The 133,788-nt window shown below is 46.5% G+C and overlaps 50 protein-coding genes across 50 annotated transcripts in view; 34 read left to right on the forward strand and 16 right to left on the reverse strand.

Annotated features, from left to right (window-relative positions):
* Nucleotides 1-3,312: 3,312 nt before the first annotated feature.
* Nucleotides 3,313-4,557, forward strand: MCYG_02036 (NADPH-dependent D-xylose reductase; the record flags this gene model as incomplete). The annotated part of the gene is made up of 5 exons (XM_002849056.1): nt 3,313-3,381; nt 3,450-3,898; nt 3,971-4,111; nt 4,177-4,322; nt 4,385-4,557. 5 exons carry the CDS (start codon nt 3,313-3,315, stop codon nt 4,555-4,557), a joined length of 978 nt encoding a protein of 325 aa, XP_002849102.1.
* A 749-nt stretch (nt 4,558-5,306) lies between these two features.
* Nucleotides 5,307-6,921, forward strand: MCYG_02037 (phosphotransferase family protein; the record flags this gene model as incomplete). The annotated part of the gene is made up of 2 exons (XM_002849057.1): nt 5,307-5,934; nt 5,990-6,921. 2 exons carry the CDS (start codon nt 5,307-5,309, stop codon nt 6,919-6,921), a joined length of 1,560 nt encoding a protein of 519 aa, XP_002849103.1.
* Nucleotides 6,922-7,878: 957 nt separating this feature from the next.
* Nucleotides 7,879-12,068, forward strand: MCYG_02038 (serine/threonine-protein kinase 24; the record flags this gene model as incomplete). Its single annotated transcript, XM_002849058.1, has 8 exons — nt 7,879-8,699; nt 8,970-9,436; nt 9,965-10,021; nt 10,079-10,146; nt 10,437-11,038; nt 11,101-11,329; nt 11,791-11,854; nt 11,893-12,068. The coding sequence occupies 8 exons, from the start codon at nt 7,879-7,881 to the stop codon at nt 12,066-12,068; spliced, it is 2,484 nt and encodes an 827-aa protein (XP_002849104.1).
* Nucleotides 12,069-13,002: 934 nt separating this feature from the next.
* Nucleotides 13,003-13,431, reverse strand: MCYG_02039 (uncharacterized protein; the record flags this gene model as incomplete). Its single annotated transcript, XM_002849059.1, has 1 exon — nt 13,003-13,431. One exon carries the CDS (start codon nt 13,429-13,431, stop codon nt 13,003-13,005), a length of 429 nt encoding a protein of 142 aa, XP_002849105.1.
* A 1,661-nt stretch (nt 13,432-15,092) lies between these two features.
* On the reverse strand, nt 15,093-15,650 carry MCYG_02040 (uncharacterized protein; the record flags this gene model as incomplete). Its single annotated transcript, XM_002849060.1, has 1 exon — nt 15,093-15,650. One exon carries the CDS (start codon nt 15,648-15,650, stop codon nt 15,093-15,095), a length of 558 nt encoding a protein of 185 aa, XP_002849106.1.
* A 2,388-nt stretch (nt 15,651-18,038) lies between these two features.
* Nucleotides 18,039-19,671, reverse strand: MCYG_02041 (conserved hypothetical protein; the record flags this gene model as incomplete). The annotated part of the gene is made up of 2 exons (XM_002849061.1): nt 18,039-19,036; nt 19,101-19,671. The coding sequence occupies 2 exons, from the start codon at nt 19,669-19,671 to the stop codon at nt 18,039-18,041; spliced, it is 1,569 nt and encodes a 522-aa protein (XP_002849107.1).
* Nucleotides 19,672-20,018: 347 nt separating this feature from the next.
* MCYG_02042 (conserved hypothetical protein) lies at nt 20,019-21,705 on the forward strand (the record flags this gene model as incomplete). Its single annotated transcript, XM_002849062.1, has 2 exons — nt 20,019-21,445; nt 21,510-21,705. The coding sequence occupies 2 exons, from the start codon at nt 20,019-20,021 to the stop codon at nt 21,703-21,705; spliced, it is 1,623 nt and encodes a 540-aa protein (XP_002849108.1).
* Nucleotides 21,706-22,485: 780 nt separating this feature from the next.
* On the forward strand, nt 22,486-23,173 carry MCYG_02043 (mitochondrial import inner membrane translocase subunit tim22; the record flags this gene model as incomplete). The annotated part of the gene is made up of 3 exons (XM_002849063.1): nt 22,486-22,599; nt 22,675-22,770; nt 22,841-23,173. The coding sequence occupies 3 exons, from the start codon at nt 22,486-22,488 to the stop codon at nt 23,171-23,173; spliced, it is 543 nt and encodes a 180-aa protein (XP_002849109.1).
* Nucleotides 23,174-24,630: 1,457 nt separating this feature from the next.
* On the forward strand, nt 24,631-26,131 carry MCYG_02044 (sulfite oxidase; the record flags this gene model as incomplete). Its single annotated transcript, XM_002849064.1, has 4 exons — nt 24,631-24,765; nt 24,827-24,897; nt 25,039-25,486; nt 25,541-26,131. The coding sequence occupies 4 exons, from the start codon at nt 24,631-24,633 to the stop codon at nt 26,129-26,131; spliced, it is 1,245 nt and encodes a 414-aa protein (XP_002849110.1).
* A 254-nt stretch (nt 26,132-26,385) lies between these two features.
* Nucleotides 26,386-27,584, reverse strand: MCYG_02045 (cysteine synthase; the record flags this gene model as incomplete). The annotated part of the gene is made up of 2 exons (XM_002849065.1): nt 26,386-27,383; nt 27,449-27,584. The coding sequence occupies 2 exons, from the start codon at nt 27,582-27,584 to the stop codon at nt 26,386-26,388; spliced, it is 1,134 nt and encodes a 377-aa protein (XP_002849111.1).
* Nucleotides 27,585-28,217: 633 nt separating this feature from the next.
* MCYG_02046 (condensin complex component cnd3) lies at nt 28,218-31,819 on the forward strand (the record flags this gene model as incomplete). Its single annotated transcript, XM_002849066.1, has 3 exons — nt 28,218-28,659; nt 28,725-30,367; nt 30,437-31,819. The coding sequence occupies 3 exons, from the start codon at nt 28,218-28,220 to the stop codon at nt 31,817-31,819; spliced, it is 3,468 nt and encodes a 1,155-aa protein (XP_002849112.1).
* A 1,745-nt stretch (nt 31,820-33,564) lies between these two features.
* Nucleotides 33,565-35,694, reverse strand: MCYG_02047 (asparagine-rich protein; the record flags this gene model as incomplete). Its single annotated transcript, XM_002849067.1, has 4 exons — nt 33,565-34,557; nt 34,629-35,335; nt 35,398-35,455; nt 35,539-35,694. The coding sequence occupies 4 exons, from the start codon at nt 35,692-35,694 to the stop codon at nt 33,565-33,567; spliced, it is 1,914 nt and encodes a 637-aa protein (XP_002849113.1).
* A 600-nt stretch (nt 35,695-36,294) lies between these two features.
* Nucleotides 36,295-36,731, reverse strand: MCYG_02048 (uncharacterized protein; the record flags this gene model as incomplete). The annotated part of the gene is made up of 2 exons (XM_002849068.1): nt 36,295-36,503; nt 36,632-36,731. The coding sequence occupies 2 exons, from the start codon at nt 36,729-36,731 to the stop codon at nt 36,295-36,297; spliced, it is 309 nt and encodes a 102-aa protein (XP_002849114.1).
* Nucleotides 36,732-38,878: 2,147 nt separating this feature from the next.
* On the forward strand, nt 38,879-39,671 carry MCYG_02049 (uncharacterized protein; the record flags this gene model as incomplete). The annotated part of the gene is made up of 4 exons (XM_002849069.1): nt 38,879-38,941; nt 39,010-39,219; nt 39,298-39,459; nt 39,519-39,671. 4 exons carry the CDS (start codon nt 38,879-38,881, stop codon nt 39,669-39,671), a joined length of 588 nt encoding a protein of 195 aa, XP_002849115.1.
* A 634-nt stretch (nt 39,672-40,305) lies between these two features.
* MCYG_02050 (GTP-binding protein GTR1) lies at nt 40,306-41,388 on the forward strand (the record flags this gene model as incomplete). The annotated part of the gene is made up of 2 exons (XM_002849070.1): nt 40,306-40,499; nt 40,566-41,388. The coding sequence occupies 2 exons, from the start codon at nt 40,306-40,308 to the stop codon at nt 41,386-41,388; spliced, it is 1,017 nt and encodes a 338-aa protein (XP_002849116.1).
* A 3,737-nt stretch (nt 41,389-45,125) lies between these two features.
* On the forward strand, nt 45,126-47,013 carry MCYG_02051 (dicarboxylic amino acid permease; the record flags this gene model as incomplete). The annotated part of the gene is made up of 4 exons (XM_002849071.1): nt 45,126-45,276; nt 45,346-45,410; nt 45,472-45,632; nt 45,696-47,013. The coding sequence occupies 4 exons, from the start codon at nt 45,126-45,128 to the stop codon at nt 47,011-47,013; spliced, it is 1,695 nt and encodes a 564-aa protein (XP_002849117.1).
* Nucleotides 47,014-47,801: 788 nt separating this feature from the next.
* On the forward strand, nt 47,802-51,738 carry MCYG_02052 (RNA-dependent RNA polymerase; the record flags this gene model as incomplete). Its single annotated transcript, XM_002849072.1, has 3 exons — nt 47,802-48,488; nt 48,526-50,791; nt 50,924-51,738. The coding sequence occupies 3 exons, from the start codon at nt 47,802-47,804 to the stop codon at nt 51,736-51,738; spliced, it is 3,768 nt and encodes a 1,255-aa protein (XP_002849118.1).
* Nucleotides 51,739-53,177: 1,439 nt separating this feature from the next.
* On the forward strand, nt 53,178-54,748 carry MCYG_02053 (clock-controlled protein 8; the record flags this gene model as incomplete). The annotated part of the gene is made up of 2 exons (XM_002849073.1): nt 53,178-53,466; nt 53,535-54,748. The coding sequence occupies 2 exons, from the start codon at nt 53,178-53,180 to the stop codon at nt 54,746-54,748; spliced, it is 1,503 nt and encodes a 500-aa protein (XP_002849119.1).
* Nucleotides 54,749-55,563: 815 nt separating this feature from the next.
* MCYG_02054 (uncharacterized protein) lies at nt 55,564-55,869 on the reverse strand (the record flags this gene model as incomplete). Its single annotated transcript, XM_002849074.1, has 1 exon — nt 55,564-55,869. One exon carries the CDS (start codon nt 55,867-55,869, stop codon nt 55,564-55,566), a length of 306 nt encoding a protein of 101 aa, XP_002849120.1.
* Nucleotides 55,870-57,388: 1,519 nt separating this feature from the next.
* Nucleotides 57,389-57,721, forward strand: MCYG_02055 (uncharacterized protein; the record flags this gene model as incomplete). Its single annotated transcript, XM_002849075.1, has 1 exon — nt 57,389-57,721. One exon carries the CDS (start codon nt 57,389-57,391, stop codon nt 57,719-57,721), a length of 333 nt encoding a protein of 110 aa, XP_002849121.1.
* Nucleotides 57,722-58,491: 770 nt separating this feature from the next.
* MCYG_02056 (extracellular lipase) lies at nt 58,492-59,898 on the forward strand (the record flags this gene model as incomplete). The annotated part of the gene is made up of 2 exons (XM_002849076.1): nt 58,492-58,640; nt 58,710-59,898. 2 exons carry the CDS (start codon nt 58,492-58,494, stop codon nt 59,896-59,898), a joined length of 1,338 nt encoding a protein of 445 aa, XP_002849122.1.
* Nucleotides 59,899-60,596: 698 nt separating this feature from the next.
* On the forward strand, nt 60,597-61,164 carry MCYG_02057 (uncharacterized protein; the record flags this gene model as incomplete). The annotated part of the gene is made up of 3 exons (XM_002849077.1): nt 60,597-60,750; nt 60,801-60,907; nt 60,958-61,164. The coding sequence occupies 3 exons, from the start codon at nt 60,597-60,599 to the stop codon at nt 61,162-61,164; spliced, it is 468 nt and encodes a 155-aa protein (XP_002849123.1).
* Nucleotides 61,165-61,734: 570 nt separating this feature from the next.
* On the reverse strand, nt 61,735-62,845 carry MCYG_02058 (conserved hypothetical protein; the record flags this gene model as incomplete). Its single annotated transcript, XM_002849078.1, has 2 exons — nt 61,735-62,440; nt 62,526-62,845. The coding sequence occupies 2 exons, from the start codon at nt 62,843-62,845 to the stop codon at nt 61,735-61,737; spliced, it is 1,026 nt and encodes a 341-aa protein (XP_002849124.1).
* Nucleotides 62,846-63,612: 767 nt separating this feature from the next.
* Nucleotides 63,613-64,198, reverse strand: MCYG_02059 (conserved hypothetical protein; the record flags this gene model as incomplete). The annotated part of the gene is made up of 2 exons (XM_002849079.1): nt 63,613-64,130; nt 64,183-64,198. The coding sequence occupies 2 exons, from the start codon at nt 64,196-64,198 to the stop codon at nt 63,613-63,615; spliced, it is 534 nt and encodes a 177-aa protein (XP_002849125.1).
* Nucleotides 64,199-64,773: 575 nt separating this feature from the next.
* Nucleotides 64,774-66,587, forward strand: MCYG_02060 (serine/threonine protein phosphatase 2B catalytic subunit; the record flags this gene model as incomplete). Its single annotated transcript, XM_002849080.1, has 4 exons — nt 64,774-64,891; nt 64,974-65,305; nt 65,367-65,624; nt 65,676-66,587. The coding sequence occupies 4 exons, from the start codon at nt 64,774-64,776 to the stop codon at nt 66,585-66,587; spliced, it is 1,620 nt and encodes a 539-aa protein (XP_002849126.1).
* Nucleotides 66,588-67,669: 1,082 nt separating this feature from the next.
* Nucleotides 67,670-69,640, forward strand: MCYG_02061 (conserved hypothetical protein; the record flags this gene model as incomplete). The annotated part of the gene is made up of 3 exons (XM_002849081.1): nt 67,670-67,991; nt 68,064-68,199; nt 68,260-69,640. 3 exons carry the CDS (start codon nt 67,670-67,672, stop codon nt 69,638-69,640), a joined length of 1,839 nt encoding a protein of 612 aa, XP_002849127.1.
* Nucleotides 69,641-69,715: 75 nt separating this feature from the next.
* MCYG_02062 (phospholipase/Carboxylesterase) lies at nt 69,716-70,471 on the reverse strand (the record flags this gene model as incomplete). Its single annotated transcript, XM_002849082.1, has 1 exon — nt 69,716-70,471. One exon carries the CDS (start codon nt 70,469-70,471, stop codon nt 69,716-69,718), a length of 756 nt encoding a protein of 251 aa, XP_002849128.1.
* Nucleotides 70,472-70,682: 211 nt separating this feature from the next.
* Nucleotides 70,683-71,905, reverse strand: MCYG_02063 (C6 finger domain-containing protein; the record flags this gene model as incomplete). The annotated part of the gene is made up of 3 exons (XM_002849083.1): nt 70,683-71,732; nt 71,757-71,795; nt 71,837-71,905. The coding sequence occupies 3 exons, from the start codon at nt 71,903-71,905 to the stop codon at nt 70,683-70,685; spliced, it is 1,158 nt and encodes a 385-aa protein (XP_002849129.1).
* A 9-nt stretch (nt 71,906-71,914) lies between these two features.
* MCYG_02064 (uncharacterized protein) lies at nt 71,915-73,404 on the forward strand (the record flags this gene model as incomplete). The annotated part of the gene is made up of 6 exons (XM_002849084.1): nt 71,915-71,927; nt 72,006-72,050; nt 72,105-72,235; nt 72,271-72,343; nt 72,368-73,071; nt 73,261-73,404. 6 exons carry the CDS (start codon nt 71,915-71,917, stop codon nt 73,402-73,404), a joined length of 1,110 nt encoding a protein of 369 aa, XP_002849130.1.
* Nucleotides 73,405-73,967: 563 nt separating this feature from the next.
* On the forward strand, nt 73,968-75,345 carry MCYG_02065 (2,6-dihydropseudooxynicotine hydrolase; the record flags this gene model as incomplete). The annotated part of the gene is made up of 2 exons (XM_002849085.1): nt 73,968-74,018; nt 74,077-75,345. 2 exons carry the CDS (start codon nt 73,968-73,970, stop codon nt 75,343-75,345), a joined length of 1,320 nt encoding a protein of 439 aa, XP_002849131.1.
* A 392-nt stretch (nt 75,346-75,737) lies between these two features.
* Nucleotides 75,738-77,875, forward strand: MCYG_02066 (conserved hypothetical protein; the record flags this gene model as incomplete). Its single annotated transcript, XM_002849086.1, has 5 exons — nt 75,738-75,782; nt 75,959-76,022; nt 76,081-76,788; nt 76,842-76,862; nt 76,986-77,875. 5 exons carry the CDS (start codon nt 75,738-75,740, stop codon nt 77,873-77,875), a joined length of 1,728 nt encoding a protein of 575 aa, XP_002849132.1.
* A 470-nt stretch (nt 77,876-78,345) lies between these two features.
* MCYG_02067 (tetratricopeptide repeat domain-containing protein) lies at nt 78,346-82,089 on the forward strand (the record flags this gene model as incomplete). Its single annotated transcript, XM_002849087.1, has 9 exons — nt 78,346-78,428; nt 78,491-78,719; nt 78,793-79,171; nt 79,463-79,525; nt 79,591-80,334; nt 80,395-81,064; nt 81,118-81,515; nt 81,549-81,795; nt 81,849-82,089. 9 exons carry the CDS (start codon nt 78,346-78,348, stop codon nt 82,087-82,089), a joined length of 3,054 nt encoding a protein of 1,017 aa, XP_002849133.1.
* A 454-nt stretch (nt 82,090-82,543) lies between these two features.
* MCYG_02068 (GS1-like protein) lies at nt 82,544-83,374 on the forward strand (the record flags this gene model as incomplete). Its single annotated transcript, XM_002849088.1, has 1 exon — nt 82,544-83,374. One exon carries the CDS (start codon nt 82,544-82,546, stop codon nt 83,372-83,374), a length of 831 nt encoding a protein of 276 aa, XP_002849134.1.
* Nucleotides 83,375-84,590: 1,216 nt separating this feature from the next.
* On the forward strand, nt 84,591-88,053 carry MCYG_02069 (conserved hypothetical protein; the record flags this gene model as incomplete). The annotated part of the gene is made up of 7 exons (XM_002849089.1): nt 84,591-84,604; nt 84,701-84,759; nt 84,963-86,278; nt 86,337-86,480; nt 86,651-86,718; nt 86,769-86,858; nt 86,958-88,053. The coding sequence occupies 7 exons, from the start codon at nt 84,591-84,593 to the stop codon at nt 88,051-88,053; spliced, it is 2,787 nt and encodes a 928-aa protein (XP_002849135.1).
* A 669-nt stretch (nt 88,054-88,722) lies between these two features.
* MCYG_02070 (serine proteinase) lies at nt 88,723-90,375 on the reverse strand (the record flags this gene model as incomplete). The annotated part of the gene is made up of 3 exons (XM_002849090.1): nt 88,723-88,893; nt 88,956-89,891; nt 89,974-90,375. 3 exons carry the CDS (start codon nt 90,337-90,339, stop codon nt 88,723-88,725), a joined length of 1,473 nt encoding a protein of 490 aa, XP_002849136.1.
* Nucleotides 90,376-91,430: 1,055 nt separating this feature from the next.
* Nucleotides 91,431-92,627, forward strand: MCYG_02071 (conserved hypothetical protein; the record flags this gene model as incomplete). The annotated part of the gene is made up of 2 exons (XM_002849091.1): nt 91,431-91,638; nt 91,660-92,627. The coding sequence occupies 2 exons, from the start codon at nt 91,431-91,433 to the stop codon at nt 92,625-92,627; spliced, it is 1,176 nt and encodes a 391-aa protein (XP_002849137.1).
* Nucleotides 92,628-96,070: 3,443 nt separating this feature from the next.
* MCYG_02072 (mitochondrial phosphate carrier protein) lies at nt 96,071-97,220 on the reverse strand (the record flags this gene model as incomplete). Its single annotated transcript, XM_002849092.1, has 3 exons — nt 96,071-96,476; nt 96,592-96,953; nt 97,047-97,220. 3 exons carry the CDS (start codon nt 97,218-97,220, stop codon nt 96,071-96,073), a joined length of 942 nt encoding a protein of 313 aa, XP_002849138.1.
* Nucleotides 97,221-98,255: 1,035 nt separating this feature from the next.
* MCYG_02073 (beige/BEACH domain-containing protein) lies at nt 98,256-106,265 on the forward strand (the record flags this gene model as incomplete). Its single annotated transcript, XM_002849093.1, has 8 exons — nt 98,256-100,740; nt 100,802-101,172; nt 101,236-101,692; nt 101,785-105,123; nt 105,184-105,344; nt 105,410-105,715; nt 105,783-105,995; nt 106,071-106,265. 8 exons carry the CDS (start codon nt 98,256-98,258, stop codon nt 106,263-106,265), a joined length of 7,527 nt encoding a protein of 2,508 aa, XP_002849139.1.
* A 221-nt stretch (nt 106,266-106,486) lies between these two features.
* Nucleotides 106,487-107,159, reverse strand: MCYG_02074 (LysM domain-containing protein; the record flags this gene model as incomplete). The annotated part of the gene is made up of 2 exons (XM_002849094.1): nt 106,487-106,767; nt 106,832-107,159. 2 exons carry the CDS (start codon nt 107,157-107,159, stop codon nt 106,487-106,489), a joined length of 609 nt encoding a protein of 202 aa, XP_002849140.1.
* A 3,110-nt stretch (nt 107,160-110,269) lies between these two features.
* On the forward strand, nt 110,270-112,099 carry MCYG_02075 (phosphotransferase family protein; the record flags this gene model as incomplete). The annotated part of the gene is made up of 5 exons (XM_002849095.1): nt 110,270-110,476; nt 110,516-110,794; nt 110,829-111,638; nt 111,852-111,933; nt 112,041-112,099. 5 exons carry the CDS (start codon nt 110,270-110,272, stop codon nt 112,097-112,099), a joined length of 1,437 nt encoding a protein of 478 aa, XP_002849141.1.
* A 705-nt stretch (nt 112,100-112,804) lies between these two features.
* Nucleotides 112,805-114,257, forward strand: MCYG_02076 (transaldolase; the record flags this gene model as incomplete). The annotated part of the gene is made up of 7 exons (XM_002849096.1): nt 112,805-112,860; nt 112,923-112,941; nt 113,042-113,053; nt 113,158-113,276; nt 113,330-113,494; nt 113,556-113,939; nt 114,015-114,257. The coding sequence occupies 7 exons, from the start codon at nt 112,822-112,824 to the stop codon at nt 114,255-114,257; spliced, it is 981 nt and encodes a 326-aa protein (XP_002849142.1).
* Nucleotides 114,258-114,968: 711 nt separating this feature from the next.
* Nucleotides 114,969-115,819, forward strand: MCYG_02077 (Cu Zn superoxide dismutase; the record flags this gene model as incomplete). The annotated part of the gene is made up of 5 exons (XM_002849097.1): nt 114,969-114,981; nt 115,170-115,349; nt 115,437-115,588; nt 115,650-115,746; nt 115,797-115,819. The coding sequence occupies 5 exons, from the start codon at nt 114,969-114,971 to the stop codon at nt 115,817-115,819; spliced, it is 465 nt and encodes a 154-aa protein (XP_002849143.1).
* Nucleotides 115,820-117,818: 1,999 nt separating this feature from the next.
* MCYG_02078 (conserved hypothetical protein) lies at nt 117,819-120,355 on the forward strand (the record flags this gene model as incomplete). The annotated part of the gene is made up of 4 exons (XM_002849098.1): nt 117,819-119,013; nt 119,089-119,197; nt 119,493-119,618; nt 119,680-120,355. 4 exons carry the CDS (start codon nt 117,819-117,821, stop codon nt 120,353-120,355), a joined length of 2,106 nt encoding a protein of 701 aa, XP_002849144.1.
* A 366-nt stretch (nt 120,356-120,721) lies between these two features.
* On the reverse strand, nt 120,722-121,039 carry MCYG_02079 (uncharacterized protein; the record flags this gene model as incomplete). Its single annotated transcript, XM_002849099.1, has 1 exon — nt 120,722-121,039. One exon carries the CDS (start codon nt 121,037-121,039, stop codon nt 120,722-120,724), a length of 318 nt encoding a protein of 105 aa, XP_002849145.1.
* Nucleotides 121,040-121,606: 567 nt separating this feature from the next.
* Nucleotides 121,607-124,368, forward strand: MCYG_02080 (nuclease domain-containing protein 1; the record flags this gene model as incomplete). Its single annotated transcript, XM_002849100.1, has 2 exons — nt 121,607-121,769; nt 121,864-124,368. The coding sequence occupies 2 exons, from the start codon at nt 121,629-121,631 to the stop codon at nt 124,366-124,368; spliced, it is 2,646 nt and encodes an 881-aa protein (XP_002849146.1).
* A 578-nt stretch (nt 124,369-124,946) lies between these two features.
* Nucleotides 124,947-126,476, forward strand: MCYG_02081 (CRAL/TRIO domain-containing protein; the record flags this gene model as incomplete). The annotated part of the gene is made up of 4 exons (XM_002849101.1): nt 124,947-125,179; nt 125,270-125,411; nt 125,482-125,859; nt 125,922-126,476. The coding sequence occupies 4 exons, from the start codon at nt 124,947-124,949 to the stop codon at nt 126,474-126,476; spliced, it is 1,308 nt and encodes a 435-aa protein (XP_002849147.1).
* Nucleotides 126,477-127,239: 763 nt separating this feature from the next.
* Nucleotides 127,240-128,309, forward strand: MCYG_02082 (conserved hypothetical protein; the record flags this gene model as incomplete). The annotated part of the gene is made up of 2 exons (XM_002849102.1): nt 127,240-127,903; nt 127,978-128,309. 2 exons carry the CDS (start codon nt 127,240-127,242, stop codon nt 128,307-128,309), a joined length of 996 nt encoding a protein of 331 aa, XP_002849148.1.
* A 439-nt stretch (nt 128,310-128,748) lies between these two features.
* Nucleotides 128,749-131,702, reverse strand: MCYG_02083 (DUF1620 domain-containing protein; the record flags this gene model as incomplete). Its single annotated transcript, XM_002849103.1, has 3 exons — nt 128,749-128,790; nt 128,857-131,140; nt 131,170-131,702. 3 exons carry the CDS (start codon nt 131,700-131,702, stop codon nt 128,749-128,751), a joined length of 2,859 nt encoding a protein of 952 aa, XP_002849149.1.
* A 450-nt stretch (nt 131,703-132,152) lies between these two features.
* MCYG_02084 (NAD-dependent 15-hydroxyprostaglandin dehydrogenase) lies at nt 132,153-133,229 on the forward strand (the record flags this gene model as incomplete). The annotated part of the gene is made up of 3 exons (XM_002849104.1): nt 132,153-132,204; nt 132,260-132,501; nt 132,570-133,229. 3 exons carry the CDS (start codon nt 132,153-132,155, stop codon nt 133,227-133,229), a joined length of 954 nt encoding a protein of 317 aa, XP_002849150.1.
* A 532-nt stretch (nt 133,230-133,761) lies between these two features.
* The window catches only part of MCYG_02085 (vacuolar amino acid transporter 6), a gene marked incomplete at both ends in the record, with an annotated part of 1,811 nt that continues 1,784 nt past the window's right edge, over nt 133,762-133,788 (forward strand). Inside the window, one exon of the mRNA XM_002849105.1 lies at nt 133,762-133,788. This exon is cut by the window's right edge and continues 32 nt beyond it. Coding sequence (XP_002849151.1) covers nt 133,762-133,788 — 27 coding nt within the window.

A 133,788-nucleotide genomic window follows, 5' to 3' on the forward strand; every position in this document is an offset into this window, starting at 1 on the left:
GCCCCCAATTGACTCCCCATCCACTGTAAGTTTAGCGTTGACTTCCATCCTCCATGATGGATAGTCCAATAGTCTTTCTCCACTGAACTTCTCCGCGTTTGGTAAGGCGGGTTTTGGCCGATCAGGGTGTGGTGGTGTCTGTATCGAGGGGGCCGGTGAGGCTTGGGGGGTGAGATGTGCTACTAGGGGTGTCCCCTGCTCCTGTACCCTCTCTCTCAGCGTGGCTAGCTGCGCTGTTAAGGTTCTGATCTGCTCCGTCTGCCTCTCCATAAGGGTACTCTGCTGCTCTAGAAAAGCTCCTAACCAACTCGGTGGCTGGTTACTATTCTGCTGTCCATTTCCATTGTTCTCCTGGCCCTGACGTTGGCCTTCCGCTGTATCCATTGCGTTCCAATCTTCCATTCCAATGTTCCTATACCAATGTTTCCAATATCTTCTGTGTACTCGATGTACCCAATGTGTCCAATGTAACCAATGTGTCCAATGTAACCAATGTGTCCAATATAACCAATGTATCCAATATGACCAATGTGTCCAATGTAACCAATATAACCAATAAGACCAATATAAGGATGTGTGGATGTGTTTTGTAATGTTAACGGCCGAAGAGAGTTCTATTCAACTAACTAAGGGTATCCGTAAGTCGAAGACAAAACACATGGGGAAGAAGAAGAAAGGGGAAAAGGAAGGAAGTCGGTGATGGGGGATGGAGCTATAGCTTCAGGCGTTGAGGTCATGTGACCGTGTTGAGGGTCACGTGCGCGAGAGTAAAAGGGGGAGTCTGGTGATGGCATCTCAGACAGGCTTGCTGCTCGTCGATTACGGAGCGCGCTGTCCAATGTAACCAATATAACCAATAAGACCAATATAAGGATGTGTTTTGTAATGTTAACGGCCGAAGAGAGTTCTATTCAACTAACTAAGGGTATCCGTAAGTCGAAGACAAAACACATGGGGAAGAAGAAGAAAGGGGAAAAGGAAGGAAGTCGGTGATGGGGGATGGAGCTATAGCTTCAGGCGTTGAGGTCATGTGACCGTGTTGAGGGTCACGTGCGCGAGAGTAAAAAGGGGGAGTCTGGTGATGGCATCTCCAGACAGGCCTTGCTGCCTCGTCGATTACGGAGCGCGCGGTGACCCGAGAAGGGAATAGGGGTCCAACCCCTTACATTATAATATTAATAACGAAAGTTAAACTTACCTCACTATTATATACTATAGCCCAGATAATCTGGTAGTAGCGCCTATTTAACTAGGTAAAACTCGATATTAGCCAAACGTATGAGATTTACTATAATTAGACTGGGGTCGGTACCGGGTCGGGCCGGGTTTTGGCCTTTAAACTACCGACCCGATCGGGTCGGTACTAATAAATTCTTAGCACGGGTCGGGCCGGGCCGGACCGCGTCGAGTCGGGTAAAAAACCCGGGTTTTTAACTTTCTATTACTAATAGTAATATCTTCCTAAATAGGAAGGCTAGGCGAATAAAAATATTATTATTTAAAAGCTCTAGTAATTCTCTATAAAATAAGGCTATTTATATTTTAAAATTATTAGTATTAGAGGCTCTAGCTTTATATTAAGATATAGTTCTAAAAATAGTATACTTTCTTTAAAATTTAGCTAGAGAGCTTAATTTAAATAGTATTAAACTACTAATAACCTTATTTAATAGAGAATTAATAGAGCTTTCTAAAGATTCTATTTTTATTTACTTAGCTTCTCTATTCAGAGAGTTAGAATATTTTAAGCCTCAACCCGACTCGACGGGCCGGGTTCTAAGGCTTAACCCGGCTCGCCGGGTCGGACCGAGTCTAAAAAAAGCCTAATACCGACTCGACCCGGCCGGGTCGGACCGGGCCGGTCCGGGTAAAAAACCCGGACTCGGCCCCAGTCTAAGCGGTATATCTAAAAAAGGAGGATTCTAAGTTCGAACCTAGTATAATATACAAAATTCGTTAGATTATAATCTAACGTCGCCTAGATTCTCTATAGGGATATAAAGGTAGACACTAGTACCTATATAGGTGTCTTTTCTTTTTTACCTTTTATAATACCTTCCTACTAGTAGTATCTTCCTAATCTAGTAACTATATAGCTTTATTTCCTATTTTTATACGTCCAAATCGTTTAATATATCTATTTTAGCTCGTTCGAGCTAGGGGGGTATATTAAATATTGTACTTAGTTAGTAACGTAGTTAGATCACGTACACTGCCCCTATTATATCCGGCAGAAACTTACACCCTGCACCTAAGCTCTTCAAGCTCACCAATATACGTACATTTACACCTATATATACGTTCAAACTCATTCAGCCAATCATCATTCGCTGCTCTTGCTCATATTTGACATATTAACACAACTTCGAATTGTCTTCCTTCACTAACATCTCTAACTTGTCTACATGTTCCGAGAGCCGTTTGATTGCTCTTACTCAGGCCTTGCTTCTTAACATAATATAGTATTCTGGGTTTAGGATGCATATCACAGAGAATTAACTACACTTGCCTTCCCACTTCCCATGGAGACGAGAAGACCGCAACGGTCCACAATATACCGACTACTTATATTAAGAGCGTGTCTATATAATGTTATACCAACTTATATCTGTTTGGTTGCTCCAAAATATCGACAAGTTACTCTACAATCAGTGTAGAAAGGCAGACCAGAACAGGGCTTCGGATTTTGCTGCTCAAATATACTAGAGGACAAGTGTATGGTGCGGAATCCCGGGCTTCTTACATTTTGACAGTCTGAAAGACATCGCTTGTGATACTGTGGTAATAGGGCATGTATCGGCATGTTTACAGAGGCTCCTCCTCAACCTTGACCATTTAATGAATACTTGTTACTGTCGACTTCTTGGCAGCATATTATAACAGCAAACTTCCTCGTCTTCTAGCAATTTAAGATCGCCTCTGTGCATATCAAACACTGCGGAGACATCCCAAAAATTATGAAATGCTAAATATAACTCCACAGTCGATGTGAATTGGCCACTAACTAGGGGTAAAGGAATTACTACGGAGCCGGCAACAAGTGGAGATTGAAGACGCAGGCATATATGGACAGCGGAACTACCAAGCCGTTTTATTTACGTCCAACTTCTTAAACAAACAAGCTTATTGGCTTCGGCAAACAATCGCAAGTTCTACATGGGCAAGGTATATGAATGAGGGGTAATTTCATGGAGGGGCTTCAGGAGATTTATATTGTCTATAAAAGCAACGTCTCCTCTGCCACGGAATGCCCGCCTTTTCAATTAACAGCAAATCACATACAAAGGGGCACTTTTAACTTTACAACATATAATGGCGAGCAAGGTTACTTTCACCCTCAACTCCGGATATAAAATCCCGGCAGTAGGACTAGGAACCTGGGTTAGTATACATGCAGATGAATTCCTATCTAGTGCTTCGATTGACGAGTACTAAAATTAATCCGACAGCAATCCAAGCCACATGAAGTCGAGAAAGCAGTTGAGGTAGCATTGAAGGCAGGCTACAGACACATCGATGGTGCATTTGCCTATAAAAATGAATCAGAAGTTGGTCTGGGATTGAAAAACTCCGGAGTTCCCCGCGAAGAGGTCTTCTTGACTTCTAAATTATGGAATACCCATCACCGACCTGAACATGTTGAGCCGGCGTGTGACAAGACTCTCCGAGACCTTGGAGTTGACTATTTGGACCTGTACTTGGTTCACTGGCCTGTGTCCTTCATCCCGGGAGATGCAGCGCTTCCAAAAGATGCAGAAACGGGTCAGCTCCTTCTTGATACTACAGTTACAATGAAGGATACCTGGAAGGCAATGGAGTCCTTGGTTAAGAAAGGTAAAGTAAGGAGCATTGGTGTCAGCAACTTCAGCAAGGAGAGAATCGAGGACCTGCTGTCATAGTATGTGCCGCCCTTTATTAAATTCATGACCTACGGTCATTCTCATTTATACCAAACTTATGAGAATAACAGTGCAGAAATCCCACCGGCAGTGAACCAAGTAGAGGCGCATCCATACTTCCAACAGGAAGAATTGAAAAAATATCTATCCGAGAAAAACATACTCTTGGAAGCATATAGCCCTCTGGGGAACAATCTCCACAACATGCCTAGGTACGATACCATTGCGTATTGGTGATGAAATGGTCTTTTTATTGGAAGATACTAAAGCTTTACAGAGCAATGGACGATGAGAAGATTCATAAAATTGCAAAGGAGAATGGAGTAAGCCCGGCTCGAGTTCTGATCGCATGGCATGTCCAGAGAGGTACTGTGGTCCTGCCCAAAAGTGTGACAGCTGAGAGAATCATCGATAATTTTAAAGGTAAGGTGGATATTCTATTTCCTTATAGACGCTGTAACATCTCCTAACCTACAAAAATACAGACTTTGAACTCTCTCAGTCCGCGATGGAGGAGATTAATGCCCTTGATCGTAATGCTCGAGCCAGCCAGCCTCTTTTCTGGGGTGTGGATATATTTGGCGAAAAGGGAGAAGAGTATGTCCGCGAGGTGGCAAAGAAGAGAGGACTTGAATATATTGCCAGTTTGAAAGGGTGAAATATATGCTTCCTTAACCTAAGAACATTCTTCAAGAGCCCCAGTTACTTCAATCTCATAAAACTTTCCCCTAACTACCGTATGCCGCGTTTTTTATAACAATATAAGGATAAGTCTATATTTATTGAAATTTGGGACAAAATTCCCTTGAGATCTTTCGAGGGCTCCTGAGGTGTATTAGGGCGTCCTAGCTTGGCTTTATGCCTAGCTAAGGGTTGTTATAAATATGGAGAGGTAGAAATCTTTCGAATTAACAGGTATCGCCCTTGGAGAGATAACTAGTAGTTGTTTCTTGGACGGCATTACCTGCCTTCTAGAACTCTTGACATTGAGAATGATGACCACGAGTGACCAATATCTAGCAAGAGACCAAATGGCCTCGACATTTTAACACGATATGAAACAACATATTTAACTATTTACTTAACTAAGTGATAATTAACTAATAACCTTAGCGGCGTTTATACATAACTAAAGCTCCGTTAAATTCTTTTCAATAGTTAACCTTCCGAGTGTGCCCAGAGATCTTCTTGTTTGGTTACGATGCAGTATCTCATATATCGGCGTCCTTCTCTCTTTACACGGGCGGCTGCTACATTTTCTCGAAACCCTTCTTTTCACTCAGCTCGCCAGAGTAACCCAAGTCTTCCAGACGTCCATGATGTTAATCACAGTTTCTATAACTATACGTCAGGGAGATGGCTGTGAGTTCAGAAGTTGGCTTCAGGCGCCCATAGTTGATAATATTAATGGATTTATTCAGATATAATGAAACCAAGCGACTCCGTGAGCGACATTTAGTCTTCAATGTCAAGAAACTCCTGAACATCATCGCCAGCTCAGTGGACCAGCCAAGCGAAAATGTGATTCTGTTCACCAAAATCGCTGAGGGCGGCTCTTATCGTGTGTTTGAGGCCACCTTCAAAAATGGTGAAGAAGTTATTGCTCGCCTACCATACCTGTGTACACTTCCTGGTACATATGGCATTGCAAGTGAAGCTGCAACTATTGACTACCTTCGCCTCCAGGGAATCCCGATACCAAAGGTCCTGGCCTGGAATAATTCTGTTACCAATAATCCACTGGGAACTGAGTATATCATAACGGAGAAAGCCAAAGGGAAAGAGCTAGAAGCGACTTGGTATACGATGGGGATCGATGAAAGGAAATCGGTCATGGAAAGAATTGTTGCCATTGAGAGCTTGCTTTTTAAAATTAAGCTGCCTGCCTATGGCAGTCTTTACTACACAGATTCATTACCAAATGGTACTGATATTGCCGTTCTTCCTGATGACAACGCCTTTTGTGTCGGACCGTCAGCAGAAATTTTATGGTGGTATCATAAGCGAGGAGGACTGAAAGCTAATAGGGGCCCTTGTATGATTGTTCCTATCTAGATTAATGAGGGTATTTTGAAGCTGACGGAATATAGGGAATTCGTCTGTTGAGTTGCTCAATTCGGTTGGACTTCGAGAAATTGAATGGCTTCGGACATACGGGGAGCCGAGATACCCCCGAGAACCCCTTTACCGGGAATTCTACGGTAAAAAGAAGGTTGACCCTGGGGTTCAAATCCGTAGCTTGGAAAATTACCTTTCGGTAGCCCCTTATATCATTCCAACTCAAGAATATCTGAACCAGCCAACCATCCGCCACCCTGATTTCTCACCGAACAACATTTTCATAAATGAATCAGGAGAAATCAGTGCCATCATTGATTGGGAGCGTACTTCGATCCTTCCACTCTTTATCCAAGCAAATATTCCAAAATACTTTCAAAACTACGGAGATGAAGATTCGGAAAATTTTAAATACCCAGAGTTACCAAAAGGCTTTGACTCCCTGTCTGATGATAAGAAAGAGCTGGAGCTGGAATTATATCGGAGAAGACAAACCCATTATTATTATCTTGGCTTTACCAGCCGCGATAATGAGAATCATTTCCGTGCAATGGGAAGCTATAACGGTGTTATGCGAAGCCGCTTATATGATGTCGTTAATCGCCCATGGGAAGGAGACAATACAACGCTTAAAGCAACTCTTACCAACATGTCCTCCTATTGGCCAGGTATTGCGACTCCTGAAATGAAAGAGGCCAGTTACCCTTTACAGTATCCACCCGAAGAGATCAAAGAATGTCTCGACATCGATTCACAGCAGAAGGCCGCAAATACTCAGATGCAAAACCTCAGAGATAGTTTTGGCATCAATATTGACGGCTGGGTCCCAAATGAGATGTATGAGGAAGCGAGTCGGCGAATGGCTGATGTGAAAGCACAGATGCTAGACATTGCCAAAACGAAAGAAGATAGAGAGGATCTTCTGCAGAACTGGCCATTCCAGGATCATGAAGAAGTCGATTGAGGCCCTGGAGTATTCATATGGTAGATTGTAAGATATTATGGCGTTAGACCTTTACATCCTTGCTCAATATGAAAGTCATAGAATCGCCCATGGAGGCATTTAGTAAAATATACCCTGCACGTAGTATTCGACAAATCTGATTTATCACGGTAGGATAAGATTAAAACGTTCAGAGGCCAATTTAAATTAACAGCAAATCAGAATATTGTTTCTATTTCCGACCACGGCTTTGCAATTTCCACTCTTACACCCCGCCATAGCTTTACATATGAAGATTTATCTGTGCAAGTAGGAAAAGGCCCAACTTGACCGGTTTAACCCCTGATATAATCCCTGATATAAACCATGGTGTCCCGTTCTCCTAGCTTGGGTGATCATATCTTAGTACTAGGTTCCATACCCATCTGTGAATTTGTCCTTGATGGGAAACATGGGTGAGCACCCTTTGCAGAATCTAAACGCCCGTTCTTTGGATCTCATGATACCGCAGTGAAAGTTCGCGACCAAGTAGAGTATCTTGCAAGGGAACTCTCTCAGGAATTAGGATGGCATTCGAGCGAAGGGCCTGAATGGCATTAAGTGATTCGTATTTTCGTTCAACATAGTATGTGCTTCTTTCACATCAATTGTAGACCACCCGGAGTTCCCAAGAGGCAGCCGTGGGAAGATACTCAGGGGGTGTCTGAAGGGGCGCGAACAGCCCAAGTAGAGTGTAAGCATAGGATATAATCCTCTATACCTAATATACAAGCACCACCGAGCCTGTATATATCGTCTATAGTGTCTTTGGTACTAAATATCAATTTGTAGATGGCTTTTTTTATGTAGAAAATAGAAAATCTCTGGTCCGATCACGGGATTTAACTCCGAGGTCGGTATTTTCTCTCCTTCAACACTCTCAACACTTCCGAAGCGTTCAATTAGATTCATCTCCGGGTCGCAGAAGGGATCCTGATAATGTTGTGTTCAAGGAGGATATCGTACGCTCTCCGTCGTGCTGGGGTGGCAGGGGGCCGAACCTCTTTCACTAATTACCCACTTCTTCGCCCGGGCATCGCGCATTTCTCATCCTCGACGAGCCAGCGTTTTCCCGAGGCCGCCAGCGCACCGAACTCCAAACAAGTAAAATATACTACTGATGCATATCCTAAGCTGAAACGAAATCCGAATTTTGCGCAATTGACCGGGGAACATGTTCAGTATTTCAAGGAGCTGCTTGGAGAAGGCTCGGCCGTGGTGGATGGAGTTACAACCAATGCAACCGATGATATCGAACCGTTCAACCGTGACTGGATGAAAAAGTACCGAGGACACGCGAAGCTGGTGCTAAAGCCGAAAACGACTGAGGAAGTGAGCAAAATATTACGGTACTGCAATTCGCAGAAGCTGGCTGTTGTACCTCAGGGTGGAAATACGGGTCTGGTGGGCGGATCAGTCCCTGTGTTCGACGAGATTGTTGTCAACCTCTCTCGTATGAACAAAATTCGGTCTTTCGACGAGAACTCAGGAGTTTTGGCTGTGGATGCCGGAGTGATACTGGAGGTTGCGGATACCTATCTGGCGGAGAGAAAACACATATTCCCTCTGGATTTGGGTGCAAAGGGTTCATGCCAAATTGGCGGTAATGTTGCAACAAATGCCGGTGGACTACGTTTGCTCCGGTACGGGAGCTTACACGGAAACGTTCTCGGGATTGAGGCGGTATTGCCTGATGGTACGATAATGGAGGACATGTCGCTGCTGCGAAAGAATAACACTGGCTATGATCTTAAACAATTGTTCATTGGGGGAGAAGGAACGATTGGAATTATAACTGGAGTATCAGTTATTTGTCCTCAACGGCCAGAGGCGACAAATGTTGCCTTCTTCGGGCTGGAAAGCTTTGAACACGTTCGGAAAGCCTTCTTGGAGGCCAAGGGCCAGCTATCAGAAATTCTGTCTGCATTTGAACTGATGGACGGGCAAAGCCAAGATATCGTTCGCCTGGTTACAGGTCTAAAACACCCGCTTGAAGGTTCATATCCATTTTACTGCTTAATTGAGACGAGTGGCTCCAATGGCGAACACGACAATGAAAAGCTCGAGGCATTCTTGGAGCACGTTATGGGAGAGTCTATTGTGGCGGATGGTGTGTTGGCCCAGGATGAAACACAAGCACAAGCTCTCTGGCGCTGGAGGGAAGGAATCACAGAATCTCTCAGCCATCTAGGTGGCACGTACAAGTACGACGTGTCGATACCACTAACAGAGCTCTACCAACTTGTTGAAGATACGCGAGATCGACTCACCAAAGCTGGCCTTGTTGGAGATGGCGACAGTTTCCCGGTCCGTGAAGTTGTTGGTTATGGACACATGGGTGATTCCAACCTTCACCTGAATGTTGCTGTGCGCCAGTATAGCAAGGAAGTCGAGAAGATGATTGAGCCTTGGGTGTACGAATGGATATCAAAACGTAACGGCAGCATAAGCGCAGAACACGGCTTGGGAATTGCAAAGAAGGAATATATTGGATATAGTAAGAATGAATCGATGGTAAAATTAATGCAGCAACTGAAGAAGCTCTATGATCCGGTATGTCTTTTTTATCCTTCTCTTCATCTATTTTACATTTACGTGGACTGACGATGTTATCGAAGAATGGAATCATGAACCCATATAAATATATTTAATCGACAACCCATCAGCTACTCAAATATAATATACATCAACGATCCATCTAAATAACATCTTTCCCCTTACATTGTAATAAAGCCAATAATGCACCCTCAGGGTACGTGTCACGTGAGTGAACTCTGCATATTTTATAGTTGCGGCTGTTGCCATGGACGACGATGTTGACAACCTTGGAAAAGACGCGAAAAATTGATTTTGCTTTGATCAAGGACATGTCAAGCTGCAGCTCTTGAGGGACAAGACGACATCGGCGCCGATAAGACATCACTCTTCTTTGAGAGGGGTTTTGCGATCCCAAGTGTCTGTTAGCTACGTTTCTCCTTCCTCTGGCTCCTACAGTAAAGGGGTTCAGAGACCTTGCTTTTCGCAGCAATGGCGGACGAAAGTGGGATGGCAGCAAAGTACCAGATGCTCGAGGAGCTCGGGAGTACGTGTCAATACGCATTGGGATATGCTATGACTTTTGCTAACAACGTGAATATAGGTGGAAGTTTCGGTACTGTCTACAAAGCAATTGATAGAGCTACCGGAGAGATTGTCGCCATCAAACACGTATGTTTTGGTTGGATAAGGGTAGTTTTACGAAGGAGTAGCTAACCAGTTAATGTTCACTTTAGATTGACCTCGAGTCCAGCGACGATGATATACAAGAAATTCAACAGGAGATTACGGTTCTGTCGACATGCGCCAGTCCGTATGTCACGCAGTATAAGACTAGTTTCCTTCGAGGATATAAGCTATGGATTGTGATGGAATACTTAGGAGGAGGTTCTTGCTTAGACCTGGTGAGGACATGTTCACCCTCCTGGTCTATGGCACCTTCGTTGCTCTAACGTATGTAGCTTAAACCGGGGGTATTCAACGAGGCGCATATCGCAATCATATGCCAGCAGCTTCTGCTTGGTTTAGACTACCTCCATCAAGAGGGTAAAATCCACCGTGATATTAAGGCAGCGAACGTTCTTCTCTCGCATACCGGAAAGGTAAAGCTGGCAGACTTTGGTGTCGCAGCCCAGCTCACCAACATCAAGTCGCAACGGAACACTTTCGTGGGAACCCCGTTCTGGATGGCGCCGGAAGTTATTCAACAAGCTGGGTATGACTTTAAAGCAGATATTTGGTCCCTTGGCATCACAGCAATGGAGATGATAAACGGCGAGCCACCTCACGCGAGTACACATCCAATGAAGGTGCTATTTTTGATACCAAAGGCCTCTGCCCCACGCCTGGAAGGCGCTGCATACAGCTGGCAGCTCAAAGATTTCATTGCACAGTGCTTGGAGAAGGATCCCGACAAGCGTCCCACGGCAAAGGAACTCCTAAAGCATAAGTTCATCCGCGGCGCAGGCAAAACCGAGGCCCTCCAAGAACTTATTCAACGACGTCAAGAATGGGAGGCTACTAAAGGCCTCGCAGCTAATATTAAATATTATGCTGAGCCAATGTATGGTGAAAAAGAAGAATTCTTTTGTTATCGCTATGTCTGGAATGCTAATGTCAAATTAGGGATACACTCACGAATAAAAACGTTGATGATGATGCTTGGGTGTTCGATACGATTAAACCCGGTGCTGCAACTCCATCTAAGGGTTTACATATTAAGCAGCAACCCTCGGCACCTTTTGCAGAAGATATCGATGAACCATCAGAATCTATGCGCAATCTAACTCTCGAAAACGAAGGCTCTGGTCCAAAGCCTGTTGCGAACTCGACTGTTCGCCGTACCCGGGGCACTGTAACTAGAACGTCATCTAAACGCTCTACTCGACGACGATCAAGTAGTGTCAAGCAACCTCTAGCTTTGGATATGACATTTGGAAATTCACCCTCGACTGTTAGACAATTTCGTCGAGTTTCCGACAGACAAAGCTCTTTGGGCAGCAATGCCGGGTTTGTTCCTGGTATGAGTGAGAACTCTGTACCCAAAACGCTCTTTAGTGAGCCCAACAGCAAGGAGGCAATCTTAGGTCGGAGAATGTATAACTCGGGGGTTGGACTTACTTGCCAGGAAGTCCTAGCGAATACCTGCGACCAAGAGAAGCGAGAGGCGATATCACGGCTCGCAGAAGCATTTAGCGATCTGGAGATGATTGACCCTGAAGGGCTATACCACATCGTCAAATCCTCGTTTGAGAAATTGCAAGCGTAAGTACTCTCCTGCTCAACTTAAATTACTATAAACCTAATTAATCTTAGGGATCCCAAACTGTCGACGGTTTTCCCAAAGCCAGCCCCAGAGACACCACAAAAACCAAAGCTGGTTCTTGCTCAGAACAATCCACATCTGAAAAGTCATAGACGACGGCAATCCGCTCAAGTTCAGTCAGACCAAGGCTGGAACCCTACAGGCAACATACCTGGCCAACACCCAATTGGAATGGAGCACACAAAACAACTTGCCGATGTTCTATATACTCGCTGGACCGACGGGCTCCGAAACAGATGGCCAGCCGTATAATCCTTCGCGACAGTGAATTTCGTCATCCTGTCTTCAGCTTCCGTGTACATTAACTGTACATTACCAGATATTTCGTGCTTATTGTCTGAATTATGTTTCGGCTTGCATTCCTTGTGATCTTGTTCAAATCATCTATCGGCGGTTTCCTTTGAGGTCTTTCTCCTTCTCTGTCAATTGTTGGTGGCATTTTTCTTGCTGTTTATAAAGGGGCTTCAAGCTCTCCTGCAGGAACCGGAACCTGTCGCTCCTTTTCGATATTTACTTCGCCTGCATTGGCATTTCGGCGGCCCACCATTCTTTCCCTCCTTTTCTGGATTTTTGGGTCTCTCCCTACATTGATTCTTGTGCACAGATTGCCTCGGAAGACCTAACTGTCTTCCATATCTATCACTTTAATTCTCCAGTTCCCTTCACTGTCTATCATTTCGAGGCTTGACGTCACTATGCTCCATCAAAATCTTGTACCATATTAGATGTTGAGAATATTCGCAAATTTGAAAGATTATTTGTCTATTCTGATATTGGGAAGAAGCCTTTGCACATGGCTAGTATTATTACAGAATAATAATATGAGCTGCGAGTCTAAACAACAAAATAATCACGAAAGGTACGATCCAGCCCTTTTTCAGCCCGTCATAATAGTGTTTATACTGATTACGCTAGAGGAGCTTCTTGTTTAGCTTTATATATGGAATAATATTTGGTTCAAAGCACATTGTCAGGTACAGAAAACTATCAAACGGTCCTTGGGACACACATATAAAGAAAATACCCCACGGGCTATAGCACCTCGAAACATTTGCACAGGGCAGAATGGCAACTGGAGTTATACGGCCATCCTCGGTTGGCAAATCTGCAGTCATTCGCCCTCTCCTAGTTCCTGTGTTATTCTGAACTCCTGGCTGGGCAAACGCTTGTAAGGCCGCAATTTCAAAGAGAAAACCGCGGTATTATTGTCCTGCTCGATTGTGCAGGCCAGTTTCTCCGCTCGGCCCAGAGACTCTATAGCAATGAAATAGGAGGTATCTCCCACGGTTTCGACCTCGAATAGTGATGGGGGGGTAGGCGTAATTTAGAGGTGCTGTTGCAGATTTGCCGGATACGTAGTCTTGGAAACGAATCCACCAGACGACGTTGAACGTGTATTTTTGCTTTGCCCTGAAACAGTGCCAGTTATGTGCCCCCTGGGAAACTGGATAATCAACCCAATAGCGGAAAGGGCTGTCCTTCTCAAACCCAATAATCCCTCTGTCGGAATTGAGTGTGAGATTTAATCCATATTGTTTACTGGTAATGATGGTGTATAGTTTTTGGGGAGTCGCCGAGATTCCTGCCGCAAAGGCGCAAAGGGTGACCATCACCAACGATGAAAAATGCATTTTGGTGGGTTCTCAGAAAACTGGTGAATTAAGTTGAAAATGGTGATTATGACCGGAGTATGCATAGAAATCAGAGGATATATATGTGTCTTTATACGTTTAAGTAGCATCGAAAGCCATGATATTACCTAGTTTCCGTGTCTACAGACGTTTTCACGGCTCCATCAGCTTTCCATTGCTTTCTCAGGTTGAAAATGTCGGCTGACTGCATTAGATTGCCGGTGCATATACAACTTGGCAATGATGCCTCACTATCGTTCCTATAATTGCAACTAGTTTCTGCCCTCCAGATTGTAATAGCATGGACAAGGACAGATATATTGCTTGGGTTGGACAAAACCCGTATATGTGGAGGTCCTCTGCTGGGTTTACTGATGCGCTAGGAGATGATTGTTAGACAGTAAGCAGTTACTGTGCAGAGTAAACGTTGAAATAATCTCCTTTGATAGCTATAGTCTAGAGGTTGCTGCAAGTGAGATTTGAGTTATTCTGTTTATCAATCTCCTTTGAGCTGGGGCTTGGTTCTATATATGTATGTATGTAGTACGGGGTGACGGGCCAAAGTGATATCAAAAGAGGATACATCAGGTATCCCTGCATTAACAGGGGCACTAAGTTAAAGTAGCATTAGGTTTTCTTAAAGAGGACTAGTATATGACCCCTACTCTAAAGTGGATCTACGAGTTACATACTGTGTACTCGCTAAGTGTAACTATATATGTATGTTAGTAAATTTTATTAGTCATCACTTTATTCCAGCCTCATAGCTCAGAAAGGTAAAAGCGTACAGCAGGCCTTTCTTCAAGATGAGGGCCCGGATGTTTAGACCGTACCCTTCCCTATAATTCCTGATTGATTAGTTAGGTAAATTGAAGAACTAATGGTTAAGCCTAACTATAATAACTAGCAGTTAGTTTATTTTGGTTTTCTGAACCGCCCTATTCTCCATATCGCCCATATTCTCTGTGAACATAAACACCAAAATATGTGTGTGATGAGCGTTTCTCTAATTTGAAGAGTTTAAAGCCTTGTCCTAGCAATTTTGCAAATTCAACAGGACTAAATATATGGTGTATATATGATATAGCATATAACCAGCCATGAGTGAGAATCAACTTCTTCTGAGCATGTTATCCCTCACTGGCATCCAGGGCCCCTCAAGATGGTGGATGAGCCAGTTGAATAATACTTAATGCTTCCTCTTCGAGAGCTGGAGAGGATTCTTCCGATCGGAAGACTGTAAAGATAGGCTACTGCCCACCAATCGGATGGATTCTCTCAAGCTTGAACAGATGGAGCGTCTGGTAACTGAGCAACAGATGTAGGAGATTCCCGAGGCCAGAGATGGAGGGATGGCTAGTGTTGTGGCAGGGGTAGTTATAGAAAAGGTGGCAGGATAGCAATAACAGCAACTTAGTAGAAAAATACCAAAGGCAATTTCTAATTTGGTATATCACAGTCATATAATGAGCAGCTCTGATGCAAACAGCTAGTGCAAATACCCAGACCTTATAGTAACTGGTAAGGTAAGAACGCTAGTCATTGAATAAAGAGAAGTTGAGCTAACTAAATACGAGGAAATGACAACCCTTTATATGACGATTTTGTGTACGGAGACGGCAATTGCTGCAGGATAAGTCTCCATTAAGGCTTGCGTGCACCTAGTTACCCTGTATTGGGGTCTTCTTCACAACGAAATCCTGTCGCGCCATTCCTGACGGTTTGCGTAGCTTAAGAACTAGGCGTTGGTCCATTGCGCTGTATGCTTCCATTGTCCACATAAGAGGACCATCCTCAGGTTTTGCATCGGTTGCTTTGAACTTGTACACGACATTGGGGCCTATCGTGGCCTCAAACAGCGTTGCGGCGGTTTCACTAAGTGTAGCGACTGCGCCGTCCTTCAATTCCGGGAAACGTATAAATTTGGAGCTGTTCTTATCGCGTACAATGTGCGTATATTTCGTAAGTTGCTCAATGAACCAGTCGTGGCTATTATTAGGCTTGACCTCAACAACTTCACCAGTTGGACCGGCACCAATAGCGAGAACACTATGGTCAAAATCATCCAAGATGGTGAAATTGGCAGTCAAAGGTATCATTTTATAATCATAGTAATACTCGTTGCCCGTCGTGGAGGCTGTGTTTTTCGAATCAACGTGGTTCTGGGCGCTTCCCCCAGAAACTAAAAGGCATAGTAGAAGTGTAAAGGTGAAATGCATTTTCGTAAATATGCCGTGCAGTCTGATCAGATTGAAGGCTCAAAGGGTAGTTGTGGAAATTTTGTATACTCCTTGTAAGAAAGAAGAGTAGGTGGTAAGGAAACGAGGGGAAACGATGATTCTTAAGAATAATAAATCTTCAAGCCCCGTTTGCCGAGATTATTCGTTCCTCCAGACTGGCATGGCTTGAGAGGAGAAGTCTTTCCAATGCATGAGGCATTGATGATGGTTTTGACCGGTGCCAAGTAGTTAAAATGGTTATTATGATTACTGGCATAAGACCGAGTATTATCAACGTTATTTCCCTGGATAAAAACGGATTATCTCCCCGGTATATTAGTTCTTGTAAAAGTATATTTGCAATGGGAAGAATAACGTTGACGTTCACTTTCTGGTGAGGTATCTCGGCCTACTACCCTCTTGCAGGAACAAGAAGATACTAAAATCTCACTGCAGTCGCAACGGGACACTCGAGAAATAATATCACTCATGCCTGCATTAACTAGGCAACCCATGAAATTAGTGCTGGCCTTGGGCATCCCAGACATGCTTGCAATAAATATGTATAGATAGACCTCATCGGGATAACAAAGGTGCCATCAGAGAAGCCATGCATCGTCACCTGTTTAATAGTTCTGACGTCGTTCACACAGTATACCGTTTCGTGCTAAGGAGTAGTTGACTGACAGATACCTGAATATAACAGCATTCTTAGACTACATTCCACAGTAGATAATTGGAATCGTCTCGGGTAGGTCAAAGCTTCGGATTCCTCAGGAATTAAAATTAGCCATCGCCAACGTTTCCTCTCCGAAGTAGCTGACGTTTTCTTCCAGCCCCGTTGATGACGGGTCATCGAGCAAGGTCGTATAGATATTGGATCTGAAGTAGTACCCGTTTAATCCTGGCCATGGGAGAGCCGTGTCTACCGAAATAGAACAGCTACCTGGATTTAGCAGCATTGTATTTTGGGCATTGACGAGCTCGGTAATACGATTCCTATGAGCGTGGTTTTAGACAATTGTTATCTATCCACCCCAGTCAAATCGTCTGATGTGGATGAATAGGAACTCTCTTCCTGGGTAAACACGGCAAGAGAAATACTCGTCGTGTACAGCCCTTGGAGAAATGAAAACTTCGCCCTTGCTTAAAATAGTCAGCATTCTGTGCCAGAGAGTTTTACATAAAGGCCCATCTCTCCCTTGTCTTGGGTTCTATTGGCAAAAGCCAAAGTTCAAAGCACTGCTCTTCAAAACCACGTTCCTCTCCATACATACGTGTTTTGAATCTCGGCTACAAATATGCACGTCGCATGCGTTTCTGCTGACCGATATTACACGGTTATCTCTAACATTCAGAATGGACTAAACGTCACTCTCAATGGCACGAACGGTATCGAGTTCGGGCCGGATAGTCCTTGTCGATTCTGGACCGTTATCAAACTGCCGGCGGCATCAATGATTGGGTTAATTATGGTATCACGATCATATGTCTATTTCCGATATCCTGAATTCTGATCAGGGACAAAGCCCATCTTTATTCAGAGTTGAAAAGGAAGGAGAAACGTCCTAGATTCTTGCTCTCGAATCTGACACCCCAGTCCAGAAGCTTGCCTAGATGGCCGAGGGAAGAACAAGGCTGGCCCTGGCCAGAATAATATGGTCATCAGCTTACGCCCATATACACGTAGCGAGGCCCAGCGCTTCCGCCTTACGCAAGAGTATGCGGAATCACCGGAATGCTGGTTAGTTATGAAGCGGAAAAGTTGTTGTAGGGCTCATAGGGTACGAGAGACGCATTGTATAAAGATGGTGAAGTGGCAAACGGAAATCTCCGAATAATGATATTGTTTTCGGTACGCTCCATATGTAAACCTACGGTAGTCTGTAGTTAAAAGTCCTGCCATGACTGGTTGGTTGTTGCATAATGGGGCCTCGGTTTAGCACGCGGAGTGATCAGATTAATCCCCTGTTTGTAAGTCAATATATTATGTTAAGTTGCCAAATCGAAATGTCACCTTAAAATTGGATAAGTCCTTTAAATAAAAAGGGTGGCTAAGACGAATCTCGCGAATGTGGCAATCCTAGAGAATATAACTTTTCCAAACTGGAAGTCATTGGTATGGGGACAATCGCCATGGATTTATTATTCCCGAAGAACTATGATACTTCCACAAGAACTTGTGGCTTGTTGTATATCAATAAATGGACAAGTCAAGGTCCTATTTTTATTAATGGACAGGAAATATATGAGATAAAGGGAAAGAAAAGTGTTAATTACAATAGGGGAGTCATTAGTGAACAAAAGGTAACTGGGCATCTCGACTTACTGTCTTTGGGTGATTGGTGTTTATAACTTGTGAATGCGTCTATTTTTCAATTCTCCGTTCTACCGGGAAGGAACCGGTAATTTCTCCCAGTTCTTTTCGCCCTTCTTGTTCGCAGCGTTGATGTCTTCTTTCATGACAAACATTCGCCTTTGGCCGCAAAAACCGCCTGCTCCTGCTCTTCGTTCCAGCATTTGGAATGAGCCAGGTTGGCTCTCATCCTCACCGTTAACCCATACTTTCTCTTTGACCACTTGGCCGGGGTTGTGCAGCCTGCGAGGGTTATATTCAGGATAACCGATTTTACTCACAATCCATTGTAAATTGGCAAATATCCGCTCATACCTCCGGAAAAAACCAAGCCAGATCCAAGTGTTCTCTGTATATGCGACTCGAATGAAAGGATTAATATAGACGCCAGCTGGAGACCCGGTCTCCGTATCAGCGAAAATCAGGCAGCACTCAGCAGCTTCCCAGAACGGCTCTGGCTCATGTCGAAAGGTGATGGCGAGCTCTGACTGATTATTCGAATTTTTGCTCTGGAAAATTTGAGCGTCAAATGCTACCATGCCTCCCCAGCAACTGCGAACTCGGACCGCGTCTTTTTCAGCGAGGACATCTTGCCGGCTTTCGCTCTTTCCAACCGCCGGGAACCAAGGGAAGAACATTAGGCCCATGCCGTAGCCCTCCATGTCTCTCACGACAAAGGTATCGTAAAACATCACATTGGCGGTAAAGTCGATGGCACATGCTGCGCGATAGTCTGGACGACCCGTCTTTTCAGCATTAGTAGAGAATAATAGCTGGGCAGCATCTGTGGCTGAAAAATAGATGTCATTTAAAAAGAGCACACGATCGAATTGCTCCGTCGTATGGCGGAATCCTCTTTCTGATGGCTCTGTCGAGTCAGGGGTGTAGGAAGAATTCAAAGGCCTGAGCGCCCGATTTCGAACTTCGGCCAGGTACGCAATTCTCTTTATACGCTTCTTGCCGCCAGGCGCGGTAGTCTTGGGCAGATCAGAGAGGCGAAGATGGTCCCCGGCAACAACCGATGAATTACCTGGAAGCTTTAAGGTTAAATTCTTGTTTTTGTCACAGTTGAAAGTGAATAAAAAAACACGAACATGGAAGTTTATCCTGGAGCTCCATAAGCGCCTCACTAGTCGCATTTCCGCTGTCGTTTTCATATATGCTCACGAAGACATTCCTCGCTCCCAGCAGGGTGACGAGTTCCAGCAGCGAAGCACCCCAGGGCCCCCTGATCAAGTCTTCCCTGATGATGTTTGCCGCGATGAATATTTTCTCGTTATCCGGGTTCGCGCGCCCGGATTCAGTCGAGCTGAGGATCTTTTGATGCAGCCGCGAGTAGTGTTCAGGGGGCCGCTCGTAGGATGGGTGACAGATGGCCTGCACCACCGAGACGAGGATAAAACCACCAACCAAGTAACTGAGTAACCTGAACGACTGCCATAGCGTGTGAGTCCTTGAAGAGTTTCGGCAGCGGAACCGTCTTCGCTGGTGGAGTATCAGGTCGTGAAGAAGGTTCTGTAGGCAGCGATAGCAGCGCTGGGCTGTCCAGACGGTCTTCTTGGGTCTCTTCGGGGAGCCCTCGTCTTCGCCACCGAGGAGCAGTTCGATCTGGCTGGCCGAGTCGTCTGCGTAGCCAGACCCTGGCCGTTCGGAGGAGTATGCCATCGAAAAAGACAGGCTTGTTCTTCCTTTTGCCTCTGCCTCTTCTTCTTCTTCTTCTTTATAGAAGAAGTTTCTTGTCATTAACATTAATACGCCAAAAGTACCTTCAGGCACAAAATAGGCGGAAAGGTACTTAATCACGTGATATATCAAATTAACGCAAGTCGTAATCTTCGCCCCTGAAGTGCTTTTTTTTTCTTAAGAGTAAACAAGAAACACAACAAGCCAACAAGCGAGAACAAGAGCAAGGAAAGACGAGACTGAAGAGCGATGGCTTCCTCTGCAGGCCTGAATGTTGATGACCTCCTGTAAAGACGCTACCACCCCCTTGAACCTGTCCACCGTGAACCATGGAAGGGCCGGAACTTTCACAGGCCTCGCAACCATGTTTCGACAGCGAGAGGCAAAGACAGCGAGCATCGCTTCCTCCACGACCGAATGGAGCTGCTCGGCATGCGAAGAGACTCACGCTCAACTTCCCCATCAATGTTCCGCCCGAGTTGGCCAATGGACCCCGCTCAGGGAAGGATTCGCCGGCTTCCAAACAAACACCGTCGGAGCCGTCACCCACCATGCCCACGCCCTATCGAGCTTCGCCTTCGATCTCTGCGTTGAGTGAACCACCGGATGAAGGCTATGGTTTCCTCACTGCCCTCGCTGCGCAGGAACGGAAGGTGTTGGAGCTCAAGGAAGAGCTGCAGAGGGCTGAGCTGGAGCTTATAACCCTGAAGAAGCAGTGGGAGCAGAATGAAAAGGGCAGGAAGATAAACCAGGTCGTTTACCGCGCCGAGGCTATGAAGCCGTTGAGACAGACGGCAACTGAAGGGAGCCAGGCTGGAGAAACGGGAACTACGCAGTCACCAGCGGACAGTGATGCATCCGGGCAGAGAAGACTTAGCCGAGAGTTCGAAAGACGGCATAGTTCCAGAAATTCTATGTCACATTCACCAGGCACAAGCCAGCCGTCAAGGGCAAGGACGGTGTTTGAAGGCTCTCGACATACACGCACCCTCTCCCTTCTCTCTGCGAGAGATGGCTGTAGCGGCTCTCCACTCCCCCAGCCGGGTGATGCAAGAAGTGCACGGCCATCTGGGTACCCCAGATCGGCGACTCTTCCCTCTATTGATCGAGAATCAAACAGTGGCAAACAAACCATCCTCACCCTCGCAAAACAGAAGTCTCCGCAGGACAAGGGACTATGGCGGAGGTCTCTTCCTCCAATACCGCAAGATGCAACCACAGAAGCGCTCGTACGGACCGGAAGGCAGATGGCTACTGATTTCAAGGACGGACTATGGACTTTCCTTGAAGATATTCGTCAGGCAACTGTAGGGGAAGAGGGCATTAATGCGACTCAATCCCGCACTTCACAGGCATATCAACGCCCGGACCAGTTTATCAATAGACCCGGTGGAGGCGCTGCGGGCTCCAGAAATCATTCAGCAACGCCTTCAAGGTCCGGCAGATCAGCACCTTCAAAGGCCGCTACTGCTGCCAAGCAAAATAAACGTGGAACGGCTTCGGAGGCTGACTTCTGGGAGGAATTTGGCGTCACCGCTCCAAATAGGGCCCAGCCTAGCAAGCCTGCAAGTCGAAATCAAAACAAATCAAATACTCCTAGCCATCAGCCCAGCTTATTAGATATCGACGATAACTGGGATATATGGGACAGCCCCCAGCCGAAGACACACACCCCATCCTCGAGCAGCTCGACGTTTCCTTCGAAAAGAGACCACTCCCCGTCAACAAATGCCAGCAGCCCACGGACGAGTGCAAGGTCAGCATATATTCAGCGTCCTCCCCCTATCCTTCTATCCTCCCGTAGCTAACGCCCCGAATAGCGTGATGGACTACAAAGACCTGGATATAGAGGCTGCCAGCAGCCCCGAGCATCCAGATGGCATACCGTGGCCCGCCATGACGAAATCCACTCCTTCAAAACTGGCCCGCACTGCCTCAACCTTGATGGCTGAGTGGGAACGAAGTCTCTCACCAGCCGGCTCAGACAGTGCAAAGAAAGGGTCCAAAGATGATTAGACTATTCCATACACACGACCACTTTATATAATTTTTCCATTTCCTATACTCACCCAACGAAATGTCCACGGCAATGACGACCATGGTTGAACCGTTACAAAAGAAAAATAGAGATCTGCTCTCTTTTCACCACGCATTGACAGGAGAAATCCTGCCGTGTCGGGAAATATATAAACGAATTTATGGGCTTGATACGTCGGCGTTTGCTTTGATCATATATTGACGATCTGTTTCTTATCTCTCTGATTTATCATATTTACCTGCTGGGCACATTCTCCGAGGCCCTTTTCTATATTCTGCTGTATATTGATTTGCTGCGTCTTTCTTGATTCCTTGTTTTTCATTCTGGGGGTCCTTTGTATTTATTTATTCTTAATGATAATTCATCTTTCGTCTTCTATGCAAGTTACAGCTGTATTTGTATTAGTCAGCGATTACACCCAGCTTAATTCACGTGACTATACCGAGGCGCTAAATAAGGCTGGGCATTATATTATGTAATATGAAAGTATATCGGAATAATAGTATTTACGTTCCGAAGAATAAGGTTTTATACAGATTTCGATTTGAAGATTTGAAGAGACATTGAATACGTTTCACTATTAATTACATTTCGTTCTGAGCCGCAGACTGTTTGTTAATTTTACTTATTTCTAATAGTCGAGCCTTCATATTTCCTTCCTTTCGTTCCCGGCCTCTTTTCGTGCGCATCCCTTCAACTCTAGCTATAACGGCCAAAACTCACCACTGCAAGAAAAGACGAGAATAGGACTATAAACAATGAGCTTCACAGGATCCAGCGGTTCGTCGGGGATAACCCCCGGTCTGACAAGTGCGGGACTTCCTCCATCGACCAGCGGGCTGAATGAACAGGAGCAGGCTATGGTCAAAATGGTGAGTTATAATCCTTTAAACAGGAGATGAGCTTGACGATGCGAAGGCGGATACTAATATGTCAACCTCCAATAGATGACTGGTGCCATGGAGTCGTGTCCAGTTAAAACAGTAATGGCGGGAGGAATGGGCTTTGCGCTAGGAGGCGCATTCGGCTTGTTCATGAGCAGTGTAAGTCTCACATACGTTCATGCATTTTTTCATATATATTCAACTGCTTATCCTTGTGCCTTTTGCTTAGATGTCATATGATACACCTCTCACGCCCCAAGGCCAGCAAATATCCTCTCTACCGGTACGCGAGCAACTTCGACGCGGATTCAAAGACATGGGTTCACGATCATACAGCAGCGCGAAGAACTTCATGGTTGTTGGTGCTCTTTTTAGTGGCACTGAATGCTGCATTGAAGGGCTACGTGCCAAAAATGATCTGGCCAACGGTATCGCTGCTGGATGCATCACTGGTGGAATCCTTGGCGCCAAAGCAGGTCCTCAGGCAGCCCTCCTTGGATGTGCTGGTTTTGCGGCCTTTAGTGCTGCCATTGATGCGTACATGAGACAGCCATCCGATTAATGCAACCTAACCCTATAAAGCTCCGCGAAAGCCGTCGACGTGTCGAATAAAAGTACAAAAATAACCCACGAAGTCCCGGCGGAGTCTCTCTTTGTTCTATAGACTCTCTTTTTCCACTCGACGTTGTTGATAATTGTACGATTTATAAGGGGTTTGGCGGGATACTACTACACCTACAACCGGCGTATACTTGGCGTTTTTTGCACGGATGGGTTCCTTATTACATAGAAGGTGGTTGGTTATGACCTTGGCATGCACATAGAACTCGGCCGGCGTGTCGTCCTCCAGCGTGCTCGATGCTCTGGGCTGCCCAAGGGGTATGTTCTCCTTCGAGCTCTAGTTCGACTCCGCATGGCGTCCAGTCCATCGGCGATGGGCGGGACGATCAGCAAAGCTGAGCTCCGATACTATTTTATTAGGGACTGACTAGGGGGGCGACACCTCCCCAACAGCTTCCGTCCCGGCCCTTCACAAAGGCAACAAAAGACTTGATCTGACACGGGGAGAAGTCGAGATATATGTAACAAAAGTGTTGCGGCTGTACAACTATTAAACTGACGCCAAGAATAATGAATATATATATTATATTAATCCCCGAAAAAATACCTTGACAACTCTCCTGCTGCCATCTCGGCCACCCCAGCCCTGCAAATACAGCCGTTCCCCCAGCCGGTGACAAACAAGCCCACAAACAAAAAACCATCTTCCGGCTCTCGACCAAAGAGCAGATAAATAGTTATCATGCTTTCGGCCGGCAAAGAAGATTTTCCTGGACGCTTGGCGATTCTGTTGACGCAAATAATACGTCACACTAGCCGGTTCGAATATCGAGTTGGTGGCGCATCGCAGTCTTGAGCAGACACACAAGATCTCCATGCTAAGAAAACGCTGTGCAATTAATTTTTTTGATGAAGTCTTCTCCTCTGGGACGAGCTTGGTTGCCGCTCACTTCCCGAGCCCTCCGCAACTTCCGCTCGTCCTTGGATATATACCATGGAACAGCAAACAAGCTGCAAGAAAGAAGGGATAATCCCTCCGATATCAAGGACGAAAGTGCTTGGCCAGAACAGGCTCTTCCCGGCCATAATAACCTTCTTCTATCCCTTTTCTCTCGATGAGGAGAATTAATACCCACCGTTCCGCCGATAGTCCAAGCGTGCATGGCTTAGGGGCAAGCCACTGAGACCGCTTCACCCAACACGGTGTAGTCTAGAGAGTGAAAACAGGCCCTCCAACAATAATAATATCTAGCCCTTGTGGACCTGGGCAATCCCTTGGCTGGTCTATATGCTCCTAGAAGAGTTGTTCTGCTCGTTACACGGCTTGATCATCTGGCAGCACACTAGAAGGTAAAACAATTTATATATGGATTGCCATGCCCACCTGGATCTGAAATCTGAGCAGTAGGAGAAGAGAGAAAAAAGTAGCAAACACAGAGGCTTCCTTAACTAACTATCATGTTACAACCGGGTTTGAGAGCAGCTTTTAAAGCAGCTTTTAGGTCCTTGCTGAGTCTCATCCGAGATTTCCTCATCAGGGAACCATTTGCCTTCATTTTGAATCGCATCAAAGAATATCTAGCTATGGACAAGGTATGGCATCACCATTGGTTAAGCCGCTGTTGCTGTGCTACCTGCTAACTGGTTGACATAGGCGGACACACCGCGGCTGGGTTTGGCAGAGATCCTGAACAGAGAGCCGCCCATCAAAGAACTTGTTTCTAGGTATGTTATGATGTTATCCGTTTAGTTCTTCTGGTGGTGGTCTGCAGAACATACCAATCCCTGTCACAGCAGTTGGCTCGTATTCTTGCCGCAACTGGGGATATGATTGGTGGCTTTAGAAGCTGACTTGTATCATCACAGTTTCCTGACAACGAAGGATGGATATTATCGAAATCATAGCATCATTCCACAAATAAATGGGGCACGGCATTTCATCACCGTCGATGGCGAGGTCGAAGCTCCGTTTTCGATATCCGTATCGCAACTCCGGAATGAATTTCCTCAACATGAAGTTGTATGTGCATTGCAATGCGCAGGAAATAGGCGGCATACTATGCGAACGAAGCTAAAAGAGGTGCATGGTGTCGACTGGGCCGATGGAGCTATCATGAATTGCAAGTGGAAGGGTCCGCGCCTTAGAGACGTTTTAATGAGAGCACAGCTCAAGAATAAGAATCCAGAGCAGAGTCTGCTAAATGTTGCCTTTGCCTGTTTTCAAGCTCCATGCGAGGATGATGATTATTACGGCGTGAGCATCGAGCTATGGAGAGCCATGAAGATGAGCGAAGAGGTTATCTTGGCCCTTGATGTAAGAATACTTTGCCCATCCCTGTTTATCACTTTGAGTATTAACAATCGCCAGATGAATGATGAGCCTCTACCGCCGGAGTACGGCTTCCCCGTTCGGGTGGTCGTGCCTGGAGTTGCTGGCGCACGATGGGTTAAATGGCTTGATCGAATCACAGTCCAAGCGGATGAGTCGCCAAACTTCTATCAACAGCATGATTACAAAGTTCTTCCCCCAGAGGCAAGCACCTGGGAACTCGCAGAGGACTACTGGAAAACGGTTCCGTCAATCCAAGAAATGCCAGTTAACTCCGTCGTCGCTTGTCCAGACGATGGAGATACCATCAAGCTATCCTCTGATGGCTGTATAGAAGTTAAAGGATTTGCCGTCCCCGCTGGGAGTCAAGGACCGATTGTTCGCGTTGAAGTCTCAACAGATGGCGGAGAAAACTGGGTCGATGCTGAACTACAGGATGACAAGCCACAATCCAAGTGGAGCTGGACTCTATGGAAAGTCAGGGCCAAAGCTGAAAAGGGACAGGGTAAGACGATATATTGTCGTGCTACTGATGGAGGCGGGAATACCCAACCGGAATTTTCTCAATGGAATATTCGTGGCGTGGTTTACAACGGTTATGGTGCTTCGTGGGATGTTAATGTTGTTTAATGGCTGGTTTAAAAAGTATTTCTTTGCGCTTGTTGAACGAGCGAGCCCGATTCTTATGAGCGGTTTCTTGGGAGCAGGATTGATGTTTTATAACGTAACTTCTCTCAACGTTGATGTCAAGTCACCATCTGTGGTGATTGGTATACTCACTTCCTCTTCTTTCCCATTCTCATCGTACATATTGATAACATATTTGCCAGCTTTATAGCATGTTTATCAACTAAACCAACATTATTGTGTCATATATATACATATTAAGGCAGCACAATATACTTCTCAAGATGCTGGGGTATCGCGCCTCTAAGATTTTTGGATTTCAACCATTCGTCAGAAAACAATCGGTCCGCGTATCGATAGGCTCCGTCACAGAGCATTGTAACGACAGTATGTCCCTTTCCGAGCTTTTCCGCAACCTCCTTTGCTGCAACAACATTAAGGGCCGAGCTTGCACCCAAGTATAAACCTTCTTCATCGAGGCATCGGTACACCATTTCAATACTCTTCTCATCACTGATATTGAGAGCTCCGTCAACAAGATCAATATCAGGCTGTAAGTTGTCCGTTACACGGCCCTGGCCAATTCCTTCCGTTATACTGCTACCAGTGCGCTCGATAAGGGTTCCCCCACTTGTAATGTAGCTGTACAGCACGCTCCCTGGAGGATCGGCAAGGAAGGACTTCACTTTGCCATCACTCACGGTCTTTAGATACCTGGTCACTCCCGCCAATGTGCCACCCGTCCCAGTCGCACAGGTAAAAGCATCTACTTTTCCTTCCGTTTGGGCCCAGATTTCGGGGCCAGTGGTCTCAATATGGGCCCTTCGATTGGCTATATTATCGAACTGGTTCGTCCAGACGGCGTTTTCGAGGGATTCGGCATGTCTCCGGGCTTGGTGATTGTAGTTCTCCGGGTTGTCAAAGGCGACGGCGGGTACAGGGTAGACTTCTGCACCAAGGAGTCTTAGCAGATCGATTTTCCCCTGCGATTGAGTGTTTGGCATGTAAATAACGAGCTTGTATCCCCTCGACCGACAAACATGAGCCAAGCCAATCCCGGTATTTCCTGCGGTTCCTTCAACAACGGTGCCGCCTGGCTTAAGTAGGCCTCTCTCTTCAGCATCCTTAACGACGAACAATGCAGCGCGGTCCTTGACACTCCCTCCTGGGTTTTGGAACTCGGCTTTTCCGAGGATGTTGCAACCAGTCTGTTCGGACAGGCGGTTTAAGCGAATTAATGGAGTGTTTCCAATGGCTAGTAGTAATACCTATCAGTTTTCTGTGGTATTGTACTTGTAACTAAGGACGCGATTGTATTACCTCCAGTAAGGCCCTTGACAACACCTTGTGCTTTAGAAACCCCAATACCATAGGTGTTCCTAGCCTCCATTTGAGCTGCAGTCTCGGCAGCCCTAAAGGCTGTAGTGGTAAAAGATCGAACTCCTTTCCTAAACATGGCGTTTGTCGTATATATATACACAAATGAAGTTGAGGCCTTCAATTGAAAGGAAAGGGAAGCCAAGATAGTTAATAGTTATATGGGGATTGAAATGTGGAGGAGAATAGGCCTGTCCGATTAGTCAGAAGTGTAATATATGGCGTGATTAGGCTCGTAAAGAGAGATGAATGTCAGTCAGGCCTAAGGAGGTCAATATAGACAACTGGTAAAGCAATATATTGATATCTATGAGGAAGAAAAAGAACAAAAAGTCGAGTTCATCTGCTGTAAAGCTACGAAAGAAGCGCTGGATTTCCCGTTTTGGCAACACCGCGGCACTCGGATAGACATACCTAACATGGACTAGCGTCATGGCGCTTATCTTATCACAATGTTTGTTTACTTGATAACCAAAAAGGGAAAAACCGACAATCCAAGCGAGCGAGCAAGCAAGCAACGAGCCGCATGTTTCTATCGCGATATCAGTATCCGCACTGATATCAGACGGAGTTTTTGTTTTCAACGCTAATTCTCAACCTTGGCCTGCTTCTTCTCTCGTTCTTCCGAAGCAATTCCCCTCGGAATATTTGAACAGCAACCTGCCCTTCTACCGCGTTACAGGCTACATCCAGGCCTGGATTGTGACTTAAAATGCCCGGACGTACCTCCTCCACCCGCGCTTCGTCGACTGCTTCCACACGGAAATCGTCCGTACCGCCAGCAACTGCGCCCAGTGTTTATATTCCCGAGGAGCCTGCGTTGCCGACAACCTCTGCATCCCTTCGCTCAAATGTAGTCGATATATTCGCTGATGCGCAACGCACAATTACGGGACACAGAAAACTTGCTATAAAGCTGAGAAAAATCCAAGAAGTTTGTTGTGGGCTCCGAACAACGAAAGTAGACGGGAAAAAAGGCTCTCGCCTGAGCGAGATTCATCCAGATTTGGCTGGCGGTGGGCTTCCAGAAAAGGAGTTGAATATCGAGATATGCCGATGTTTACTTCGGGTGGTACCAGTGAAAAAAGCTGAGGGGGCGGCCGATCGTGTCATTAAATTCCTAGGAACATTTTTGAAAGCTGCCACTGATAAAGGTAGGACCCAAGAGTTTCCACCTGAGTCGGGCCATCCAAGTCGATAACTAACCTTTGCTCTACAGACCTCGAGATATATTCGGATGATGACCCCGACGAGACTCGGGGTCTACCAGAAACGCCTTCATCTCGATTGACGTTCACCATCGTGTCTACCCTTATTCCGCTACTTGCTGCAAAGGATAAGACGGTTAGATATCGAACTACGCAGATCATCTCACATATTGTGAATTCATTGGACTCCATCGATGATGAATTATACAACCTGATAAGGCAGGGCTTAGTCAAGAGGATCAGAGATAAGGAACCTACCGTCCGCGTACAGGCTGTTATGGGCCTTGGAAGACTGGCAGGTAATGACGAGGAGGAAGAGGAGGGGGACAGCCCGTCAGCTCTACTAGAGAAACTTCTTGATGTGCTTCAAAATGACACCAGCGCCGAAGTACGACGCACACTTCTCCTTAACCTTCCTCTCACCCCATCGACCTTACCATTTCTCCTTGAACGAGCTCGAGACGTCGATGGTCCAACTCGACGAGCTCTGTATACCCGGTTACTACCTACGCTTGGTGACTTTCGTCATCTTTCTCTCTCTATGCGGGAGAAGCTATTACGGTGGGGTATGCGTGATCGTGACGAAAGTGTACGAAAAGCAGCTGGGCGGCTGTTTTATGATCGTTGGATTGAAGATTGTGCAAGTTCATATAGAACAGACGAGGATGAAGGCGAGGAAAAGTCTTTGTCCCCCACGATTGCTGCTCTTACGGAGCTTTTGGAACGCATTGACGTGGTGAACTCAGGGGTAGAAAATGGAATCGCACACGAAGCCATGAAGAATTTCTGGGAAGGAAGGCCGGATTACCGCGATGCTGTCTCATTTGATCAACAGTTTTGGGAAACTCTGACCGCAGAATCAGCTTTCATGGTTCGGAGCTTCAATGCGTTTTGCAGACAGGAGGGCAACGGAAAGCTCGAAGATTTGGCCGACGAGAAAATTCCAGAAGTCACCGCTATGGCGTTTTATCTACACAAGTATACAACCATGCTTCTTATGAGATTAAACCATCCTGAGGTGGCTGAAGGAGGGGAGGAGCAAACTATGGAAATCGAATTTATTGTTGAACAGCTACTTTACATCTGCCTCACACTTGATTACAGCGATGAGGTTGGACGAAGAAAGATGTTTTCTCTCCTTCGAGAGACCTTGGCCGTTTCTAATCTACCTGATGAGATTACAAAGCTAACAGTAGAGGTCTTACGATGTGTGTGTAGCCCGAACGCCGCTGGTGAAGGTGAATTCTGCAGTGTTGTTCTCGAAGCTGTGGCAGAAGTTCATGATACCATTGTTTCTGAGGATAGCTTTGTATCGGCTAAATCGGAGATAAGTGAGGATAGCACTAAACCAGTGCAGAAGAATAAACGCAAAAGCGGTGCAGGACGAGGCGATGAAGATGATACTGAACAAGATGGCGAAGTGCCGTTCAACAAGGAAGAGGCTAAGGCTAAAGTTCTCAAAGAAATTGTGGTCAATATGAAGTGTCTCTACATTGCACAATGTATGCTTCAAAATGTGGAGGGCAATCTTCAGGACAATGTCCACCTTGTCACAATGTTGAACAATTTGGTTGTACCCGCTGTTCGAAGTCACGAAGCCCCTATCCGTGAGAGAGGCCTTGAATGTTTAGGACTGTGTTGCTTGCTAGACAAGGTATGTATTATCATTCCACGGCAGTCTACTCGACAACCTACTAGACGCATGGCTAACTTTTGAAACAAGTCCCTCGCGGAGGAAAACATGGGTTTGTTTATCCATTGTTATACTAAGGGCCATGAATCACTTCAGGAGATGGCCCTGAGAATTTTGTCAGATATAGTTACAACACACACCTCGCTGCTTGCACCAACTGCATCACCTAATGATCCCAACTCCGTGACACCTCCACCATTTCAAAAGCCTCTTCTGAAAGCGTTTGCAAAGGCTCTTAAGACATCAACTCTACCTCATGCCCAGAGTGCGGCTGTCATTGCGCTAACCAAGATGCTCCTTACTAATGCTCTTTCTCCTTCAAATCCATCCATTCCTCCATCTATCAAGGAATTCAACGATAACTCTATTACAACACTCTTACAGTCCCTTGTCCTCGCATTCTTCAACCCTCGGACACGCGATAACCTATCTCTCAGACAAGCATTGACTTACTTCTTCCCCGTTTACTGCCACTCGCACATAGCCAATGCCCAGCACATGCGGAGGATTGCGGTACCGGCAATCCGCACTGTTCTTGCAGTGGTCGATGATTTCTATGCTCTTGAAGCAGAGGAGGATAGTGATGGCGAAATAGATGGAAGTGTCGGCGAGAAAGAAACGAAAGCTCTCATGACGGGTGTCGTTGGGATGTTAACTGAATGGACTGATGACCGTCGGATTATCGGCCTGGGTGGAGGAGGAGACCCATTAGCACCAGCGAGTCTTTCAACAAATTCAATGCTACGACCCAGTGAAAGCCTTCATCTCGCTCTCGCCAAAGATATTCTCCAGCGTGTCCTTGGTGTTGGGGGGTTCGCTACCGCTCCACGAGAAGAGAGGAAGTACTTGCTTTCTATGCTAAGCAAGCTTCATCTGCCAACCCCTGCTCCAATGCCTTCCTCAAGAGCCAGCTCTCGTGTTCCAGAGGGCGCACCCGACGAGCGGGAGAGTCTACGATCAAGTATCAGAACCGATAACATGACTTCACAACTTCAAGAAGATGACGATGAATTACCCCTGTTGGTCAAAGATCTGCTAGACCAAGCCATTTCAGCTGGTGTTGCTAGTGATGCTTCAAGCCGGAATGCTCTTGTGAAGGCAAAGAACTCCATCCTAAAACTGCTTTCTTGTATAATTAAGCCAACGGACATGGACACTAGCTCGGTGTCTGCGCGGCCAGAGAGAAGAGACAGAGTCCGCATTAAAGATGAACCAATTGAGGAAGAAGATGAAACTGAGGTGACGGCACTATCTCAGGCCAGTAGGGCCAGCTCAGTAGCAGTAAGTAATATCAGCCGAATTGATGAGGAAGATGAAGGAGATGGTGATGACACTGTGATTGCAAGACAGCGGTCATCAGCTCGCAGGTCTGAAAGTGTGGCAAGTACAGTTACGGGTGATGAGACCGAGTGAAAGATATTTTGATCTAGCTATCATACTCTTGTTCGGTTCTGCTTCTTTCACGCTTGTCTAACCATGCCGTTTCTTAAGTTCCCAAGTTGAATGATATTCATTCTATGACGAATGGCCACCCACTATATAGCCTCTTTAAGAGCATGCATATGGCTTTATTTTCTCCGTGTTTTCATAAAATTCGCAACAATCTAAATACAATTGACCAAAGGCCAGGCGTGTTAACCGTTTTCAAAGGTCGAGAAATAATTTGCCCGGACGGTGTACATACAGTTGGTAGCATACACAACAATGTTAAAGAAATAACAAGCAGCATTCTGAAGATACTGATAGAAGAAGAATGATATAAAGATCAAGGGGGCAAGGTGGAATTAAAATAGCACAGTTATAGGAGGCTTACAATATTGAAACAGAAAACAATCTGGGAGACGAGGGCCTGGAATGAATGAAGAATAATTTAAAAAGAAAAGGAAATTCCACCAAGCCGCACTCCTATGAAAACAACCCACATGCCATCCCAAAAAAGAGCCAACCTATTTCCAACTGATGATGGCCAAAGGAAAACACTCCATCCTGCAACCAAAACTACCCTTGCATTGTCCGTTCATGGGGCAACCCTCCAAAGATCGAGAGATAGAATCAACACAGCAACAGTAACATATTAAAAGGGGTTGAACAAAATATATGGAGATGGGGGAGAGAGAAAAGTACAGGCCACAAAAAAAAAGGGGGGGGGAGGGGGGAAGGGTAGGGAGATAATATAGTAGGAATGAGTAAGAAGGGCGGCAACACAGCGATCAAAAAAGCTATAAGAAAAGAAGACAAAAAAAATTTCCAGGCACGAAGAACAAATGCTGCATGCCACATATAAGTAAGTACTCCCGGCTCTCCTGCTTTTGGTTCTTTCCAACCCGCTGTATTTCCCCCCTTTTTCCCCCCCATTCTGTCAAATTCTTTTTTTTTAAAAAAAAAGCAGACGTAAGGAAGGAGACATAACAAAATAGCCAATTTCCTCCATGTGGAGATATAAAAGGAAAAAACCATCTTCTGTAACCCATTTTCAATTTCCTTCCGATGTTTTGGATGCCACTCTTTTGCTTTTGTTGTTTCGCTGGTGTAATTTTTTTTTTTTTTTTTCCAAAAAAAGAGGTTTGCTTGGTATATTCTCTTTCGCTCAAAATGCCATAGAAAAGAAGCATCCATCCAACATTCCACACCCCGCTCCAAGAGACCAAAAAGAAAGAATAAAGCCCAGGGGAATCCAATTTCACACATCAAGTGCTATCGAGACGGTCTATTGCACTGTGTTCTATTTCTCCGGAAAAGATGATCGAAACAATGAGGCCAGACAACATTTTGGTACGGTGGTCCTCTCTGGCTGGAGTTGAAGCAATATAGCTTCCGCGATTGACCGGAATCGTTGGCGAGTGTTGAAGGAATCCTCGGCTGGGGTAAAAATGAGATGGTAGGAGACCGAGGCCGTCAAAAAACAAAATTGAACAGAAACAATGCGTGGATGAGGGGAAGAGACTTGGACAAATGAGAAACGGGAAGAAGAACCAGGTCCTTCACAGATACACTGGAAAGGTCCAAGCAGACAATCTTGGGGATCTTAGACCTGTATAAAAGCGGTGTTATATGAAGTTGGTTCGCTGCTAACAATTAGCTGGGATCATGTGGCTAAGCTCATGCAAATTAGGTTAAGCACTGCACAAATGCCCGGTTGAGATTGCCGCTTATTAGGTCTAGGCAGGAGATTTGTTAGCGGATGCCCCGTTTCTGCGTCCATGTGGCTCATCTCCGACAGTTAGGCCTCCAAGGCCGGTCGAGAGGAAGGCAAATGGATCGGATGCTCCGTCACCCCCGTAGAATCCGCCGCCATTGGAAGTACCGACAGGCTGTGGGGTATGGTCAGCAGCGGTGAAGGCAGCCTGGGTTGCAGGGTTTCCGAAGGATGCTACAGATTGAGAAGCGCTCGTGGAACCATAACCACCATGGTTCATTTGGCCCATGGGTGGCGGATAGGGGCCTGGTGCATTCCCAAGTCCTGATGGGAGGGAATAGGTACTTGGTGGACCGCCAAACTGCTGGCCAAAGCCACCAAAATTGCCTCCGGTGGAAGCAAAAGGGCCGGCACCGGGAGCGTTAGCCATGGAGGCAGGGCCGCCCATGCCAAACCCGGACTGGGGATCCATGGGGGCTGGGAATGCAGAATCAGCGACAACAGCGGCACCAGAGCGTGGTCCACCACAGCGAAGACAGTTGATGTTCTTCGCGAAGTTGTGATAGCCACAGCCGTCGGATCCACACTTCCAGTCTCCGGCACGGAATGGGACAACCCCGCCATTTCCTCCCATTCCTCTTGAGTGGTGGCCCATACCGTGACCGCCGTGACCACCATGACCACCGTGGCTTCCGTGACCACCGTGACCGCCATGATGACCCATGTGGTGGGGTGGTGGCATCATGTTTGGTGGTCCATAAGTGTAAGCATACGGCATTGGGTCAGGGCCAGAGCCAACGGCTGGGTAGGAGCAGCGGAAGCAGGCAGTACGACGCTGGAAGTTTGAGAAACCACACGATGGACAAGTCCAATCGCCGGGGCGGGGACGATTCTTGCTTGGTGGGAATGGTGCAAGGATCTCGGCAGCACGGTCCAGGACACGGCTCGAAGAAGGAGAGACTTCAATGGCCTTGTCATTCAATGCACGACCATTCATGCAAAGACTTTCAGCAGCCTATAAATACATGTGTGTATCCCCAACGGTCAGAAATAGTACCAGTGTCAAGATGATATTAACAAACTCACTTCTTCGTGGGACGAAAAGACAGCAAAACCGGTACCAGTAGGCTTGTGCTGGTCTGGCGTCCTTAGCGTCCAGAATGCGATGGGACGTCCACCGAATTGCGTGTACCAACTCTCCAATTCAGACTGTGTGGTATCGTGCGGCAGGCCACTCATATGCAAAACCTTACTACGCTCTGCCAAGAACGCACGAACATCCGCTCTGGCGTCCATAGGGCGGGTCATAATCTCCGGGTGTTCGTGTGGAGGCTGAGACTTGCGAATCAACCCACGGAGCACTCTGGCAAGCGTGATGACTTCTTCCATGGCCCGACGGGGAGACGCAGGGGCGAGGGCTTGCAGGTGGAATGGGAGGTTGTGCTTGATGGGAGCGGAGGACTGGACTGGCTCGACCTCCAGGGCTGCACAGATGTTGGCCAGGTCACTTGGTCCGAAGGGGAGGGACTCTGGGTGGTGTTGCTGCCAGCGTTGATATTCCGTTCGAAGGTCAAAGGTGCGGGAATGCTGCAGATACGGAGGTAGCACGACAGCTTTATCACGGGCCTCCCTAGGCAGCTGCACACGCATGTCCCATGAATCCAGCGTCACAAAGGCGAACTCGAGGTTTTTTGACAAGAGATTCTCCTGGGCGAAGGTATCGAAACGATTGATTGCATCACGGAAGGTACCCGCGGATCGAACATGTTCCCATGTAAGAGTGGTCAAGCTCGCTATATATATTAGGTGTCTGGTTAGCCCTTATGAAGAAAACCGAACCAGACTGGACACGTACTGCAAAGAGGCGTAATAGGAGTATTGACAGGCTTCACCAGGACGCTCTCTCGATGGATCTGGAGGTAATTGGCATCGTCAGCAGGTGGTCTTTTTGAAACGGAGAGTGAAACCCCCGGACGGACAGCACAGGATATCCTACCTCCTCGCAGTTCTTGGTGTCGAGCAGTATCCATCCGAGCTCGATGACTTCGGCAGAGTCCTTTGTAACGTAGACGCCATGTTCATCACAAGTAGTGGCGACGTGGATGATGATGTATCGGTCGAGTTTGGGGGTGGGAGACTGGATGGATGCCATGGCCAGATAGAGGATTTCAGGCTATCGTTTTCAACGACGCAAAGGAGTCCAACGCAGCGATGCCGTCCGTCTTTCTGTTATTCTATCCCGGACGTCCTCTCCGGATCTTCCTCTTCTTCTTCTTCTTCTTCTTTTCCTCCCTTATAGATGAGCTGCCGGTCGAGTCGAAGATAAAAAGGCCAAATAGAAAAGAATAAGGAAACCCCGACGAAGAAAAACCCCCAGAAAAAAAATATAAAAAATAATAAAAAATAATAATATAACCAAAAACAGAACGGAAAAAAAAGAGAGAGCGGTAAGGATAGAAAGAATTAACGGGGAGAGGGAGGAAGAGAGAGAGAAAAAAGGGGGAAGAGGAAGAAGACGAGGAGTTTCTTCTTGAGCAGCGAAGTTGGTGGTTGTTGAGGGAGAAGATGAAAAAACGGGAAGAAAAATAACACTTTTGAGAAGTGGGCGGCTTTTTTTTTCTCTTTTCCGGTGGATTTTTTTTTTTTTTTTGCTTCTTACTAAAGTAGCATCACTCAAACGTCGAGCATCAACGTCCGTCTTTTGTTCATGGTTTGTTTAGTATTAGCATCTAGTTATTGTTTATTTTACTTGTTACTGAGAGTCTGCAGGAGACGTTCGGTTCGTGGTTGAGCTTCGTTTCGAGTCTTGATAACTAACGGTTGAATAGCATGAAAACGCCAGGCTGACTCCAGGAAAGACGACAGGATGCAGTGACAAATCACGGCCGGACAGCCTCTCCAGGGTGTATGCATGGGCTGGACGAGGTGGTCGGACGGCGGTGGAAGCTTCCGGGGGTACGTCTATACTCTTACAGGTATACGTGTATATATGAGCTTCGTCGACAAGGGAGAGAGAGAAAAGACCTCCCTCTCGAGCCCTCGTTTTCATCCTGGTCGATTAACTACTACTACTTTACGCCCTTACTCACCGTCGTCAAGCGGGCCGACTTGTTTCCTTCGAGCGTTGGAGCAACAGACATAGGCTCTAATAACGCACTGCGAACTATCCGGGCCAAGGGGAGGAGGCATTATTAGTCAACCTGGTGTACGAGCAAGCTTCTCCCAGCGTTATACTCTTCTTCTACCGAGCACTTGTCTGGTTCCAAAGCTCGGCCACTGTATACTTCTCCGTACATATACACAGATCCCCCAGACCGGACGGTAGAAAGTATGGCTTAAATGTTTACTCTGCGCAGTGCATATGCAGCACCCTTTCATAGTACGCAACGTCACCCTTCCAAACGGCGACTATCAACTTTAAATTGCTGGCTGGCATGACTCTCTGGCTACGGTACCGGTACCATATGACAGCTGGAAATGCTCTCAGGCTAACGGTCGGATCCTTGTCCTGTACAACCAAAGGCATCGCCCGAAATATCACTGCGCTAGCGGTAGCTAAGTCGGGCCGCCCAAGGCACCAGTTAAAATAGCATATTCTTACCTGTGATCGACGGGCCAACAAGGCTGTCCTAAGGTTGGAGCGCACTGTATTTATCGCAGCTCCTTTTTCTATATTAGTCGCAACGTTGTCTCCCAGTATCTAAGAGCTAAGCGCTCTTGAGGGATCATATTGGGATCCACAGCATTATAGAAACGAAATTAGGTATGGGGGCAAGTGAAGCCGGCATACGCATAGGTAAGTTTTTACGTCATGGTGAGACAGTCTGGTTCAAGGGAAAATATAATTATGGTATAGTATATGATATTATCACTTACGGACTTGGATTGTCAGATCAGCGTATTGACGCGCATTCATACAGCCATGGAGGTTCATACTAGCCTCGAGAAATTATGATAGGGATATTATTACAATATCCGCTGTTGCAGATGATAGACGTCTTTATTAGAGATACTCTTACGGCATCGCACATTATCATCAACACACCGTATAACAAGATTGAAGCTGATGCTTTCCATGGGTATACATCCAAACCAAGCTTGGGTTGGGTCGCATGGCCTGGATGTAAAGACCTTAAAATACGTATCAAAGTTCTTAGTCCCTGTCATCAACCCAAGATTGGTTCGTATGATCAGGCGTAGACTGCTATATGGACTCTTATTTATCTCATTAAGGACACGGCCTTTTTATAGCCTGAATATGAGAATATACGTAGTTCGTACGGCCCTTTCTATCAACTTAAAAGTCTAGCAACAAGTAATCATTTTCGGCGACTACGCATGACCCTGCGATATAATATAGAAATCGCTCCCTAGTTTAAGTAGATGGTAGTATATAACCATTCTATGACTTTAGATATACTTATCTCATGGTTATGCCTCTTGAGCTGGGATTTTATATAGGCTATCATCGAAGGTGGCTAATCTGAGAATTCACTGTATCGTTCACTTCCCCTAGTGCTCCCTAAGCGAGGGAGATTCTAACAAAGAAAATCGAGTGGAAGTGAACCTATACTATAAGATGTTGTGAAAGCAAACTAGCTAGGCACTGTTCCCCGAGACCCTGGTGACTGCATAACAACCTGCATAACATAGGCATAGTAATCCAAGTTATCGGGGCTTGATAGGAGACAGGCAAACTTCAGGGTATAGGAAATTACTCCGCATGTTCAACTTTATCCCTTGAAGTACCCTTTCAACCATGTGGCTAGCACAGTAGAACTCATGTAGAACACTACGGTATGCTTGGGAGGTCTTGCTGTCCATGCCAATTGCGGAGTAGTATATATAGACCAACAAGTTAGGTAACAAACCCTTCATTATCGCGCACTCTATAGGTAAAAAATGTAGATATCACAATTTGAACTTGTGAAGCTGCGAATGGCGCGAAGTCGTCACTCTTGAAGGGTGCAAGAGAACAAAGCCGGTCGCGCTTACAAACTTGGCTTGGCGCGCGGCACGCCTGATGGCTTCGGGAGCTAGTCCACTTTCGGATATTGGCGTTTGTATGCCCCACAGTTAGAGGCGCTCAAACATAAAGAAATTCAGGAACAAGAAAAGGATCACTTGATGGGGGAGCCATACAAGTGATCACGGCCCCTCTTAAAATATTATATGCAATAATATAAAGCGTCACTATAGAGTGGCATTCTCCAGAAATTGTACAGTCACTGAGTAGCGTCGTGAACTATAAAGCCCTTCGCATATCACCTTAGTCTCTCTGACAAACTCATTCTCTTCTTCGAATTCTATTGATACGTCGGTCATTGACAAGCAAGATGAAGTTTACTACTACCGTAACACTTGTTACAGCTGGGTTTCTCAGCATAGGGGCTACCCAGGTAACATTAGTCCACCGTCTATGGCTCTTCGAGCTATATTCAATTGAGTGGCCTCTAACATAATATAGGTTTATGCAAGTCCAGTTTCCGACCCCCTTCCATATCCAGAGGGCCCATTGACGTATCTTGGCCCTGTTGCACTCGATGGAGAGACAGTGAGCCTCAAAGGCACCGTACAGGAGATATATGCCCAAGCCGAGGGTCTCGCCAGGTCAACATTAAACCCGGACGACCACTCTAAGAATCGCCATGACCGTAATATCCAGGCTCGTTACAAGGTAACGTGGTTCCTTAAACAATCCTTAATGGGGTTCGAGCTCCATAGAGATGCTTTGCTAATGATCTAAACGATGCAGACCTCGATGAACTGCTATCCTCAAGGTGATCCTGCAAGCGTTAAAAGTATTCAAGAGGGTATCAGATATCTTAATGGCCTCAGTGGAAAGTGTGGTGGCGCAGCACGGACATGTACTCGTGTCAGCTGTTCCTGGAAATCTGGCATCTTCTTATGCAATGATGTACGTGTCTTTATATCTTAGTTCACCTTTCAGCTTTCAGCATATTAACTTGTTGGCAGACCACGAATACGATCTCTATACCCTGCAAGCAAATTGCAGATTACGCCCAGGATATTCTTGACACGTGTGTCAGTCCGCAGGTCGTTTCGGTGAGAGGGCAGGTGTTTGATAGCGGAAATTTCAATGTTGTTGTTAAAAAGGGCAGCTGCTAGCTGCAGGCCACCTTTGCCTCCCAAGTTATACGGGACAACAACGAATATGCTGAGAGCCTGAGAAGGTCTGATGCATCGACTTCTGAATACATGCGCAATTGAAATTGTTATGGCGGGTGGTCAGCATTTTCATTAGAGCCAGAGATAAGAAGAACTTTACACCTCACTCAGTCACCCAGTAGCAAAACATTGATATCTTCATTGAAATACCCTGCTGAGCATAAGTACAGGAGAGCTTGAGGGTATAGAGTAATAAGTAGTGCTGGGGAGGTATAGTGACAATAGCTCTTCAGCAACGTTGATGCAGCTACCCGGCGCGGGCCATAGATATATAAGCGTAATTTGAGAATAACATATCAATAGCTTATTGTCTATCTCGTAGCGACGACACTTTGTCATGTTGAATAAATTGCAAAGATGGAAGAAATAAGTGGCTGGGAGACACTAACCCCAACTAGGCAATTCCAAACCTTCCATGCCGTCACTACGTCAGTTTCTCACCACAAATACCTTTCTCTCCACACAGTTTCTTTTTATTTACTAACAAGCAACTACGGCGTTCTACATTCGCATATGCAGCATCTGACACACACTGTTGAACGAGTCTGTCTGAAGTCTGACATCGGCTGCAGCCATGGATATGAAAAAGAAGAAGCGGAAGGTACTGCTCATGGGCAAAAGTGGCTCAGGGAAATCCTCCATGCGATCGATAATATTTAGCAACTATGTCGCAAAGGATGTGCGGCGGCTGGGAGCCACAATTGACGTCGAACATAGTCATGTCAAGTTCATCGGTAACTTGACCTTGAATTTATGGGACTGTGGAGGGTATGGTTCTTTCTACTCCTTTCTAAGTGGTTATGACTAGGTTCTAACACATGCCTGGCTTTCTAGGCAAGATGCATTTATGGAAACATACCTCGCATCCCAGCGTGAGAATATATTTTCTGACGTTGCAGTATTGGTATACGTCTTCGATATTGAATCCCGCGAAGTCGAGCGAGATCTTGACACTTACAGCTCCATCATCGGTGCCCTCCAAGAATTCAGCCCCAATGCCTACGTTTTCTGCCTCATACATAAGCTCGATTTAATCCAGACTGAACATCGAAGACGGATATGCGAGGAACGCTCGGCCCTGATTCGTGCTCGATCCGGCTCATTCTCAATTGATACGTTCGGTAGCAGTATATGGGATCAGTCACTGTATAAAGCTTGGGCGGGGATTGTGCATAAACTTATCCCCAATCTTTCCGTCATAGAAAGATTTCTGCATGCATTTGCTGCGAAAATTGACGCAGAAGAGGTGGTTTTGTTTGAGCGATCTACTTTCTTAACCATCACCTCAGTCACCTCCGAGGTGGGCAAACTAAATCCTATTTATGATCGTCACGAACGGCTATCAAACATTATGAAGGCGTTCAAACATTGCGCTGCGAGGAATACACATACTACTCCTGCATCGGCAAGTTTTCTAGTCATGCACACGAAAACTCCACAGTTTAACGTGTTCCTCGGCCTGTTCACCGACAATACCTATATACTAGTCGTGATACCGCCTGGCGAAGCTGCGTACAACTGTGCGGTTATGAACACGATGCTGGCTCGAGAAGGTTTTGCTAAAGGGTCCTCAGGCGGTAGCAGCGATGGATTCCCGCTCTCATATTCTGATACTCCGGGTAGCGTACCAAATGGACATCACAATGGACTTGGCTGAGGAAACCATGTCTTGCTCAAATACGCCACAGACCTGGCCTGGGGCGAACCTATTACATATATATGCCTTGACGACCCCAACGGCCTTCAGTATTACCCTCCCCGCCTAATTAATTCCCGTTACTTCATTGGTTATCCTTCTTCATGTGATGAGAGCTGTTCAAAGATACCCGCTTTTTAACAACCCAGGAACGCACTGTAAATGCCATGGGCTTTAGTTTCTTCGTAACCTTCCCTTAAAGATTCAGGTTGTTCTTTCTTTTGTTTCTTAAAATTGATATAAGACCCCATCGAGAATTTAACCCAGAATCATAGCACAGGTAGATTGGAATGACAGAGCCTATTTAGGATGATTCAATTGATCAACAATAGAGTTGCATGGTTCAAAGATTCAGTACACATTCCCACTCAGGGGCCTTGTACACACAAGAGCTATGTCCCTATTAATTGAATGGCTCGAACTCTGGTGCCAGGGGCGCTTTCAAAGAGGTCATACGAGGCCATGGAGGATTCTATGAGGCGAGCCAAGCACGAATCAGGTATCCAACATAAATGGGCTTGGCCAATTATGCTGCATTCAGCTAGCAACTTAACACGCTCTTTTTTTTCTGGGCATTGGGAGTTTGGAAAGTAAGATAGGTCGGACATTTACCATGAGTCGGACATTTATCGGGCATAACATGCTCAGCTTTCCAGGGTAAAATTCTCCATGGAAGGATTTAAAGGTCCATAAAACATCACAACACCGTGGTGTACGGAGCAAGGCGGAAACACCGGACGGACAAGCTGCCGGTTTAAGCATCACGCCCTGCGCCATAGACCGGTCGATCATGCGTAAATTGCATACTCGGCAGAATAAGGTGTTTTCCAGAGGGAACTCTCTCGTCATTTTCCTGGGGAAAACTAAGCTCGTCGACGTAGGATGGTGGCGTGCAACATCTCAAGGTCGCAATTTCGTTTGTTCTCTTGGGCAAACTTCACACGTGATGGCGATGGATGATCCTGTCAACGGTGTTCCAGCAGTGAGGAACAGTAAACGCGGAGAAACCTAACAGCTTTCAGGGATTCTATTGTTAGAATACAATGTAAATTGACTGCGGCTTTCTTATCCTGGCATGACAGTCATGTATGTACATGTACTTCAGCGCTTTGAAATCGCGCAACCAACCACTCCCAGGCTTGGGAGCCGGCGGCCAAGAGTGTAACCCTGTCTTCCTCTTTGCGAGGCAGGCCGTGTGGCAGGTAATTCTGGGGAATGCGGAGGTCCAAGGCGACAGAGCAGTGTTGTTGGTCGCCCATTAACACGCTCTTGGCGATTGCTTCTGTGATTGTTAGCGAGCGAGATGCCTTGGCATGGGGCAAAGCGTGGAGGAGAAGATATATAACTATACGAGGATCTCACTTTGAAGCTGGAGGAGAAAGCCTGACTGCGGGGCTGAGAGCTTTGCATGCGGCCTGGAATGAGGCTTTGGTGCCCTTTATATATGTTTCCGTAGAGGTTGGTTATATCTTTTTATCTTCGACAGCAACATGAAGCAGCCTTCGTTGGCCGAGGCTGAACCCCACAGCCTTCGCAGGCAAAAAGAAAAAAAAAGCATAGGTCGTGGAAATAACATCTGCATTTTCTCACACACCACACGGCATGTAATCATAATTTGTTATTTCGAGTAGCATGGACTCTTGCCATCAACCTATCAGTTAGACTAGGGTGCACCAACATGCTGGTCGCCTCTTAAATACACTTGACTTGTCGATGACATACCGTTGGCGTAACACCTGGAGCCCAGAAATCCCGAACCTCACGCCCTTATGTTGACATCGAAAGGATCCATGATGTCAGTTATTATGGACACCTCTCTGGATTAGTTAATCAATCGACTTTGTTGAATTAAACTGAAGAGAGCGATGAGATTTGCCAAGGTGAGCCAGGCATCATACTCTTCCCCTTGACACCCAAGCAACCAAGCATCTAGGCGGCACTAGGGCACAGGACCAAAGGCCTGTCAAATCACGGAAACACGATACTTTCTGGAGAGACCCCCAAGGACCGATGATAACAAGTTGAGAAAACATCCCCAATCCCGGCTCCATGACGGTAACTCGCGGCGATAGTCAAGTTCACGGTCCAGGACGTAAATTCGCCCCCCGTTCCGGATGGCCTAAGAAGGCTGGTTTGCCAGTGGGGATTCATTTTATCGGTCTCCTATCCAACTGAACGTATGTACGTCCTATAGTAGGTGCTACCTTGCAGCACTAGGTAACTGTTTGGACAAGGCTTATGGACGCGGAGAATTTTTTTTTTTTTTTATTTTCAAACGGGCGGATCACGATATATATCTGGTACATATATATAGTGCTTCTGGTAGAAATGCGCTAGATTCGATTTGCTTAGGCTCTATACAAGGATCTTGTTAGTGTTCATAAAACTTCGAGTAACAGGATCGAGTGGAGAGGGCTGTTGGGATTAATTCCCTTCGGTAAACCCCCCCGACAGGAAGTTGGCCGTCCATCAGACGTGTCTCACGGGAACGCTTGTTTGATGCTTGTCTTCCGGTATCTCTTCTTATCTTCCATCTGAGATATCTTCTCGTCGTGATCCTTGGGGATAATGCTGGAGGCTGCCTTGTCGTTATCTACCAGGAAAGAGTCACATGACACTCCCAAAAGTCGCTTTTTTCTTCTGTTTCTTCTTCAACTAACAAAAACCTCGTATTTCTCAAGCTGCCCACATCGAGTCCATTTACTATTAGTTACATATTTTATTATTAAATCGAACAGCTCTGGAAGCTTTCCTTTTTCTCTCCCGTCCGTGAACCTAACAGGCTTATTATGCAACCTTTACTATGCTTAATGGTCCTCTATACGACTAAGCATTTCGACGTCGTGCGCCATGCCAGTGGCAGATGCTTATGGGGCGTCGAAGAACACAAAGGGGCCATGTGATGAATCTGTACAGCTAACATGGGACGGCGTCCCCCGTACGGAGTCCCGACGACTTCGTGAGACTCGGCTTGGATGCATACTGTGTAATCGTTTCAATGCCCAAGTGGCCCCTTGTCAGGCCAACCGGGGTCCCCATGCCTTGCACCTACAACCCCGGACGTCATGGGTCTAACGTAAGATCCCCATCAAACTTCATACTTCGTGCATAGTATATGCGCACTATATAATATAGAGTGATAATAATAAGGTGGCTGTCCCGAACGCCTGCGTCAGAGGGGATCCGCTTGATAGGTCGACCACTACGGGAGTTCTCTGCTATGGCGTATACCTCGTCGTGTTCTTCCCCCCGGCACCGCACCAATAGGATCCAAGGGTACTAATACCACACTCGCCCAAAAAACCTATACGGAACACACGCTTTTCGGGAACAATTACGGAGTAACTCGACCCAGACTTTGAAGATGGCGTTAAGCCGGAATCTCTGCAACCCCAGGATGGTTAAACGGGAGTCAAGAGGGTCCTTGCCCACTTTTTTTTTTCGAAAAATTTTTTCTTTTCTTTTCTATGATTTACTATGTAACCCGGATATACTCTCTGGCCGTTATATATAAATAAGGCTTTATGCGCCCTCCCCTTCGTCGGATAGCTTTCTTTCTTCGACCTTGACGCTCTGTCTGAGAGAATCGGTGTTCAAGCTCTCCATCGGCAGCCGTATCTTGCAGCTTTGGGAGGCTTTGTCCGGAGTCTCGACCAATTTTTGATAGTTCTCGTCCTCGGCCTTGCCATCCGCCCGCCATGGCGTCCTGGGAGCAGAAAGATGGCCCTCTCAGCGAGACGATGCAGACGAAGGAGGAGTTCTCAGACCAGACTGGCGATGTGCAGTTTGAGAGTGATCCAAACACCAGCTTACACCGTGGGCTCAAATCCCGGCACATCACTATGATTGGTACGGCGACTGATTTGATATATTGCGCCCGGAAAATGGACTTTGTCTAACAAATTGATCGCTTTATAGCTATTGGCGGTGCAATTGGAACTGGTTTGATCATTGGAACTGGAGCTGCCCTTGCAAAGGCTGGTGTAAGTAAATTTCCGCCTTGAGCCATGAGTTTCCATTGCAAAGCGCTAATGTAATTCTTAGCCGGGCTCCGTGTTTATTTCATATCTCGTCGTCGGTTTCGTCGTCTGGATCGTTATGAGTGCGCTCGGGGAGATGGCTGCATGGCTACCCCTTGCCAGTGGATTTACCGGATATGCCGTTAGATTTTGCGACCCTGCTCTAGGCTTTGCCCTGGGATACTCGTGAGTTGATTCATTGATCCTGCCTGTGGAACTCAGAATTGCTAACTGGATGGCCGTAACTAGTTACTACTGCAAATATATCATTATCACGCCGAATCAGCTAACTGCAGCGGCACTAGTTATACAGTATTGGGTCAAGCGAGATTCGGTTAATCCAGGAGTATGGATCACCATTTTCTTGATTGTCATTGTCGCCATTAACTACTTTGGGATCAAATTCTTCGGTGAATTTGAGTTCTGGCTGTCCTCGTTCAAGGTTATTATCATCCTTGGAATCATGCTGTTGACCTTTATCTTGGCTCTTGGAGGTGGCCCCGACCACCACAGGAAAGGGTTCCAGTACTGGAAGAATCCTGGAGCGTTTAATACCTACATTTTAAAGGGCGGAGCAGGACGATTCCTTGCATTCTGGTCTACAATGGTTCAAGCAACGTTCGCATACCTCGGAACTGAGCTTGTTGGTGTTACTGTCGGAGAAGCGCAGAACCCCAGAAAGACGATCCCTCGCGCTATCAAACTCACTTTTTACCGAATCCTTTTCTTCTACTGCCTCAGCATCCTCTTCCTCGGAATGGTTGTTCCATACAATCACCCGGATCTCCTTTTCGCAAACAGGGCCTCTAACAGCGCCAGCGCATCACCCTTCGTCGTTGCTATCCAGATCGCCGGAATCAAGATTCTCCCTTCAATCTTCAACGCTTGCATCCTAGTCTTCGTCTTCTCTGCCGCGAACTCTGATCTATACATTGCAACCCGAACCATCTACGGTCTGGCTCGCGAAGGCAAGGCTCCCGCTATCCTTGCGCGAACCAACCGCAGCGGCGTCCCCATCTATGCACTTGCTCTTTCCACCATGTTTGCTCTACTCGCATATTTGAACGTCTCCGATGACTCCAAGGTTGTGTTCGGATACTTTGTCAACCTTGTCACCATGTTCGGACTTCTCTCCTGGATCTCCATTCTAGTAACCCACATCTACTTTATACGCGCCCGCCAGGCCCAGAATGTCCCGGAAACCTCCCTTGCCTTCAAGGCACCATTTGGCGCGACTGGCTCCTACGGCGCACTCGCTTTCTGCTGCCTAATTGCCATTACTAAGAGTTTTAACGTCTTCGTTCACGACCCCAAGACCTATGGAAACTTCGACTACAAGAACTTCATCACCTCCTATCTCGGTATCCCCGTATACCTCATTCTTCTCTTCGGTTACAAATTCTACACGAAAACCGAGGGAGTCAAGGCTGCAGAGGCTGATCTCTGGAGTGGAAAGGATGAGATCGATCGTGAAGAGGCAGAGTTCCTTGCCCAGGAGGCAGCTAAGAGAGAACAACAGGGCGATGCCGGCTGGTTCTACAGAAGATTTGTATCTTGGCTATTCTAGATACCTTTCTTGTTTACATTATAGCATTTATTATTTCTCATGAATAAGCAAATGATCCATGGCTTCTGCATCGTTGACTTTGTCCATTTTGTCTCTGTATTAAATTACATAATTAAAGTCGTGGTTACATGTCACTCGCATTCTCGTTTCGTCCCAGTCCTGTCTGTCTCTTCGTTTATGCAGACATTCGTCTCACCGCGGCCCATTCCTGCATTTCCCCTTCGCGCCCTTGTCTGAGCATCCTGTTATGATTGGTACTCGCTGAGAAAACAAATGTTCAGGGGATAAAAAGTGGTTGGTCGCTAGTGTCGAAACTAACTCATGCGCCCCTCTCTCTCTTCTCGCTCCTGCAACATCATATTTAAACCGCCAACCATCTTGCAGGCGCCTTGCTCGACAGCAATTGCACATTCGACACTGTTGACAGCCTCGCAGCCTCGTCAACCACCTCAATGCTGGCCTTCTCGCTCTTTTTGTGCATTCGTTAGTTGTTATTTTGATCCTGTTTCTCGCGTCTTGGTCTTTGTTTTGGGAGCGACCTTCGTCTCTGCTCATTTCACCGGCATTTTGATATCAACGTCTCATCACAACGGCTGCATACAGGTGCATGGTGGGGCTTCAATTTTTATTACAACTGAATAATATCAGGGTATATATATTCGTTAGATCTTCTCTCAGATCTAATCTACTATTTTTTTTTTTTTTTTGTGCGATTGAAGGCTGATCTTCTATATAGCACATACACGTTCAAATTGTTTTGTTTACTTAGTACTCTGATTAATACCACAATGGCCAGCCAGAGAGGGCTGAAATCTGGAGGTGATCTCCGTCGAATAATAGGAGACTTGAACATAGGTTTTGACCTTGATCTACCTCTCCAAGAGTCCAGCGCTTCATCACAAAACTCCACAATCGAAGAGACGTGCATGAAACGCATAACACACATATACTGGAAAGGCAACCTCGCAAGTGCCATAACTCAGTTTGCTGACTGGGAGTCAAGCTTGTTTCCCGGTCGTCAGATGTTTAGGGAAAACCTTCGGGATTATGACACTATAGATTCACTTTCATCTGCTGCGCTTCGACGCGGGTTTAATGTTCGACTGAGAATGCGTTCAGAGAAGGAAAAGGCCCTGGTTTATGAAAAACTGGGCGATATATTATCAGACAACAGTTGGATGATAAGGAATTCTCTAGCTTCAGATGGTAACAGTACCCTTTCTCCGTTGCGAGGGTGTAGTTTTACGTCTACCATAACCGTTGCTACTCCAGACACACCTGTACCTGAAGCCAGCTCCAAATTGGTTAAAAGAAAACAAAACAACAACTCTGAGGTATTTTCCACCGCGCCTTCGTCCCCCATTCTTGATTTTGACACACTTTCTTTATCTGATAATTGCGATGACGGCGACGGTTCTGATACCTACACGCTCTCTGATTTCGCCAATTTTGAAGGATTTGATTTTGATTTTGCTGCGGAAGCCCTGACTGATTTTGATGGTGAGAGTCCAGAGTCCCTCTAAGAAACAAAAGCAGCTAAAGCTCGAAGGTTACGGATTTCGCTCCACCGTGAAAGTGCCTGAGCCCCCTGCGACGCCAAATCGGAATGAGGAACGCCAGCCGAAAATTAACAGTAGGATGAAAGGGACAAAGTGCCTTAGCGGCCCGAATTTACCGAACCCAAAAATGTTTTCATCTACCAATAATATTAACCCTGACACAAGCTTCGCCTCGACCACCGTAACTGTTGTCTTCGCAGATTCTCACATTACCACCCCAGATACATCCTTTGAAAGCATCAGGCCGAATTCATCGTTTCCAAAATATCCAATAGTTAGTATTCCTACAAGGCTCACACTGTTAGATGAGGAGAAAAGGGATAGAACTGTTATCGATTTGGCGAAAAACGGCCCGTTTTCCAAACGTGCTACATGGTTTAAAGAACTTACCCTAAGATATCGATATGAAGCTGAACGTGTGGCACGGGGTTGTGGCATCTCATTTGAGACCATAGACACGGAAAATACACTTCCTGAAGACCTATCGTACGATGCATTCTGGCAAATGCTATACCGTGGATCGAATATGAACAAGCTGGAAAGATCTAAACATGGTGCCTGGAACCTCGCAGTTGGAAATTTCATAGACTCAGAAACACATGAAATGGTCGTTCTCAGTGGTGAGCTTGAATGGGGGAAGAACGGATCTTTAATACTAATTCTGCACCCCCTCAAAATCGAAAAAAGCCATAGGTTCGCTCGCCGGTACGGGGCCGACAGGTTTATGGAAATAACAATACCCATGAAGAATGATAGGTCTGGCCGCGATGCAGAACTATTTGTGAAGGCCATATCTAAATGGCTTTCAGCCGAGAATCATTATCTGTTTGGCCGCATATGGCGTGCATTCTACATCGAGGATCTTAAGTCAAAGTCAAAGGCAAAATCTCCTGGTGGCGCTGGGCGCAAAAAGGTATTTCTATTTGCAGTCGATGGTGATGATTTCCTGAAAGTCCCGCCAGAAGTCTCACCGCTAGATGAGCTATCTGGGAGCCGTACGCCTATGACAGTGGAACAGCTGGTTAACTGGCATATACTGTATCCCAAGAACAAACACCAGGAAGACTATAAATTGTTCAACAGAATCCGTCTAGGACTGTCGAGGACTACGCCAACAATTACCCTCCGGCCGGAGGAAGTCATTTACGATAATGACCCGAGGCAGGAGCAGATGAGTGATGGTTGTGCCTTGATTTCAAAATCTTTAGGGAAGGCCATTACAGACTCCCTAGGCCTCTCCAAAGTCCCGGCATGTTTCCAGGGTAGATTTGCTGGCGCTAAGGGCATCTGGATAGTTGCCAGAGATGACCAATGCCCACAAGTAAATGGACTTCGACAAACATTCGAAACCGATAGGGGATACTGGATGGTCATAAATGCATCCCAGTTAAAGGTCAAGCCTCCGCCCTGTGATAGGGGTGTGTTGCTAGACAAGCACCAAATGACTTTTGACGTCTCTTCCTATGCTAGGACCCCTCAGTCAGTATACCTGAACACCCAATTCTTAATGGTACTGCAAAATGCAGGTATCAACAAGGAGTACCTTTCCTTTATAATCCAAATGGAAGCAGACAAATTTTATGATGGCTACCTTGAAATCATTCGAACTGGGGATTCCGCGGCCTGTCGTGACTGGATTAAGCGAATGGGAGGAAGTACGGCCGTCAAAGCCACGATGTCAGATGGATTTCCCCCTGACACACTAGGACAGATTATCATGCTTCTCGATGCCGGTTTCCTCCCTTCTAAGCTGTACTTCCTGCGCAGACTTTTCAAGTTTTACTTTGATAATTATCTCCAAAAACTCGGAGATCTCAAGATAAAAATCCCCAAGTCAACATACGTATATTGCATTGCTGACCCATACGGGGTACTTGAAGAAGGCGAAGTTCACCTTGCCCCTGGGGACAACTGGGAGGATACACCAGACCTGGACGGCATCGACATTTTAGTAGCTCGTGCGCCTGCTCATTTACCTAGTGATATCCAGAAGTGTCGAGCCATCTTCCACCCGGCTCTGAGGCATTTGAAAGGAGTGGCTATATTTTCTACCAAAGGCGATGTTCCACTTGCGTCTTTACTTTCCGGCGGTGATTATGATGGCGACGAAGTTTGGGCCTGTTGGGAACCGGGGTTAGTTAACCCATTCCGTAACCAGCCATTTCAAGAAATACCAAAGCCCGAAAAGTATGGCCTGATCAAGGTATCACAACGTGTGGGTAATATGCCATTTAATGAGTTTATAGACAGGGCCTTCCTTTTTAACACGTCACAAAATTCGCTTGGGATATGCACAAATGAGCATGAGAGGTTCTGCTATAACTTAGGTGGCATTGGCTCACCATCCGCAGTGGATTTTTCATGCCTCCTTAGCCATCTTGCGGATACCCGGAAGTCAGGCTACGAGTACCCAGCAGCAAATAGACTGGCTTATCGTAGAAGCATAGGTCCTGCTACCCCAGATAATCCAGCGTATAAAAACCCTGAGATACCGGAATGGAAGGCGGATAATATCCTCGATTGCCTCAAGTTCGAGGTTATCAAGAATGTGACTAATAAGTTGCATGGGCGCCTGAATAAGGACTGCCCATCAGATGGTATCCTAAGGGTTGACGGAGACCTTGTAGCGATATGGAACATGACCTGGAACCGTGCGAACCAAGAAAGGAATATGGCTTCTAACAAAGATAAAACCAAGTGCACCAAGCTGTTAGATGCCATCCAAGGTATCCGGAAGCAGGTTGAGAGAGCCTGTCAAAGTTATATGGCTAATAGCTTATCCTATGGAGCTAAAATCACTCTCGCCAGCGAAATATTAATGGCTATCCAGCCTCCTGAGTTTGACCATAAACTCAGCATCGTATGGAGGGAGTCCGAGCATGAGTGGAAGAAGCTACTGGCTTCATGTGCATATCACTCCTTTCCCGAGTCATTATTCCCATGGCATGCGGCTGCTGAAATCCTGTGCGAGATTAAGTGCAGAGCCGTTGGTTCGTGGCACGGCGTTACATCTCCCATTTACCAGGTGCTGGATGTAAGCACCTCAAAAGTAAAGAAGGCTGAAGCAGAACGCCGCAAGGCAGATCCAGAAGACCTATTGATCTCTCAATACTTCGATGAGCAGGCAGCCTTTGACGATGACGACGATTGGTTTTCTGTTGCTTAATCTTCATTTCTCTCCATGCTTATCATTTTTTCACTATTCATCCTCCCTCCTTGTTGTTTTTGTTCTTCAGCGATATACCCTATTCTCTTTTGGCAAGCGGGCAGGTAGATTATGAAGACAAGGGTAGAGCGTTGGACGGCTTTTTTTTTTTTTTGGCCCTTCATGTGAAACCCGCAGCCCCCTCTTCTCGAAACAAGAGGATTGGACATGTTGAGCTAAATATTGGATTGTTGGGATTTTCGGTTGTTTATCTTGTTCCTTTCTTGATTACAGAGTTTCTTGTCTGCTACCATGTAAGATTATGTACTTGTGACTTTCCCTGAGGCAAGATGTTACTGGGTTTATCCATGTTCTTGTTTGATGAGATGATGCTGCGTTCGAATTGATCGGATACCCCGCGAACTGTATCGTATACTTATGTTAGATTAACTTTTTCTAGAATCCGACGCCTTTCTAACACTTACAGGCTCGTTCAGAGTTACTGATTCTGTCTCCTCAAAGTTGGATGTACAGAGTACTCCTTAACTATTGGGTTTCGGGTTACGTAAACGAATTACCGCATATTTTGCGTGAGCAGATTGCCATGTCGATACGAGGATAATGTTTATGATGTATCCAACTCCTGGCATCTGGGGGGCAAGGGTAACGAACACAGCATCAAGAACGACATACATAGTAGGTGTAGATATGCAACTCGATAAGGATGAAAGGAAGGAGAACTCGCATCCCTTTGAGCCGCCTGACCGCCTTCTTATCGCGTGTTATCTGATTAGATAAAGACAAGAATACAAAAGGCTTGGCAAACGTGACTTGAGACCTTCCCAATGTGGAAAAAAGGTGGCTTTCTCCCGCCGACCAATCAGCTAGCCAGGGCTGCGTGACTAAGCTAAAATCACATGTTTACCCCAAGCAGTCACATGTCACGAGTTTGCTTTCCCCGACCTTTTTTTTCCGTCTTTTTTCTTTCGTTTCAAGGCAGAAGAAGCAACATCGAGTTCTCGTTTGTGCTGGTGAAGGCTTTTTCTCAGGTCTTTTCTCCCCCCAACTGGATCCATTTTGTTTGTGCCTTATTTAAGGCTGCATTGCGCTGCTCCGTGGATGCTTCTATCCGGTTGACTGGCATCTTAGTTGGGTGGTGGATACCCGCGCATGAGGCTGAGCTTCTTTTTTTTTCGTTATCACACGCAAGATTTCCCCCCAACCCTTGAAACTCCTCAAAAGTGCGCTGGAAGACTGGCCGTTCTCTCTCTGTTCTCTGGCTCCTATATATATCTTGGACATTGTCCTGGAAAAGACAGATATTTATCCATCAATCGACCCCCTTGACGGTTTAATATAGATCCCGTCGCCAAGGAACAGAGAGGCTTTCGTTTTCACGTGCAACCCGCAAACAGCGTATCCCTCAGGTTGTCATTGGGACATGAGATAACTTCTCAACGATGCTTCAGGCTTTTCCACCTAATGGAGGGAACCAGGGCTCCGTCCACCAGCTCGAGCCTCAGAGTACTTCGTCAGTTCTCCCTGGTTATACACCGCAGCAGCAGCAGCAGCCGGAAGCCATGGCGGACTCTCCTCCTCCTCAGTATCACCCTCCCGGTGCTGATCAAACAAACGCCAATGATATGGAGGTAGACAGCGTTGGCAGTGAAACTCGCTCTAGACGCGCTACCAGTGTTATTTCTATGGACGATATTGAAGCTGCTCAAGCTCTGGAAGGGCTACGCTCAGGTACGGTACCCCGTTGATGGACGCCTATTTTCACACCCTTTTTCTGACATGATGCGTTGTTCAACTAGAGTACACACATACTCCTGTTCCTACAAGGCCTTCCAGCGACTCTACATCTCAAACACCAGAGACAACAGAACCGGAGCCGTTGTTGTCCCTCATTACATCACACCCTCTCCTATCTTCCGCAATAAACAGTTCCATGTCTGTCTACACGTCCTCCAAAACATATTCTCCCAAGTTCAAGTACGGAGCCGAGTTTATTGAACGAAATATTGGTCCCCGAGTTGTGAATACCGTGGGGTCGGTTGGCAGGCGGACAGGAGTCGAAGGTGGCCTCCGTTGGGCTCTACAGCGCAGAGAGAGCGTTAGCTCCAAGTCCAATACTAACTCCAACTCCAACCACGACCAAGCAGCGGAAACTGCAGACATTGAGAAAGGCATGAATGATCTCCGAACTAGTCACTCAAGGCGGTCGTCAACCCTTTCGTCTGAACCCCTACCTCCCTACGATAATCTTTCTTCTCCGAAATATGAAGAGCTGCACAAGGGTAACCAACAACATCAGCAAACCCAACAGCCACAGAGCCAATATTCCTGGCAAAACCGTCTTATGATATCCACCTCGGGCCTCGGAGTAGCAATGAGCGAAGAGTCGTTGCGAAGCTTGACATACTGCCTCACCTGGCTGCAATGGGCGAATACCCGGATTGGGACGTCTGTGGTTAGTCTCAAGGAGGCATTAAGGGATTGGGATTCGTCAAACCAGTCCGGTGCAGAAAACAAGACAAACAACGAGGATAGCCAGCGGAGCCCCGCGGTACTCTCACAGCAGATCCAACAGGTCAAAGGCGACGTCCTGCAAACATTAAAAATGGTTGTTGACGTTGTATCCAAGTACGCCGGCGGAGCTTTGCCAGAAAACGCTCGCAACCTTGTCCGAAGACACCTCACATCCCTGCCTCAGCGATTCCGCATCGCGTTCAACTCAAATGTACCATCAGAGGGTTCTGCTCCGGAATCCGACATGAGGACAAGAGCTTTCCGTGTGCTCGTACTAGCTGAAGAAGGCCTCGATATGATGGGCCAAGTCAGCAAAGTCGTAAACGACACATTAGTCAGCGCCGAGAACTGGTGTGATACGCTACGACGGCCGAAGCCGTCCGCCAACAACACTAACGCACACAACATGCCTCAACCACCTCCTTTTGAGGAGGACTTGGACCGCAAGATTCCTATTCCAGTACCAAATCAAAAAGACGACGTTGAGATGGACGGCTGAAAAAGTTGTAAACCTATCCCTCTGAGATGATTTAATGTCTATCCTGTACGGTTAGCATCTATTGCTTTACCGCGTATGTTTGCTCTAATCTCTTTGAGCCTCCTTTTTTTTCTTTATACCCCTTACCGTTCAAAAACCTGAATGATTTGCTTTACTTCGCGATGTGATTTGATCTAGCCTCCTTTTTTCTTATTGCTGTTTCTTTTGTGACTTCATACCATGCTCGTACTGTATATTGGCTGCCATATATATTGCAATTCTGTCAACTTGGGCGTTTGAATTTGGAGTGGGACATGCTTGAATGGTTTTTTGGTAGAATCATAAACCAAGTCATTTCATCTGCTTTTCAACCATCTCTTTGCACGTAGGTCATGTAGAGAGAAAGTAGTAATCTTATAAGAACCACTAGTTAACGGTGAGAAATAACTAGTTATATGTTTCTATCAGAAGATGAATATATACTGTGTCTTGCTCTTTTTATGCCGACTCCGGAGCATACTTTAACTGCCAGATACTCTATTTACTATCGGATAGAGGTGCAGAGTGTGCTCTTGGGCGTATATAACTACAAATGCTTACAGTGGATAAGTAGATTGAGCTTTTATAATTATGATAATATTTTTATATCAAGGGCAGAAGTCCGTATAATATAAGGCAGCTCATAACTTGCCAGATATCCTGCCCTTGGAACGCTTTTTCCAAAATATCAAAAATATAAGATACATGATTTTAATAATACAGGATATATAAAAAAACAAAAAACTCCAAAAGCAAACCCGTTTCCTCCCTTGGCCCGGTGGCCAGCCCCAGTGGGCTTATTCCCCGGCGAGGGAAGGCGGCGGTGCCGGCGGGTACCCGTCGTTGAGCGGCACGAGGAACGAAACTCCTCCGTTGATGTTGGGGTCTTTTATCAAGACCATGCCGATTGGCCGCATAATGAGACTTATGCGGCGTGGTGGTGGTGGTGGTGGTGGCGGCGGTGGTGGTACCAGAGGCACGAAGAAAGTACGGCCTCCGTTGATGGCCGGGTCTCTGATCATGACCAAATTGATTGGCCGCAGGATCCAAGTGACGCGTGCTGGATACGCCGGTGGAGTGTTGTTGGTGTTGTTGGCAGACATTTCGGATGCTGCAGGAACAGTCAGGAGCACTTTCAAGATGAGAGTTATCTTAATATGGGGAAGTTACTTACCCTGCCCCGTGGGAGTTTGTATTTATATATATATAAATATGTTTTTATGTCCTTTGTAAGGACAGCAGCGGTGCTTCGGTGGTCGTGTGTTTTTGAAAAACGAGATGCAGGAGCTCTTGGAGGTCTGCTTTGGTGGCTGTTTCTCGATGGGTGTGTGGTTTTTGGAGTCCACGCTTGCTTTGTGAGTGATGGTGAGAGAAAAGGAAAGGGGGAGGAAAAGGGTCGAGGAGAGGCCTTTTATGTCCCAATTTGTTGCCACATAAGGAGTCATAGATGGGAATTCTGGTTGATGGTATAGAGATGCCATGGTAAGGAATGAGGGAGTAGAAGACGGTGATGTCACTTCACCAAAGAACCTTCTCAAAGGGCGGTCCTGAATATCAAACACAACGGTATTATGACCCCTGAGCAAAGGAAGGATATCACAATGCAATATATGCAGTGTAGTAGATGCTGCAGCAGCTTTGCTGTAGAGCAAAAGACCTCCCTTGCCATCGAAGAAACCCCATTGAGACGGAACGCTGAAAAGGGGCTAGCTGCGCGGGTGTATCTTTCTCTCAGATTCTCCCTATTATCCAGCACGATGACGTACAGGAAATTGAGATCAATAGTTTCGTATGCACCACAGCCAGTCGTAATTCCAGCTGTCCTCTGTTAGTCAAGGCCTGGAAAGCCGACCATAGTGGCAGCATCTCCTTCCCTAGGATGAGAAAAGAATCAACCTCTTGCTATGTCTGGTTGAGGACTGGCGATGACTCTTAATAGACGTAGTGCTGTGCCTTGGTTGGTATATCCAGTTCCATTCTTTGCCCTTTGTCACTTTTGATATGTTGCGCTTGCCGGCAAGTTCCTAAGCGCAACGAGGAGTCACAACCAACGCCTACACGCGGAAACATCTAGCACGATCACGTCTAAGGCAAAGAGCATCACCGAGGATGCCACAGAGTGTGGGCAGCTTCTCTTTACTCGCTCGATACATATCGATGTTCTTGCCGGCTTTTCCGTCCTTTGAGGACCGCGACGTCGAGTCACAGATAGGGCAAGACGGGCATCTCGAATATTCCACCTTCATGGCCGACTTAATCCCGATTTCAGCCCTAATCGTATACGTTCTGGTGGCTATATGCATCTTCTGGAAGTATATTTCACCAACGGCGATGACGGAATGGATTTTATTTGCGTTATATCAGCGAGGTGGAGGATATCAAGGAAGAAACAGACACAACAGGTACCCCGGCATAGACATAGAGGCAGACAGAGGACTTTGTACACTGGAAGGGCCCGGCCTGGGTGACGACGACGATGGAGAAGATATACAGCTGTTACGGCATGTATCGGGCGATTCAACACTCCCAGACACAGCTATACATAGCCCTCTGCAAGAAGCAAGAGAGATAGAAACACCACCATCTCAACTGTCTTCTCACATGCATCATCCCTTAAACAACATGGCTTCACTTGGAATTTCTAAATACTTCCATCCTGATACTGGTCGACTGCGAGATGATATCTTAAGCCCCACCCAGACCGCATTAGATAGCATGTGCGAGTATGAGGTACACGGCAACGCCCCTTGGTATAGGTCAATCCAAAGAATTTCAGACAAACTTATTCTGAAAGCCCAAAAATGGCTTGACAAAGAAGACGAGGACGAGAATAAGAGACGACCACAGGAGACGCCAATCCTATGCGACGGAGAGAGCAACATAGCAGTCCGACGGATTTTACTAGAGCGACGGGAAGGGGATGCTTATGGAGATGGCGAAGATGACCTGTATTAATTTATATTGGGACTTGTTGCAAGCCGAACTAAATCACACATCATCCAAACAATCTCATGGATATAAAATATATAAAAACGAAAGTCGTTTTTTTTTTTCGTTTTTATACTTGGATCGACATGACTAAGCTTGATCCTGTTTACAAAGTCGGTGATGCAAGAATTAAATAATGGACAATTTGATAGATGTCTGGATATAGAGTAAGATGTCAGAGGGTTGATTTCGCCTCTATCTCAACTTCAAAGCCCTCATCTCTTCTACAAGATGATCTGTTTAGCTGCTGTTGTATAAAATGTGCGTGCTTTTACTGTTCAAATACATGTGTTTACGGTAATATTCAAAATGTGGCGCGTATTTGGTGTAATATTGGTATTGTAATGATTAGTCATATCGTACGTCTTAGAAGATATAAGAAGATGCTCAGAATACAACCAGCCTTCGGGGATGGTTTGGTAGATTTAATACATTGCTCAGGGCAATCTCTGTCATGCAGAATATCTCATTTGCACTACAACCGGCCAATGTAGAAAGGAGCAACAGGCTTATCACGCCTTCCGCCAACATGGAACCAGGAACAATTGATTACCCAGGAACTTCTCTCGGAAGAGATCTATATCTGCTTCCTTTCGATGGACTCTATAAACTGATCTCTCTCTCCTATATATCATGGCTTTGGAAGCATGAATACTTTTCTTTCCTGATATACCCTACACTGCTGTTCTACGATCGATTATCTTTCTCCTCCCAACCTAAGTTGGAAGAGAGGCAACATGTCTCTTCCTCAGGCTCTCCTATTGCTGTATCTTCTCTTACTTAACTCTGTCTCCTATGCAGATTTGATCGAACCTGTGATACTCCCTCTATCTCAGGAAGCCCCTCTTTCACCCACAGAAGACCCCTTTTACCGTCCTCCTCCAAGGTACGAAGATGCCGAACCAGGAACGATACTGAGACGCCGAATACCTCCTTTCCCCATTGCTTTGTTCAGATCTGTTCCAATCGACTTAGCTGGTACCTACCAGATATTGTACCGCTCGTCTGATACATTTGGAAAGCCTACGGCCACCGTTTCGACCATTTTGATACCTCATAATGCAAACATGTCGAAACTTCTGTCTTACCAAGCGGTTGAAGATGCGGCTTTCATTAATTGTGCTCCTTCGTATGCCCTCCAACTCAACTCCGACCCAGGTGGCGAGTTTGGAACGATTGTAATACAAAGCGAGTTGCTTCTCATCACAGCGGCCCTCGAGAATGGATGGGTTGTCACTATTCCTGACTATGAGGGGCCCGAGGCTGCTTTCTTAGCTCACTGGCGTGCCGGTTACGCTACACTAGACGGAATCAGAGCTACTCTTGCATCTTCGGGATTTACTGGCGTGGATCCAAACGCAGCAATAGGCCTATGGGGAACATCTGGAGGGAGCGTTGCCAGTGGCTTTGCTGCTGATTTACATCCATCATACGCACCAGAGCTGAATATTGTTGGGGTAGCGCTAGGTGGCATCGTTCCGAGTATTACCACAGCTCTACAGAGTCTGAATGAAGGGTTTGATGCTGGGATAATTGTCTCTGGTGTTCTCGGCCTTTCGCAGGAATATAAATATATGCAGCCTATTCTCAAGTCATACCTTGTGCCGCATTTACGAGATAAATTCTTGAATGCCGGGAAAAAATGTTCGGGAGCAGTCTCCCTGGATTTTAGACGGGAGGATATATTCGGTTATTTTAGAGGAGGGAAAGAGTCAGGCTTATTCGCCGACCCAAGGGTAAAGATGATTCTTGACCATAACGCCCTACCTCAAGGAATACCCAAAGCGCCTGTTCTGATTCTCAAATCGGTCAACGATGAGATAAGCCCAATAGCCGACACAGACGCCCTGGTGGAAAAATATTGTTCTGCTGGAGCTACAATCGACTACAAAAGGGATATGTTATCTATACACACCGTCTTGGCTGTTACCGGCGCCCCAGAGGCGATTATGTGGCTAAGAGACCGTCTGGACGGGATTACCCTGGAGAAAGAGTGTAAAACTTCCACCATCTTAATGACACTGCTTCAGCCGGGTGCTCTGCAAGTGATGTCTAAGGCTATCATTGATAACCTGCTGGACCTCCTGGGGAAGCCTGTGGGGCCGAGGATGAGTACTGAGATTGCTCTTGTTCCACCTCTCTGAGGACTGGCTGCTCTGTTTGCGTGCTTATCAGTTATCCTACCTACATGTTTCTCCGCTTGCTATACTTCTACATACCTGGGACCATTTCCTATAAACTCTTATTATTAGAATGGCGTTAGGATAAACGAGTTAATTAGATGATACACAGCTTATAGAAACCAGGTTTTGCAGGCCACATGTATTCTGGAAATGTATCAGTACTTGAGATGACTACTCTCTTGGGAGATATGACTCAAGCTAGAGTGAAAATGAGACCATACAGCGGTTCTGCCTGGCTTGGAGAGTTAGATATGATGAGTCCTTTGCTTCTAGTTGTTTCCATCGTTGCCATTACATATATCGCCTCTATCCCTGCTATTTCTAGTCATAGGTCAGCTTGTTTGCTGTATCTGCTGGCAGATCATATCAGTACGAATGTATAAACAAAACTATACTTCGACATTACCTTGTAGATTGCTATTGTCGGTTATATTTAGATCTTCAAATATGTTTGTGTAGCTAGTTATTTTGATATGATCCTGCAAACTCCTTGAGTAGATAGAATGTAGATATGCATGCCTATCATCCCAGAGATATATAGTAGCATTTTGTCACTCACGTATATGATATTTAATCTTTGCGCCTGTTGGTACCTGGCTTCCCAGCTTCGTTGATAATACTTAACAGGATTAACCCGATCCGTTACCTAGTCCCCTATCATGGACGAAACATCCGTCTATAGCTTTGTCCTCTTGGGTTTATTGATATTTGCAATATTCTTCGTGGTATTCACAATAGTCATGGTGTCTCGCTGTGAGTTACCGTCTTCAATAAGTGCCCCCCTAAGAAACAGGGCGGTAAGAAGAGAGCATGGTAAGCCTCAAGTCGTTTTATCGCTCTCACGCATTCTAACACCTGCGCAGTCTCCGATATACAACTCAGAACTTTTTGGCCATCCGCTCCAGCTCCCGTACCCCAACCTGATAATCTTGATGTCGGATGTATCAAAAGGGCCCCCAGTGAAATCAAGGTGAGTTAAATCGTAGTATGAAGATGAATCTTTGACTGATGAAGATATAGGATTCCAATTATGAGAATAGCAGGCCCTCTAGAGATAGGGATACAACATTGCAGCGTCCATCACCGGCATTTCTAGCAAACACTTTCCTAACTCCAGGGTATGACGATCAGCCAACCCCTGCGGTATCCACTAAGGCATGGGGGACAGCCGGAAGGGTATCGCCTATCGGTTTCGCCGGTATGAATATGACATCACATCGGGCGTGATCAAATAGAACTGAGGAGCATACGGAGGCATACCATGCCCTTTTCGAGGAATCTATCAAGATATAACCTGGGGAATTGATCCAAAGTCCAAGTTTGTAGGATCCAGATATTAGCAGCTTGGACTTAAACAGGCCTATTACACAAAGCTGCTTGTGGATGGTATGTTTCCAGGTGGAGGATGGGACTGTTCACTGTAACTGGGTAGCGTGCGAGGGTATGGTGACGGTCTAAGAGTAAATATTAGAAAAGGTCAAATTTTGTGTTTGCTCACAGAGAAGAGCGTTGTCGTATTCCAGATGTGCTCCATGAGTTGCCTTTGATAACCACTAGATATCGTACTCTACACCCCGAGACCCTCTTCTTATCCTGAAGCGAGTAAAGTGACGGAGAAAGCAGGGGGTCGTTCATATAATGAAGTCTCGATATATTATGTTATTGTTGACATCTAAGGTAAGAATCCTGGCGGAAGCCACAGCAATCAGCTCTTTCCACCTTCATCTGTAAGATAAGGTCACATATGATCGAGGATGCTGAGTCTGTGGTCAGAATAACAATCCAGAGAGGAATAATTCACTCCGTTCTGCGCCACTTCGATTCGTCCCCGGGGGTGCCATTCTCGTTAGCTGAAGCATCGTCCTCATTCATCCCAACGTCGTCATCTGCACGCGGCCTCACGGTACCAGCCCCGGCCCCCAAGGGGACCTCTTCTCCCCCTTTCCAATTTCCATCCTCATCAAAATACTCGTGAGCATTCTCTGCAGTAATCCAACCACCACTTCCGGGGAGGGCTGGAGGTAAACCGCCTGTGTTGTTTCCAGGGAAAATCAGACCACTTCGGAATAACGCACTACCTTGGAGCTGTTGATGGAATTCCTCACCTTCATCCGCGTCTTCGTATCTATCTTCATCATCATGATCGACAGGGTCTGGGTGCAGGTTTGAGCAGGCGGATACGGCTTCGAAGAGAGCCTCGATGTGAGACTGTGTCTTTTTATCTTCCTCTAGATCATCATTGGCGCCAGATGTGGCAGAGTTGTCGGCAGATTGGGCAGAAGGAGTAGACAGAGGAATTATGGTAAGTGAAATGCTCTCCTCGTCCGCATCTTCATCCATACTCTCGTCTCCACCACCGGTGGCAAGCTGCATGTATAGCCCCTGCACAGAATCATTATCGGCGGAGCTTGGCAACGGGAGTCGTTGAATTGCATGTAGCGAGATTAATGGGTATGGTATCGCGATACCACTGGATGTTTCGGTTGAAAAGAGCAATAGTTTCCTGCTTAAAATTAGCCTAACAATCCACATAATAGAAACCCATGTAGCTCAATATAGGGACTTCAATAGCGTAGAGGAAGTCATACTCAGAAGTAACCCAAACATTGATAGCCTGGAGAGACGCCTCTTTATCGTCCGCGATCCCCTCGGCCTCTGCTGTTGCGACGGATGCGGTGTTGTGCTCTCCCTCTGCAGAGCCATTTGAAGAACCCGCTGCAGGAGAGGAACGCAGAGTGTTCAAAGCTGTAGAGGCTAACAAATCGCGCTCGAGGATAACCACTCTACATCTTTCACTGAAGTGGTATAAAATTGGTGGCCCCGAGTAGAAGGACGCAGGGGTTCGAGACTGGTGCTCTGCGAGCGGTATGAACGACGAGGTATCCGGTGCTTCGCGTAGGATCTCCATTGTGGCAATTAATGATACTCTCCGTATCGACGCCTTGCCTGCTCCAATGGTTAACCTGGAGTTGTGTCTTTTGCTTGTTTAAACGTATGGACAGAAAAGACGTTTTGAGGGGAACAAAAAAGATATGATAAGATCAAACTTTAAGTTACTATGACGACGATGAGAAGTTCGATATAATACAAAAAGCTGTCTTACTATCTACTTACTGTACTTGAAGAGATTTAACCTATTTTAACAGTAAAAGGCCTTTCGCACGATGCATCATTAAGGAAAGTCAGTCTTCAGCACGATCTTGTCGTGTAAATATCCGGGTCGGCACTGCCTCTACAGACATCACAGACAACTGATTTCAACCCGTATAAACTGACTGCCGCGGTCATCCATACCAAGTCAAGTTCTCAAAGGCCAAGAACTCGGGACGGCGTCTTGATGTCTGAGACCAGCTCACCAGGCAACGTGGTTGGGAAGACGAGCTCTAACTTCACGTCCATAAGATCCTATTGCGTGCTGAGCATGTGTCCGGAGAGATAATACCGCAGACAGGCTGACAAGTCGGTAGTAGTCGGAAGTTGTTGATATAACAATTCAATAGCCTGAATTTCGGCTGAGTAGCTTCATCCGGTTGAGGAGGGAGTTGGGTTATTAGACCGTTTAGCTTCCTGGAAATACACCGGGGAATGTCTATAACCTCGTATAGTAACTGGCGATTTTATCGTAGTTTAGATGGCTTGAACCAGACCTTTGGTTCTCTGCATCGTTCGGGGGTATTATTTCAGTCCAAGCCCGCCAAAAGCACGATCCAGCTCGACACCATCACTTCTCGGCTCCATGGCCGGCGCGGTATCTTTATTCACCTGTTCTGTCAACGACCGATCAAGGAGGCTCTGGGATCCCCCGGCTGAAGCAGCGTGTCCGGATACATGAGTAGGCTGTAGCAACTTCTCCTCCCGGTCCAGCCATCCGGGAGCAACTCGACGCTTCTCAGCAAGGTCCCGTTGTCTGATAGACTCTTCCCACTCCCGTATGGCTGCCTCTCCGTCTGACTGTCTCTTCTTCATGTGGTCTGCCAGTGCCCGACAGGTTGCGAGTATGTCAGACGGGTGAGCAGCATGGCCACTGGACGAAACGACGTACTTAGGCTTCTCTGAGCCGCCGGCATCGACTGTCACAGACGGCGGGAGAGAAGAAGGTATCGACTTGTACGTATACGGCAGAGTAGTCGCCGTGGGCAGAGAGATGAACGGGGAGACCGTCAGCGGGATCTGCGCCAGTATGGGATGAGGCTCTGGTACGTCGTCAGCTATCTCCAAAAGACTCCGACCTGCAACATCACTCACTCTCTGAATCAAACATCCTGCTCTGCCAGCATCCTATATCTAGTTCTCTGTTGACGTTGATGTTACTGGCGATGGCAAGTTGCAGCAAATGAGATCCTCGACGTAAGCATCCACACTTAGCGAGCAACTCTTGCAAAGTTTTGAACAGGAAGACAAAACCTCAAGATAATTTGCATATCTCAGCAACTACAGCTTGTACGTCAACCTGTTCGCTCGATATTCACACAGCAGTCAATTCAATATTGCTCCCTGGCCAAGCAACCCCTGGTCTTCACTAGTGTGCTCGACTATTTTATCAGAAGGGGAAAAAAAAAGCCCACGCTGCCTACTATCGATAGCCCTACTACTACTGCCCAAGACACGCGACGACCTCAACCTGGCCGCCGACCTTTGCTTCGACTGTTTCACGCTCATAACCTACGGATGCTCCAGCTCTAACATCGCCGAGAAGCCCATCATTCGAGCTGCGCCCCCCTCGCCAACCCCGTATCACGGTCGAGGAGTGACAGGCATAATCGTGCGGTAACCCCTCCCAGGTTGACCGAGAACTCAGGCTGCGCCACCATCAGACCCGTTGAACAAGCAGAAAGCATGGAAGGGAAACTGGTGCAAGCGGTCACGGAGAAGAAGCCCGTCCCTGAGATTGACTTCACCCTCCATACTATGGAAGATGGCACTCAGGTATCCACACAGGAGCGAGTCTGCAAGGGTTTGTTGACATCCCCCCTTTCCTCTGCATATACAACATAACATTTCTTGCCTGGCGCATTTGGCTGACGGTTCAATCATAGAGGTGCAAGCACCGGCATTCAACACACCGACGAACGAGCAGTTCTGGTCCAGTGAAGATCCCACCAAGCCAGACCTAAAGTTCCTCAAACAGCACTTCTTCCGCGAAGGTCGTCTCACGGAGGAACAGGCACTATGGATCATCAATACTGGAGAACAGATACTCAGATCAGAGCCAAATCTGCTCGAGATGGATGCTCCTATTACAGTTTGTGGCGACGTTCACGGACAGTATTATGACCTGATGAAGCTATTTGAAGTGGGGGGAGACCCAGCGGAGACGCGATATCTCTTCCTTGGAGACTACGTTGATAGAGGTTATTTCAGCATCGAGGTAAGAAAAAAGAGTTCATATGGTATGATGTGTTGGATCCTTGCTTATATATATTCTATAGTGTGTCTTGTACCTATGGACCTTAAAGATATGGTATCCCAACAGCCTTTGGTTGTTGCGTGGAAACCACGAGTGTCGCCATCTCACGGATTACTTTACCTTCAAGTTGGAATGTAAACACAAGTACTCTGAGCGAGTTTATGACGCTTGCACAGAATCCTTTTGCGCTCTGCCCTTGGCCGCAATCATGAACAAGCAGTTCCTCTGTATCCATGGTGGCTTGAGTCCAGAACTGCACACCCTGGAAGACCTGAAAACCGTACGTCCCTTCTCCTTTTTCAAAATGGTTATATACTGATAGCTATTGTAGATTGACCGTTTCAGGGAACCACCAACATACGGACTGATGTGTGACATCCTGTGGGCCGATCCTCTGGAAGACTTTGGCCAGGAGAAAACAGGCGAACATTTCATCCATAATAACGTCCGAGGGTGTTCATACTTCTTTTCCTACCACGCAGCCTGTGCATTCCTCGAGAAGAACAACCTGCTGTCGATTATTCGCGCACACGAGGCTCAAGATGCGGGATACAGAATGTACCGCAAAACTCGAACCACCGGATTCCCAAGTGTTATGACCATCTTCAGTGCACCCAACTACCTCGACGTCTACAATAACAAAGCTGCCGTCCTGAAGTACGAAAACAACGTTATGAACATACGCCAGTTTAACTGCTCACCTCATCCTTATTGGCTCCCCAACTTCATGGATGTCTTCACCTGGTCCCTACCGTTCGTTGGAGAAAAAATCACTGATATGCTTATTGCCATTCTCAACACATGCTCGAAAGAAGAGCTTGAGGAAGAGACGCCGTTGTCAGCATCTGAGGCCCCGCCATCGCCAACTCTTCCATCGAATGATCCAGAAAGTACCGAATTCAAACGACGTGCTATTAAAAATAAGATTCTTGCCATTGGTCGTCTGTCTCGCGTGTTCCAGGTTCTTCGAGAGGAGTCCGAGCGGGTCACGGAGCTCAAAACAGCTACTGGCGGACGCCTACCGGCAGGAACCCTCATGTTGGGCGCCGAAGGTATCAAACAGGCCATCCATAACTTCGAGGATGCTCGGAAGGTTGATCTGCAGAACGAAAGACTACCACCAACCCACGAAGAAGTTACCAAGCGTGCTGAAGAGGATCGAAGGCAGGCCTTGGAACGCGCCGCGCATGAGGCGGCGAACGATACGCATCTGACTAACGTAGCCCGGAGAATTAGCATGTAAGTTTCACCGCTTCGTTTTCTATAATCAACCAGACCGAGCCAGGCTAATTTCTCTTCCTCTAGGTCGTCTGGATCTGGCAGACCTCGCAAACGGGAAACATCATCTTGATATGTTATTCTTATCTCATCCCATCCACTGACATCCCTGCCGCATCAGTATCACGCCCAGAATTCACATGCTATTTGTCTACTACCCCAGACCCCCGGAAAACCTGAGTCCTTTTTGCTTCTTTTACTTCTTTTCTTTTGTTGAATTGATTGAATGACTCCCCGGTGATGATACCAAGACCCTTTAAATTCCACTAGGAGAAATGCATGAGTTGCATATCCTGTATGAATCTTGAATATTTTCTCACGAACAAGAAGGATTTGATAATACCATTGCCTAGCTTAACCCCGGCTCCCTAGTGCCTGCCGCTAACCGCTTCTCTGATCCTTGCTATGCCGGGTAGAAGTGTGAAAGAAAGCAAGAGACTAAAAACACGAATAGTAATATCTTTTTGCAATGAGGAATAAATGACTGGTTTGGTTTTGTGTTTCCTTACTCTAATACAAGATACAAGCTTGTGGAATAACAAGGTGGCTCACTCATTCCTTTAGCTTAAATAATCGATCTTGTCAATAACAGTATGGGTATAGCGTTGCTGGATAACATGCTAAGAAAACACTGCTGTAGATCACATTCGCCGGTGGCCAATCTATAAATTAAGCCCATTGAGCAGTTCTCAAGGAACAGTTTAAGTGAAATTAGTCCTGATGGATTCTAACGCCCAGTAGTACCAACTACCTGCTATCTATTGAATTCAAAAGCTGTCTCAAAGAGTTTTTAAAGCAGTTTACAGTAACTATAATCACCGAGAAGACGAATATAATCTATAAAATGCAGGAGTTTATGAGCTTTACACTGATATTACACAATATATTACATATATGTCGCCAAGACCCTTAGTTTTGGTGCTGAAAACGTTTAGTCATCAGTAATATTACACAGCTTCTGTATTTGCTTGGATAATATTATAACGAAGCAACATATCAAAACCAAGGAAGAAAACAACCAACCGCTCCTTGCGCGCATCAACCCCAATGCCCGCCAAATCTCATGTCTCCCTCCTCAAGGGGACTCCGTTCATAACCGGCCGGTTATTCTTCTGTCCATCATGTTCGCAGATACGCCGATTCTGTATTAAACCAGTTTCCTCGCCGAAATCCATACGCAAGCGCTACGCCTCGACTTTTCCCGGCGCATCGATAGTCAGTGCCACGAAGAATATACCCGAGAGGTTCCAAGATCTTTATAAGGCCTTGGAGGAGCTTAAAAATACATCTGCAAGCTATGTTGATTCGAGCAGGCTGCAATTGGCGCAGAGGGGGATAGAGAGCGAGAACCCAATGATACGGATTGCGGGTGAGTGAGGAGTCAGTTATACTGATCGCTATAGAAAATCGTCTATTCTGTACTGACTCCTACTCCTGATAGTTCTCGGGCTGGGTGGTACTAAGACTGCCGCAAAACTTGTACGATTACTACTTGCTGACCCGCTGGGTCCGAAGGAAGATTGGGAAACCTTGCTCGACTCCCGCAGTAACAGTGAATCTGGCAGTTTTCTTATAAGGTTAATTCTTCTCTCCTCCTGATATGTGTGAGGTGAAGCTAATTGACTGGTGCTCTATAGATATGGGGATAAGTTTGAAGTTTCATCTGCAAATAACCTGCTGCCAACAATCTTAATATCATCCAGCCTACTACACAAAGCGAACCTCGAAATCCTGGTATCACCTCTGGGTACGAATATAGCCTCGTCAAGCGAATCTTTTGCGGCCTCTCTACAGGCAGCAACCATTGCCATTCCATCCACGGATGGCACCCCTGACACACACATCCGATACCCTGTGCACAGGTCTATAATATGTGGTGATGGGATTGATGGCCTGTTTGCGTATGGCAGATTAGCTGGTAAATCAAAAGAGGGAGAGCTAGGCTCAACCAGGGCCGTATTTCAGCTTGGATTGAATAAAGCACCTGAGAAGAGCGAAGGAGAGGTTTCTTTTGTTGATATCGACTGTGCTGAAGTGGCATTGGATAAGTTCCGCCAATCAGCGCAAAATGCGACGGATTACCAGGAAGGATGGGACAGAAGTGGAATTCAACCAATTATTGATTGGCTCTCAGCGGGTTCTACGGATCAAGCTGTATCTCCTGACCTGCGAAATTTGCTTGACTCCGTACTGAAGGAAGCAGATACGAAAATTGAGCAGCAAGAGAAAAAGAAACTGGCTGATATGCAAGCGAGCTCTGTACCCGAAGAGGTACGGAACTCGTTAGATGTAACAATATCGGAATGGGCAGAGAGAGCCCACGGCGAGCTCCAGAGCTCTTTAGATGAAGCTTTCAGATGCAGAAGCTGGCGGAGTCTGGTGTGGTGGAAATTGTTCTGGAGAGTTGATGATGTGCCGATGATATGCTCTAACCTGCTGCGAAAACAGTGGCTTGTACAGGCGGAGAAAGAAGCTCTGTGGATCGGTGGACGATTCCAACAAGCCCGATTGTTAGAAGATGACTCTGCTTCGGATAATGGGAAATATCCTCCGGCTACAGAGGGACATTTGCCCGATCAGTTTCCAAGCACGCCTGGTTTCACACCGTGGAAGACACAGATAACGGAAGGTCGAAATAGCCTCATATCATCTTCCATCATGCCGCTGCATTCTCTTGCACAGAGTCTAGTCACGTTCAGCATGTCGACGACTGGGTTAACGTCAGCTCTATCCGCTCTAACTTACATCTCCACAACCACCACTTCCCTTAGCGAGGCTGGAACCTTTGCTGCAGTGGGCTTAATATACTCTCTTTGGAGGCAACAGAAGAAATGGGACCTAGCTCGCAAGACCTGGGAAATAGAGATCCGTGAGGAAGGCCGAAAGGCTCTGAGGCACACGGAAGATTCCATGAGATTGGTAGTACGTGATGGAAATAGACCGGCGATGCCGCCTATAGAAAAGGAAGCTAAAGACAGCATCCGGACGGCCAAACAAGCCTTATCAAATGTATTATAGATAAAAAGGGTTTTTTTTCTTATATGTAGAATATTTCCCCTTGCAATGCCAACTTTTATAGACATCACTACATCCTTATATCTGAGTAAGCTCCACGCTTCCTTCAGGGACTCCACTGGTGCTACGTAGCCGTCTAGCAAAGAACTGCATTATGGGCATCATCTCCTCCCTATTTCGGGGCATAGTATCTTCCTTCTTCCCCCTCCAGCGGACAATTTCCACGTATTCAAACTCTTCCTTCGTCCGGCGAGCGCCTATGTCGGATACAGCACTGTGTGCACCATGACCGCCCAACACCAACACCGGACTAGGTGATTTGTTCCGTCCACCCCCCCGCCCGTTGATAGCTGAAAGAGGCAACACTCCGCCAACAGCAATGATACCGCCGAGCTCTCCCTGGCCACTTTCTGATCGATGAAACTCCAGTGCCGCGCTCAACGCAGCACTCGCACCCTGTGCGAACCCGAATAATAAAATTTCACGAGCCTTGTATCCTAGTTTATCTATCAGTGTCGACCGTATGAGATCTGTAACTATCAGGCGGGTTGCCCGACTAAAACCAGGATCTGGGTCTAGCAAGTCTGCTTCGAACACGATGTCATCACCCCAATGGAAGCCAGGGAGGTCAAAGGGCAGTGGGACAGGCGCCTGAACGGTTATACAGCTGGTCTCGGGCAGGTGAAGTCCTGATGCAAAGTTGGCAAAAGGTGCTGGAGTGTCGCCTAGACCGTGGAGGAGGATGAGGATGTTTGTTGATCGCAGGGTGTCTGGCGGGGTGATGGTGACGGTTAGAGAGGAAGGGAAGTCAGCCTGTTTCGGGACAGGAGGCATTTTGATCCTGGCAGTAGGATAACTGTAGCTAGTTATATATTGGAATGGATGTTGTTTAGCTATGTTGGATTTAATATTTATATCCCCTAGCTAGTTGGTTAACTACAGAATAGAGTTTGGTAGGTTAAATGTTGCGTTTACCAAGACCGAAAAGCCCGGCCAAAACCTTAGGAGCAAAGATATATTCGAGAATGAATACCTGAAGCCTTCATCATGCTTTGTAGGGAAATCCACTGTTGATTATACGAAGCGGCAACTCCATTAGGCCCTGCCACCGAGTTGGTAAGTGTGCAGCTATAGCCCTGACCTCCCGTGAACCAGTGTTGCCAATAAACCAGTAAGACTCCAGAAACACAACAAGAGCAAAATAGTGAGCCAGGATAACCAAGGCTCGTGGTCGGCCCTTGGCTACGAGGTCGATAAAGAGTGAATTCACGAGTAAGGGGAAAACCATGATTCGCCGCCTAATGGGACCAGGTGGCCCATCACGGCTTTGAATTGCCTGCAGTACACCTTCGATATAGCCCAGTGTTGACTCGTAGGCCTTTCGTATATCGGTGGTCCAGCAGCCTGGATCATCCTTATCGTCTTCTTCCTCTGTTCGGGCGAGTAGAAGGTGCTGAAGATCCTTGACAGATTCACGCTGGTCCCATGCCAGGGTTGACTTCACTAACTTGGCCATGCAAGTCGAAGGGTCGTCTCCAACAACCTCCCAGGCCGCTCGGAACATTTTGGCATTACTATTCGTTATCTGCAGCCACTCAATGGGAGGCGTATAAGGTTCCAGACTTCGTTCGGAGAGCATCACAGAGGCCATAAGCCGCATGAGGTGAGTAGTCAGCATGGTAACATCGGCTTTCTCACCTGAGAAGGAGGCTAGTTCTTTGTGGTGATGCTGGAATGCAAGCTGCAGATAACGCTGGTGATGATCTAGCATAGCGGACGGAGACAAGGACGCCTTTGCCTGGTGGAGAGCAGTTACAGCGTAGATACCGTATAGCAGGGCATCTGATTGAAATGCCATACGAGGAATGGACTTGACAAATATGTCAAAGGATGTTTCTCTATCAAAGGCAATTGATGGGCCAGTTTCGGTGATGTAAAGATGCATCAGCTCAAGCTCCAGCATCCGTCGAGCCCTTGTCTCTGCGGGCTCGTTGAACTCTTTCGGTTCATCTTTAGGAAGACGGTCGTAGATACAGGGTTCGTCGACACGCTCGCAGTTGTGACACACTGGTTTAGTCTCATCACACTTTGTTACCTGTCAGTACTGTATCGTATACACTGGCAGGATAATACTTGCCTTGACCTCTTTGTTCTGCATCTTTGACACCCAACACGGGATTTTCTGTGGAACTGCTTCACCCCTTTCCGAGCCGGGCGACCAGGGCTCTGGTGCTCTTCGTTGACAAATGATATGGGCATCTGCGCCATGCCGTCTGCATGATTCTACTATGTAAGCATGTTTGAAGTCCAAACAAGGGCTTCCTCGTTCCGCTTTCGTTAAACGAGTTGAAGGATTAAGTTAGGTGAGGCTCTGCGGATTGCTTAACTCTAATTGGCTCTTTACGCTTTGTAAGCAAACTTAAATATCTCAACTTCCCACTTATCACATTTTGGCCCTAATTTTAAGACTATTCTTTCCGCCTCGTAAGGCGGGGTTGCCTTGTGCAAGCAACTTACAAAAAATACTCTACAGTGAGCAATAAGGATCATGTCTTTGTGCTGACTTACTTCGACAAAGTGGATGGGCTGAACAAAAACGTACGCTTACGTAGCATTTCCCTGCTCTTCGCAAGCTATCTTTAAATAACAAGGCATACGGAATACGCCAATGCCAAAGCCTCGCTTTTTTAAGGTCATATCTTCAAAGCCACCATTATGGCTCAATTTAAGGCATCGGCTGGGAAGCCTTATCTACAAGAATCGAGGAGAGACATGCTCACCAAAGGTTTTTCGCCTCCCCACTCATCGAGTCATTAAATATGAATGTCACTCTACCGAACTTGAGGCTATGCAATACGTCCGGCGGCACACTACAATTCCTATCCCCCGTGTCACGGAGGTATATGACTATGGAGATGGCCAACATCTGGTTATGGAGTCAAACATTAGATTGCGCCCGGCCGAGCTTAAACGAAGAGCAGAGGCAGAGTATAGTTAAAGAGTTTACTGTATATATCGAACAGCTACGAGGCCTGATTCCACCCAAAGAAGGAGCAGTTGGGTCAACAAAGATGTGTGCTGGCTACGATCACCGGCTTGGTCATTGTCGTTTTGGGCCCTTTGACAGCATCTCCGACTTCCATAACTATGTTCGTCGCGGAGAACCACTTAAATTCTGGGACGAGGCTGTTTCGCTTGTCCATAAGCGCTCAAGCTCGTATACTACCAAATATTGTCATGCGGACTTGTGCCCTAACAACGTGTTAGTGAAGGATGGAAAAATCGTCGCCATTATTGGGAGTAATCACTATAATCGTAACCTGTCATACTCGGTGATCTGCAGCCATTATCCAAGGAAGTACGTATGGCCGAGGTGTAGAGAGTCGACGATGGAAGAATTCGTTGAAATTGTCACATTCTACGATTGTTTACCAGCCATTTTCTTACTCAGTCAGTAAGCGATACAAACTTGCCAATATAAATATTAATAACCCAGAGCCAGTCAGAAGATACAGTTGCCCTAAGATTTTCATGGCTATTTCAGGAAGCTCGCCTTATCAGTTTTAATAAAAGGGGACTCGTTCAACGAATGGGCAGACTGTCCTTAAATTGTGTACTAACAGGTTACGTGGCAGGGAAAGCAGTATAAGCACCGCCAGATATTATTATGGATGAATATTCACCTGGTCATCAGTCCATATAACCCACATATCGACTTGTATGTTGGTGACTCGCCAACACGGACAATATATGACAGCAGCCAGTAATTTCATTAGCTGAAGGCTTATTTCCATACTGTGGTGGTTACCGGCCCTGATTTATTGAGGGCCCTCATAATACATTCAACCTTGAGCTTAAATGACAGGGGCTGGCAGCCGAAAAATGCCGAATAGTATACATTCCACATAGATGCGGTAGTGAGACATCTTAGAGGCAGCGGGCGGTGGTTAGGAAGTTGACGTACCGAGCTCCATAATTGAACTGTGTATTGCCATAAATATAGCACTAATAACACTACTATGTAGTTATTTGGGCTACTTAGCGCGTCTTTATTCCTTCTGAATCCTACAGCCGTTTAAACCAAAGGGGGAACGAAGGCTGAGCCGCACCACCTTATGTTTGACTACAATCCACAATCCTTTCGCAATATATACTAATTCGGTGAAGTCAGTGAAATCATGGAGCATGCTCTCCTGTCCAAGATGTCTATAAAAGGGAGGTCAACCTCTCTAAGTAGACATCATTTAACACACATTGAGCATCAACCGTTCATGATTCTTAGCTTGAATAAAGTCACAATCAACCTACTCAACTATATACCCCAGCCATAATGAAGCTGTCAAGATTTCCCCTTATTCTCAGTGTTATTAGTCTCACCAAAGTAAGACTCGTGATGACTGTTAAATATTCGTTTACTCCCTGCTAACTGTTACTTATAGGCCTCTCCTGTGAGTATATACAAGAGAGCCAATTCGTCAATCTCAGCAATCCAACTTAGCTCGGACGAGACGTTTAACTACGAACTGCTGCGCGATCTATCCATTGCACCGTATGAAGGTGCTGATGTCAATGAAGTTTTGATTGCTGCGAATGAAATAAAGCCTAGAGACTTTGAAAGTTACCATGCTGCTTTCAACAAGCTTGCTACCCGCGTTCACCAGCAGGCCAAAGCTATAAACGCTATCGATCATCCCATATCTGCGCGCAACACCTTCTTCAAGGCAGCAACTTATTACCGATCCGCAGACTTCTTCTTGCGAGGCAACTGGACCGATCCACGGGTTTATTCCCTCTGGGATCAACATCTCGCAGCATTCAATGCAGCAATATCGTTGCTTCCCGTTCCCGGGCAGAGAGTTACCTTGCATGCCAAAGGCGAAGACTCTAATTCCAACTTCACAATTCCTATAATATTTTTCGGGTGTGGCATGCCGGGTCCCCGGCCAACAATCATCATGGGAAACGGCTATGACGGTTCGCAAGAGGAGATGTACCATGTGTTGGGCAAAGCCGCCCTAGAGCGAGGAATCAACGTTATCACCTATGAGGGGCCAGGCCAACCGACAGTGCGCCGAGAACAGAAACTCGGTTTTATCCCGCAGTGGGAGAAAGTTGTGACGCCCGTAGTTGATTATGCCCTCACCCGTCCTGAAGTCCGCGCAAATTCCATTGGTCTCATGGGCTATTCATTTGGCGGTTTTCTGGCACCGCGTGCTGCAGCACTTGAGCACCGTATCGCAGCTGTACTCGCCCTGGACGGAATCTACGACTTTGGCCAGTCAATGCTAGAGCCCTTTCCTCCAGAGCTAAGGGAAGTCTTTAAATCTGGCAACAAAAAGCTCTTCGACTCTATTTTGGAAAAAATTACGGCAGACCCCTCGACCCCATCGTTTACTCGCTGGGGTGTTCAGCAAGGCTTATGGTCATTCAATACTGAATCCCCGTTTGAATGGCTTTCAAAAACTCAAGCGTACAATATGGACGGCTTTATACAGAACATCACAGTGCCCGTGTTTGTGGGAAGTGCACAAAATGATCAATTCTTCCCTCGCCAGGCAAAAGCATTGGCTGACAAGATTGGCGACAAGCTTGCTACCTATCATGAATTCGGCACCGCCGATGGCGCAGGAGAGCACTGCTCCGTTGGTGCAAATGTGTTGGCGAATCAGGTTGCGTTGGATTGGTTCGAGGACGTTTTACAACATTAGTTTGAATGAGTTATGGAGTACGGAGTACATGATAACTAAATATTGGCGTCGGCGATTACGAGCGCTGACTGGTAGAATGGAGGTTGTGTGCTTTAATCGCCTGTCCAATTCCTCACCGCTGGGGCTTGCGTGTATACTATGTATATGTACGAAGAGTTATGTGATTTAATTTACAGAAAGTATGTTTAGCCCGGCATAGTTTATACAGATTTTCATTGGCTGGTTGAATACAAAGTGGATATTTGGGGTGGGATGTGGAGCCCGACCTCAGATGATTAGTCGGATTATAGTTGATCCGTTTTGTCACGGCCCGGGACGACCCGCCCCTACTGGACAGAGCTTGCCTCAAGGCCCCGTTGGAAGGTCACACACCAGCCGTGGAGATGTCCAAAATGTCCAAGGGCTCCCATTGGGCATTGAGCCCTGTTGTCCCTCTAGTCTATTCGTGTAAAGGTTTTATGTATAGGTGGTAAACTGATCAGCTGTTATTGATTCCCTACATATATGAATAGGATCGATGTCATGATCATATATACTAGACGACTATTACTCAAATTAGCTGGTGAATAGCTCGCTGAATAACCAAGTTCGCCTATTTAACACATTACTCTAGTATTCATGCTACCAGAACACCATTAGTGACATAGAGTGGAATATGGAAACGAAAAAGGCCTCAAGTAAGTTCTCGTCGCACTTTTTATCTATGATCTATAATGTTAACCTTTGTCATGGTAGTCACACCCGAGAATTATACTAGAGCCATTATCTCGCTCTCAAGGAGGTATGCCAGCACATCCGCCTTCCCGGGAAACAATTATGTCGACATCGGAGAATGGATGCTACAGGACCGTAAGCTTCCCAACTCGGCAAAATCAGAGGAAGATATTTCTCTTTTTGCATCCAAGTCCGAGCAGCCCCATGATCTAGTTGTGATATACAGTAGTGGAGAGAAGAGATGGGGTATTAAACAGTACAGCCAGGAGCAGCATGAAACGTTTTCTACTAGTACCTCCGTTAGAAATGAAGAGGCTCTAGGACAAATAATCTTCATACGGGGCTTCATATCGCCGTCTTGGGTGGCAGCCATTGGAAGCAAATACAACATCGATCCAGAGTTTTTCAGGCGGCATATGGATTTCCTTTCTGCCAGTGTACTCAGACATTCATTCAGCTTCCCATCCCTTGCCAGTTCCTCAAATAACATATTTCGGCTTTGTGTGAGCACAATTCTTCATCGGGAGGATTTCGGCGGACAAGACCTCCAGTCTCAGCGGTCAGAGCAATCTACTGGGCTCAGAAACTACAAGCTACGGCAACTTGGGTCAACTAGAATCTGCTGCGGGGACTCCCTAGTGCGTGAATACTCTACTGTGTGTTCGAGCTTCTCAGTTATCGAACAATGGATCTCTCTATGTATTGTGAAAACTGACAAAGGGTGGACTGGTAAGGGCTACGTGGTATACAATTATAGAAGCGTAACTAACTCAGGCTTCTAGTTGTAGCATGGATGGACCAAGGTAGACCATTAGAGCAATCCCCTCCAGGGCCATGGACAAGTCACTTTAGCGCCCAAGCTACTCCTCTGCCAATCCTCCAACATCACCCGAAGATGGCATTTCGAACAACTACTAATCGCTTAGACCCCGGGGCAAATGCTTCGGCAGAAGTTGTACAAAGCACCGCAGTCCTTCCCCTTCAATACGACTCTCTGCTCGCTCTTGTTGACCTGGCTCGTCGAGCTCGCAACGATCCACTTTTCATGTGTATTCCGCTGTTTACGCACGCTGCCTTCTCCGAAGTTCAGTTCCTGAATCTCATGGAGTCAAGCATTCAGATTCAAATAAACGCTATAGCTGGTGGGATCCCGGCTGATGTTCTGGGCACACTCCAGTTCTTTTCTGAAATCCTCAACCGACACGCCGAACAACTAAAAGATAGTATTCGCGCACTTCATAAGTTAGCTGAGAGAAGTAGCCAAGTGCTAAAAGCAGACAATCTAATGTTCCAGGGCGTTACACCTCCCAGTCTTGGCCAGAACTCACACCGGCAGAGTTTGAGGACTGATGGAGCCAGAACTATTGAACCCAGCAGCTCAGATAATGCATTTAGACCAAGAAGTCTCTTGGAAGATTACGAACAGCTTTATGATCGTTGCATTGACTTGTCAAAAACATGCACCCGGGGTATAACCCTGGCGATGAACAAGGCCGCGATCGAAGAGTCCCACAAAGCTATTGAGCAGTCTGAGCGGCTAAAGAAGTTAACTCTGCTTGCTACTCTCTTCATCCCCCTTTCATTTACATCCAGCCTTTTAGGTATGAATATTGATCTCCTTGGACAGAAGGCTGTGAAATTTTGGTGGTTTTTCGTCTTGTGCATTCCAATAACTTTACTGGCCTACACATTTTACCTTTGGGATTTCCGGACTCTAAAGAATATTCGGAGGAGTTTATGGAAACGCTGTCGCCATATTAGAGAGTTAGCCACTGGGGCTACTGCTAGTGAAAAGGACCAAAGTCATGTTGTGTGAAGCTGTGCGGTTACATAGTAGGTGCGGAATCCAACTAGTTGGATAACAACTTGAGTAGAATAGGGGACTATGGATATACGAAGCGACGCGGCTGATCTTATAGCTGCTTTTGAACATAATCTCTCAAATCATTACCTCTAGCTAGACGCATAGAATCTGACGTTGCTAGATGATGCACGAAAGCTCTTTGAATTTTAAGTTATGTAACTAACTTACGGCTATCATAGCTTTACAGCATGCTGGCCTTGCCACGTATACTGCAGATATATGCGTATCCTACACCTTTGTGTGTGTGTCCTACTTTAAAAGTAGCTTTTCACGGCTATGTATGCAAGGTGCCCCGCACTCCCCGGTTCAAGATTTGATGGCTTCAACCACATTATATATTTTCATCAGGAATTTGCCTATCCAGCTTCATTCCAATCCCATTCTGGAGTGCCTCGCCTTCCTGTAACTAGTGGACGGCAGATATGGCTATACCAGCAACTGTTGCAACCACCGGCCACCTACACGTACTACTGAATCCTGTTGATACTTCACAGGGTAGCGTCGAGTAAGTGCATAAAGACATGAGCATACTCAATTTCAGCTTCTTACTACTTACGTATAACTTAGCATTGTCCTTGTTCCTGGTATTGGAACTACTCTTCCTGAGCAATGGCCATTTGCTAGCCAAGAATGGCTCACAACATTACCTGGCTCCGGCGCTGGAATACGCATCCTCGCATATGAATATAATTCACTATTATTAGGCAATAAGCCTCCATGGGAATCATTTTTGATGCAAGGATATGATCTTCTGCAACATATAAGTGACCTGCGCTCGAAGAATAGCCCGGACTCGGTAGGTGGAGGTTTATAATTAATTTCTTTGACTTTGAATAGCAAGCCGTCTTAACTAACATCTCCTCAACAAGCCAATGTTGATAGTTTGCCACAGCTTAGGTGGTATTATCGTAAAGCAAGCGTTGTGCGTCGCAAACAAACAGTTCCTTCGATATGGATCCATTGTCAATACTATTGCCGGTGTCATTTTCTTAGGCACTCCACATAGATATAGTGATAGAGCCACGAATTTAATACGTTTTCAAGACATCTTAGAGGCAACGGCGGGTAGGAGCCTGAAAGTACACAGCTCAGGTACTGAGCAAGAAGACGCTATCCTACTCAACCTTGCGGACAGATTTGAGGGAATATCATTCCGTGCTCCTGTGTTGTCTGTGTATGAGCTGAGGGAATCAAAAAGCAGCATAACACCGTTGCGCCAGAAACACCATCAAGTAGTTAAGTGTTTAGGTACTTATCGATGCTACACAAAATTGATATTAATTCGAATTATAGCTAGTCTCCCGAGACGCTTGTTCCACACATGCCCCAATGGAAACCGTCATCGGCCTCAACCTCAATCATCACGACACATGTCTTTTCACCAAAAGCATGGGCGGTGAAGGGCTAACGGAGTTCAACAAGTTCATACATAAAACGTTGCAGGGTGCAGTGCATCTTGTTGCACTTCGGCTTGAGGACCGTAGGTTTAACCATGAGGGTGTCAGAAATAAAAGTATAGAATGGTGCTAATGGCTCTAGAGGAGTACCAACATGCAACAATGAGTGCTTATTCTCCCACAATGAGTGAATTACCACTTAAGGGTAACTAGGGTCATTATCTTTGTCGTGTACACCACATTGTCGGCATGCTAATACCCATCAACTAGTTGAACAAATGGAACTCACCGAATGGCCTTCAAATAAAACAACAAACGGAACATCCCTTTCAGGGTTCGAGTTTGTATATCCTGCTACATCAAAAACTGAGATTCGGAAACCCCTTAACTTACCATGCTTCCTCCTTAACGCCCATTCTGAAAATGAAGATTTCTGCGGCCGCGAAGATATATTGGAACAGCTTGCTGCCGAGCTCTTGCCTTCAAAGAATATAGTGATACAATCTGGTACTGCTCTACGGCAATTTGCACTTTGTGGATTCGGAGGTATTGGGAAAACGGAAATAGCTCGCGAATTCTGCCGACGCCACAAGTCCTCCTTTGATGCAGTATTCTGGGTCGTAGCGGATGAGATTGCCAAACTTGACCACCACTATCAGCAGATTTCATTAGCGCTGGGGCTTGAAGACTCGTCAGATTGCAAGAGTCAGGTTGTTAGTAGGGAAATTGTCAAAGGATGGCTCTCTAATCCCCAAAAGTGCTTATCAGGTTCTGACGAAATAGCCCAGCCAGATCAATCTAGACCGGAAGCTATATGGCTACTCATATTTGATAATGCGGACGACCCAATGACCCTTACAGACTACTGGCCCCAGGGTAGTGGGTCGATTCTTGTTACTAGTCGTGATCCACTAGCAAAAAATATGTTCACGCGAAGACCTTCGGGATTAGATCTAGGGCCACTTTCTCAGAAAGACAGCCTATGCCTCTTCAACCATCTAACTACTACCGCGGGTGAGTCAGAAGATGGTACAGCAAAACAAATCTCTGATGCATTGGGTGGTGTCCCCCTAGCTATCTCCCAAATGGCGGGTATAATCCGTCGACAGGATCTCACTTTATCTGAGTTTTTCGAATTATATACAGATCATGAAGAACAGAGTAGCCTTTATGAGATAAAGTTTGATGCAAACATGGCTACATACAAGCACTCTTTATCTACAGTGTGGGCATTCGAGAAACTGAACTCTCAAGCTCGACAGCTGTTAGAGTTGATTTCATTCCTCGATCCAGATATCATTGGAGAAGACCTTCTCATGGAAGCGTCGATGGAAGCCATTTCCAAGGGTACACAGTTTAGGAAGAGTAGCTTTATCGAAGCTCGTACCGAACTTTTGCAGTCATCTCTAATTCAAAGAGATAAGCAAAAGCAACAATTATCAGTCCATCGAATAGTACAGGATGTAATATTGGCAACAATGGATATGGCAAAAAAGCGGTTGATGTTCGATAAAGTCGTACGAATACTTTGGGCGAACTGGCCCTCTGCTATGCCTAAACCATCAAAAGCGCCAGAGTTACCCCAGCCCAAATCAACGGACGGCAGATTATATGTTGGAAGGTGGCCTGCCTGTGCAGCCATATATCCCCATGTTTTGAGAATACATCAACTCTGGCCGTCTATTTCGGATCCTTCAGAGGCCACAAGTTTGCTTTTTGCGAAGTTATTGAATGATGCCGCATGGTACGTATATGGTATACAACCTCTAAACCTTAGATTTAATTTAACGTTACTAGGTATCAAAAAGAGCGTGGAAGAACAAAGCAATTTGACGGTTTCTTCACAACCGCCCGTAGTATTTGCGAGTCCTCAACGCATGCGGATCGTGATTCTCTTCTTGCAGACATCCACTTCTGCCTAGGAGCTATCGCCATGGACTCGAGTGATTTTGATGCCAGCCGGATTCACAAGGAGATTTCTCTCGATTTAGTGTGCAGAATCTGCAGAGAATTGGGCACTTCTGATGAGAGATTATACCTTGCCTATGCGGAGCGAGGTATCTCACGAACTCAGGACAAGCGGTATGAGGAGGGTGAAGTGGATATCAAAGAGGCATTAAGGGTGCGCAAAGCCCTCGGCAACTATATTCCACGCTCAGGGGAGGCTAATCTGAGCTGGGCTCTTCTTGCTCAAGGTAAGCTTGAGGAGTGTAACACCGTCCTTCTAGACAGCTTGGCAGGCAGAGAAAAAGCGTTGGGTAAGGACGATAGAGAATCCGTCCGAACGGGACTGATTCTTTATGCCCTTGGAAATCTCCGTGCAACGCAAAACCAATGGGACGCGAGTTTTGAATATCACCAGAGAGCATTTCGTCATATGCACGCGACAGTGGGAGAGAGAGATTTCTACACTGCAAATATCACACACAAGCTTGCCGAACACCTTGTCCGCCTAGGTCGGAATGAGGAGGCTATGTAAGTGCTCTCATCTTCTACTAAAGGAGTTAGATGTTCCTGACTTCTCTTAGTACTATGGTTAATGCAGCACTGGACATCTGGTCTATTGATCCGAGTGCGCACAAGAATGAGATAGCTCGCACTACTTTCCTCAAAGGCAAAATATCCGAGGCGACAGGGAGGGCGCAAAAGGCTGCAGTCGCTCTTAGGGTTGCCTGCCGGTTGAGGAAGGAAATCACAAAGGAGGATCAAGATGTGAAGAGCTTAACAATGAAAGACTTTGATGAGGTTGTTGCTTTCTGGGCTCGTTGATAAATCATCCATTCACATAACTAGTAATCAGAGCGGATCACATGATCCAATAACTGCTCAGGTGCGTTCCAAGGATAATTTCATGACAGATTACGAATGAGTGCTAAAGTCAATAACAAGTCATGTAATTAGTCTGCAGCTAGTCAATAGGTAACTCGAGAAATAGCAGATACAGTTAACTACTATATAGATAGTTAGGAGTAATGCCTTGAATACCTATTAGATGAGAATCAAAATGAGACGATGCGTGATTAGTAATTTAGTAGTGATTTATTTTAGCAGGGTAACTAGCTACTTAAGTGAATGGGGATAAGAGCGGAAACCACAATTACCTTCCATAGTTTGTAGTTAACTATTCCGACACTCCGAGTTCGATCGTTAACCACGCACTTCGAGATCTTATAGTTAGACAAGAAAGTAGTTAACTATACTATCGTTAGTGGATCAAACCCTCATGGCTACCGTAGGGTTCCCCGCAATTCGAGCATGCATCTTCGACATGGATGGACTTCTCATCAACTCAGAAGACATGATCACTCTATCTACGACCCTACTACTTGAAAAGTATGGAAGGCCACCTTTTACCAGTTCAATCCGGGCCCAGCTCATGGGTATCCCAGATTCAACAAACGGCGACTTGTTCCACAGCTGGGCCAAGTTACCCATCTCTCGTGAGCAATGGACGCGTGAATCTGCGGAACAAATGCGACTACATTTCTCGAACTGCGTGCCAATGCCGGGTGCCGAAAAGCTTTTGTACTGTCTTAGCCATGCCCATAGTGCTTCTTCCGGTGATCGAATTGAGCTGGCGTTAGCAACCAGTGCGAAACGGGAGAGCTACGAAGTAAAGACTTCAAGACCAGAAACTAAACGACTGCTTAACTTCTTCCAGTCAGATAGGCGGATCCTAGGTGATGATTCGCGGGTGCCAAAGGGCCGGGGAAAACCAGCACCTGATATTTATTTAGTCGCATTGCAGGTGTTGAACTCGGCAATCGAGCCTGGCGAAAAGTGCATTTTGCCTAGCGAATGTTTAGTTTTCGAGGATAGTGTGGCTGGAATCGAGGCCGGAAGACGAGCTGGAATGAGGGTTGTTTGGGTGCCGCATCCAGATGTAGCTGTCGAGTACCAGGACAAACAAAAGGATGTGCTAGCTGGAAGGACGGGAATGTTCAAGGTTGGAGCCGAAGGGCAGCTTGGAGAGATTGATGATGGCTGGGCTGAGAGTATACCAACATTAGAACATTTTGATTACGAGAAGTACGGCATTGATGTTCCGGTTTGAAATATATGTACTTGCTGAAGGTAGTCCTTCATAGAACTCCGGTTGAGAGAAGAAAAAAGGCGTGTCCAAGAATGGGTCTTGTTACAGAGTTATGGAGACAACCCGTACGTTGTCAGAGATATCCATTTGTAGTGCCATGATCACCTACTGGCCCTCGAATGATCCTTTTGTTGTGGAGTTGTGTTTTCTCATGTCAGCTTGATATGAGAATCTTGGGGAAAGAAAATGATCTTCTTTCACTTGACCCCACCATCGTACCGTGAAACAGTAGGTGTCTGGTTATATTCAGCTACTATTGGCCAAAATAGAATTGAGATGTGGTGCAACGATATGGTTTGAACGAGGCGTCTCTAGTATGCTGGCATCGATAACAGAATGTGGAAAAGGGGGCGGGATCAGATTCTGCACGATAGGGTTACATTTCCCGTACAAATAGTGTTGTTATTCGCGTGGTGGCTGCAAGGGAAGTGTTGGCTGCTATCTGTACGGGCCGTATCCTGGTTGGCACGCGAGCAGTCACACGACTCGTGGAATGCTGGCAAATAGAGAGCCTGAACGTACAGAACACGGTAGTCCAGGAACAAAAAACGAAATCCGTTTCTTTCCCAGCAAGAAAAGGCCCAGCCAATTGTCGACTGCAGACGAGGAGCGGCTGTCAGTTTCAGCGTCGATGGCGAGATAGGATTCCTTCTGGCGGAACCCGAGCGCCACGATATTCGCCCTCTTTTGTGAGAGAGGACAAAGGCGTTTGTTGGCAAGCCAGTCATCCTACGTAGTCATCCCACGTAACATATCGTATGCTTGCTCCCGCATCCTTCCCGCTGTCCAAACAGAAGCTCTAGAGTCGCTTTATCCGCATCCTTCCCGTCCGTAGAGCATCTGCTGTCCTAGCCAATGCCATCTGTCCCATCCGTTTTGTTCTTCTTCTTCTTAGCTCTGCTGCCTCTTCTCTTCTGTCGTTCTCTTCGTCGATGTAAAAGAAAAGATGCGGACGAGGTTGAAATTGCTTCTTTTGGCTTGGATGACTCAGCACGCACGTGGGTTTATACCGAAGTCGGCTTCGAGACCGCGGAAGAATGGAAAAGATTTATATATCAGGCGACGTTTTCGAGGCAGACTTGGAATCTTTCCTGGCAATGATCAATGGAAGATATTGTTGGTGTGCAGCTCCATTGCCAGCAGCCTGCAATGAATTCATATAGATACACACCAGAGAATGAAGTTTGCAAAGTAAGTCACAGCCCAGTTGCATTCTACTCTTATAAAAAAAAAAAAAAAAAAAAAATACATTGAATAGAAGAATAATGTACTGACTGCCCATCATAGAGACCTTGAACGGGAGCTAGTTCCTGAATGGAAGGCGAAGTATCTGAACTACAAGGCAAGTTAGAAGGCCAAGCAATGCCACACAATGCTGATCACTAGCTGAAACGATATATATAGAGTGGGAAGAAGAAAGTCAAGGCCATTGCGAGGGCTCTTCGGCATGTCGAGCAAGCGTCATGGACTCCAGGACGTCGACGATTCAGTCAAAGTAATACAACGCATCGGGATTCCATCCAGTTCACGCTGACATCGAATGAAATAGCCGGGCTCGGCAGCGTAACACAGCGTTACGCAGGTGATTTGATAAACGCGGCCGTGCCAGAACGGTCACCCCTCCGAGCTCCAGCATCCAGGTTCGACCAAACTGAAGGGTATGGTAGCATCGTACCACCGAGGCCAAGCCATACTGTCTCGCCATCTTTAGTCCCCTCGTCGCTACAGCTTCCTGATCCCGCAATTGATCAAGATGATAACTACTTCGCTCCTCGGAATGAGTCGTCCACCTTGTATAGTGAGGAACTTCCAGCACCCAATACAACTACGCAGAGGAAGTCTCGGTTTGGACAAAATATACAGTCTGGGCGTGGTTCATTGCGTAAGCAAATTAGAGATAGAAGGCCTACAATTGGCCCGCCTGGTCCGAGGCCTTCGTTCATTCACCGAATATTCTCGTCCAGCCCGGAATATGAACCATCTAAAACCCAGATGCCCGCCCGGGAACAAGCCTTGGCAGAGCTTAGAACCAAAGAGACAGAATTTTTTGCCTTCATGGACAAGGAACTCGCAAAGATCGAAACATTTTACAAGTTAAAGGAAGATGAGTCCACAAAGAGGCTTCAATTGCTCAGAGAACAACTCCATGTCATGCGGGACTCACGCATTGAAGAGCTCAGGTCGAAGAAGAACCATTCCATGCCACAAACTAAGGAGGGTTCGAATGTTTTAAAGGGCCCTGCCGGGCAAACATCTACCCACTGGACTAGGCCCCTGACCCGTGGTGGAGGCTCCCACATTGGGAAGACTACCAAGGCAATGACACAGCTAGCTACACCTAGAGGCCCTGTACCACAGGCAATGGCTGATGAACAGAGAGATTTTGTAACCCGCAGAGAATACCAAGGTGTGCCTTATAGTTCTGCAAAGAGGAAACTAAAACGTGCGCTCCTGGAATTCTACCGTGGCCTAGAGCTACTTAAATCATATGCTGATCTGAACAGAAAGGCCTTCAGAAAAATAAATAAGAAGTATGATAAGGTTTCATACGCTCGACCTACGGGGAGATACATGACCGAAAAGGTTAATAAAGCATGGTTCGTCCAGAGTGATATTGTTGAAAACCACTTAGTTGCAGTTGAAGACTTGTATGCTCGGTATTTTGAACGAGGGAACCGCAAAGTTGCCACTCATAAACTGCGTGGTAAAGCGATGAGCTCTATGGATTACTCCCCCAACTCATTTCGGAATGGGCTATTGCTAGCTGCCGGCCTCGTGTTTGCTATCCAGGGCCTTTACTATGCCATCAGACATTTGTTTGAAGATGATCTAAACCAGAAGACCGAAACCAGCTATCTTCTACAGGTATGACGAAAAGACAACTTCTCTGTGAAAAGTAGATATCTAATTCCTTGACATCTAGATATACGGTGGATACTTCCTTATTCTTGTTCATTTCCTTTTATTTTGCTTGGACTGTAGGATCTGGAGCATGTCAAAGATTAACTATATTTTTGTCTTCGAATATGATACCCGCCATGTCTTAGATTGGCGACAACTGTCAGAGGTAGGTCAATATGCTGGATACGGTTATAGCTATTGCGCTGATGGTTAATTTTTCTTCTACTTAGATACCATGCCTGTTCAGCTTTTTCCTAGGCTTATCCATGTGGTTGAACTTCCGCTGGACAAATGCACTATATATATATTGGCCAGTTATCCTAATCGGGTTAACAGTCTTTATCTTATTCCTACCCGCGCGTATTCTATACTACCGGAGCAGGCTTTGGTGGGCATATTCTCATGTGAGTTTCCCCCCTTTTTTGCTTATAACTAGCGGCTAACAATGCTGTAGTGGCGGCTACTCCTTGCAGGGCTTTATCCCGTGGAATTTCGTGATTTCTTTCTCGGTGACATGTACTGCTCCCAGACCTACGCTATGGGGGTAAGTGATATTATTACTTTTACATACCCGAATTAAAGGCCCCTAGCTGACAGAAGGCGTATAGAATATTGCTCTCTTCTTCTGTCTATACGCAAATAGATGGGATAATCCAGTAATGTGCAATTCTTCGCACTCTCGTGTATTTGGCTTTGTGACTACAGTACCCTCAATATGGCGTGGCTTCCAGTGCCTTCGCCGATACTATGACACTCGCAACGCCTTTCCTCATCTTGTCAATTTTGGCAAATACTCCTTTTCTATCCTTTACTACCTAACCCTTAGTTTATACCGTATCGACAAATCGACAACATTACGCGGCATGTTTATCACATTTGCCTGCTTAAACGCCATCTATGCTTCTGTCTGGGACTTAGCTATGGACTGGAGTTTATGCAACCCTTACTCCAAGAACCCATATTTACGCGACTACCTTGGCTTCCAGCGGCGGTGGGTGTACTATGTCGCAATGATTGTCGACCCTATACTCCGGTTTAACTGGATTTTATACGCGGTATTTATACATGATATGCAACACTCAGCAGTTCTAAGCTTTGCAGTCGCACTCTCCGAAGTGTGTCGGAGAGGAATGTGGACCATTTTCCGTGTTGAGAATGAACATTGCACCAACGTCGGCAGGTTCCGAGCTTCAAGAGATATTCCACTCCCGTATGACATGTCACTCACAGCATCTGATGAAGAAAGGCTTTCTACCATCCCTCCAGCGCCCACCACATATACCCGAGGCGAGTCAAAATACTCGCCTCCTCATGCCCTGGGGCGGATAGCAACGAACGGTTCCGCAACATATACGCCCGATCTTGAAAATGGCGTAGGCACACCCATCAGTTCGCTTCGTCGCCGACGCTTCTCTCAGAGAGAGGATGGTACTCCTCCCAGCGGAACATTAGCGCGGGTAGGCACCATGTTAGCCACTGCACATGCTCAGGACTTTGAACGAAAGAAACGACCTAGTATACTTGATGGGAAAGGTAACTCGAACAATTCCACGAGTACTGATGAGGACGAGGGGGAAGACGAGGAAGAGGACGATGATAATGAAGGTCATGATGATGGGTATGAGGCTCATATTTCAGAGGAGTCTGAACAATCTGCATCTAATGATAACGGAAGGGATATGCTCAGTGGTCTACGTAATTCAGGTAGTTACGGTGGACCACATCGCCGTGGAAAGTAGTTCGGGTGTTCATATGATCAAACAAACGCAAACCAAGAAATCCAAGTATGACCACCAACGTTTTCAGCGTCAACTAGAAAGATAATACGTAACTTGCTTCATGGAATGTGGGGTGTTACACTAATAGCCCCATGCTGAACCCGAGTCGCGTGCTACCAAAAACAAACGCTGCACCGAGTATGCGTAGATGTATAGCTTGTATTGTCTAGCCTATTGCTGTTCTAAAGGCTTTGTTATTAACCCCACTGAAAGCGGCACATTCAAAGACTAGCTATCTATACGCCTGGCGGGAGGAGACTGAGAAGAGCTAACTGTAACATGACCGAAACAATAGCCTGGAACGAATGGAATCATGCAGCGCAAGTAATAATAAAACATGCAAAACTGTACGTGGAACGAGGCGTGTCTCCTCAGGCGTAGCGTAGGAAGGGAAGAAGGGAAACAAGCAGTACAAAGTAATATCACACCCAAAGAACATATAACCAAAACAATATCTGCGCCAAGGTTGGGATATTCAACGTGCCATTAGTCAAAGTCGTGTGTTCGTGCTATGTCGCGTTCCAGGTAGTGGAACCAAGAGGAGCGCACGTACGTCTAGCTCCGGATACGCTGTGGTGCGTAGTATGCCGGATGCAGCGTGTCTATATAGAGTAGGTCTATACTGAGCGTCTATGCAACGACGACGTCCTTGAGTTCGTTGTAGATAGCAGTGAGGCCCTCTTCGGCCAATTGCTCGAGCTTCTCGGTGAGGGTGGAGGAGATGTGTTCCTTAGTGGCATTGTCCTTGCCGCCAACAATCTCCTTGTAGTTGTCAGAGCCACCGCCGTTCCATGCGAGGAGCTATAGACGGGTATGTTAGTAAGGTGGGCCTGAGTGGAAGAAATGTATGAGGGAATGCTTACGTTGGGGGTGTCAGCTGGGATGTCAGTGAGGGCATTCTTGGATGCGATGGAAATCATATTTTCCTTCATTTCAGCTGGGGTGATCTCAGCAACAGCGAAAGCGGAGTCGGAGGCAGGCTGGAGGGAGAGGAAGTAGGCCAAAAGACCACAGATATGTGGAGAGGCCATGGAAGTTCCGGATATGGTGTTCACGGCGTATTTGCTCCCAATCCAGGTAGACTGAATGTTCAAGCCAGGGGCGAAGATGTCAGTGCATTTGCCATAGTTGGAGAAGTATGCACGCTCATCGGTGAGAGTTGAGGCACCGACGGTGATGGAGTTCTGGGAGGCAGCTGGAGAGTAGTTGCAAGCATCAGCGTTGTCGTTACCGGCAGCAACAGCGAAGTGCATGCCAACAGCAACGGCCTGGTCAACAACACGGTCCAAAGTGACGGACTTGCCGCCACCCAAACTCATGTTAGCAACACTTCCCTTGAAGCCCTTTCGGTTACCCTTCTTGGTCTCGCCAACCTGCTTCAGGTGACTTTCGGCGGCCCATTGAACACCCTTGACGACATCAGACATAGTACCAGAACCGCTGGTCCTCAAGACCTTGACGGCATGGACATGGGCCTTTTTGGCAACACCGTACTTCTTGCCAGCAATAGTACCGGAGCAGTGAGTTCCATGGCCGTTACCGTCGATGTCGTCATCATTCTCAGGAATAGTCTTGCCCCAGCTGGCACGACCTTCAAAGTCAACGTGCTCGATGTTGGTACCGGTGTCGATAACATAGGCATCAACACCCTCACCACCTTGGGCAGCGTATATGTACTTGTTGAATGTGCCGAAGTTGAGCCTCTTACGGTGAGAGATACGAGCTAGACCCCACGGAGCGCCGTTCTCAGTGACAGATTCGAGGGCACGGACTTCAGAGTCTCGTTCAATGTATTCAACCTATACTCAGTCAGTATGCAAGCCTTAAGAAACAGAGAAGAATGGGGTGGCTGGGAGCTCAGCCTTGAGGCGTGAAGCTTACGTCAGGATGTCTGCGGACTTGCTCGATAACCTCTTCATCAAAGTGACCAGAGTAGCCGAGAAGACCACCGGCAATGTCGAACGTGTGTTTCAAGCCATCAAAAGCTTCGTTCTTGAATGTGAACTGGTTGCGTTTCTTCAGGCGCTTCGACTCAGTCGAGGTGTGAATCTCTTGGACCCAGGTCTGGTGAGCTAGAGCCGAAGAGGAAGAGACACCCTTCTTGAAGACGACTATGTATGAATCAGGGATGTCTTTGGCGTTGGTAGAGGAGAGGATGGGAGCAGCATCTTGATGGATGGAGTCAACGATCATGGGAGAGGCGTATGCCAGGACTGGCAACACCGAGAGGCTGAGGAGGCCCTTCATTGTGACGAGCAGGGCAAGTCAAGCAAGAGAGGTAAGAATAAGGAGCTCGAGCGATGGGATAGCAGCAGACTTGGGGACTACAGAAGATGGGAGAACACCGATGATGGTGTTGAGTGAAAGTGAAAGATGGGAAGAAAGAGGAAGAGGAAGAGGAAGAGGACGAGGAAGAAGAGGAGGTTGAAGTTGAGCTTGAGTTCGGCGCGGATGATGTAAGATCCCCATGCTGACTCATCCGTATCACGTCACATGCCATCCCCACCCGAAGTGGAGCTTATGTAAGGTTAGCCGTGGTCACGTTGCCTCCGCCTTGACCCTAAAAGTACGGGGTAAAGACTTGTAGGAGGCTGTTTGATACTTGGATACTTGGATGTACTCGTGATATGCTCGTGGCAGATGGAGTATTTTTTGTGATATAAAAGATACGCGGGAAGAGAAGATGATATACAAAGCATTCCATACCTGGTGATAGCTTCAGCTCCAAGCAGGCAGCAGCAGCTCCAGCTAGCGCCACAAGGATCTACGGAGTAACTATGTTACTAGCGCCCGGAAGGACAGGCTGTGGAGAGCTATCAAGGTACGCCCCTTGTGACTGCTTGTCTCTTCGTCGCTGACGATTTTCCTTTCTCTTGCAATAGCCAGCTGCCAACGCGCATGGAAATAAAATCCGAAGAATCCTGGGATTAACTGACTGATTCTGATGAGATGGCTGAAACCGCTACTTACCGGGCTTTCCGGCGTGTATCAAATAAAAACACCTGTCGGGGTGATTCCGCAGAGGACGTTATCTGCTACTGGGAACAAGGGAGATAGTCATGCTTGTCATACTCGAGCGATCCAACTAGCCATAGTACCACGGCTAGAAGGATGATGAAGACGTGGTACTACCATATCCGCTACCCCCTTTGACTGTGATGAACCCATGGAAACCCAACTTTGGCACACTTTATTCACGGACCTTTCGGCATTCACTGAATACGTCATCCACCCGTCTTATTTATTAACATTCTTCCTCCCATATGCTTTCCTTCATCCCTTCAAATATTCAATACTTGAGATATACCCCAAGGCTTTCTTCCCTTTCCCCCGAGATAATGGATTACGGACTCACAGAAGAAGAAAGTGAGCGGCTGAAATATGCCAAAAAATGGCTGAGGCAGGCTCTAAAGATGAGCAACGGTGAGCTCTATAACACGGAAGTATACTGGAACTACGTTCAAATGAAGTTAGACTACCAGCAAGAGGTCTATACTTTACTATTAAAGAGAGCAAATGCGGCATACCTTAACGATGGATCTCACCGTGAGTATCCATCTAATATAGAAGAAGTAGCTCGCAGGCAGCAATCGGCGCAGAGAAAACAAGATCGACAACGAGCACGAAACATCGTCCGATCCTTTTCAAAAGCCGGCGACCTCCCCATGGTACGTGTTGCGTATGCGGAACTTCTGACACTCCTGAAGATAAGAATGTTTTGCTTCAACGAACGGAATTTTCTTTCAAACCTAAAGAGGGCGTATGGCACCATAAAGAATGAAGACCTACAATATTACTGGGATGTCTTCCATAATACCTTAATCATACATGAAGTCTTCTCGGCAGCCCGTATATTCCCCTTGTCCTACGGACAAAGCACGATGACCTACATCTTTGGCCCAGATGCAAACGGTGAAATCAACTCAGCACGCAACGGCTTACTTGTTCAACGCCCTTTTGCGTCAAGATTTGATGCTCACAAGTTCTCCATCGTACCCCAGGACCCCAACTCTAGCGATCCTCAGGAATGGAAGGCCGTTCCTATCGGTGAACCCCGTCCTTATGATGAGTTTTTCTGTGGGAAGAAACTCATATTTCTTACTGAAGCGCGTCCAAGCGCTAGATACCTATATTTCCACTATATCGTGTCCTTGATATCACATTATCAGGAGCGAAAACGCGATGGCATCGCTGCGCCCCCAGACCCTTACATTCCGAGGCTGTCGACAGTCTGGGGGACTGGTAAGAGGTATTTACGCGAAAGCGTCGTGCTAGGGCTTGTTGAAGAGCTGGGTGACATTCTGCCAGATGAAATGAAAGCGGACATGCTGGATCATTGCTTCAAACCGAGTGAGGCTAACCACGATAATGAAATTGCAGAAATTTCACGTTCTGTGGAAGAAATAGATTTAGGGAGTGATGACGAGGAGTATGAGATGGAAATTGCCCCCGAATACTACCCAGAAAACTCGGAAGATGATTATATCTATACCGCTTACAACTCTGATGGCGAGACTGAGGATGGAGATGAGTAGCGAAGATGGCTAGAGTGAATACCCAATATTGTATTAGTTACTAAGTATTTATCTCCAAATAATCGACCTTGCTACAAACACGAGGCTGGCATCTGGATTCTTCAATGTAGGGTGTAACTTGTCAGCTTTGGTTTCCCCCTATCCAGCTAAGTCCTCTTCTAGCAAGGCTTTAACTAGATTTATGTAGCGGTGTTATAGAGTGATGAGAGCGTTTCGCATCCATCGTCCCATCTGGCTGCTCTGGTGTCCCCATCAGACTTTGAGTTCGGGGCCTTCCATCGCCACTCCGCTTACTCCAAATACAAGCTTGTCAGCCAAACGAGGTTTCGGCTGGATATGCCACGAAGCTGCAGGGCGACGGTTGTGTCTAACGCTGGAGCCGAAGTTGGTAACTAGCTTAGCTAGTTACCCGTTAGACGTCTCACCATCAAAGGTATCCCTGGTTGCCGGCCGTCGCCTAGGAGTGAGGTGTTGGATCCCAGCCAAAGAAGCACTGGAAGGTAAGCTATATCTCCCCCAGAATATCCATTTGATAATAACTAGAACTTCTGCTGGCATTGGATAGTACTGGTAGGCCGGCCGGTCTTCTCGTCGTACGGCTTCTTCGACGTGCGAGTCGTTATTTGTCGTTTTCGTTCATCGTCATTAATGCGGCCATGCCTTCTGCTCCTCTCAAATCATTCCGCTTAGCTTGAACGCCCCATTTTATCTAGATGGCATTGCATCTCGAAGTGGCAACTTTATTAGGATCGATATCGCCGATGAAAGCAATCCTGGACTGACTGCTTAAACCGACCTACTGTCGAATCCTCAACGGGCCGACGGAAGCCCAGATAGCTAATCGATCCAGGGCCCCAGACACAACTTTCGAGCATCAAGGTGGCAAAATCGCAAGCAGCGTTCTAGAAACGGCAGATGGAGCACACTTTGAATTCTCGGACTCTACAATACTCTTCATACCTGACTGAAACTTGCGCTAACTAACTATCTACCTACGACATGATAGATACCCAATGGACACTTTAATTCCCGCAATCCCTATGCCTATTGATGATGTTTCTAGATTGCTCAAATAATCAGTTATGTGGTCAAACTCGACATATCTTGTTTCAGTTAGCCTATATTGGTATTAACAGGACATAACATACACCGAGTGTGCATGAATTAAAACCTCATGCTGGCGCCGAGTGTGATACCTACTTCGTGGTCATGTCCTGCACCTCATCTCGGAGCTGTTTTGACCAGCATCTAGGCAAGCCTCTTGCCTCGATACGCTGGGAGAGCAGCTAAACGACCGATTTCGGTAAACGGTTCGACATGCGATGTTCTACTACTAATACCGCCTAGTTTCCGCAATACTCCCTTTGTCGCTTTGTGGGAACATTGTGGACGCCGCGCACAAGCGGAAGCTCAGTTAAGTCTTGTCTATCCGTTGATACACTAACGCACGAAAGAGTGATTTGAGAAGCTCACGCCCTAGTAGTCTATGACTCTCGTCTCTCTGATCAGGCATCGCAACGCCACCTGAGCGCCATAGGGCTCATCTTACTATATAATGTTGATGGAGCAGCTGAGGGGTTGCTACGAGACGAAAGGGCTACACAAGGATTCTCGATGGACATGCATGAATACGCTTATACTATACCTACACAGGAGCTGAATACTACCTTCAACTCTTCCCCAGTGGATTCCCTTTCTGAGCTGGCCAGAGAGATATTAGATCAAAAGCAGTACTACGTGAATGAACAGACTTTCTCACTAAATTATACTGCATGGCATTGTCATATGCAATGATCAGCATTCGATGCTTTATCATTAGGGATCGACACTATGCATGTGGTTATTTAGCGACTCTACATATTATATGCAGTCGAGATTACTACATAGTACACACCCGCGGTATTTTCGAGCTCCCCTTTATATTGATATTTCTTCTTTTGAATATGCCTTTTTTTAGAAGATCTAACTTTTAGTGTTGCAACTAAAAGTTAGTATGTCAACCTTGCTGGAAATTCTTAACTGCATAGTATTGCAGCTATTGCTGTATAAGTATGTATGCGCGGGATCATGTGCCGTCCAAAGACTACCCATGCATGCTTTGAGGCAGCAATGCGTATCCAGCTTCTTGTGGCTCCATCTATGGGCTTGAAGTGAATAGGCTGCATTTGCATAGTGAAACAAGAGAAAAACAAGAAGGATGCTGGTAATGCATACGCGCAAGGAGTACCCCCGGCAATAAAATTAAGATCGAATTGATCTGTTCCGATTTGATACCCTCCCCAACATCAGCAATTGACAAACAAATGCATAATTGTATGGTTGGTCCAACATTTATGAGTGTTTTGGCTTTATCACTGGTCAGCCATAGCTCAACAGCACACTATATCTTATTGATAATCCAATCGGAAGAGTAGTGAGATTAACATGGAGCTGGCGATATCCTGTTGTTTGCATCTACGCTTGCATAGAATCAATTTATGGTAAACTAGAGGAATATTGAAAACCGATGGATGAGATTCCGATTCTGTCTATGCTGTTTTTGCCTAGAAATATAAACGGCGACTACGTCTTGCAATTAATACTTCTTCATTACTCTTTCAACCCATCTCCAAAAGTCAAGAAATCCTCTACCTTCTTTGCTAGGTACACTCCGGAAACCTTGTGCCAAACACATAAATTCTAACTATATTATACCCTTTAGCTCGGAAAATCACCATGCGTTCCATAATACCTTTCTTCCTCCTTGGTCTCGCCTCCGCTGCCGCTCTTGGTGGGTTAATAAATCCCAGTTATCCCCAACCTCCTAGCTAATGTTTCTTTAGAGAAGCCTAGTTCTAACCAGGTAACTTCTTCTAAATCGTTGGCGGCACGAGGCTTCCCTGCTCCAAGAGGTTGTTATTGGTATGGAACAGCACCATTTTGTAACGGTAGCTGCCCGCAGTATTGGGTTTGGTGCACCAACGACGGCTGCGGCGATGGGAAATGTTGTTGGACAGGGGGGAAAGTACTTTGCTGTCGGTTCCAAGACAACTGCCCAAGATGATTGCTCAAGATAACTTACCCTGAAATTCAGCTTTTTGTTGTCCAGGGCTAGAAATCTGAGGTCATCATTATATATATAAAATGAAGACATTTAAAAGGAACTATGAACATGTGGCCAGAAACACAGAGTATAAGTTTATATAAAAACTAAATCTACCGATGGGACTATAGAAAGGAATAAATAAGTTGGACAAGATATAGGCATCACGCTCGATCTTATGTAAGGACAGTCAACTCTATCAAATGGAATTCTAAATTCTATATAAGTATCAAACACGTAGAGAGAAATTGAAAGACTTAATCTCCATACTAAAAGGTTAGTTCTTGGTCTAGACTGTGCGATGTTGGGAAATGATATCTAAACATCCCCTCTCTCTACTTCGTAGCACCTGTAGAGGGTGTTAGTTTAAGTCCGTGTCAAATGAAGTAAAGGGAAAAGAAGCACACTTGGCTAAGAGTTTCTTGATATCACCGTAGATGGCAAATTGGCCCGCAGTGAGACCACCGACCATGAACAGACGCGTTGGGAGACCAGCAAAAGACCCGCGTAGACCAAGCTCGCCAGCAATCTTGATCAACCGAGAAACAGTGCCCTCACCAGGCAAAGCCTTCGTTTTGTTGATTTTGGACAACATTGTATCGGCAGGCTGAGACACGATGGCGGCCGCGAAACCACCAATCAGGCCAGATCCCAAGTTCACAGCGGTCGAGGCGCCAGCTGACATTTGGGACTTGTCATCAAACTGGCTCAGGATAGCCTCGGAAACCTTTTCAAAAGCAACAAATTTCGTTATTGTATAAGGAACCCTGTATATATATATTAGTTTTCGCTCTTCATTGTGTTGTTTTCATGCTGTTTTGAGGGAGTTGCACAAATTATTGCGCAAGACGCTCGAGATGCTCTCAGAGAATGTGAACATACTGTTTGAACAGGATAGGACCAAAGCCAGAATAAAAGGCGCCGATGCCCTCATTCTTCAAAATCTTTCCGAAACCACCGATCAGGCCACCAGCAAAGCCCGGTGTCGAGACAAGGCGAATACGTGTTGCTTCCAGGGGACAGAGCGCAATTGAGGCGAAGAACTCAGCACAACCAGCGAAAACAATATAAACGGCTGTACGATTCTGCTTCGCCTTTTCTGCGCCGAGAACATCGACAAGTTTCTGCTGGAAGAATTCGTAATCACCGAATTTAAAGGCACCTTGCATGAAATAGCCGGCAAAGGTTGGGCCAAAGCCTGTTGCGAGAGCGCCGATGCCTTCGTTGCGGATAACTGGCGAAAACTACCGATCATGCCATTGTTGTAGGTGGTAGGGTCCAGCTGGATCCTAGTTTTGACACTGTATAAGGTCTCCTTTTTAGTCGATTGTGGTAACGGAGCTAGAGCCAGAACTAGAGCCGATAAAGGTCACATACATGTCGACCGGAGTGAAAGCAGAGTGGGTGATAGAGCAACCCAGCGCACCGGCAAGAGCAAAACGAGCGTAGAGGTCGATGCCCTCCGGCTTGTTCGTCTTGAGCTGGGGGATGGCAGCAGGGGCGGCAGTCATTGTGATGGTCGAAGAAATGAATTTTGATATAGAAATTTAGCTAAACTTAGCGCCTCAAGAGATAACCTTACATATATATATAGAACGGAGATATGGCTATATCCGTTCCTTTAACCCCGTTCCTTCCAAGCCAACGTCACTTGCAGCCTTGCTTATTTATAGTGTAAGACCTCATTTCTTCTTATATAACTGCTCTACAGAGACAGTACTCCGCGCCCCATACTCTGTACGGTGCCTCAGAGGCATATTCTAGAAGGAGCTGTAGAAGCCATGTGTGGTGTTGCTTGACAGATTGAAAACATGCGAGTCGATAGTACCTAAGCATGGCAGGATTTCTACGGCTTCAGCTGGGCTTCTTGGACTTGCTGGGGGTAGGGTATGTTTAGTTTTACCATATAAAATCTCTCTCAAAGCCTCCGGATATCTCAGCTTTGGTAGCACAAAGGAGGCTTATACAACGGTGATGATTAAAGATAAAAATCACTGACCAATAGATATGCATGGCAAATTAATATATATCTATTGGTCAATAATCACCTATATATTGGACGAATAATATGCACGTGTTTTATATTACTTATGTGAGTCTTTTATCCGCTTATATAACCATTCTCCTCCGGCTAGTAATTTAAGCCATTACAATAACTAACCACTCATGTTACGTTATTTAAGGCTTAGCACGTAATTTCAAAAATAGCCAAGACGAGGAGATTAGTAAGAAAAGCGTTAAACTCCGCGATAATCACGTGATATGTTTCGCCGCGATGAGTGAAGGAAAGACCTTCGATGGGATGTCGAGGGCGACGTCCTCCCTCAAGTATGGACTATTTTGAAGACGCCTCCCTGCCCTTCCTTTGAATAAATGGCACTACTGATGGGATAAATAATCGTTTTCCGATTCAGTGTCTCCTTTCTTCCGGCACAGGAATCGTCTTATCCTCGAAACTAATATATATAACATGATGTCTGGGTTGAAGCACGCGATGATATTATGATTGATAGCAACAGATATCATACACTGCATACCAGGCCAAGATGAGCGGCGCGCAAACTCGCTCGAGAGAGACATCATCCGCCTCGTCAGAAAGACTGATCCCAAAACTTCTGCCGGCAATTGACAAACTAGCCAGTTGCTGCCACAGCTCTCCGAAGTCGATCGAAGAGGCATCAGGAGCGACCGAGCATCTCCTTTTTATACGCCATACGCTTATCGATGATCACCAGCCGAAGGAAGTAAAGAGCTTGTTTCGTCAGCTAAGAGGGTTCGAAAGTGTCTTAGGGTTCTTGGAGTGTTTGGCAGATCTATACAAACCAGAAACGATAGGGGATGCTGATAGGAAACTGCTTTTGTCCATTGTTAAAGATTCTTTGGGTATAATTGCAGAAAGTCTGAAAGATGACCCTGGAAACAAACGGTATTTCGTCAAAGGAGACAATGGGGCCGGAATTGCGGCGTGTGAACGGATTCTCTCTGGCCTAGCTGTCAAACTGAATACCTCTCAGGACGTGGAGCTCTTCTATGGAGGCCTTTTGGCCGCAGGCTTGGGACAAGAAACTATGTCGCAGTTCTTTACCACTGTCAAAAAGAGAGCAGAAATCTCTGGGTCAAATACCTTGCTTACGCTATCTGAGATTGTTAACCACACACTGGGAAGTGGAGAGGTCGTAGAGAATCCAGAGCTTTTCAGTCCATTATTGCGCTTATGGCTTGATCAGACCTCTGATCCGGAGAATTATCCAATCCTCCGGCTATCGGTACCACTGTGTCTTACTCGGCTTGCGTCTTTATCCCAAAGGAACTGTCTTGCTCTACACTCCACAGGAATCCTTTCTCCCCTACTAACCCTTGTCACGGTCTCCGGAAGGCCTAAGGACGAGTTAGAAGCTTACTCCAAACTGGCCGCCATATTATGCCAACATGGGGTTAATACCCTACAGGATGCTGTTCAGCTTTATCAAAAGGCCCAGAAAGTACCTCAGGTTTCCAGGTTCCTGTTAGATGCATTAAAATCTTCAAAGGGTCCTCCTCATGTGCATTTCGACCTTTCATCACATGGATACAGCTCAATCGAATTGCCAAGCCTAGGGAAACCGTTTCCATCTATTAGTTCTAGTGGTTATACTCTAACTCTCTGGGCACGAGTTGACAATTTTGAACCGAACACTCATACCACCTTGTTTGGTGCCTTTGATGCAACACAGACATGCTTCGTTCTTGTCTACCTTGAAAAGGACACTCACAACCTTATCTTACAGACCTCAATTAGGGGTATCAGGCCTAGCGTCCGTTTCAAAGCCACAACATTCCTACCAGGTCGATGGTACCATATTTGCATTGTGCATAAGCGGCCTAAAACATTATCATCATCGCGTGCGCTTCTCTTTGTAAATGGTGAGTTTGCAGAACAACTCAAAGCAGAATACCCCGTTGTACCAAGGACTCGTCCTGGCCAGAAGGCTCCTCCGATACAAACATTTTTAGGTACCCCTCGGGATCTAGCTGTTCGGGTTGGGAAAGGAGTCTCGTTCTCGAAATGGTCACTTGCCTCCGCAATCCTGTTTGATGAAGCGTTCAATGATGATCTCATTGCTGTCCTGTGTCATCTTGGGCCGAGATATTATGGTAATTTCCAGGATTGTCTTGGCTCCTTCCAGACCTATAGGGCGTCTGCGACCTTGAATTTACGCAATGAGAATCTCCACGCAGGCAAAGAAGACCAATCCGATATTGTTTCAGTCATAAGACAGAAAGGTAGTATTTTGATTCCTGAGAGCTCCGTCTTACTCAATATATCACCTACCTCAGTCCTAGATGACGATGATACCAATAATATTGATGAATCGCAATTGGTAAAATCACTCTCAAGAAATGCAGGCAAAACCTTAACCCAACTTGTCAAGGTTAAGGGTAATACTGTGGTTATTAACGGAGCCGTTCCTGCAATCAACGAAGCTTTAACACAACCACACGGTGTTGCAGTACTTGTCGGAGACCCTGTTGTTATAATTCCCCAATCCTTAGATGATTTAAGCTGGAGAATTGGTGGCTGTGCAGGCGTTCATCTTAGCTTAGTTGAAGCAGCAACTACCGGCGAGTCCCTTCGTCTTGCCTTGGAACTACTCTTTGAGGCAGTGCAGGACAACTGGAGAAATAGTGAAGCCATGGAAAAGGAAAATGGCTACGGTATACTTGCCATGCTTTTACGCGAAAAGCTTGGGTTTGCATCTCCTGTCCAAAATTCACCTATGAAGACAACTGCAGTGTGCCACACTGCACAGGAACGAAACGAGGTAGCAATGGAACTTCTGATACCTGTTTTAAGATTTGTGGGATATGATTTCGAGAACCCAAAGAAATCCTTGATAATAAACCCACTGGCCTACCGGATCTTGCTAATAGACCTGGACATATGGAGGCAGGCTGACCTACCTTTACTGGAAATCTACTATTCCCAGTTTCGAACTTTCTGTACAGACAGTCATTACCATAGGTTCAACTCAAAGCGGTTGTCTAGAATGCGTATGTTTTTCGTTCTCGGCCCTACTCATAGCATAGGAAAGGTATGCTAACCTATATATAGGTGTCATTAAAAGGCTTATAGAGGCTCTGAAGGCTGAAGCTTTCGCTACAGCAACTTTAAAGCTTTACGTTTCTGCCTTCAAGAGTCTGGTGAACGCATGTATGACTGCTGAAGTTCTTCGTTCTGTATCGCTCTTCATCACATTCTCAATACATTCAGTAAAGCAGCCAATGAGCAAGCCAAATAAAAATAAAAACACCCGGCTAGACCTTCGATTTCGGCGTCCAGGCCATTTACAGCCTGATCTCGCCTCGATCTACGTTTCAAAAGAACAAATAGGGGTAGAAATCCTGCGGGTATTTACTGAGGTCTTCTGTAACAGTGAAGATACAATTAGCATCCAAAAATTTGCCAGGACAGTTACAAATAAGGTATGTCCTTACTCTCACCTATGCTAAATGGCAATTTAAAACTTATCCTTTTTTCCCCTATAGTGGCTGTTATACCTGTTGTCAGAAGACAATCCGGACGTGGTGATACTGGTCACAAGGATTTTATCCCGTCTATTCATTGTCCATGGCACTGCTTACACCAAAAAGTTTGCGGAGAAGACAGGTGGATTTGTGGTAATGCGGCATCGACTAAAACGATGGTGGAACTTAGCTCCATTGTGGCCAATATGCTTCTCGATATTATTTGGCCTGGATCCAGGCCAAATAAATTTGGATAAGAACGCCAATGCATCGGACCTTCAACGGTTGCTTTCATCTCCTGAGAACCTTAAAGTATCATTTCCAGAAGTCCTGCCAGTTCTTGCCGGTATGCTCCAGCTTGGACTGAAGGCGACCGTGGTACCTAGAGGTAGTTCTCCCTCTATCCATGCTGATGATGATGACAGCATATATCTGGTGCGCCCAAGAGCAGATTCGGAGAGTAGCACTTTGCGATCAGGTTTGTTTTCCTCTCCTATTTAGCTAATTATGCATATGTCCGGTTGTCCTGGATTCCTTGTTTATTCCTCTTAAGCTAACTAAAGTACGTAGATGTTACCATTCCGGGAAATGTACCATCGAACACTGAACTCTTAAAATCAGTCGTTGGTTTCTTCGCTTATATCTATGGAAAGTCTCAAAATTTTCGGGATTTCGCAGTGACATCTAACTATGTTGATGAACTCCTTCGGGCTTTATACCCTGTAGTAGTCGGTTCCGATATAGTTAATGCGGGTTTTGAACTAGAATCTAATTCAGACGGGCTCAGATTTGGTGGAGAAACAGTACCCATTCAACCGCTTCAGGGTGCGAGACCGATAGTACGTACCAGCACAGTAAAGGGTACGGATATGCAGGATAATAGTGATGAGCCTCGTTGTTCATCGCCGTTTGTCCTAGTCTCTTCAGATAAATCCAAATATTCCCCCTCGTCTGCCCGGTTGCAGCAAATTGTCGCACCTTCGTCTGACGCAGCAAGTCCCCGCCCAACTAACCCTATAGCCAACGATATACTCGGTATTCTCCTGGCAGTTTACACAGATCAGCTATTTGGACGCAAGGAGTTTCCGGGATTACTACTATTTGTCAGAATTCCTCCAGGATTTGTGGAACATCAAATATATTTCGAGTCCTGGATTCTTCGAAACCTTCTTACACATCTAGAAACAAAGATCTCCAAAGATACTAAAGTGCTGCTTGAGCCTCGTGTACTAAACAACCTGTCTCGACTACTTTCACAGGTGGCTGAGGCCGTTTATGGAGGCTGGTTCATCGATGGAGCAATGGCTACATTGAACTTCATTGGCCCTATCCTTGAGTACTTACAGGAACCAGAAGTTGCATCTTTGAAAAGTGTTCGACTTTGTAGCCAAACGATTTCGAGCATTCGTTCGACCGTGTTTCGGACCGTTCTCCTACGACTTTCCGCGGCGGAAGGTCAAAACGCATATTCTTTTTTGCAACGGCTGGCGTATTGGCAAACAGTTCTCTTATCAAATGAGGAATCTCCAAATGACCAACTCCAACTAATCTACTATTTACTATATTCCAAAATTGTGACAGAGAAAGAGGACGTGCGTGTGGCAGCAGCTGGGCTGTGGAGAATCACTCTCGTTCAGAAACCATCAGAGACCTCTGCTATACTAGGTCAAGCTACCCCTTCGCTTCATAGGCGCCTTTCGTTAGGATTTCAGAAACTTATGGGAATGGACGACGATAGTTTCCTCCATTGGATTGATGATCAACGTGATGACCTTGATTGCTTTTTCTTTGGTGCCCTGAGCAAGGGCTGGGAAAGTTTTGTCCGTGATGAAAATAGCAAAACCCAGGAAACTGCGCGCTCACGAGCATCTAAAAGGAAAGACAAATTAAAACAGTGGTCCCAGACAGAGTCATTGAACGAAGAAGTTCTACGTAAACACGATATTACGTTCGGACACTGGACAGCGAACATATCTGTTTCTGAGGGTTTAAAACACCAGCGAGCAATCCAAGACCAGCAGGACGATTTCAATTTTATGGCTTCCGCATTTTCTCGAATATATTCAAACTTGAGGCGTGAAAACGGCTTTCTTGCGACGCAAACAAAACATAAGTGGCGTTTAGATCAGACAGAAGGGCGCAGTAGGATGCGGCTGCGAGTTACACCAGATGATTCGGCTGGGAAACAAGACTACCAGCCAAAAATAAGAGCTACTAGTGACACCCCTGATATTAAGGTGAATGTCAGAGCCCGTGCTGCTTCTGATGGTGATATGGTTGCACTTTCACCCCCCACTATAGTACCTGAGCCAGTTGATACTGAGTCTCTCGATAATGAGTCCGAAGGGAAATCCGCTACCGAAGATAGTTTTGAACTCATAGATGAGCCAACAGGCAACGACCCGTACGAAGATAAAAACCGCAAAGTCATGAAAAATCTTCAGAGAGGAGATCAGGTACAATATGTTTGCAATATCTCCCGCATAATTGGGCTTGAGGCCTGTGAAGGACTTCTGATTCTGGGAAAAACTAACCTCTATATAATGGATAACTTCTTCCAACGCTCTGATTGCGAGATCGTTCATGTGTCACAAGCGCATCCAGAAGAACGAGACCCTTATGTACGCGTGATCTCTGGTCGGGAGTCTGATGACCGGAAACATAATAATGGAGCCCATCGATCGAGAAGCTGGATTTGGGCTGATGTTATTAGCGTATCGAAGCGCCAATTCCTCTTTCGTGACGTGGCTTTGGAAATTTTCTTTTCTGATGGGCGTAGTTATTTACTTACACTCATATCTGCCAAGCTACGCAACGAATTATACAATGAGCTTACGTCTCGGGCGCCGCAGATACATGGAAACAGCAACTTACCAGAAGACTCATGGCGCTTTGAAACTCTACGCAGTGAAGGGAATAGTTCCCAGTTTTTCGGGTCAAAATTTGTCAATGTCTTTAGCCAGATGCCCTCTCACCCAGCGACACGAAAATGGCTGAAGGGGGAGATGTCAAATTTCCATTATCTAATGCTTGTCAATACTCTAGCTGGCCGAACCTTCAATGACTTGACTCAATATCCGGTGTTTCCATGGATTCTCGCCGATTATACTAGCGAGGAACTTGACCTCACAAACCCAAGGACTTTCCGAGACCTTTCGAAGCCGATGGGGTGTCAGACTATATCCCGTGAGGCTGATTTCAGAAGCAGATATCAATCCTTTGCAGAAATGGGAGATGAGAACGCTCCACCATTCCATTATGGGACTCACTACTCTTCTGCCATGATTGTATGTTCCTACCTAATTCGACTCCAGCCATTTGTCAAATCCTACCTTCTACTGCAGGGTGGAACATTTGACCACGCCGACCGTCTATTCTTTTCGATCCCTGATGCATGGAACTCAGCATCACGAGTGAATATGACCGATGTGAGAGAACTAATCCCTGAATTTTTTTACTTGCCGGAATTCTTGTCAAATTCAAATAACTATGACTTCGGAGTACGACAAAGTACAGGTCAAACCATTGATTCTGTAGAACTTCCTCCCTGGGCAAAAGGGGACCCAAAGATATTTATAGCTAAACATCGCGAAGCGCTCGAGAGCCCATACGTTACCCGCAATCTACATCAATGGATTGATTTAATTTTTGGTGCTAAACAACGAGGTGAAGCAGCCCTTGAGGCCGTCAATGTTTTCCACCATTTGTCTTATCGTGGAGCCAAGGATCTTGACAGTATCGAAGACCCCATGGAGAGGCTAGCAACAATAGGGATTATACATAATTTTGGACAGACTCCCCACCAGGTATTCCATAAACATCACCCCAGCCGTGAAGATACCCTACATAAACCTAATCGCCTGGACACCTCCGCGGACTCATTAACCCACCTTCCATTTACTCTGCTAGGTGAGACGATGTTCGCTCCCTCTCTCTTAATATATATTTCTAATCCGAATCTGTTACTAGACATTCAAGAAAGAGTATCTTCTCTGTCATTTTCAGTCAAGCAAGACCGCCTCCTTTGTGCGGCGGCATTTCGACTTAACATCCCTCCAGCATATGATAAATACATGGAATGGGGATTCTCTGATGGCAGCGTCCGCTTTTATGCCGCTGAATCAAGAAAGGTATTGTACACCTCAGTGTGCCACCATGCAATTAATTTACAATGCTAAATCATCACCCTTTATAGTTAATTGGCCACTTCGAGCATGTCCACATTGGCCAGCTCTCTTGTGCTCTATTTGCCGATTCACAGACTCTGATTACCGCTGGCACTGATTGCACGATAGCTGTCTGGTCGTTTACATCAACATCTCGATCGGTTGACCTCCTTCCTAAAGCATCACTCTTTGGGCATCGATCGCCAGTAACCATCCTTGCCGTGTCAAGGTCATTTAGCACAATTTTATCAGCTTCTAAAGACGGTAAAGTCATGCTATGGGATCTCAACAGATTAGAATTCATAAGGGAATTATCTTCCGGGCCAACGGTAAATGTAAGACAAATGCCCCTGGGTTGTTGGTTCACTACCTCCTTGTAACTGACACCTTTTTCCTCCGTAGTGTGCTCGTATCAATGATGCAACTGGAAATATTGCAGTTTGTCGTGGCAATCTAGTAAGCCTCTTCACTTTAAACGGCACCCTTCTTCTAGAAAGGGCTGTTTGTGAACAGTCGGACGATAATGTCCTGTCATGTGCTTTCTACGAAGGGGTTGGCAACGAATGGCTAGAGCTCGAACTGTTTTTTACTGGTCATCGAAAAGGCCTGGTAAATGTTAGTAAGCCCCTTAGATGAATTCCTTCTCATCCTCTGATATTCATATCAGTTGCTGACTCTCTATTAATATAGGTATGGAGCAAATGCATCAGAGACGGGGTGTTTGAATTGGATCTTATTCGCCAGTTACATCACGTTAACACGTCTCGTGGCGATGGAGCAGCGACCCTCGCAGGAATTACCTGTGTCCTTCCGCTGTCACATGTAGTATATACGGGCGATGAATCGGGGCAAGTTTATGAGTGGAATTGTGTGCAGCGCCATTAGAGGAGTAAGGCTTGTACAATTGGTTTTATGCCAATTTATATTTATAAATTATCACGATACTGATGACTGTCAATAGTGATTATGATTTCTCTACCCTGCATATATATATATATATACAAGTATTGATAGATATTAGATGGTTGGAGATCACCCTAAGATAGTAAATCAAAATATCAACGAAAACAAAGGGCTGATCAGGGTCTATCGCTTTTATAAATGTTTTATACACCAACACAGACATAGTAACCGAGCCATATGTTGCTACAGTCCTCGTTGATATTCTTGTTCCAGGAGCGGAGCTGCTCTAGCGTGGTGCTTGTAGCCTGGTTAATGGTATAGCAGCTATCACCATCCTTAATAAGATAGAACTTTTCGCAGTTGTCCACGATACCCGGCATCTGGGGCTGTGGGCCCTTGGGTGTAGGTGTGGGCGTAGGCACCGATGTCGTAGCACCAGGAACGTGAACGCAGGCATAATAGCCTAGCCAAAGGTTACTGCACTCTATTAGATGATATTAGCCCGGTGTCCATTTTATAGTTAAAAAAGAAGAGAGTTGAATATATACCAGTGTTTAGAGAAGGATTCCACATCATCAATTGGTCTGCACTGATGCCATACTTTGTTTGGACGGTGTAGCAGCTATCCCCAGAAGCGACCAAATGGAAGTTATCACAATCCTTTGCGAGGTTAGGCAGCGTAGGTGAGGGAGGGCCGGCCGGAGTTGTTGTCGTCGTTCCCATAGAAGTAGTGATAGTGGTCTTCGTTGGAGAAATTGTTGGGGTGGTAGAGGTTTCTGAGGTCGTTGTCGTTTCAAGGGTATCTAGTGTACGGAGTACACTGGCGAGGAGCAGCTTCGGGAGCAACGCCAGGATGATGAAGGAGATGTGCTGCATATTGTGTGAATTCGATTTTTTTGGAGGTGCTTGGAAAGGTGGTACTGCTCTACTTCAACTCACACGTATTCATGGGCAGAGTACAGATATATATAGTTAGGAAGGCCGGTAGATTCTCGCCTCTGAAGTATTATCTCCCTCCGATAGGGCCTGTTATCTTAATGTAACCATACACGGAGCAACACGCTTAGAACTGGACATCTCGCTTACATGTTAATATAATATATATGCTTGATATCCACATAACTATATATTTACATGCTATCCCAGGCATCAAGAACCAGGGGGCTGGGTCTGGACCCAAAAGCCAAGACGGCGGCCCGGCCGACACCTTGAGTTAAAAACCTTGTCCTTGACGCGCTTATTTTAAGGGGTAATTTTAAGCTAAATATGCATGGAGAAGTTAGACTTATGCAGGTAATATCATGTACATATGTAGCATGTATATGTACGGTCTCCATTTCCAGCGATCCCCGTTGATTACCAGCATTTAAATATACCACTTTATTTGCCCGCTCAAACCCACAACTAGCCAGCAAGAGCCATAGCTAAGATAATTTAGTCCGTGGGAGAGATAAGCCATGTTGAATTGATCGAGCGATTGATGATAGTTTGTGGGAGGGGGCCAAAAAGAAAATGGGAGAGAGGGAGAGGAAACTCTACACGTTACATGGGTATCTATAGTTATAAGCGGCGCGTGGCTCGACTTGCTAGAATAGTGTCAGAATCTGCCATTCGGCCAAAAACGCGAGCCCGCACTGAGTGGCGGTAGAGAGAATGGTTATATTTGACAGATATTCTACTGTAATTCGTTAACCAACCTAGTTCTAACATTTGCTTTGCGGAAAAATAGTCTCTATCGCGGCTTCTACTTCGTATTGATATCCGAAGGAGCCCCCCACCGGCCAAGTAGGTAAAATTTATATGATCTATGATCTAAATGGCCAGGTACGAAAGCCCACTTCCTCGGCCCCCAAACAAAGGAAGCCACTCAGTATTAACTCCTATCAGTGGGATGCCTAGGACCCGTTCTCATAGGTTATGTGTTCTTCTGGAATATGTCTCCGCAGTAATATTAATCTTAATGAGACAACTAGTGCTTTAACTGTAGTGAGTACGATATACCCTCAATCTATTCCACCATAGTATTGTTTTGCGCCTAAACTAACGTATGAAAAAGGCCACGAAAATAGGCGTGCCCTCTAATAAAATTGTTATTATTATGACGAGTTGCAGATGATCTATACTACAGCAGAATCAGGCTACTATATATCAAATTGTTTCTATATTGGGACTCCCCTAACGCCAAACGAGGCAAAGAGAGTATGCACTGGCACTAGTAGATACATTGCTGGTACGGAGATCTACGAAATTCTACAAAGCTTAAGCCGAATCAACACGCATTATATCAATCTGTCTAATAACAGTAATATACTCGTGTACGATAATACTCAATGGGTTGCTTATTGGGAACCGACAGCGATACCCCTGACCAGTTAGATGGCTTGATTTTGTGAAGTATATTAGGAATGAGGATGACCTATACGAAATAGGCGATCGAAACGGATATTGGACTAAGTTCGGTTGCTGTGATCCTGTCATTGAATGGTCTCACATGCTGACTCCGTCAGAATGATAGCACAGATTAGACTGTGATACTGCGTGGAAGGGTATAGCAGAGTGTAACAGCACTAGGGTGAGAGGCCTTACGGCCCAGCGGATTTCGAAAATTTTATTATGCGGATATACAATGAGCCCCTAACTACAGAGTGCCGGGATATACATATTTGGCGAAACGTGTAGTACCACTCTTTCAGGTGGCTCGTTTGACACATAAACACAGGTCCAGCCGCCTTGATTTGGGCCGCTATTGTCAAGGCTTATGTCGTATGTATGCTTTCAACACGCTCAAGCCCAACAGACCCTTAGACCTACTGACTACATGGCTAATAGTATCTGGAGCCTATGAAAAGAAATTTTTAGATATATAATGTTTTTCGATCCTTTAATCTTTTCTTTTGTCGTATATATAAGCCTAGCGCTCGGGCACTTGACAGAAATGTTTGTACCAGCTCCAGAGGGGCCAGAGGGAAGTGTGGTGGTTAGCACTCTGATTAGACCTAGTCACTCTCGGGAATCCATCTGTTGGAGGGTGATTTATAGGTAAGTGCTTGCTATCCACTTCTGTCTGATCACAGATGAATATTCACCATATTAAATTTCAGTCTTAGGGCCATTGCCATCCTTTAAGGATTCTTCGGAGGGTAAGGTAAAGGACAAGCCTGGCTATAATCTTTCCATAATTCTAAGACACAAGTTTCTATTCAATACACTATTAATTTTTATTATATCTCTAAGCTTTCCTGGCCCGACTATTCATATATGTAGCTAACTCTTAGTAAATGCGCAAATAGTAGGAACTAAGTACCTCACCGCTGTCTCAACATTTGTTCGATGGTGAAGACAAGTAAATTGGGGGATCAACATCAATTATCTCATATGGTAAACGTATTCTGGGGAAAGCCAGCAGCCTCCAGGGTAGAGGCGGAGGCATTTGGAAAGTGGCAGACGCCACAAAACACTTCTTTACATTTGCAGTCCTTATTTCTGGTATATACTCTTTTGTTATTGACTTATGGTATAAGTGTGAGCATACTAGATCCCCACGCAAAGTATCTTGATGCGGATACAGTGCATATAACGGTCAGATATGTTGACGACCAGTTATATACCCAACATAAGCAGGAGCAGCAAATGATAGTTGATTGAATGCACAAGATAGCATACAGAGGTGCAAAATGAGTTATATTCGTGAGCTTGTTGAGCCTACGTAACTACAGGGATGAGGCAGAGCACGTAAGCTGACTAAGTACAACATTCGACATTTTAATGTTTGGCTTTAAGGGGCCTGGTTAACATTCACGTAATATAATCAGTATTTGGCCTTAAATACTATCAGAATCTGCCACTACACTAAAAGGAGTGAGCCCACACTAATACTAGGCAGATGTTGAAGTTTGACAAATACAAAAAAAGGCGCAATTAACCTCTCACAATTCGAGATTCTGACTCTCCTCAGCTTCTCAAACCACTATTACCAGTAACTAATAATGGAATTTGACCGCATTGTTAGCCAGAAGCAGGAACAAAAGTTCGCTGCCTGGCTGAAGCTCTTCTTAAGCAAGACTCCCGAGATCTTATCCATGCAAATTGCTTACCAGCATCGTCCTGGAAACCCCCGGTCTGCTTGTCGATGGAAAAGCGGCGCCTTCAATATATGTTACCGCGTCCGATATGAAGATGGGTTCCACCTAGTCGTTCGTTTTGCTGCCCTTGGGAAAGCTATACTTCGCTAGGAGAAGGCGAGGCAGGAAGTTGCTGTGATGAACTACCTGCGTCAAAACACTTCCATACCTGTCCCTGAGGTTTTGGGTTCCGGCACCTGCTGGTCAGGTCCATACATTGTTATGCCCTTTGTCGAAGGAGTACCTCTATCTGAGCTCCTCAAAAATCGTTCCAAAGAAGGGAGTCCGGTTTTAAATGCTCAGTTAAGTGACCGGAGTCTAAAGAGGGCTTATCGTGAGATGGCTATTCTTGTCCTTGAACTTTCAAAGCCTGAATTTCACACCATCGGGGTATTGGAGAAGAGCGAAGAGGGCTTATCGTGAGATGGCTATTTTTGTCCTTGAACTTTCAAAGCCTGAATTTCACACCATCGGGGTATTGGAGAAGAGCGAAGAGGGCTTCAATGTTACTGGCCGACCTCTCACGTTTAACATGAACGAGCTGATGCTGTCTGCAAATATACACGAAAGTAATTTTCCTACGCGCACGTTCACCACAGCTACGGGCTACTTCAAGTCTCTCGCCCTAGAACAGATATCCCACCTACGATTACAAAAGAATAATGCTGTTAAGGATGAGGATGATTGCAGGAAGAAATTCGCAGCTCGTTACCTGTTTCAAAAGGTGGTCAGCGATGTTTCAACCAATCTTGACAAAGGGCCTTTCAAGCTATACTGTGATGACTTCCGCCCTTCGAATGTTCTTATTGATGTTGAAAAATTTTGTGTTTCCGGAGCTATCGACTGGGAGTTTACGTACGTTGCACCGGCTGAATTCTCCCATGTAGCTCCCTGGTGGCTATTACTCATAAGCCCGGAGGGCTGGGAATCCGACTTTAATCAATTCCTAGACCGCTATACCCCATGCTTTCGATTATTCCTAGAAGCACTAAAGGAGAGTGAGGACAAAATGATCGAGCAGCAGACCCTTTCGGAGGGACAACGCCTCTCCCCAAGAATGGAACACTCCATGGAGACTGGGCTATTCTGGGTATGCCTAGCCGCCCGGCGTAGCTCCATGTTTGATGAAATATATTGGACTTTTATTGACAATAAATACTTTGGACCATTTACATCCCTTGACGACCGTATACGGCTCCTATCGGAGGAGCAGAGGGAAGAGATGAATGAACTTGTAAGATTCAAGATGTCGCAGTTAATTGAGAACAACGGGGAGGACTTTAATGACTACTATCCTATTGAAGACCTCCTTTTGATATAATTTTGAGCATTATATCACAGTTATATCAGTCTATATGCCTAAGCAAACCTGTTTGATCACAAACTTGGCATGCACCTTATAGTATAGATTATGACTCATGGTTGATCACCACTCATGGGTGGTTAGAATCAGACGAGACTTCTTTATAAAAGGGGGCTCTCCAATATGATTCTCTCCTGGTTCTGTCATCATTATATCTCTCCAATACGTGAGATTTCCAAGAAACAAGAAACTTGAATCCTAAACTCAAGCGCTCAGTGAGTTGCATAGCCCCGCCATTAGGCCAAATTACTCCTAAGTACTAACATTATATAGAGGCATATCAACCAACCCTCGAACCTACCGCCATCATGAGTGATAAGGCAAATGAATAAAAGGCTCGCGAAAGTTTTGCATCGATCCTTAGTTACTACTGCCCGTGAATCGCTTGATAGTGTTCCAGGATGGGTGGACAGCCCTCAGAGTGGTAGTATTATTATCGGTCTCGACTGTAGCACCGTACCTAGAGACCAGGCGATAGCGTACCAAGAGGCGTTGAGGGCCTTGCTAGGAACGGAAGAAATAAAGAGTAAATTGTCAAAAGCAGAAACGGAGCTTCTTATCGCTGCTGCTAATTCCAGCCGGCTAAATCGATCAGAGCTAAAGTGGTGTGCTGGATCTCGAAGACGGCAAAACATCGTTAAGCGGTTACTTTGGCAACTATCTTAATAGTCAAAACAATATGAGTTCGTGAAGTACCTTTCGTACCAGTAATTAAATCCAATATTAATAATTACACGCTGAGGGAAGCCCAACCGAGTTTCGGGGTTATGCCCAAGTGGTACCTCAACACGAAAACCGTCAGGGAAGATCATGAAACTGACTTCTGCTTATCCAACCAAAAAAGGCTCGCCACCATCGAACGTGGGTTTATATGAACCACCGACGCCCGCTCGACAAGTTATCAAACGGAACAACTCCTTCACTCAACCATTTATTAGCAGCCGTTTCTCTCCCCATCTTCATCCTTGAAGAACAGGCCGATCTGATCTGCTGAATTGACTCCAACGCCTTCCACGATAAAGAATCGATAGCACTATTACGTTGTTTTACAAAGATGTCTACCTCTCTTGATCAATTGAAGGCCTCTGGCACGGTAAGTTTGGGTGCCTTTCTTGAAATATCGCCCCCTGGGGACACGAGCTGATGATGGGGTAGACCGTCGTTTGCGACTCCGGTAAGACTCTGACGGAGTGTTGATGAAACTGCGGGATGAGGGGTCTCGTTCGGGTTGATAAAGGTATATGAGCTAACGTGAAGCTGTCGGGCTGATATAGGTGACTTTGCAAGTAAGTATAGCTATCGAGACTATGCACTATGAAGATACAGCATGATGCCGTCTGTCGACGCTGAGTCCGGGACTTCCGTTGCTAACGTGGGTCTCAACCGATAGCTATCGGCAAATATAAGCCCCAAGATGCTACCACCAACCCTTCTCTGATTCTTGCCGCTTCCAAGAAGCCAGAATACGCCAAGTTGATGGATGCTGCCATTGCTTATGGCAAGCAGAACGTGCGTTGGGATGTCTCACCGTAATAAGAGACTATGGCTGACAGCTCCGGTAGGGCTCTGACATCGATGCACAAGTCGACGCTGCTCTGGACCGACTACTCGTCGAGTTCGGAAAGGAGATCCTCGCCATCATTCCTGGAAAGGTCTCTACCGAAGTTGATGCCCGCTACTCCTTCGACACTCAAGCCTCCGTCAACAAGGCTCTCCGCATCATCGAGGTACGTTTAAGCTATGTATATATGATGGAAGTGTGTCTAGACTAATACTAACGTGGTACAGCTCTACGAGTCCGTCGGCATCAAGAAGGACAGAATCTTGATCAAGGTCGCTTCTACCTGGGAAGGTATCCAGGCCGCACACATCCTACAATCTCAGCACGGCATCAACTGCAACTTGACCCTCATGTTCTCTCTCGTCCAGGCCATTGCCGCCGCCGAAGCTGGTGCCTACCTCATCTCTCCCTTCGTTGGCCGGATCCTCGACTGGTACAAGGCTGCCATGAAGCGAGAGTACTCCTCCGACGAGGACCCAGGCGTGAAGAGCGTGCAGAGCATCTTCAACTACTACAAGAAGCACGGCTACAAGACCATCGTCATGGGTGCTTCGTTCAGAAACATTGGTGAAATCACCGAGCTTGCTGGATGCGACTACCTGACCATCTCCGTATGTGCTTTGCCCTTCTCTGAAAATGATTTGAACAGTTCTGTCTGAGAATTATAATACTAATAAAGCTACTAGCCTAACCTCCTCGAGGAGCTATACGAGTCTACCGCCGCCGTGCCCAAGAAGCTCGACCCTGCCGGTGCAGCTGGTCTTGACATCCCCAAGCGCAGCTACCTGAAGAACGAGGCCCTCTTCCGCTTCGACTTCAATGAGGAGCAGATGGCCGTCGAGAAGCTCCGAGAAGGTATCTCCAAGTTTGCTGCCGATGCCGTCACCCTCAAGGCTATCATCAAGGAGAAGATCCAGGCCTCCGCATAGGTGAGAAAAGCAAGTAATAGCTACTTCTAAATTGGCATCTTCTTTCCTTTTCTTTTTTCTAAGTCCTTTTTCCTCTATTTCAATCGTACGCAGGTACGACAGAATGAGATGAGACTGCGACGATGATAATGAAACCCTGTGTTTGCGTTCCGTCGTTAAAACCCCAACATATGTATCTATGAAATCCCTTGATAGAAATGAACAATATAAAATGTCAACCAAACTTCGGAAATCTCGGGAAAAAGTTAGTCACGTGGTGGGTCTTTCTGTATTAGTCATCACGAGGGGTAAAAGTCCGTCATATTACGTCATCGCAAAGATGGAGAAGAGAAAAAAGTTGAGGACGAAGAAAAAAAAATATATGAAGAGAAGACGAAGAAATAATAGCATGAGGAGATGGATATATATATAAAGTCGAACAATTGCTGTGTATGTACTATAGAGAATGGAAAAAAAGGGACGTAGTAAGAGCACAAGAAAAGGACAAGCCGGGATGTTTACATTTCCAACTTCCGCGCTTTGCTTGCCCCCCCACCATCGGGGTCGGCTCTGCTTACGAGGAGAAACAAGGCATTTGCTTCTTCTTTTTGCTCTCGACTTCATCTCTTCTTCTCCCCGTCTGCTCTCTTTATCCATCTATCACCAGCCAGTCAGCTGTACAATCAACTACTTAAAACATTAAAGCAGAACAACGCAAAGAAATCATCCACAATGGTCAAAGCAGGTAAGCTAGTTTTCTCGATCCCTGTCGGCTTGGTGAGAGAATTTGAGCATGGCACAGCCAACTCTCTCCCTCTGTGTGCTGTTGCTACAGTATCAGTCTCTCGCCTATCAAGGTAGATCTGGAGTGGAGGAAGGGGCAAGACTATAAATATCTTAGGTTCTGCTTGCTGACCCTCCCCGGTTTTATAGTTGCTGTCGTGCGTGGTGACTCCAATGTCAAGGGCACCGTCACCTTCGAGCAGGAGACTGAGTCTTCGCCCACCGTCATCTCATGGAACATCACTGGCCATGATCCCAACGCTAAGCGTGGTTTCCACATCCACCAGTTCGGTGACAACACCAACGGCTGCACTTCCGCCGGCCCTCACTGTATGTACCTACATACATATGATATTATGTGTATATAAAATATATATGCATTATGTATACGCCAGGATGTGCTAAGTACGCTTTTAGACAACCCCTTTGGCAAGACCCACGGAGCTCCTACCGATGAGATTCGCCACGTTGGAGACCTGGGCAACATCACCACTGATGAACAGGGTAACGCGGTCGGATCCACCGAAGACAAGCTCATCAAGCTGATCGGTGAACATAGCGTTGTTGGCGTATGTCTGCCCTTTTTCCTCTTATGAACATAGTATAACGGCTAACTAACATGGCATCTAGCGTACCATTGTCTGCCACGCAGGTACCGACGATCTAGGTCAGGGCGGAAACGAGGAGTCCACAAAGACTGGCAATGCTGGCCCCCGCCCCGCCTGTGGTATGTTTATCTCCTAGAGTGTCAAAGTCGAACATTACTAACCCGTCTAGGCGTCATTGGTATCGCTGCATAGATACTCCTTGCATAGCAGAAACACTTTCTCGATGCGCATCCTAATCAGGCAAAAGGTGACGAACCTTGGGGAGATGGAGAAAATCAAGCATATTTTCGTGTCAAATCAGATAGTATATAATTAATGAATGATATGACAGCCCAAGTAGTCCTTAATGAAGTCGACAGGACAGTCCCAAGGAGCCAGTCTAGAGCCACAGCCATGATAATATTGATAGCCTTGTAGATGCATAGCTCCTCTGTGCCAGAAAGACTCCATCGCCCACCAATGGATCTACGATGGCGATTTTATGCCATCGTCCCTGGCTGGCCACCAAACAGCTAGTTTTGTATCAAAAAGGGTAAAACGATATGTGGATGTTGTCAATTACCCGATCTGGACGAACTTCTTCCTGTTTGGGAAATCAGGTGCAAAAACCTCAATTTCTTCCTTTCTTTTCTCTTCAACTTCAACTTCATGTCTTCCTCGTTTCCATCTTCAAAACCCCATCTGCCATCAGTATCAGCTTTAATTTGGCTCATTGAAGTTTCCTGTTCCTGACAGCTATGGCTTAGCTTCGTCCCTTGCGAGTTTCGAGTTCTGTGAGTTGCGCCCCTTGAATAGTCCGAGGTGGGATCGACGTCCATGCACATGCATATGAAATCATATCAGATAGCTCACAACGCTCGCCGTTTTCCTAGCCTTAATCATATTGTTCCCTCTCGTCTTGGTTAATCGTGGCGACTCGTTTCCAGAGACGAGAAGGATTCTCAGCTCAAGCAGCCGGAGCTTTCGGCACCGGCTTCTTGCAAACCATCCTGGCGTACTAAGTATTCAGCAAGGTACTTATATTAATTTATACCATGGATGGGAATACGAACTGCGGTACAAATACTCCGTACTCTGCTCTGGTCACGGAGAAGTTACGGGGTTGAAGCAGCCAGCAGCGTCACATGAATAAGCAGAACGTTGAGCCGGCATATTGAAATGGTAGTCAGCTCGCCTAGGAGCAGCATGGCCCAATCGCATGGTCATTCCGAATATTGAATTAAACCAGCCTCAACCGCCACAAGAACCAAGAACGGGGCGGAAGCAAGAAGACTACATATGTAATGGGCATTGTTTCCACTCATAAAAAACCGAACCTCGGCGTCCCCTTGCTCCCGAGCCCCGCGCTTATTTCCCTTAATTTGCCATCAAACTCACGTCGATTGGAAGGCATCAAAGGGTTTTTATTTCAAATCTTCCCCAGGCTCCACAACGGAGAACGCGGTCTTCTCTCTTGTCACGCCAATATCTGCATTGCACGCGGTTTAAAAGGCTTTTTTGTTTTGTTTTTATTTTGTTTTATTTTTATTTTTTTTTTTGGTCCAGCCTCTTGGGCTGCCGAGTTTGGGTTTTTGAACAGCGAGGCCACGAATTGGTCCCAAGCTGGTCTAGGCATGAATATAAGCTCGAGCGTTCGCTGGGCAACTTCGAGACCATTTCCCGCACTTGCTTTTTTGAGTTCGAGCTTGATTGCTTGAATAGGTGGAAGTCTCTACCTTCCATGCCGTCCCAGGGTCGCGGGAGTCGGAACTGTCTTTTTTCCCTAGAGGGCTTCCTCCTTGTCATACATTCCTTAGGCTGATCGACTATTGCTGAAGGAACAAAAGAAGCACGTACTTTCCTCTGGCTGATGCTCACCCATGACTTGCAGACATTCAACGTGTTGTTGCATATTATCTTACAAATAAATATATGATTTACCCCTTACTGGCCTAATTTCTTCACTTCTGTGTCGGGAAACGGGCCAGGCAGAGTGATCAGCACCTTGACGACCTTCTCAGAATTTCATACACATTTGCAAGTACGGACTTGGCCCCCTTCCCATCACATTTCACTCCGGGGGGGAGAAAGCACCGGAGATTACCTTGCTATTTATATCTAACCTATCAACGGTAACTAGCCAGTGGACGGACATTGAAGGAGAGAGGGGAAAACGGTTTCCAAAGCATGCGATCACCTTAGAACGACAACAATGGACCCGCGTAACGTCCCAATTCCCAGTTTCCCGATTCCTGCTACAGACGGAGATGATGTCTTGTTTGCGCTTCAAAAACGTCAACAGTCCTGGGGGTTCCCACGGGAAGCCGACGCACCGTCAGGTTTCACAGCGCAGCAGCAGCCTCAATATGAAGAGCCACTCTCTCGTTTCTCAGCCGCTCTTCAGCCAATACCGCTCGCACCTATACCTCCTCTCATTCAAAGTCCTTTCGCAGGGGAACTTCCAACTCCCCCACGACGCCAGTCAGTGGCTCAGTTGCCTTTAAAACAGTCATCCATAGGACAGGGAAGGAGAGACTCGACAAAAAGTACGGGGTCTAACTATACCTTGGCATGTTTAAACTGCCGCTCTAAGAAGATAAAATGCATTCTTGAAGAGGGAGGATGCAAGAAATGCAAGAAACTCGGGATCCCGTGTCCTGGCCCAGAGGTAGATGAACGGAAGCGGCCCTCCTCAAAAAGGCATATCCGCGAATTATATCAGCGCATCCACGACTTAGAAGTTGCTCTAAAGCAGAGCGAGGCTCTCCGCAAAGCACAGTCACAAAACTTTCATACAATTCGTGGCATTGCCCAGTTCTCACCTCCGGAGTCTCCGGTATCCCTACTTCGCCAAAATATTCCTAATAACATTATTGCCCGTCTCTGTGATGGGAGATATCAACTAAACTACGACTCTGACGGCCAGCTTCGATATTTTGGTCCAACTTCTAGTCTACATTTGACCGACACAGTGGCAACATCCATCGTTCGAACATGGGGAGAATACTCGTTGAGCCGAAAGATAGATGTTTGCGAAGTAGATGCTGAAACCCAGGAATACTTGCTAAACCTTTACTGGAAATTCCAACACACTGAGCTTCAAATCCTTCATAAGGAGGCATTTTTACGTGATATGGCAACTGGTCAGACCAAGTTTTATAGCAAAGCACTTCTATATTGCATCATGGCATGCGCTGCGCGCATTTCACACAAACCTGAAATCCGTGCGATGGTATTAACACCCAGTCTCTCGGAGACTGATGAGCTTCCCCCTTTATTTGCAGCTGCTTCCAAACTTGTTGATGAAGAGTTAAAACGCCCGCAAATCACCACTATCCAGTGTCTACTGCTGTTATCTGTGATCTACTGTGCGTTCTCACAAGATACAAAGGGCTGGGTTTTGACAGGTATGTTTTCTATGGCAAGTGAAATAAGGGTGGTTTAATTGAGCATTTATATCTCAGGCACTGCATGCCGATTAGCCCTGGATTTGGGTTTGCATCGAGATTGTTCGTCCGTTGCTGATAAAATTTCTCTGACGGAGATGGAGGCACGCTCGATTACATTTTGGGGATGTGTGATATTCGACAGGTGAGACTATCTGAGTTGTCGAATACTTTGTTCCAAACTTGACATTCTAACGTGTCCGCATAGGTTATGGTCGCTGTATCTCGGCCGCCAGTATTGCCTGCGGCTTGATGGAGAAGTGACAGTACCTCGGCCGGCAGCAGCAGCAGCAATGAATGGGATGATAGCAACCTGGGAATCCCGGTTAGCTGATGCGTGGAGTAGCCTACTCGAAATAGTTGGCTTCATATGTGAATCTTTGTAGGCAGCCCACAAATCCCAGATTTCTCTTGGTATGGATAAGCAGCTAACTGTATAGGAACCAAAACAAATGCACTATGAGTCGAGTTAATGAGCTAGGCGATCGCCTTAAGTCATGGTACAGTGGACTTGACCCATCATTACAATATCAAAATAATTCGCCGCCGTCTGTCTCCGTTATGCAGTATGGCCTTCGTTCACTCTTTAATCATATTGCGTTGAACTTGAATGCTAATGTGCTATAGTATGCAATACTGCGCCGCGGTTATTCTACTGTACCGCCCTCTTGCAAATTTCGGCATAGAAAACTCAGAGAGAAGTGACTATTCGTCTCAGTTCCGCCTTATCTGCGTCAAACATGCCATTGATGCTACTCGATATATGGAAGATTACCGAAATAATCATGGCAATGCCACTACTCTGAGTGGTATTAGCCTGCACGTCATATCGACTGTCTCAACGACCCTTATTGCTGATATAACGGAACGGCGACACGCCAATGTTAGCCAGGAATTTCGCTGCTTGATAATCTGTGTTCGCACCTTACTTGAACTGGAACAGACCTACCTCGTGGCTCTGCAAGTACGCAAAGTCCTTGAGGTGGTGATTCGGATATGTAACCTCGAGAACAACGAACTACAAACTGCTTCCTTATTACCTGAAGGCCTCTCTATTGGGACTTCATTCACAACGATACCCTCTGCTGGTCAGACGGAAAGTTCTCTTGACGAAGACACCCGGGTGGAACAGGATTCTGATTCGAGTATCCCCTTACAACGATTCCGCGGTGCCCCTCCGCCGCCACCTATCACCCCTGACTCTATACAGATGTCGGAGCCGCCTTATCTAGGCATCACATATAACCCCTTTCCCCTGCTTAATGAGACAAGTACATCCTCATCCGTCTACGATGGCTGGTGAGATACTGTCACGTATCCATGTACTCAATAATTATTTTCGACGCTCAGTTACGTTACTGATTTTCTCTTATACCTCATGATGTGGCAGGAGATATGTTTGAGGCGTTTCCATTAGCGAGCTTGGTATCATATTGGAGGATTTTTTTTTTTGTCCATTTACTTTGGCGGTCAGTGGTCGACATATGAGCAAAACATTACATACTGTTTCTTAATTGCTGGACTAGATTCTTGTTTGATAGTTCTTTTTTCCCACCTCCCCTCCTACGATAGATACGTACATATAGTTTTTCTTTCCTTCTTCAGGAATATTTGATTTCTAATACGAAATACCTCACCCAGATTACGGGCTATCAAGCTGAACTCGATCTCAGTTTCGGTCTCGGTCTCTCAGGGTTTTACGGTATGGCCCATTAAGCCTTCCTGGTAACGCCATTGCTCCTTGGCTGCTGGAGAGAATGTATTCAGTGGCACGGAAGAAGCGGAGATTGGGTAAAATAGCAGCACATGTCGAGCCACGGCTGGTTGCCTTGCTTCCCGGCTTCAATGGGCTGATAAATGCGAGGGTGGCATGGCTGAACGACACCAGAGCTTCATTATATAGTCTGATTAGATTGGAAGCTTCAGAGGTTTTCTGTACTTGCAGTATGGTTGTGGCGAGTATACCCTGGTTCAATATTTGTACCATGTCCTTGTCGTCGATGATGATATATCAGCATTTCCATATTCCGTGGAGAAGGCATATACATCGTATATGTCTATACCTGGAGCTAGAATCACCTCTCACCTCTAGGAGCTAGAATATGCTGTTAACCAAATATTAAGAACGCACTTACGGGTGGTCATGAAGAGACGCCAGGCGATGGTCATGCTCATAAGGGGGTATCAAGCTGGTAGAACATCTCCTAGTAAACGTATATGCCACTTATATGCCACTCTGAAGAGAAGCCGTATTCGTCCCCTAGAAGATATTAACATTGCTGTTGACCGTTGTCGACCGTTGTTGACGTAGATGCTGTTGGTTGTCAACCCCGGATTTACCTTAGTTAACTACCCCTGCTACCTCATAAAAGGCCAAAAAGGCCAAAACACACAAATCAACCCAACGTGGTCACTTTTTTATTCTAGCCCACTTAGACCGCAAAACACCTGCCTGGCTTCACCTGTTGTGTGTCTACCTGGTGAATCTTTGTTTTTTCTATTATTATTGTTTTATTTTTATATTTTGCAAGAAAATCTACGCTTAACCGCCCTATTCTCCCCCCGCACACGCCACAATGCCTCTTTTGGAAGCCCGAGTTAAGAGCGTCTTGTCAGGGGACACGGTAGTGCTGGCTCATGTCTCGAATCCCGCCCAGGAACGCATTCTGAGCTTGGCCTATGTCTCTGCTCCGAGATTGAAGAGAGAGGGAGACGAGGTGAGTGCTCACTTTTCTCCTCGGGTGTTTCTACCGTTGCTACACTCCTCTCCTACACATGGATCTACTTGCTTACGCAATACCATTTCCATAGCCGTTTGCCTTTCAATCTCGAGAATTTCTCCGTGAGCTTCTTGTTGGCAAGGTGGTACAGTTCCAGATTCTGTATGCTATTCCAACTGGCGCCAAACGGGAATATGGAATCGTCAAGATCCCCGGTACCAATGGCAAGGAGCTACCTGAGCTCTGTGTTTCCGAAGGCTGGGCAAAAGTTCGAGAAGATGCGGGGAGAAGAGACGAAAACGAGGATGCGGTGACACTGCTGAACAGTCTGAGGGAGCTCGAATCTCGTGCCAAGTCGGAATCGAAAGGCGTATGGGCTGGGGACGATAATATTGATATGGCATATGAGGTGAAGGACCCACAAGAGCTACTTGCAAGCTTGAAGGGAACTCCGATTGATTCAGTGGTGGAAAAGGTATTGAGCGGTGACAGGTTCCTGATCCGTCTGCTCATCTCTCCGAAGAAACATGTCCAGACGCTGGTTGTTGCAGCTGGTATTCGCGCACCGGCTACCAAGCGAGTGAACCCGTCTGATGGATCAGAGCAACCCGGAGAGCCATATGGAGACCAGGCACAGATGTTTGTTGAAATGAGACTCTTGCAGAGAAAGGTAAAGGTTACGTTACTCGGACTCACTCCTCAGAACCAGCTTGTTGGTACCGTTCTACACCCTGTTGGAAATATCGCCAAGTTCCTTCTCGAGGCTGGCCTTGCGAGGTGTGCGGACCATCACTCTACGCTACTGGGTGCTGATATGGCTACCTTTAGACAAGCAGAGAAGTCCGCCAAGGATGCTCGCAAGGGGCTGTTTACAAGCCATGTTGCTCCCAAAGCTGCTGCCGCCGCAGACACCGATCTTGTGGTGAGCAGAATATTAAATGCGGATACTATCTTCCTTAGAAACAAGGCTGGGGCTGAGAAGAAGATAAGCCTGAGCAGTGTAAGGCAGCCTAAGCCATCAGACCCCAAACAGGCACCATTTGCAGCAGATGCCAAGGAGTTCCTACGCAAGAAACTGATTGGCAAGCATGTCAAAGTCACTATCAACGGGAAGAAACCAGCCTCAGAAGGGTTTGAGGAACGAGAAGTCGGTACTGTCTTGGTCGGAAACGCCAATATTGCGATCAGCTTGGTAGAAGCCGGGTACGCTTCCGTCATCCGTCACCGTAGGGATGACGATGACCGATCTCCAGATTATGATGCTCTTCTGCTTGCTGAAGAGAAGGCGCAGAAGGAGGAGAAGGGCATGTGGTCACCCAAGGCTCCCAAGGCTAAGCAATTCCAGGACTACTCCGAGAGCGTCCAAAAGGCCAAGATGGAATGCTCTGTTCTGCAGAGGCAGAAGAAGGTGTCTGGTGTCGTCGACTTTGTCAAGTCAGGGTCAAGGTTCACTGTCTTGATACCACGAGACAATGCTAAGCTCACCTTTGTCCTTTCTGGAATCCGTGCTCCCAGAACGGCAAGGAATGCCAATGAGAAGTCCGAGCCCTTTGGGCAGGAAGCTCACGACTTTGCAAACCGTAGATGCATGCAGCGTGACGTTGAAATTGACGTTGAGACCATTGACAAGGTTGGTGGCTTCATCGGCACTCTCTATGTTAACAGGGAGAACTTTGCAAAGCTCCTGGTGGAGGAAGGCCTTGCGACGGTTCATGCCTACTCCGCTGAACAGTCCGGCCATGGAATAGAACTGTTTGCCGCCGAGGCGAAGGCAAAGGAGGCTAGAAAGGGCCTATGGCGAGACTGGGATCCTAGCCAGGATGCGGAGAACGATGAAGATGCTCCCGTCACCACCACCGGTGCTGGAGCTACCGCAGAGGCCCCAGCACGGGGAAGAGATTACCGGGACGTGATGCTCACACACGTCGACGAAGACGGCAAGCTTAAACTACAGCAGATCGGCACCGGCACGACAGGCCTTACCGATCTCATGAACTCGTTCCGAGCGTTCCACATAAACAAGGCCAATGACAAGCCTCTCGACGGTCCTCCAAAGGCCGGAGATCTGGTCGCAGCCCGATTCACGGAAGATAACGAATGGTACCGTGCTAAGATCCGGCGCAACGACCGTGAAGCCAAGGAGGCCGATGTCGTGTATATCGACTACGGTAACTCGGAAAAACTCCCGTGGTCAAGACTGCGACCACTCGCACCCCAGTTCTCCCAGCAGAAGCTAAAGCCACAGGCCGTCGACGCGGTCATGTCCTTCCTCCAGTTCCCTACTTCCCCGGAGTATCTCAAGGACGCCATACACTTCCTGGCTTCCCAGACGGTTGACCGGGAGCTAGTTGCCAATGTCGACCATATCGCCGACGGCGTCCTCCACGTCACCTTGCTGGATGCCTCTGCCTCCCAGAATCTGGAACAGAGCATCAACGCCGAAGTGGTGCGTGAGGGTCTGGCGATGGTCCCGCGTAAATTGAAGCCGTGGGAGCGCGCATGCAACGATACGCTATCCAACCTTCGCAAGCTCGAGGAGGAAGCAAAGCAAGAGCGAAGAGGAATGTGGGAGTACGGTGATATCACTGAGGATTAATCTGATTCTCACTCCCTATATATATATTTTTTTCATTAATTTTGGCCATATATTCCAGCATTTATTTCACCACCTCATTTGGAAAAAGGATTATCAAAAAACATATAGTCAACATTATATATGTATACTTCCTCCTCTCCGTACTCGTATACTTGCTCCATGCCTAGGTCCAGACTGTGTGGCGTCGGGGATTTCAATACTACACGGCCAAACGCAAGGCCGGAAACCCGCCCGGACCTGATAAAACTAGTTCAGGCACTAATATGAAATCACACCAAGCTTCGGCTCATTGTGTATTAATCAATATCATTATTTCCTCTTGTCTATCGTATTAAAAACAGAATAAAAGGCCGTGGATCCCAGCCTCAGCCTTATGTAAGGCGTGAATCCGTGACTTCCGGACGAAAAAAGCGCCGTCGGTAAATCCGCAGGCTGTGACTCCGTGATTTTCTCTCTCTCTTCTCTAGCTATAATATAGAACTTGAGCCCGTCAGTCTGTCAGTCAGCTAGCCAGTGTATATCTCCTGGGAGACCCTGTTTGGCCGCTGTTGAAGGGAGACCGTCTATAACTCTACGCCATGTCACTCGAAGAAACGACCAACCAGGCCAAGCAGCCGCAGCTTAACAAGCAGGAAACCAACCAGTCGACGGCCAGCGCTTTACCCTCAGAACCGCTGTCCGGCCACTTGAACCACTTATCAGATAAACAGTCAGAAGCTCTGGGTGCCTTTAAGAAAGAATGCGTAGCACGCAACATCTATACACCGGCCGGGGAGGGCGTGAAAGCGAGCCATGACGATTCGACCTTGCTGTACGTTGCAGTACCCCCTTATATGTATCGCAGGCTGTCCATGGCTTGGGCGGGTGTGATAGATCTTAGCTGACGTTTGTGCCCGGATAGACGGTTCCTTCGAGCTCGCAGGTTCGATGTTAACGGTGCCCTGGCCCAGTTTCAGGCGACGGAGGAATGGCGAAAGGAGAACCAGATCGATGCGTTGTATGAGAACTTCGACGTCGACTCGTACGAAGAAGCTCGCAAAGTGGTTAGTTTTACCTTCTGTTGGTCTTGATGTGGACGATATTTAAACAGAGGCTGATTGCATGTGTCAACAGTATCCCCAATGGACGGGACGACGTGATCGGAGAGGCATACCCGTCTACGTCTATACCATCAAGCATCTAAATAGCAAGAACATGACCGCATACTCCTCGTCTGCGGCCAGCACTGCTACCTCTGCTACACATACCTCTTCCAAGGTCCCCGCGCGTCTGCTCCGGCTCTTTGCGTTGTATGAGAACATGGTCCGGTTTGTCCTGCCACTGTGCTCCAACCTGGACCGGCCGAACCCAGAGACGCCTATTGTTAATACTACGAATATTGTCGATATAACCGGGGTAGGGTTAAAGCAGTTTTGGAACTTAAAGGGTCATATGCAGGACGCGAGTACCTTGGCCACGGCGCATTATCCAGAGACCCTGGACCGAATATTTGTAAGCCGTTATACCTCAGACTGACTTTATCGAGTGTGTTGCTAACCACGGCCAAACATCAGATTATTGGCGCACCCGTCTTCTTCCCCACGGTCTGGGGCTGGATAAAGCGCTGGTTCGACCCCGGCACGACGTCGAAGATATTCATACTTACTGCTGCTGAGGTGCAGCCGACTCTCTCGTCATTTATAGATGCTAAGAATATCCCTAAACGGTACGGAGGCGAGCTTGAATGGGATTGGGGCGACATGCCGAACTTGGATGAACCTGCCAGGGCCATTGCAGGTTCGCTAGAGAAAGTCGGTCAGTACGCCGATCTACCAGAGGACGGCGAGGCCGCAAAGGATGCCGAGACGAGGAAAGCCAACTTCGTCAAGGGACCCGTCGTCGTCCACGATGACAAGATAGATGTCTACGGCAGCGTCAAGGGAGAGAGCAGGAGGAAGAGCCTACCATTACACTTGAGCCAGGACGAGAAAGGCGCTGAAATCATAGGACAGGAGCAGAGCGGAGAGTCGGATTCTACGGTCCAACTGTCCAACGACCTGGAAAAGGTCGCCCTGTCCTGTAACGATGAGAATACTGCTCCAACCACAAACGTCGTGACTCCTGCGTGAAGCCGCTCTGCCGACATCCATCTATAAATAATAGTCATCTTTCTCAACTTTTGTTTTTTTTTTTGTTTTGGAAGAAAGGAAATACCCTGTTGCTTGCTGTTCAGAAACATAATATGGAATCCCCGTTTGTATCTACATCCCAGCGTTTAATTGCACCGTCGTCTTCATATATGAGCAGCCCATATCCTCCGATCTATATACATACACAGAACTACCCCCGGCCCTGCATCCCACCATTCTCTACACTACATAGTACGTAGCCACAGAGCCCGCAGAAGAAGAAAAAAGGGGCTAAAAAGCAATTCATCATATTTTTCTTTTTCTTTCTTTTGGTCTTGGTTGGGATGAAAATGGCCAGAAAATCAATGTGATTAAATAGATTAAAAAGAATGAAAATAATAAAAAATAATTATTTTTCTATGACAAGAGAAGAAATGATCGATCCTCACATATTTCACATAATATTTTATTTCCTTTTCGTGTGAATTTTTTTTTTTACGAAAATATCGGAAAACATCGCCCAACTCGCAGAAAAAGGTCAAGGGGGAAATTTCGCTGTTGTTTGCTTTTGTCCACGTCGGGGGGGTTTTTTTTCTCTTTATTTTTGGCCTTTTTTTCCCTTTAATACAACGCGATTTCTCGCGATTGAGCTTCTCCCTCTCCATTTTCCCTTCCGTGCCCGCAGCTTTACGACTTTTGCACTCTCCGCTTGCAATCGCGGTCGACGGTCCTTGTCCTTAGAGCCCAATTTACACGGTGCGCGATGGCTGACGACGCAGCAACCGCACCGGCGCGAGGACGCGGGCGACCACCAAAGGCTGGAGGCCCAGCAACGCCCAAAACCGTCGTATTGAATGCTGAAGGCCAGCCTAGGAAGAGAGGACGGCCACCAAAGAATGGAGGGCCGGTGACACCCAAGACCGTCGTCTTGGACGCTGACGGCCAACCCCGGAAGAGAGGACGGCCACCAAAGAACGGCATAGCTGCACAGACGAAACCCAAGACTGAAGCTACTTCTCCAGCTCCTACAGACCAAGTGAGGAAGAGGGGGAGGCCTCGCAAAGCTGAATATGTCACGGGTGACGCGGAAAATGCGCCTGCACCACCAAGAGGACGACCAAGGAAAGACGATGTAACTGCTGCAAGAAGCAATGGTGCAGTAAAAGGGACGCCAGGGAGAGGGAGAGGAAGACCCCCAGCGAACCCCCTCCAGAAGTTCGTGGGATCTTACGCCATTGAATGTCCTATCGTCAGTGAAGAATGGCCTGACAAAGCTGAATCTATGGATATGTCGATATCTACCTCTGATACGGACCCTTGCGGCCTGATCGCATCTTTTACCCTAGGCATAGTCGAAGGTACTATGCTGCTTGCTGCGACTGAGGAAGCACTGGATGCTTTCCAAAGTAAAGTGGAACATGGCTCTGGTCTGTTTTTATCCATATGTCTATTAAATCGATAAAATCAAACCTGGTGCTCGATACTAACCTAGTATTCACAGACCATGAATCTGATGAAGATGCAGAATGTGACGAACCCCCTCCAAAGAAGATCAGGAGTGCCCCTAATGATGGTGCTCTGCGGCTTTACTTCAAATGGCGAGGCCGGGACACCACTGGAAGTGAAATATACGACGGAAGCATGGATCTAGGAACCATAGAGTTCCTCGATGGCAAGGCAATACAGTTCAAAGGAGAAGGCGGCTTCCCGGCCATGGGGCCAGACTGTAAATTTACAGGGACACGATATGACAATGAGGCCACTACCGTTCCTCTACCCTGGAGCACCTTCTCAGACAAGGCTGCACAAGAGGCAAATGAAGCTAGATGGTAACGATCCAACGCAGAAGGGGGGAATGATTGCGAATCCGATCTATAGCCATTCGTTGACTTTCTACAGTTTCCCCTTGTTATTTTTACCCTGTAATATTAGCCTTATCCGTTTCTTTTTTTCCCTGCCCTCCTGTTTCTGTGAGGGGGGGGGCAAATTTATCGTTTATGTGAATTATACCACCCTCTTTTACTCTTGTCTTTATTGGTTTGGGAGTTTCGGTAGGTGTAGCATGGAAAGCCAGTCATTTCAGCTGAGAAATATACGAATGAATTGTTCACCTTTCCCTTCTACCGCGGAGGCGGCAAGACCTGAAGATGCAAGGGATATATTGCAAGCAAGCGTAATATTTTTTAATCATAGAATTAACATAGTTGTCATGACATTAATAACTTTGATATGCAGTAAAATGTACCTCCTCTAACCAAAGACGCCTTTTCACTTAGGATGACTTCCACAGGAGATTCACTTGCTTACTTCGAGCCTATAGAAATAAGCGTCAGTATGTTTATATATCAACAAAGCTAGTACGTCTTTCTTGGAGGCTTACCAGAGGAGCCAGGGCGCTGACACCGGCCATCAATGCAACAACAGTGAGCAAGAGCTGGATCTTCGAGAACCCCTTGTCGAGAATGTCAAAGGGTTGGCTTGGCGCAAGACGAGTTCCAAAAATATCAAATCCATAGGAGAATATGAGGGTTGTGCTTTCAAGTAATGTTGGGTTGGATTCGATCTGCTTGATACCGATCACATCCCGGGAATGTGTAAGGTACCATTTGGGGTCAAATTCGAGGTTCGGATTATACTTCATTAAGCCTTCCGCTGCTTCTTGTGAAGTGGGATCACGGCCAATAGGACGACGTGGATCAAGGATAGGCCGTGGGATTCCGACAATGCTGCGCGACGCCGGAAGGGTGCAGAGTAGCTGTCTGATTGATATTCCCTGTCGGGTTTGGGTGACCGCCATGTTAGAGATGGCTTCGGGGATCATGTATGCCTGCGATATGACATGTGGCATGGTAAAGTTGCTGATGCTTGAGTAGTTTGCAGCGTCACCGAGAACACCACGATCATTGGGGATAGACGACTCGTACAACTCAGAAACAATGAGCTGGTAGCCCTTTGCATCCGATTTCTCACTAGTATCGGACCAGAACGAGTAGGCGAACCAGTTCTCGGAAATAACCGAGGAGATGGGCTGGGTAGTATCGACGTCGGTATATCTCGCCGTATGTAGGATCTGGCCGGAGACACCGTCAAGTAGGTAGAAATCCACGGTAGAATCGCCAGTTGCCGTGATGAGAGCAAGGTTTGTGTTTAGGTACTTGTAGAGAACAGATCTGTTGCCTAATACTTTACCTATAGAAGCAACAGGATCATGAGCTGGTCGTGCAGTGGCGTGTATGATCTTCTGGTCCCCCGGAACTGTAAACTCCCACATTGGAGCTTTGGATTTGCTGGTATTCCAGCCTAGAATCTTCTTGTCACCACTTCGAGTGACTAGGAATTTATCAATTCCATTAGCGTAAGCAGAGTTGATGGGCACGCCGTTTTCTTCCACGCCAACCTTGATGTCCGAGGAACCGTCTGGAATAAACGCTATCGATGCAACTTTCTGTGTTGGCGGGGAACGGTTTGTGATCTCACCAGTGGTGATGTTGACCTGGAGAGAGCTACCGTCGTCCACATAGACAGTTGCGAGCCCCAGTTCAGCAGCTATTGCTTTCACACCCCAGTCGGCGTCGTTTTCTACTGCCTTGATGTTCCACATCACTTTCCCCTGACGCCCCGAGTCAAGCGCTGCAACTCGTCCGGTTCGAGTTGCAAGAATAACATGCTGTCCAAAGCCAAATTGGAGAAGGTCGTTGATATCACTTGGCATGAAGCTGGTCAAGACTCTTATAGGACTCTCCATCAGCCAGTCGGGGAGGTGTTGCTGTATACCCTTGAGATGCCGAATTAACCGATGAGCATAAGCCATTGGTACGCTCTGGTGGCCTTCTACTTCAAGCTCGCGAGCCAGGGTTACACCATTATTCAGATCAGACCATGCCACAGCAACGGTTTCAGTAAGTGACTCTGGTCTGGTCCATTGTAGCTGTCCATTCAGCACCAAGGACCAATCTCCTGACTCATCGACTTGAGCAAATCGAACGGAGACGCCTGATTCAAGCGCAACAACCTCAGAGATTGCATGCTGGTAGTTCCCCGATAACACTTGGCTAGGCTTCCATTTCCCTAAAGCCTTATCGGAAGCGGACGAGTATATGATAACCTCGGCTGGAGTGATGCGAGTGAAATAAAGGTCATCGTTGCTGACGCTAGTACCAGCGGTTATGGCTGACTTTCCTCGAACCTTTGGAAGATTATAGGCTTTAGATATGCTCGCAGTGCTGCGGTTGATATGGTATACTTCAGCCCATGAAGCCGACTCTGTACAATATTCCACAAGGAAGTGCGTGGGGCTGCTCGAGCTTGGGGATGTGTGGATTTGAATATTGCGAACCTCCTCATTGTCAATCTTGACCGATTCAATATTTTTAGATCCCAGTACATTAAGTTTGAGGACGGTATTCTGCTTGTCCGTCCAGGCAATCAAAGGCGCTGCCGGGTTTCCGCCAACAATGAGGATAGATTCGGGACCGGATACTTCCGTTTCGGAGTTCAGTATATACTGGTCCCCAGCCCTTCCTTTAGCTAAATCCAGAGTGGTGACCTTGATTTTATATCCAGATCGAGAAGGCTGCAAGGCCACATAGTAGCCAGTAGACTTAGATGCCACAGACACTTGGAATGGAACATCATCACTAGAGGTTGGGAAATCAGCTCTGGAACTAGAGCAAAGAATCAACCGAAAGCATACCTCTCATCTCTGTACTCCCATATTACGTTGCCAGAATCAATATCCAACCGCCTTAAAACCCCTTTCTTATCGCCGGAGACCACCAAAACGTCATGTCTTTCCACTGGGCTGTCAGGCCCCAGCTCAAGATCTTTAACCGGCCCATCCAAAAACTGCTGAATCCACCGAAACCGTCCATCTATTGCATCCCATGCGGAAACACTGCTCCCAAACGCACTCAACACTGTATCGTCGTTATCCGCCGCACGCAGGAAAGCTTGGTTGGATGTTTGCGGGAAATAGTCTGAAATGTTTTGTCTCCATACAACTGAGCCATCTTTTGGATTAACGGCTCCGAGAATGTTCTTTTCTGAGTGCGTATAGAGTAGCGAAGCTACCGAGGAGGGACTCGATCGGTGGAAGAAGGTGTTGTCTGCGACGGGGGTTCCTAGGAGAGCATGGTGATAGTCGATGTGATAAGCCTCGTCTGCGAGTATAGCCAGCGCCGTAGGAACGATTGACGCCCACAGCAGGTGAGCTGCACCGAGTCGCATTGTATCACCTCCTTACCACTGGCATCTGACAGCGGTGTGTGGTGGGAAAGTGTTCAATTGAAGCTGTCTATTTGCTTGTATGTTTTTATCTTGCTTGCGTCTTGTTGGAGTTGATAGTTCTTGGCACGCTTTCTTAGTCATTCGTCTTTAGGAGTAATTAGCTATTATATGTGCCTGTCGATGAGAGAGAGTATTAGAGAAGAGCTATAGGGAGAGAAGAGGTAGGGATCTAATACGCCGCGGAGACTATAGAAGGTCTACAGGCCTACCCCCCAGCCAGAAAGGCTGCGATAGAAACAGCTATTCTCGAGACTGGACATCGACGTGGGCTGTATCACAAGCCAGTAAGATGGCTGTACGTACATATATATACATATATAGGGCTGGCCTATATCTTCGGTGGATTTTTACCCCGTCCGCATCCAAGATCTCTGAGTAGAACAAGGAAGAATGGAGAGACCTGTCAAAGGCAAGACGGCAATCGTCACTGGTGCCGGATCTGGTGAGTGGACTTGTACGACTGTTTATTAGAGCCCGGGACTGATGTATATGCGAAGGAATTAACCTGTGCTTTGCCAGGTTACTGTTGGAGAATGGCTGCAACTGTGTGTTTGCAGACCTTGCATTACGGCCAGAGGCACAGGAGCTGGTTGATAAGTATTCAGCATCAACGCCTCGAGCTGTTTTCCAGAGGACAGACGTGACCGATTGGCTGCAGCTCGAGCGGATGTTCGACGTGGCAGAGAAAGAATTTGGAGACGTAGACGTGGTCTGCCCTGGAGCAGGTGTTTTCGAGCCAGTAATCCGTCCCTCTTCCGGTTCTAGTTGTTATCGATGTTAACTAACAGTGTCTGCTGCTGCTGTTAGACATTTTCCAGCTTCTGGTACCCCCCCGGATCGGTCGAGAGTCGAGATTCCCTGTCTGGTTCACGATACGCCCAGGTCGACATCAACATCGTCCATCCGATCCGCACCACCCAGCTAGCCGTATCCAAGTTTGCCAGCGCCAAAGGGCCGAAATCGATAGTCCACACCTCTAGCGTGGCCGGCCAGTTGTCTACTTTTAGCGCTCCCATCTACGCAGCATCAAAACATGCCATCAACGGGTTTGTTCGTTCACTCTCGAAATTAGACAAGATCGGAATACGGGTCACGGCAGTGGCCCCGGGCCTGATCAAGACACCACTCTGGACCGACAACCCAGACAAGCTGCGCATGGTCGACGAGAGTAACAGCGAATGGGTTACGCCCAAGCAGGTGGCAACTGTGATGCTTGCCTTGGTTCAGCAGGATGAAATCAGCGAGTCGAGTCTGGGCATCCCGACTGAAGGAGATGCCCCCATCAAGATCAAAGGCGGCACCATCGTCGAAGTGTCCAAGTCAGTGCGAAGGGTGGCCATGTTCAATGACCCAGGGCCGCTGGGAAGGCCAGGAAACGCTGTTGGAGACTTGACCCAGGTAGACGACGGGTTTCTGGCCGCGGTGCAGTCCGGATCCTGGGGGAAGCCTGCATCATCCAACCTCTAGATTGAGGGTGTCGGCTGACTATCTCTGCTTGTTTTTTTTCCCCTGTCGCCTCCTCGATGTTGTATCCCCATCCGCAGGGCGTACCAAATTATTCTTATTAGTTGGTTGATGTAAATAACCAAAGGCTGACCCTTCGAGGGAACCGGCGTCAGAAGACTCCAGATTACATAAGCTGTCGTGTGCCTTTTTAATGAAAAGATCCAAAGGGGCTTTTTTTTTCTTCCTTTCTTTTTTATCATTATTACTCCCAAGCGCAGTTTGACCGCAATCCCGGCCAACCTATTATTATAATACATATAACTCCTTGCATGGCTAACGACTGGGACGGCTTTTTCTAACGTTGGAGTTTTGTCTTTCTTTTCTTTGATATATTCCTGCCGCTCTCCCGTCCTCCGCAATCCTCTCCGCAATCGCCCCGGTTTTGTTGCCGGACGCAAAAGACATGTCTTGAAACCCGCACTTAGACCCAAACATATTTAAAGATCGATATCGCGTTGTCTACGACCCAATCCGCATATATACATACACAGCTATGGACGATGATACTGGAACCGGTGGT

Source organism: Microsporum canis, genomic scaffold, assembly GCF_000151145.1.
Source record: "Microsporum canis CBS 113480 supercont1.2 genomic scaffold, whole genome shotgun sequence".
Lineage (NCBI taxonomy): Eukaryota > Fungi > Ascomycota > Eurotiomycetes > Onygenales > Arthrodermataceae > Microsporum > Microsporum canis.